At 46.8% G+C, this 117,846-nt stretch overlaps 4 protein-coding genes and 1 long non-coding RNA gene across 8 annotated transcripts; 2 read left to right on the forward strand and 3 right to left on the reverse strand.

Annotated features, from left to right (window-relative positions):
• The first annotated feature begins 261 nt into the window (after positions 1 to 261).
• On the forward strand, positions 262 to 20,390 carry LOC128414880 (cytochrome P450 2J2-like). The gene is made up of 9 exons (XM_053390807.1): positions 262 to 1,314; positions 7,600 to 7,762; positions 8,735 to 8,884; positions 10,118 to 10,278; positions 11,911 to 12,087; positions 16,492 to 16,633; positions 18,914 to 19,101; positions 19,803 to 19,944; positions 20,134 to 20,390. The coding sequence occupies exons 1-9, from the start codon at positions 1,144 to 1,146 to the stop codon at positions 20,313 to 20,315; spliced, it is 1,476 nt and encodes a 491-aa protein (XP_053246782.1). The 5' UTR covers positions 262 to 1,143; the 3' UTR covers positions 20,316 to 20,390.
• Positions 20,391 to 24,836: 4,446 nt separating this feature from the next.
• LOC128414882 (uncharacterized) lies at positions 24,837 to 37,370 on the reverse strand. Its single transcript, XR_008330752.1, has 3 exons — positions 37,228 to 37,370; positions 26,166 to 26,223; positions 24,837 to 26,047 (listed from the first exon to the last, which is right to left on the reverse strand). It is a non-coding gene; the product is annotated as an uncharacterized LOC128414882 (long non-coding RNA).
• A 91-nt stretch (positions 37,371 to 37,461) lies between these two features.
• EIF4E2 (eukaryotic translation initiation factor 4E family member 2) lies at positions 37,462 to 61,038 on the forward strand. 4 transcript variants are annotated; one of them, XM_053390811.1, is made up of 8 exons: positions 37,462 to 37,557; positions 40,556 to 40,617; positions 43,092 to 43,226; positions 47,378 to 47,482; positions 49,810 to 49,962; positions 50,055 to 50,191; positions 58,169 to 58,245; positions 60,583 to 61,038. In XM_053390811.1, the coding sequence occupies exons 2-7, from the start codon at positions 40,564 to 40,566 to the stop codon at positions 58,212 to 58,214; spliced, it is 630 nt and encodes a 209-aa protein (XP_053246786.1). In that variant the 5' UTR covers positions 37,462 to 37,557; positions 40,556 to 40,563; the 3' UTR covers positions 58,215 to 58,245; positions 60,583 to 61,038. The 4 variants fall into 4 exon arrangements, with proteins under 4 accessions (XP_053246786.1, XP_053246783.1, XP_053246785.1 ...); XM_053390808.1 differs by having other exon boundaries at positions 37,468 to 37,557; positions 40,556 to 40,670; XM_053390810.1 differs by lacking the exon at positions 58,169 to 58,245 and having other exon boundaries at positions 37,468 to 37,557; positions 40,556 to 40,670.
• A 4,024-nt stretch (positions 61,039 to 65,062) lies between these two features.
• On the reverse strand, positions 65,063 to 80,036 carry LOC128414883 (phospholipid scramblase 2-like). Its single transcript, XM_053390813.1, has 7 exons — positions 78,975 to 80,036; positions 77,435 to 77,518; positions 75,740 to 75,932; positions 70,614 to 70,725; positions 68,987 to 69,089; positions 65,874 to 65,932; positions 65,063 to 65,282 (listed from the first exon to the last, which is right to left on the reverse strand). The coding sequence occupies exons 1-7, from the start codon at positions 79,411 to 79,413 to the stop codon at positions 65,256 to 65,258; spliced, it is 1,017 nt and encodes a 338-aa protein (XP_053246788.1). The 5' UTR covers positions 79,414 to 80,036; the 3' UTR covers positions 65,063 to 65,255.
• Positions 80,037 to 83,590: 3,554 nt separating this feature from the next.
• On the reverse strand, positions 83,591 to 113,583 carry CHRNG (cholinergic receptor nicotinic gamma subunit). Its single transcript, XM_053390814.1, has 12 exons — positions 113,462 to 113,583; positions 107,762 to 107,901; positions 105,597 to 105,641; positions 105,160 to 105,269; positions 102,704 to 102,859; positions 101,328 to 101,425; positions 95,340 to 95,543; positions 92,256 to 92,370; positions 90,591 to 90,705; positions 89,035 to 89,242; positions 87,318 to 87,451; positions 83,591 to 84,517 (listed from the first exon to the last, which is right to left on the reverse strand). Exons 1-12 carry the CDS (start codon positions 113,502 to 113,504, stop codon positions 84,353 to 84,355), a joined length of 1,533 nt encoding a protein of 510 aa, XP_053246789.1. The 5' UTR covers positions 113,505 to 113,583; the 3' UTR covers positions 83,591 to 84,352.
• Positions 113,584 to 117,846: the final 4,263 nt, after the last annotated feature.

Below are 117,846 nucleotides of genomic sequence, written 5' to 3' on the forward strand. Positions count from 1 at the left end.
GATGATATGATAAAACAGAATACAGAGCCATTGAGGACAATTGGCAGTGCAAGAGAACTGCCCTGGCCTTTTGCCCTGAGGTGTGGACACAGACTAGGGGTTTGGAAGGAAACCAGCCTAGCTGGGTGCGAGGTGACAGGAAAAGAGAGTCTTGAGGAAGGGTTGCTGGGAAGATGAAGAAGGAAGGAAGGAAGGAAGGAAGGAAGGAAGGAAGGAAGGAAGGAAGACTGGGATCCATCTTGGGCAGGCTGGCCGCTTGCTGGCTGGGAGAAATGCCTTCGACTCCAGGGCTGCACTGCTTTAGGGCACAAGGCCCTCTTGAAATGACCATACTGTAAGATCTGGACCCCCTCCATGCAGACAGAAGGTATAAATAGGCGAATAAACCATATTTCTTAAAGCTACGGCATGCTCCGCCATGTCTCAATTCTCCAAAGGAACGCAGACTGGAACCCACTGGAACCCTGCCACAGCTTGGCAGAGAGAGGGGGTGGCACCCAACTTTTGTAACATTGTTTTGAGAGCAGGAATGAATGAACACTTTCTGCTTATAGGCGGTGCCAAAGTTGCTTAGCAGTAGTGCAAGACTAGGATTATGTCATCTAGATGTCATTTAGAACTACCCTGTCCTCTTCATCTTACTACAGCTCCTGTTGCCTCACTCCTTATTGCATCATTTCCAAATGCTTTGGTCTCCTTCCGATGTCACACTCCAGCTTCCATCAGCCCCATCACGGCCAATACCCAGGTGGTTCAACAACCTCTGGTGGGCCACAGGTTCTGCATGCTTGCTCCGAATGATTTGATACAGCTAGTTCTAGCTGGATGCTATTGCAGCACGGCCTTAATGCAATAGTTGCAAGACCAGGGAGAGGCTCTTTGTCATGAAGAAATAGCATAGCCTGTTCCCCACAATCTCCTCACCCTGTTATTAAATCATTATATTGATTACAATTTCAACATGACTATTACCTCCTTATCTAATTGCCGCCATGCAGTAACAAATGAGGAAGCTGAGGCAGCCTTCACAAAAACTTTCAGGCAGCCTTGAAGATGAAGACAGCTCACTAAGGAAGCAGATATTTCCAGACCATTCACAGGCACAAGCTGATCCTAAAACCGAGGGCTAAAGCAACCAGGGCAATGGTGGGAGTGAGCGGGCTCATTGCCATTGCCATTGTAACTCTCCTGATCGTGCAGTTCCTAAAACTGCAATGGCTGAGTCGGCAGTACCCACCTGGGCCAACTCCCTTTCCAATCATTGGAGGTCTGTGGCGCTTGGACTTGAGTCTCAACCAGGAAACATACACCAAGGTAATTATTTTTGCTGGCATGATTTGCCAGATTGTTGAAATGAAACTGATTTAAGATTGCAGCAGCAGAAGGGAAGGGGGTCAGAATACTTTGGCGACTTGTAACGTAAAGTTATAAAGTTTATTATTAGATTTGTGAGGTCCATGCCTTTACACAAAATACCATAAAACATTATTAAAAGATAAACAATAAAATTATAAAAATAAGCTAAAATTCATGCCATGCTGTCCCAGCAAGGAAACTACCCAAAAAACCTCGCCATTCAGGAAAGAAGATACAGCAACAGGTTAGGAGAGCAATGGGAGGGACCTCACCATTTCCTCCAGGAACCATACCCTAGTTTTCATAGCCTTCACCACAAAGACCGCTACCACGTGAGAAATCCGTGGATCAGCGTCCACCAGTAAAAACTTTACTTGGTCCTCAGAGTTGGCTATTGATTTGGGAATAGTTTGTAACATCGCATCCCTGAAGGCCGAATAGATGGGACAATACAACATGTAATGTGTGAGATCCTCTTTGGTTCTCATATGACAAGGACATATATGCTGCTCTACTGGGATTTTTGCATATCTGCCTGACAAATAGGCCGTAGGAATGGTTTGAAAACAGGCCATGGTGAAAGCTCTCCGAAGGGTGGGATTGGTGATATTCGCCAAATAATTGGCGCAGGTTTTGACTGTTTTCAGTCGGGGAAACCAGTGGGAGGACCCTGGGTTCTGTATTTTTGTGATATCTAACAGAGCGTCTCTCTCCAGGATCCATTCCCGAACTTTGTCCGGGCTCCACAGTTTGAGAATATTAAACTCCGGTAGGGTGTATCTAACTAGGATCTCAGATAGGTTTTGACGCCAAGTGGTGTTCTTTTGAAGAGATACAAAGGCTTGTTTGGCCAATAAGGTGTTTGAAGTGTTTGCAAGGTTGATGTAAAATCGTAGGAATCTTAAGTGGGCCCTGGGACTTGTAACGAATAAAGATGGGTTTGAACAGCACACGGGAGTTGACCAAGCGGGCGGCAGGGGTCCCTGAGCGGGCAGTGGGTGTCCATGGGCCAGTTAAATGACCCCATGGGCTGCTTGTGGCCCATGGGCCTTAGGTTGTCAACCCCTGGTGTATCACCTTCGTTGTATAAATTGTGTTTTCTTCTGCTTGTAAACCAACTTGTGTAAAGTAATATAGAAAGGCAGTATACAAATTAAAAGTGAAATGAAAAAAATGAAATGAAATGCAAAAGAAGGTATGTATTTAGAAGTCTCAAGCAAATAATTGTCGATGCTTCTTGTAAATGAGACAGGTTTTTGTTTATGTTTTACTTAGAGAAGAGTACATCTCCCCACCGTTTTTGCAGCCAGGAAGATGTGGTGTTCATGTGAACCCCCTCCGATATTATTATTATTATTATTATTATTATTATTATTATTATTATTAATGTTATTATTTCTATGCTGCCCACCTCACTGGGTTGCCCCAGCCACTCTGGGAGCCTCCTGACAAAATATTAAATGCACCCTTTTGAATGCCCTCCCATCAGATGTCAAGGAGATAAATAACTATACAGCTTTTAGAAGACATCTGAAGGCAGCCATGTATCGGTAAGTTTTTAATGACTGATGTTTTCTTATGTTTTTATACTGTCTTGGAAGCTGCCCAGAGTGGCTGAGGCAACCCAGTAAGGTGGCCAGGGTATAAATAATAAAATGATGATGATGATGATGAAGAAGAAGAAACAATTTGGGCAGGACACACCATTTCCCATACATTGCTTACATAATACACTTGTTGCTGTGGCTGATACATCTTGTACTCGATTATAAGTAACATCCGGGCCCAGAGGAGACAGTTTACCTATAATTGTTTTCTTTAGTGACAGTGTGAATCACGAGATCTATATACAGTGGGAGGGGTGTTTCTGTTTCTGAAACATGAAGTACACTCTGAGCATGTTCTTTTCTTTCATGTTTGATGCTCTTAAATCAAATAAGCGACAATGACAGTTTTATGGTTATATTTGTGGGGGTGGACAATATGACCTTTGAAGATGCTTCCAGTTCCACAAGTCCATGATTCTATGGTTCTATGATGGGGGGGCGGGGCAGGCGGTGTTTAATCCTGATGTATATTTTGCTCTAGGATGCTTAGTTTGGTCAAAGTTGAATATACACCTCCAGAGTTAATACTAAATACATTAATTCCAGTCAATGAACCATCATAACTGCTAGTGGGCCATGAAAAATTGTGTCCCAGGCTTTTTAGACTCGTCTGCCCATGTACTATCTGAAACCAAAGGGGCATATTGGTTGCAAGACTCTAGTCCAGAGGAGGAGAACCTCTGGCATCTGTGGGTTGTGGTAATTCTTACCTGCTACGTCACGAGTCAAGGGCAATCACTCCCTGCTGCCCTGCACAGGCAGTGGGGAGATTCAAGCAGGGGAAAACCAGGATTTATGAGCCAAAAATCCTGGCAATGCTCCCCAGTGTGGTCTGGGGAGTTCACTGCATCCCGCTGTGCCACTCAAGCCCGTGTCTGCCAACTTGAAAGGCAGAACTTGAAAGTCGGCATCCAGCCATCCCGTAGACTCAGGTCTGCTGTCGATCAGCTCTTGGCATCGACTCCACGACACTCTGCCACTGATCACCACCGGCATGTCCTCACCAACTCCTTCGCTAGGAATCTGGGAGACTTCCGACCCTTGCGTCCATGACTCGGCTAGCACCTGGCAAACAAGCAACGCTCCGCAACTTGGACACTGTAACCTGTGCACTGTAACCTGTTGATGGATCTCAACCAAAACTCTCTGCTACCCGCTGATTAGTCCCTGTAGTCCAGGACGACATCTCAGGAACATAACTTGCTGAACAGTAACTTGATTTGTATTTGCTTTTATTATATACCGAGTATAGCACAGCTTTGTACAAGTTACTACCGTATTTTTCGCTCTATAACACGCATCTGACCATAACACACACGTAGTTTTTAGAGGAGGAAAACAAGGAAAATATATTCTAAACGAAACAGTGGATGTATGATTTTTATGGTTTATGCTGTGGCCACAGACATGTGATCTGACAGTGAGTTTGGGGTAGCCCAATGCAAAAATCCTGAGGATCCATGTGGATCCATGCTTTGTAACCACGTTTTTGCGCCATTGCGGCCCCATGAAACAGTGGGTGCGTGTGTGTTTTTTGGTGCAGACTATAGCCATGGAAATGCTATGTGATCTGATGGTGAGTTTGGGGTGACCCAGTGCAAAAATCCTGAGGATCCATGTGGATCCGTGCTTTGTAACCACGTTTTAAGTGGGGAGGGAAAGAAAAGAACTCAAGGGACAAGGAGCACGCGTGGGGTGTGTGGAGAAGGAGCTTTTCTGTGAGCTGAGCGGGGAGGAGGGAGGGAAAGAGCACTGTTGCTTTAAAGGTATACTTAAGGTATTTGCCCTGTGCCTGGGTTTTTTTTCCATTTAACAGTTTGCAGCCTTTTCCTTCCGCTCCTTGTTTTGAGGCAGAATAGATTTGAGCAAGTGAGGAGGACTTGGATTGCAGGGGATTCGCCATTAGCTGTGTAAAAGCGCTCCTCCTTGCAGCCTGAATGATAAGCAGCCACCAGCAGCAATAGAATGGAGCACAAAAAAGCGATGGGGCACTAGGACCCAGACAATGCTCAAATCTATCCTGCCTGAAAACAAGCTGCTCCGTCCCAATCCGCTGAGACGCGGGGGATTTGCGAAGTTTTCCCCTCTCCCTCATGCCCTCCCCAGCCTTTTTTTTTACTTCCTGGTTTTCACTGCGCTGGCTCAGAGCTCGAGGTTGGTTTTATTTTGCTGCTGGTTGCTTAAATTTTATCTTTCCTGCCATCCCTCTGCAGCCTCATTGCTCTGTTTAGAGAGCGCATGGACTTTTGCTAGCGTCTGTCCCTCCTCCCATGTAAGCAGCTGCTGCCAGCTTTGCTGCCATGACTCTCCTTCCCTCCCTCCTCCCCGGCTCCAGGTCTCTTTAAAGCAAGCAAAGCGAGAGCCTCGTAGAGTGTGTAAGCGGCTCCCGCTTTGCTTGACTGACGGCAGCCATGGCTCCGATCCGTGCATTCGCTCCGTAACACGCACAGGCATTTTCCCTTACTTTCTAGGAGCAAAAAAGTGTGTGTTTTGTAGTGAAAATTACGGTATATACACAGACTCGATTCAAACTCTACACACCAACCTCTGAACTCCAACTGCCGTATCATACTGTTTATAAGGGAAAACGTTTAGCCAATCACCACCTGTTGCTAGGCTTCCCTATCTCCAAACAGACTTTCTCACATACTCTTGCTTAACTTGGCTTCTTGCCAACTCACTAATTGTCCACTTAAAAGCTGCAGTTTCTCACAAACCTCAACACTACCCCCCTCGGCCGAGGCTGAAGGGACTTTATTTAAAATTACCTTTGGATTCAAACAGGAGTGTGAGGGAGCAATACAGAGCAAGAAGAATGAACGACTGCCAAATAGATCTGGCATCAGCCGGAAACCCCGAGGAAGAACTCCAGAGTGGAATTTTAATGGCGGAGACTGGATATGTACTCTGTGAGTTATTTATGGCCGCAGCTCGTATGCTAGTTGGTAAACAGTGGAAGGAATGGAATGTGACCTTGTCTCATCCAGATAAACACTGTAAAGAACTGAACAAGGGAAGATAGTAATTCATTCTCCCAGCACACCAGGTCTGAAACAACAATGTATATATAGGATGAATAAACCGGCATGTGAAATTTCCACTCTCATTTCGCCTTTATTGGAATTCTCTGATATCCCTAGTTGAGTGGCCCTCTTTAAACTCTGGACCAAACCACCAATGGCATGAGACCTCCCAGAAAATTCCCCACAAGCAAATGTGGCTGAAAAATATGCCCCACCTGTGCCCTAGTGGGCCCCTATACATAGCTGATGGGCTGCATTCAGTTTTATGGGTGTCTGTTTCCCCACTTTCCTGCATGTCTGGTGGTAAATAAAAGTCTTCAGCGGGTGTTTAAAGGTTGAAACAGAACGTGACTTCTTGAGTGTCTATTTGCAGAACATTCCACAGGACTGGACCAGTGACACTAAGGTCTCGGGGGGGTTAGAGGAGGATTTAGCCAACTAGGCCTGCCAATGGAAGCCCTATGTGAGGAACTACACTTGCAAAATGTGGCTTTCTCCCTCTCTGCATCCCATGCACCCCCCCAATTGCTATGGATGGTTGGTAGAACCCCCTAGAACAGCACCGGGGGAGGGGGAGGGAAGAAGAGGGATTGTTCCACCTGGCAAGCTGAAATGCTTTGACAGATGGAACAAGTGGAAGAATGCAACGTTGAATTCCACCCTCTATTTTGCATTGACGTCAAATGAGCCTCACCAACTCAGGGGACAACCAACAACATTCCTGCAGATGATCTCAGTCATTCAGCTGGGATTTAAGGGTCCAGGGGGTCCCTAAGATACCCTTAGGTATGGAGAAGGAGGATGCCCCAGCAGCAGCACTGAAGTAAGGTTCAGTTGCCAGTCCAATCAGCTTTTGTATGTGTCATGGACTGGTTGGATGCAGAGGAATGGTGGGAGGAACCAGCTGGGGTTGGCGGCTCAGAGTCCAGGGAGCGATGGTGGGATGATGGGTGCCTAGAGGGAGAAGAGGGTGGGGGAGGTGTCAGAAGCTGAGGAGGTGACAGGGCTTAGTGAGCAGGGAGAGTTGGGGGCAGAGAGAAGTCCAGAATCAGGCAGAAGCTGAAGCAGGAGAGTCCAAGAGGCAGAGATGAGTCAGCCTGGTGAAGAGTCATGGGTATCTCCCCCCCCCCCCGCTGTGACAAGTTCCCCTCCCCCCTTGACTCCTAGAACCAGAAGAGGCATGAAAAGGGCGGAGGAGAGGTTGGCTTCACACAGGCACAGTTTCAGATTGCTTGGAGAAAGCACTGGAGAAGAGGGGACAGACGACTGCGAGGAGCCGAGGACTTTCAGTCTCAGCAACTGATTTTCATGGAGTTAAGATCACAGAGAACGAGCTGCTCTGCCCATTAGGCCTGACACTCGACCAAGTCTGCGGAAATTGTGTTTTTGCTAATACTGTAAAGAGCAAACTCTGAACTGTGTGATTTACTGCCGGTTTGCATTTTGACAGTATGCGGAATGGGAAGGAGGTGCCAAATTGTTGTTCATTTCAGGCAGCAAATCATATTGGGAGGAAGTTGCTTTTGCTAGAGTTGCCTACAAAGTTGATAAAAAAAAATATTAAATAAATAATTGCAAGAAAAGTTATTTTATTTTATTTGTCTAAATTGCAGATATCAAAGGATTATGGGAGGATCTTCACCATGTGGGTGGGACACAAACCCATGATTCTCCTGAATGGGTTCGATGCTGTGAAAGAGGCGCTGGTCACGCATTCCGAACAGATGACGGGCCGGCCCATGACCCCTTTTGTGATTGATACAATGAAGGGAAAAGGTAAGTCAACCTCCTTACTGTTAAGAGTGTTGAGATTTCTGGGCTCTACCTTGATCAACAAAATGCACTCAAATAGGGGGCGGGGAGCATACAGAAAAAAAACAATGTCCATCAAAAATGTTAATTGAATTCCCAATACATGCAGGTTCCGCTGTCGATCCGCTCGCCATCTGAAAATTCACTTATCTGAACGTATAAAATTATGACCTTGCTAAACACTCCACAGATTCAGATATCCAAATAGCCGGAGTTTGCCCACTTCCTTACTTCGTTGCTTGCTTGTGTTTTGTTAGATGGTAACAGCCAATTTCAGGCAAAAACCATGCAGGGAGGGAGGGAGACTGGACAAATCATTTTTTTCCTTTGTCTCTCTTTTGCGGGCTGGCTACAGCAATTCCTAGGAACAAACCATGGAGGGGGGAATCAATCAAATCCCCATTTAGAAATGTTCCCATAGGAATCAATAGAAATTGTGGACTCATTATGCGAACACTCACCTAAAATAATAATAATAATGTAAAATAATAATAATAATAATATATGGATGTAAAATAATAATAATAATAATAATAATAATAATAATAATAGGAATGAGCTGCACATATGCCTTCCACCTCCCTTCACATTTTGCCCTGTCAGCTGTGCATAATGAACACACAACTAGAGTTGGGTCAAGGATTGTCTGTAGCTCAATTGCACAGCTCTTAGATTGCCCATTGAAAATCCTAGGTTCCATCTCTGGCTTCTCCAGGCTGTTGCTGTTGTTGCTGCTGCTGCTGTTGTTTATATCCTGCCTTTTCCTGGACCAGGGCTCAAGGCAGCTCACACAATTTAAAGCAATCCAGATAAAATACCAACAGCTAAAAACATACAAACTTTTCCCCCGTAAGGCATACCATATACAGTTCTTTGATGCATTTCTCCCCACCCCACTCCAATGCTTCTATAATGTGTTGATGATCTGCTTTACAGGAGTTCTGTTTGCAACTGGCCACATCTGGAAGCAGCAGAGGCGCTTCAGCCTGACGACCCTGCGGAATTTAGGCATGGGGAAGAAGGGCGTGGAGTACCGCATTCAACAGGAGTCGAACTATCTCCTCGAACTATTTAGAAACGAGGGAGGTCAGAAACACCACCATTATTATTATATAGACTGAATGCTGTGCAGTTTCAAGCTTGTGAATTGATCAGCACTTCTGGTCGGGGCTAACGATGCAGAAATGCAAGGTTTAACTGTCCAATGCATTTATAGGATCAGTTTCTTCTAGTGTGACTATTTAAGCTTCTAGGCCTCATGGGTGTAGACTGAAAAGCATAGGCATGCCTAGGATGTGTCTGTTGAAGCTCTGGAATTTATGCAGCTCATAAATGCTTTAGTTGAGATTCCTGCATCTGCAGTGACCTTCAGGGCCCCTTCCAATTCTACAGTTCTATGATCCAGAAAACTACATATTTAAAAATGTGATAATCTGCAAGTCTATGGAGACTGCCCTTTCCCTCTCCCCTCCAGAATCACCTACAATTCAGGAGGACACTCTGTAGCTGCCACCAGAGGCTCCCTGGCTCCTTTGGAACCAACAACTAAAAAACAGAGCACAGCCTCTTTAAATGCAGTAGCTTCCTTCCAAGAGGGCAGAGCTAGAGGCAATTGCTTGGCTGCAGGACTCTTTGGGGCCCCACTTGACTGCCAGCTTTGCTGAAGCAACATTATTGCCTGCTCCTTGCATAGAGCCTTTGGTGCTGACTCCACGGGGAGTCGACTGGAGGAGGAGTTCTGAACTCCTGCCCTGTTGATGATTCTTGACAGGGCTCCAGGGTTGAGACTGATTTTGTGCAGTGTTTCACTGATGTGTTTATTTGCTCTTGCACCCTGGAAAAACACCACACAAAAAGAACCTTGGTGCAATCATACCTAACTTGCCCCGAGAGATTTAGTCTGGCTCTTGTGCAGGATTGTCTGCAAAGAGAAGGCCACTTTTGGGTTCAGTCTCACTCTTCTAGCATGTGGCAAGGAACAGTCTGTGAGGAGGAGGAGATGCTTCTACATGCAGAAAGTGACTCCATCTCCCATCGTCCTGAGCAAGTATGGACCAAGGCCAGGAATGATGGGAGTTGTGGCAGGCCAAAAGTTTCCCAGCCCTGAGTCAGGCAGAATCACACATTGAAAGAATGAAATGAAAGACAAGCACAAAACCAATAATGAATGCAGCCACTTTTCGTGGCAGACCCAGCCCTCCCCCTCCTACTAGATTTGCTCCTGGCCTCTCTGGTGAAAACGTTTGGCTTCATATTAGGCAGGTCTAAATGTTGGTCTGAATGTTAAATGATGACAGTTTATCACACCTGCCCTTTCAGGGAAGCCCATGAACCCTGCTCTCGCCATCTTCCCTGCGGTCTCCAACGTGATCTCGTCCGTGGTGTTCGGGCATCGCTTTTCCTACGATGACGAGGTCTTCCAAGATATGGTCAAGGCTGTCGATTTCATGTTCCATTTTCTGCCCAGCCCGTTTCGAATTGTGCGTGTTCCGAAAGATTTCGAAAAACAAAATTAAGTGAATGTTCTGTGTCAGAAGGGTAGCTGGGTTATTGCATCGGTCTGTCTTGAGAGGCAACGGAGTGCGCCTCTCGGGGTTAAGTCAAACCGTTGCGTTAGAGGCACTGAAGTGACTTCTCTGGGATGCAAGCCTGAGCAGTGTGTCTGGAGGTCCTGGGCTGCCTGCCCAGAGGACAAGACTCCACCCTTGGCCTCACTGAGGTGGTCAAAGGAAAGCAGAGCAATGTGTTTGGCACCAGCTTGGCTGCAGGAATTTCCGGAAGGAGGCGAACAAGGCGCCATCCAACTGTCTTAGGGATGCCACTCTGGATTTGTGTAGGGTTTACTCCTTAGTTTTTTCTTCTCCCAAAAGTATCCTGCAAGGTTTTGAACTAGGGCCTCAAAGACCAGGATTCAACCACAAAATTCATTGGGCAACATTTAGCCAGACACAGACTCTTAGCCTAACCCAGGCATAAGCAAACTTGGCTCTCCAGATGTTTTTGGGAGCCTACAACTCCCATGATCCCCTAGCTATCAGGACCAGTAGTCAGGGATGATGGGAATTGTAGTCCCGATCTGGAGGGCCGAGTGTGCCTATGCCTGGCCTAACCTAACTCACATGGTTGTTGTGAGGATGAAATGGGAAAGGGGTGAACCTAAGAAGAGTGCTCCTGGATCAGGCCAAAGGTCCCTCTAGTCCAGCATCCCTTTTTGTGTGCACAAGAGCCTTCTCCCCTGCTGTGGCTTCCAGCACCTGCCATTTCAGAAGCATCACAGCCTCCAACAGTGAAGACAGAACTGGCTAGCAGCCATGGGTAGTTTTATGTGATGCTACGTCGTCTTGGCATCCCTCATTAAAATGTTGGTGCTTCAAAGACAATGCCAGGCCCATAATCTCTCTCTCTTTTTTTTGTAACTGTTTTTATTTTTTCACTTTCTGATACACAAAGAGCAATAATAACAACCATAAAGCGAGGAAGAGAGATGATAAAAGCAAGAAAGGCGAAGAAAGTGAGGATCTGAGGAGAGACGGGGACCAGTAATATTCCAAAAACAGCAGTATAGTTTCAGACAATTATCCCTCATAAGCATATTACCCAAGGACTCATAATAAATTTATTTATTTATTTACCAGTTAGCTTTAATAGCCTGAAGGAATGACCAGCCCTTCCATATACAAGATCCTTTCTGTGAGCCATAATTACACACTCACAAAAGCAGCCTTTGCTTACTCCCCCCATGCCCCACAACTGTCCCAGAAAAAAAGGGACATCCCGTTTTCTCACGTGAGGGCAGGGCAGCCATGTTGGGTGTCACGATCTTGCGCAATTTTGCTCTGAGTTCTCACCCCGAAAAGTGGCCCGATCACTGTGGTGCCCCAAAAGGCATGCTTTGGTGCACCGTGCAAACATAGTTCTGGGAAAAGTGCATTTTTTGGGCTCCGTGATCTCACGTGGGTCCCGTTACTTGCGCAGGAGTACGGGTGGGAAGACGTGCGTTCTGGTTTTGGGACTCAAAATATCGGAGGGTATGCCCGCGTGCCCTTCAAAGAGCTACGAATAATGCGGCGAGGGCAGATAACCAAGTGTCTCCTCTTTCTCTCCATCTCCAGGCATATGATCTTTTCCCTGGGCTGATGCGCCATATGCCGGGACCTCACCAGAAGGCATTCGAATGCTTGGCAAAAGGGCATGCAATTATAAGGGACGAGATCAGAAGCCACGAGAAGACCAGGGACCCAATTGACCCACAGGATTTAATTGATTACTATCTGAATCAGATTGAAAAGGTAAGGGGCTGCCTTCTGTGCAGCTGGAGCTCATCTGAAGAGATGGTGGAAATGCTGGTAAATCATAGAATCAAAGAGTTGGAAGGATCACCTGGTCCACCCCCTGCAATGTAAGAAATGCAGCTAAACCATCTATGAACGATGGCTATCCAACCTTTGCTTAAAAGCCTCCAAGGAAGGAGGGTCCACAACCTCCTAAAGGAGACATTTCCACTGTCAAACAGCTCATTTAACACTAAAAAAGAGTTAAGCAGTGGTTCTGATAACCATAGCCATATGACGTTCTTTTTTAATGTTAATAATGTGTTATTAAAATGTGACACCAGAGGGTTCTGCAGAGCAACTAGCTATCATAAACTTAGGCAGACCTCGTGGAAAGGAAGCAAAGCGAAACCAAACAGGACTGTCTCAACATTTTCTAATATCGTTCTAGCAACGTTTTTAAAGGTGAGTGTAGATCCAGCCTTACTGTCAGAAAGTTCTTCCTGATGGGGACTTCCGGGTTAGCGCCATCGGCTAATGGCGGATTCCCTCCGAGCTCCGGAGGGAATCGGCTCCGCAGGATCCGGGTCTTGCCACTGCGGCGACGCGGGGACCCTCAGAAATCACAGGCGCTGAAGCCTGTGAACTTGGTGACTCAGCGGGCACCATTTGCGCCCCCCCCCGACCCGCGAAGGAGCCTTTTTAAAGGCTTCGGAACGGGGGACGGGGTGAGCGGCGCGGTGCTGAGAGTCGACTGCTTCTCCTGCGGAGTGAAGCCGCATGCCATGGTCGTGGGGGCGCTGACTTCTTCTTGTGAACAATTGGACTCTAAAAGCAACAACCCGTGAGTAATACGGAAATTGGATTTGTAAAGAAAAAAATTTTTTTGAATTAGGCACGATCGGGGAAGGCGCAAACAGGAAGTCCGTCTCCCCGTCTTATAAATAATCTAAAGTAAGGACTAGCTAACTAAGGTTGAGAGAATTTCTTCTTCTTTATTGGGTAAAAGACATTAATTTCACGATTTGGCAGTATAAGTAATTTCACTGGAGGATAAGAGCTAATTTTGAGAGCTGAAGTGCCACCCCCCCGGACCCGGGAGTGATCCGCGAGAGAGCCTGTTGAGGAGATATAGAAGAGTTTGACAGCTGTCAAATTAGCTGTCAAGAAGGAAAAAGAGAACTTTGTTTCTGCTATCTCTGCTGAATATATTTGCTACAATTTGGTTATATTTTGTTGAAAACAAGGAAGAACTGATACAAACTAACTTGATTTTTGGATTTGAACTGGAAGGAAGATAAAGTAACCAAAATCCCTCTAGAGGGGATTTTGGGACATTACAAGAATGGCTGAAGGAGGAAAAATTCAAGCTAAATTGGACAGAGTGTTTCTTCTCTTGGGAAAGTTACAAGGCCAAATTGATGTTTTGGCTACAAATGTTGCAACTCTGGACTTAACAGTAAACAAATCCATTGAATTTGATAAGGACTTGACTCATGAAGTCCATGCAGCTGGACAAGAAGAGAAACTTGAAAGATTTGATTTTTTTTAAAAAAAATGATATTTATTAAGATTTTCCACCGTAATACAATAAAAAAAACCAAAAAAGAAAAAAAAAGACACACACAAAATTTTTTTAAAAACACATACGGTTCACAATCCTTATTTTCTATAACATATTTCCCTGACTTCCCCACACCTCTCCCTCTTGTATTCCAGGTCAGATTGTTGGTTCAACAAGCTCCTATCCCTATTTTTAAACCTTTATATTTAGTTCTTTTTTTAAAAAAACCAATTTTGCCTTATAGACTTCATATTCATACATCATTGCTTATTCTTTAAACCTTTTTCTAAAGTCGGCCTAAATTCCCTTCTACGATTTCCCAATTTTCATACAAATATCCAAACAAGATAAAAACAGAACAAGTTAAATTATACACCCTTTGGATTCCCAAACTCCACCCCCCCTTTCCCGGTTTCAATCCCCAACAAACGTCCATCAGTCCATCTACTATCAGCCTGGAGACCTCACGTCCGAGGCTCTTGGGAAAGTTACAAGGCCAAATTGATGTTTTGGCTACCAATGTTGCAACTCTGGACTTAACAGTAAACAAATTCATTGAATTTGATAAGGATTTGACTCAGGAAGTTCATGCAGCTGGACAAGAAGAGAAACTTGAAAGATTTGAGAGTGTGGAGAAAGAGATATATGTTGTTTCTGAGGAAAAGGAAGGAGGAGATGTAATGTTGCAGATGACAAAGGAGAGCCAGAGGCCTGACATGATGGCTACAAAGGAAAATAAGTACTGGATGATGAAAATCTGTTTTGAATTGAAGATTGAAGAATGGAGAGATCTCCTTCTGTGGAGATCTGAAGACCTACGGATTACAAATTTGATTAAGGTGAAAGTTGGAGCTTTTGGGACATTTGGACTTAAAAGGAGTAAGAAACAAGATTCAGGCTCCACTTTTAAGTATGGAGGTCTGGCTGGAAGAAATATGGACCCTATCGGGACAGAGCTTCTCCGAGATCTGGTGTTTAATATTAAGGACTACCAAAAAAACCGGCAGAGAGGAATTGAGAGAGAATTAAGAGCCTCGGACGTGAGGTCTCCAGGCTGATAGTAGACTAAGACTGATGGACATTTGTTGGGGATTGAAACCGGGAAAGGGGTGGGGTGGGGTTTGGGAATCCAAAGGGTGCAGAATAATAATCTTTTTTTTTATTTTGTTTTGTTATTAGTATGAAAATTGGGGAATTCGTGGAAGGGAATTTGGGTCGACTTTAGAAAAAAGTTTTAAGAATGAGCACTGATGTTTAAATACTGATGTTTATAAGTTAAAATTGGTTTGTTTTTTTAAAAAATGAATTAAATATAAAAAGGTCAAAAATTGGGGACAAGAACTTGTTGAATTAACAATTTGAATTGGAATATAAGAAGGGGAGGTGTGGGGAAGTCAGGGAAATATGTTATTGAAAATAAGGATTGTAAACTTTATGTGTTTTTAACTTTTTTGTTTTTTCTTTTTGATTTTTTAATGTATAAAGGTGGAAAAACTCAATAAATATCTTTTTTTTTTTTTAAAAAGAAAGTTCTTCCTGATGTTTAGTTGGAATCGCCTTTCTTGTAACTTGAAGCCATTGGTCCAAGTCCTACACTCTGAAGCAAGAAAAAACAAGCCTGTGACAGCCTCTAAAACATTTGAAGATGGCTGTCATATCTCTTCTCAATCTCCTCTTTTCCATACTCAGTTCCTTCAACTGCTCTTCATAAGGCTTGGCTCCTAGATCCTTTTCCAGCTGCACTGGCTCCCAATGGAGTACAGGGTCAGATTTAAGGTGCTGGTTTTGACCTTTAAAGGCCTTCATGGCCTAGGACCCTCGTACCTACGGGACCGCCTCTCCCGGTATGCCCCACGGAGGACCTTAAGGTCCATACACCCTAGAGGTCCTGGGCCCTAAGGAAGTCAGATTAGCCTCAACCAGAGCCAGGGCCTTTTCAACACTGGCTCCAGCCTGGTGGAACGCTCTGTCTCATGAGACCAGGGCGCAGCGGGATCTGATTTCTTTCCGCAGGGCCTGTAAGACAGAGTTGTTCCACCTGGCCTTTGGCTTGGAACCAGCCTGATCCCCTCCCTCTCTTTCCTTTTCCTTTTTCCTTTCTCCTCCTGTGATGGAACTCCTATTTGGGGACTTCCCTGGCTTTTTTCTGGCCCATGTAGGACCAGTCTGGAAAGTTAGCCTTGTAGAAGACTTGACGTTTTCATCCCCAAAAAAGTTTTTGATTTGAGTTTCCATTGAAATGAGGCTGTATTTTAATGTTTTAATGTTGTATTTTAATCTTGTTTTTAAGTTGTATTTCAATCAATTTGTTTTTGTATCAGGTGTTAGCCGCCCTGAGCCCGGTCTTGGCTGGGGAGGGCAGGGTATAAATAATTTTTATCATTATCATCATCACTATCATCACCACCATCTTAGTTGCCCTCCTCTGCACACTTTCTGTATTGTTTTAATTAGTGTTTTTATGGAGCAGTCAAGTAATTTCGTTGTCCCCGAGAGGGGGCAATGACAATAAAGATATTATTATTATTATTATTATTATTATTATTATTATTATTATTTCCAGGCCATCTCACATAGTCATGGCTTTTCTCAAAGAATTCTGGGGGCTGCATTTTGTTAAGGGTCCTGAGAGTTGTCTCTGGCCCCACCTACCATGGTCCTTCAGAAGGTGGCCTAGACGGGAAGTCGGTCCACCGGCTGAAATGTTCCCCCACTCCTGCTCTGCTCTCTGCCCACCTGCCATTTGTTTCACACTGTATTGTGGCATAGTTCAGAATGCTACCCTATCCAGGGGCCACACAAAGAACGGAACGCCACTAAACCCTTTAACCTTACTCTCACCTTTGGGGCACCAACAGAGCAAAGACGACCCCAACAGCACCTTTGACGAGGAAAACATGATCCACGTCATCACCGACTTCTTTGCAGCGGGGACCGAGACGACCTCCGTCACACTTCTCTGGGCTATCCTCTACATGGTAGCCTTTCAAGACATCCAGGGTGAGGCCTCCGTAACAAGTCCAGATACGTTTTATAGGTAGAAAGCATTGTGTGGGAAGATCGGCACGAGCACATTCACAAGCGGGCTGAACAGGCGGGGGCAGGACTTTGCAGCCTGTTTCAATGAAGCAAAGAGTTGCTTTTGAAAGCTGGTTGCTGTGCACCTAATTTGCCAGCGCACATACCACCTCCACCTTTTCGCTTAACGTTTTACACACACACAAACAAACACACACATGCATAATTTTAATAAAATTTTCTAATTTGCATTTCAAAATATTCATTTAAACAACCTTAAATCAATGGCTTCCCTTCTTCTCTTTCCGTGGTTCGTTTTGCTCACCAAGCATCCCTGCATATTTTACAACATGAACTAAACCATTCAGTAAACCATTGTTATATCCATCGAAACTTATTGACACTGTTGAATTTATCTGAATGCTACCAGTGTTTTTAAATGAACACAATTTTCACCCATATATTCAGTAAACATCTTCCAGTCTTCTTCAAATGTATATTCTTCTTGTTCACTTATTCTATATGTTAAATCTGCAAGTTGCGCATATTCCATCAGTTTAAGCTGCCATTATTCTTTGGTTGGGACCTCACTCGTTTTCCATTTTGAGACCAACAAGACACGGGCCATAGTAGTAGCATATATAAATAGTCTTTTTGACACTTGGGAATTTCCCTCTCAACTATCAACATTAGTTTATCCTTAACATACTCACCCAATTGGTCAGGGTGGGTGAACTGCAAGCCTGGGGCTGGATGTGGCCCTGCAGGTAATGCTACCTGGCCTTCAGAACTCTCCCCTGGTCACAGCCCTCACAGCTTCCATTTCATAGCACAAATACCGGTTTTTTCCGTCTATAAGACGATATTTTTTCCTTAGTAATAATGGGCAAAAATTGCAGGTTGTCTAATACACAGATAGCAGGGGGGGACGGGTGATTGGTGGCAACAGCCAACAGGAGATTGGCAGTGGCGATTGGGCTTGTGATTGGTTGCTTTGGCAAGACCTGCTGCTGATTGGCTGCTGCTGCTGCAACTGGGCTGGCTATTATGGCTGCGGCGATGCGTGCCTGCAATTGGCCGTGGTTGCATCGAGTGTGCAGGTGGGCTTTTGGCAACGAGTGTGCAGATGATTGGTGGCTGCAGCTATGGATGCGATTCTCATTGGTGGGCAGGCTGTATAGAACTCTGGACAATCTCCCCCCCCCAAATAGTTTTGTTGCAGTCCAAAAAAATAGGGGTCGTCTTATACATGGGGGCGCATTATACACGGAAAAATACAGTCTTTTTGCCTGGCTGAGATGTGCTCCTGAACTCTGATCGCTGGCATAGCCTGACTGGGGCTGTGGCGGGGGCGACCCCAGACATGTGATTCTGAGGGTGTGAGAGGACACAACCAGGTGCCCCCACTGCAGGCACCCTGCGGGGAGGCAAGCTGCCCCAGGGCCGGATCTTTGGGGCTGGGACGGGCCCCACACTGCCCCTGCCCAAGTTGCCTGCCCACCAGCCAGCCCTTTCTCCCTCTGCACAGACATTTCATTTGACGCGACGCTGCCACTGACCTCTGACGCCGCTCCCAGGTGCCCTGCAAGGAGGCAAGCCGCACAGGGACAGCATCTCCTCTCCTAGAGAGAGAGGAGAGTGTGGCTCTGCATTGGCCATCCAGGCTCCCCCCCACCTCACCGGAACTAAGCAGGACCTGGTTGCATCACCTGCCTGCCCAGCACCCGCGCAGGGGGAAGCCCCAACTGGCTGATGTAGAGCCATGCTCTCCTGTCTGTAGGAGGAGGCTCTGTCCAAAGGCCCAGCCCCGGTGCAGCTTGAACCCTCTCAGAATCCAGTGGCATTGATTGGCATTGGAGGGCTCTGTTCACCCTCCGCACCCCATCCCCAACGTGCGCATGTGTGCCTGCTCTGGGCATGCATGCACATGCCCTGCGCATCAGAAACTCACCCTACGCCACCGACTGATCATGCTTCTTCCTTGCCTGGATGGAAGACGGAGAGGCGTCAGGGGATGTGTGCACAAACTAGCCTGCTGCACAAAAGTGAAATTTTCCATCATTGCTCCATGCACTTTTGCTTCTGCCCCCCCCCGGCTAGAATATGGCCCCCCAAAAGTTTCACGGAAGGCAGTGTGATCTTTGGGGTTTCCTAGTCCTGACATGGATCAAATATAAATTTATCCGAAGGACTGCCAGAGGTTCCTCCGCTAATCTGATATGACATGGTGATTTGTATGCATACGTGTGTATATTTCACCAGAAAAAGTCCGGGAGGAGCTACATGCCGTTCTGGATCCTTCCAAAGAGGTCTGTTACGAGGATCGGAAGAGGTTGCCGTACACCAATGCCGTCATTCATGAGACCCAGCGCCTCTGCAATGTCCTGCTGGTTGGGTCCTTCAGAGAATGCACAACAGACATAACCCTGCAAGGCTATCGTATTAAAAAGGTATACCAATTCTCCTCCCTCTGTTATACCTTAAATTCCCATGGAACATGGGGAGCCACCTTATATTAAGTCAGGCCATCTGGAGGGCCACAGGTTCCTGGCTGTGCTTCAGAGTGGTCTTAGCACTAAGTAGACCCATTGAAATTTATGGACCTAACTTGGTCATGTTCATTAATTTCAGCAGCCAAATGAGCAAAACCTCAGTAAAACACCACCCAACGTATTTGAGTTATGCAAATATCATACAGAAGTACAGTGGTACCTTGGTTGTTGAATGTCTTGGCTCCCAAACAAATCGGCTCCCAAATGCCGCAAACCCGGAAGTGAGTGTTCCGGTTTGCGAACATTTTTTGGAAGCCGAACGTCCGACGCAGCTTCCGATTGAGTGCAGGAAGCTCCTACAGCCAAGCGGAAGCCGCGCCTTGGTTTTCGGGTGGTTCTGGGAGTCGAACGGATCCCCAGAATGGATTCAGTTCAACAACTAAGGTACCACTATACTTAAGATTCTATTCCCACTCTGATTTCTTATCATCTGTCCAGCAAGAGCGAATATGCACCGCTTTCTCTTGATACTCACAGCAGCAAGAGAGGGGAGGAAATCACCCAAAGCAGATCTGTCCAGGATCTTACTTTGATCTGTCCAAATGTGGATCCATTGGAACTGAGGAGTTGATTATAATCATTACTTAATGGTTTTGCAGGGCACCGTCGTCATCCCCGATGTAGCGTCTGTCTTGTATGACCCTGACCACTGGGAGACGCCTCATCAGTTCAACCCAAATCACTTCCTGGACAAAGATGGGAAATTCTTCTGCAAGGAAGCCTTCATGCCCTTTGCAGTAGGTGAGTGTGCCCTCTCTCCCACCCCAGCCCAGAAAAATGCCCGCAGATGCCCCACAATGTATGTTGCATTGTGTGTGTGTCATTCCATGGCTGTGTGAGCCTTATGGAATAGTGTCACCTTTTCCTGGACACCAAGGAATAAGCAAGACTGACTAACTAACCTGGATCTCAATGTTCCTCCCCATGCAGGGCATCGCATTTGTGTGGGGGAGCGCTTGGCGCGGACCGAACTCTTCATTGTCTTCACCAAACTTCTGCGGGTTTTTAAATTACAGCTTCCAGAAGGAGTGAAGAGCGTCAGCATCAAGCCTATAACCGGAGGATTGGCCATGGTGCCACAACCCTATAAGCTCTGTGCTGTTCCTTACTAAGTTCCAGAGGGGAAGGGGGGCTATTTCTGCACACAGAGCGGAGGGCGGGTGGGCTGCAGAGATGGGCTATCTTCCCGACAGATAATAATAATAATAAATTTTATTTATATCCCGCCCTCCCCAGCCGAAGTCGGGCTCAGGGCGGCTAACAACAATAAAACAATACAAAAGTACAACACAAACAACACTCTAAAATCATTCATTATAAAATTAATTAAATTCAAGCCACTGGCCACCATTGGGCCAGAGCTCCACGAAGATTGCCGAGGGAGTCAGGCTGTGCCCTGGCCAAAGGCCTGGCGGAACAGCTCTGTCTTGCAGATGTCAAGTCCCGCAGGGCCCTAGTCTCTTGTGACAGAGTGTTCCACCAGGTCGGAGCCACAGCCGAAAAAGCCCTGGCTCTAGTTGAGGCCAGCCTAACCTCTCTGTGGCCTGGGACCTTCAAGATGTTTTTATTTGAAGACCATAAGTTTCTCTGTGGGGCATACCAGGAGAGGCGGTCCCGTAGGTACGAGGGTCCAAGGCCGTATAGGGCTTTAAAGGTTAAAACCAGCACCTTAAACCTGATCCTGTACTCCACCGGGAGCCAGTGCAGTTGATATAGCACCGGATGAATGTGATCTCGCAGCGAAGATCCCGTAAGGAGTCTCGCTGCAGCATTCTGCACCCGCTGGAGTTTCTGGGTCAGTCTTAAGGGCAGCCCCACGTAGAGCGAGTTACAATAATCCAGTCTGGAGGTGACCGTCGCGTGGATCACAGTGGCTAGGTCAGGGCGAGAGAGGTAAGGAGCCAACTGCTTAGCTTGGCGGAGATGGAAAAATGCCGCCTTTGTTATAGCTGCAATCTGCGCCTCCATGGAAAGGGAGGTGTCAAAGATTACACCCAAACTCTTAACGGACGGTGCTGGCACTAAGAGATGGGAGTTGCCCCCCCAATCCCATATCGTCCCGTCCCAGCCACAGGACCTCTGTCTTCGAAAGATTTAGCTTCAACCGGCTCCCACGTAACCATCCAGCCACAGCTTCCAGACATCTGGTCAGTGTGTCTGGGGCCGAGTCAGGATGGCCATCCATCAACAGATAGAGTTGGGTGTCATCGGCATACTGATGGCACCCCAGCCCAAAACTCCGGACAAGCTGGGCGAGGGGGCGCATAAAGATGTTGAAAAGCATTGGGGAGAGTATCGCACCCTGAGGTACTCCACACACCAAGGAGTGGCGCGATGACAATTCCCCCCCAAGCGCCACCCTCTGTCCCCGACCAGAGAGAAACGAGCGCAGCCATTGAAGGACTGTGCCCTGGATCCCCACGTCGGCAAGGCGGTGGTCCAGAAGTTCGTGATCGACCATGTCGAAAGCTGCTGACAGATCTAGAAGAATCAGCAGCCCCGACCCGCCTCGATCCAGCTGTCTACGAAGATGAATTGCCCCTTTCATATCTACATGTTTTAAACTGGTTTTAGAATATTTAGAATATTTAAATGTTGCTGCTGATGGTTATGTTTCCGCCATAGCTGTCAACTTTCCCCTTTTCTTGCAAGGAATCCTATTCGGAATAAGGGAATTTCCCCTAAAAAAAGGGAAACGTTGACAGCTTTCTGCTGGCCAGGACTCCTCTGGGAGAACGAAAGCCACTTCCACCCTTCCAAGGAGGTGGGGTTGCGGGCATCACGGCCTCACCATGTGTGCGGAGGCTGGAGCCTAGCCCCCGCGCGATTGGGGGGATTCCCAGCCGTGTCACCCCCTGGCCAGCCAATCAGCTGGCTCTGGGGGCGTGGCCTGCCCTATTTAAGGCAGGATGTGGCCAGCGATCTCCCTCTTTGCCGCTCCTTAGCCATTTGGTTTTCCCACCCTCCCGCCCTATAGGTTTTGCCTTTGATCTTGCCATGGACCTTGTTTGGTCATCGTTGAGGGGCCTGGTAGAAATTTTTCCACTTGGGAAATTGGCATCAGCCACTTGGTTTTCGCCTACCTCACAGCAAATCGTCACAACTTTCTGGGTATTGGTGGTTAGACATTGGTATAATTCTGTAGTTGGAAGAGGGGAGGTAACGCCATCACCTGCCCCACATATTGAAGGGTAGTCCGGTAAAGGATTCTGGGGGGCGTGGCCCTGCCCAAAGCCTAGGGAGGTGAGGGCCTAAGGCACGCCCCCTATCGGTGACCCTGGGGGAGCTCCTATTTGATGTGAATCACCAGGACTCCCTCTAAGACAGTAAGACAGAACTATTCCACCTGGCTTTCAATTTGAACCTGGCCTGATATTTTGTTCCCCTTCCTTCCCTCCCCCTCCCCTTTTTATGAAGATTGTCCACTCTGGGATCCCACAGCTGGTTCTCCCCTGGTCTCCTCACTGGCCCAAGTGGGACTAATTTAGCCAGCTAGCCCTGGTGATCATCTAATATTTATTGGATGAATTTTCCCCCTAAATTGATTTTTGATTTTATTGTTATTTACGCTTTATACCCTATTTAATGCTGTTTTCTTGGTAGCATCAATTACGTGTTTTAAATTTGTTGTTAGCTGCCCTGAGCCTGGTTTCCTGAACTGGGAAGAGTGGGGTATAAATAAAAATTTATTACTATTATTTATTATAATGGTGGTTAACCCTTTCCGGACTTCAAGTGGACAAGCTGAAGTCAGATATAGTCAGTTAGGACCAATGTCTAAGCCTGTAACCGCTCATCACCTGTAACCAATAAAGTTGTGGCCTTTTTTAGCCCATTAACCTTAATAATTGTGTCATGTGTCATTATTTCCACTGGGGGTGGGGGCTGGAATTCGCCACACAATGTATTATAAATTGAATAAAGAAACAAATATTCCTAATTTCATCTAGGTGGGTGTTCTTTTACCTAAGGACCCCTGTTAATAGGTTCACATACCCATTTGTGACATTCTTATAATAATATACCTTGCCCCCGAATGACTTATCATAGGCCCCATCTGCATTACATTTTTAAAAGCAGTATCGCACTGTCAGGTACAGGCTAGATGTGGAGGAATGGTGGAGGACACCTGGCCAAGGGCCCCCCAGGGAAACCACAGAGGGATTTGGAACCCGGCTCCTGCTGGTGGGAAACAGGACACATCCCAGAGGAGGGGAGGAGCTGGGAAGTACTGGATACTGGGAGCTTGGAGGGGGAGGAGGATGAAGAAGAGAAAACAGGCAGGTGCCCCAGCACCATAGCTGTCAACTTTCAGATTTGAAAATAAAGGATCAGCAGCCAAAATAAGGGATCAGCAGCCTCACCTGTCCCAGGCACTCCTGTCTTCCACTGCCTCCCACAGTTTGGTCAAACTCATGCTGGTAGCTTCGAGAACACTGTCCAACCATCTCGTCCTCATGGTTCAATGTTACTAGTGAGCAAAGTTACCCAGTCAGGATTTGAATCTTGGTCCTAACTTTTGGGGTTAAGTTTCTATTTAGCTGTCCATTAATACTGACAAACCATATCTCCCATTCATCTCTCAGATCCCCTTGTAAATCTAAAGTACTGACTTCACCACATCCTGCGGTAAAAAAATTCCCCAAGTTAATTACACATTGTGTGAAGCTACAGCATTCCTACTATCAGCTTAAGTGACACATTCACTCTCACTTCTCTCTCTCTCTCTCTCTCACACACACACACACACACACATTCTTAAGGAATGGCTGAGCTGGAGGAGTGGGGCCAATGATCAAGAGACAGGGTTAGATTCTGGGGAAGGTTCTGGTTGGTCATCAAGGGGGTAGAGTGACTCCCCTATGAAGACAGGTTGCAGCGTTTGGGACTTTCGGGTTTAGATCAGGGTTTCCCAAACTTAGGTCTCCAGCTGTTTTTGGACTACAACTCCCATCACCCCTCGTTAGCAGAAACAATGGTCAGGGACGATGGGAATTGTAGTCCAAAAAGAGCTGGAGACCCAAGTGTGGGGAAACTCTGGTTCAGATAAAAGGTGAGTAAGAGGTGACACAAAAGAAGCTTATAAAATTGTGCCTGGCATGTAAAACAACCAGAAACCCTTTTGTTAGGTACTTTAGGTCAAGACATACCAAAGGAAATGAGGACTTTGTTTATGTATGCCACTACAACAGCAAGAATGTTGATTGCACAAAATTGGAAGACTGGAGAAATACCAAAAATGACAGATAGACTAAGAGAAAAAGACAACAGAGACACTGAAAAAGACTGGGAACCATTCATACTATATTTGCAGAAACAAAGACAGTCAATAGACTTGATGGCAGGATTTAAATAAACATTCACATTATTAGCATTAGAAAATGTTTAGAAGATAGTGAAATAGGATGGTGTATTTACTGTTATTTTTATGTCTTTAGGCTTGAAGTTATGTTATTAATAACTTTTTCTGTTAAGAGAGAGCAAAGTGGGTGAAAATAGAAACAAACCGGAAGCGGAAGTTGGGGGAAGCCTTGGAGGGGAGGGAGGAAGGAATGTATAGCAAATGTTAAGAATTTGAGATGTATGTAATGAATGAAAAAGAAAAATGAATATATATATATATATATATATATATATATATTAATTGTGCCTGGCCTAGAGTAAGCGGATAGAGAGAAGATTTTCTCCCTCTCTCGTAACACTAGAGTTTCGTTCCAATGAAGTTGAATGTTGGATAATTTAGGACTGATAAATGACAGTCCTTCTTCACGCAGCACGTAGAGAAACGGTGGAACTTGAGCTTCCACAGGAGGCAGTGATGGCCCCCAACCTGAACGGCTTATAAAGAGGATGGGACAAATTCTTGGAGGAGGGGGCTATCGATGGACACTCCGGCCATGTTGGCTCTGCTCTGCCTCCACAGTTTGCTGCTGAATGCAAGTTCATGGAAACCGCAGGAGGGAAGAGGGCTCTTGTGCTCATGTTCTGCTTGCTGGCTTCCCACAGGCATCTGCTTGGCCACTGCAAGAACAGCATGCTGGACTAGATGGGCCATTGGCCTGATCCAGGAAGCTCTTCCTATGTTCTTATGTCCAAGATGGGTGTTGGGATATGAGTACAACGCAGCTGCAAACAAGCAGCTCGATGTTTACATCACATGATGTGGCTGGTCCTGGGAAAGAATGGACCAGGCAGTTCACACAGGGATTTGTTCTGTGTGTAATATGAGACCTTCCTGTTGCGTGTGTGAAGGAAGTCTCAGGCTGTTGCTCGGAGGAGACTGAACTGAACGGACACGTTTATGTACAGCTGTAAAGTCAGAAATAAACCGTAGAAATGTAATAGACCTTCTGACTATCTTCTTTCTCCTGCTGGTATGCAAGGGGAGAAGGGGGTGTGCATCTTCCACGCTGGGGGATGTCGCCTATCAAGACCTCTCTGGACTGCTGTGATGCCAGTCAGAGTAGGTCACCAGAGACAAGCCCCGGGAGCCTGGAGAGGGGCCAGCCTCTCCCGAGGGGGCATGTTTTCCAACAATGGGTCCTGTCCCTGGAATGTTGACTATGCAGAATCATAGGATCGTAGAACTGTAGAATTGGAAGGGACCCCTGAGAGTCATCAATAAAATAATAACAACAACTTATTTATACCCACACTGCCATCTACTGGGTCTGCAAATAATACCATGAATACACACAAGTGTACTCTTAGTTTTATTTTCCAATAAGTATGCAAACATGAGATTATCACACCTGAATTGATAGCTATGCAGAACAGGATTTCACACTAACATTGAAACTATTTTCCGAACATCCAGCTTCACGATCTGCATAACTGGTTTTTCCTGTAGATAAAGGGAAAAGCCATTAACCAGATCCAAGATAAATAAAAAGCTCATCACATGTTATTTCAGCCCTCCAGCAAAATTGACACCTCCCAAGATCTTACAAACTCCTACTTACCTTATGTTAATCCTCTCTACACACTTTCCTGCCGCCTCCGCTGTTCTTTGTCATAGATCTGTATGGAAACAAAAAGGTATAAAAACAAAGGCAGCTCATTTGTTCAAGGTTCTCACTCCATCCTTGTTCCATGAGGGGGGACCCTGTTGCAACAGTCCCCCCCCCCCCCCGTTCTTTCAATAAAGATCAGACTTTGCTTTCCTGAATCCTGGTGTTGGTTTCTGTCATTTCCCGACCGGAGTGGAGCCTAACCAACAGTGCTCTTCTGAGGGTTTTGGTCCTCCCTACGAGGCTGCGACACCTTTATAGGGAATATTAATTTCATATTTCACTGTAAATAAGTCGTTTCCTTGACAGAACACATTTTTTGTATGATGTGCCTGTTTGGTCAGAAAACTGCATTGTGAAATACATGGGGTCGTGCCCACCAGCTATGTCCTGCTGTCATAGGGGCCATGACGGCACATGGATTAGCCACTCCCCTGCCATGAATGTGCACACTGGCCAGGTATCCAAGCATCAGAAAATAGTCTATGACTGTTGCAAGTCACTCTCAACCAGCTGAAAGTGGTGTTGGAATTAGAAATACTAAGTAATGATTATAAAATCTTATCAAAAATGTATAAAGTGCTGCTGGAATGGTATACAAAAGACGAAGAAGTTAAATCGGGCAAGAGATTTTGATATAATATACAATTTGATGACTGGACAAAATTATGGAATGAAAGATTAAGATTTACGGCATGTACTGCGTCAAAGGAAAATGTTATGAAAATGGTATATAGATGGTATATCACACCAGCAAAACTTGCAAAAATATACAAAACTTTGATTCCTGGCTAAAAACGTGGACTAACATAGGGAGCAGCAGCCCCACGCGGCTCTCTGATGTTGCAGACAGCTACAGCTTAATATTGCTCGTTTCAAATGCCCTTGCCGTGCTTTTTAGAGATAGTAGTTTTGAGCTAGTAGTTTTATTGCCTGTTAAGCTTTAGCTAACACCGACTTCGACTCCAGCCTGAGTGATTTATTACCTCCTTATCTTATCGGCATTTGGCTGCTGGAGGTTTGCCTACCACAACGAAACATCTTTCCAAGTGCAACTATAATAGAGGAGAGAGGAAGAGAGAGGAAGGGAGGAAGAGAGAGTACTGAGCTTTACTTACACTTCGGAACTCTACGCAGCTGGCGGGGCTCAGCGGGGGCAGTAAATTAATGTTAACATCACTGGAGGGCTTTCAACGCCGTCGGGAAGTATCACTACATAGTCTCTACATAGTCTCTTCGGCAAGTAAGATGGCGGTTCAAGCCAGATAGGATTTCATCGCCCTCCTCCCCTCAACGTTTCATCTGCCACGGTCGTTGTAAGTAATGCCGCTGTAAAAATTTATTTCATCTATCCCCCTCTATCTCTGACCGCTAGTTCGTGAACTGTTGGAAAGTCTGGCATGCAGTGGACCACAGCCACTTCTAATTAATTAACTAGACGTGGAGCTTCTGGGGGAGAGCGTTATTTAACGAGAGGAGTGCTAATTCCAGCTTGTCTAATTGGGACTAAGCAGTGCTATTTCTACATCCACATTTCCCACATAGCTCCATATACTCTACGGAGATGGTGCTCACCAGACAGAAATGTAAAGTTTTGGGGATCTCCCCAATGCAGAGGGTTGAATCACCACCAGTAACCTCACAGACGAAAATTTGGCACTATTTTAAGCCTAAAACAAAAACGCCCATATGCTCCGAGTCCCCACTTCTCCACGAGTGGTCTATTGACCGAACATGGTATGGGAAGGAACCTGATATTGGTGAGGAGAGAGAGGGGATCAGTCTGGCAATGGAGATGGCTCAGATAGTCTCCCAATCTAGTGCCATCGACACTCTCGTAGAACATGAGCAAGAACGAAATTTGAAACGTCTGGAAGTCACACTAGATGGATCAGTCAATGTAGCCAGCCCCAGCGAAAAGGCTAGGATGGAACCCTCAAGTGCGACGAGAACAGAGGAAAATCCAAGTCAGCTAAAAGGAGCCTGCTGGGACACAGATAGCAATATCTGTATCCTGATTGGGCTTTTCAATGAAATGATGAAAGAATGCCAAATGCACATAAGTAAAGAATTAGGACCAATTAGGAACTTTCTTACGGAATGTGTGGGTTTGCTAGTAAGCCTGACTGAGTTCATCAGGAAGGGAGCAATCTCACACACCCCCACTCCAGCGGCTGAAATTCCAACAGAGCCCAGTAGCTCAGAGAAGGTCCCAAAGAGAGCCACTCCCATGTCTACCAACAGTCGAGTCACACACCCCTCACCTAAAAAGAAGCATCGCCACCAGAGAATACACCCACTTCACATGAAGAAGTCTAAAAACATAAAAGTGGGAAGGCAGACTAAGAGTCATACACGAATTAAGAAATTGAATTTTTCCAAGCTATTCAAGCTCTTGGAGAATCCCACAATAAAGGAATCAAATACAAAGAATACTAAACCCGTGACCCCAAAACAGATCATTATCCAGCAACCTAAAGTGACAAGCGCATCACAATCCCCTAACCCTCAATCAACGAAAGATCGGAACGAACAACTAGATAAAGACCGGCAAACCTCCTCTGCTACTGTGGAGAATATCACCTCCATTCGCAATAAGATAACTCAGAACAATCAAACGCTGATCCTCAACAGAAGCAGATTGGTTATTTGCCCTATGTACAACCGTACAGAATTACATTCACTGGACCAACAAAGAACGTATATACTTAAAAAAATTGACTTAGTACTCAGAGGCCTCCTACTACAAGGTAATGTTATCAATGTAGATTTTCTTCCAAATGACAATAAGTATAATCGAGTGATGCTGACATTTAAAGATGACTCGTCCGCAAAACAGATATTAATTAATAAGGAGAAACTGCAAAGGGTGGGCCTGATAGTGACTCACCTATTTGAAGTGCCCGGCCCCCCCCCTCGCAACTCATCAAATTAAATAAGAAAGACATCTATTCAAAGGTGGTGGAAAACAATAAAGCTGAATATCAGAATAACCACCAGTCGCCTCACGAACTGGACACCCCCACACACAACTTCTCCTTTGAAGAAAATACCTTAATTAGTCAATTTTGGACATTCCCACCTTTAATACAAGCTGAAATCCTAGAAAGATTAGAAACGCTAAGAAATAAGCTGGCCGGGAGAGACTTATATAAGGAAACTAAGGTGGATGTCCAAAGAAAGAGCAAGAGCCCTCCCAAAACGATCATCTCACAAGAACCCGATTCAGCGGCTCGTCGACCACGTAACCTTCAGATAAAGGCAGAGATTAATCTACCTGCAATTAAGAAAGTACAACTCACAAAGGAGAACAATGCATCGCTCCCTATAAGGAAAAACATGCCTAAGGAAACCTCACCAGGCTTCTGGTCCAAAATGAGATATTTAGATGAAGCGGAATTAGGCTACAATCAGGTAGAGTATCCCCAGGAGGAGGCCTTGTATAGCAAAGGCCCAGTCTCTACCAATGTGAGCACTCTATATTTACCATCTGACACCACAGAATACCTGGGCAACTCTCCATGTAAGGATGATAGTCGGCTGCCACGTGGAATGGTAAACTCCAACAGTACCTTGGAAGATAATTGACAAGGAGTGGATCTTGGTAAAGACAACCTTAGCTTTTTATCATGGAATATCGCAGGATGGCAAAAAAAGGCAGCTGATCCATCCTTCGCTAAATTTATCCAAGGTTACGACATAGTATTTTTACAGGAGACATGGCTCACAGGGGACCTAGAAGTTAACGGCTTTTCCTCAATGTCCCTCACAGGATCCCCAAGCACTAAAGGGGGGAGAGTCAAGGGTGGCCTAGGCATTTTAATATCTACAAGGTTGAGGGCGTCCTTAGTAAAGTTAGAGACACTGAAACATCTGGCTATGGCCGTACTAGTGAAAAGCAGATTCTTCACCCTGCTATTGATTAATGTATATCTTCCCCCCTAAAGAGGCAAGCAGCTGATTAAAAACACCTGGCATGGGCTGGAAACATACATTGATGGTTTGATGAATCATACCCTTACAGCTTCAGTGCTAGTGGCTGGTGATTTTAATGCCAGAATTGGCCAGTCTGACGAAGCACTATATGCACACTTCCACGACTCGCCACCCATCGTGGAAGAAAACCATCTTATACCTACCAGACTCTCAAAAGATAAGGGATGTAATTATGCAGGTCTGTGCCTATTGTGTCTTTCTAACAAGCTGGACCTGGTCATACTAAATGGGCACAAGAATGGGGAGACTTGTGGGGAATTTACTTTTATATCAAATGCAGGAGCTTCCACTATCGACTATGTTATGGTATCATTTAATCTCTTAAATAGAGCCCTTGAGTGCAAAGTGGAGGAGAGGGTTGATAGTGATAATTTACCGCTCTGCCTCCTCCTGGATGCAAGAAAAGACTTATTTTGCAACGATAAACTTGAAGCCCCCAGGTCCTCCAACATGGAGTTGAGATACTCACGTATTATATGGTCCGAAAAGCTGAATGCCGAAACATCTGAAAGGCTATATTCGGACATATTCCTCATGAGAAGAGATAATCTCTTAAACTCACCATGTTCTGATTCCAGAATAATCTTGTTCCAGGATCTGATCTCACTTTTGCAACCCCACCTGACCCAAAAAAAGACATCGCGCCAACCTTTATTCCCCAACAAATCCAAACCCTGGTTTGATCAGGAATGTATTGCTACGAAGCGTTCTTTGCTGGATAAGTACAGGAATTACAAATCAGCGAACTTACCCCTGCTTCCTGCGGAATGGTTCGAAGCCAAACGTAAATATAAAGATCTGATTAAAAAGAAAAAGCTTCAGGCCCAAAGGGGGGAGTGGCAACGTTTATTAGAGGCCTCTCGAAGGAAAGACTCAGCAACTTTTTGGAAAATAGTCGCGAAAAGTTGGCAAGACTCCCCGATTGAAATTGATTATACTATACCAGTTGGGATTTGGGAGGCTTACTTTCTATCCTTATATACATCAAATCAACATCTGAAGGCCATGCCCCCAGCTCCGAGTGATATTGGCGCCGAATGGCCCCCAGTAGCAACAGAAGAGATCTATAGGCTCATCCAATCCCTTAAACCTGGAAAAGCACCCGGCGTAGACAATATTACACCGGAACTCCTTAAGGCTAATGTTGAATGGTGGGCCCCTGTGCTAGCTGCCCTATTTACCAGCATAGATCATTCGGCCACTTTCCCTGAGGACTGGGGACTAGCAATCATCATCCCTTTATTCAAGAAAGGGAGCCGATCAGATCCGGCTAATTACAGGCCAATCAGCCTCCTAAGTATCATTAGCAAATTGTACGCTGCCCACCTATGCGACAAATTAGTGGACTGGTTGGAACAAGACCACATTCTTTCAGAAGCACAGGCTGGTTTTAGGGCAAATCGGTCAACTTTAGACCAGGGCCTTGTTCTCCAACATCTTGTGGAGAAATATACATCAAGAAAAGGAGGTTCCCTATCCGTGGCCTTTATAGATTTCAAATCTGCTTTTGATTTAATACCGAGGGACAGGCTTTGGGGAAAGCTAAGAGCCGCAAATATAAACAAACGCCTACTGTATCTCATCCACAGTCTATATGAAAATACACGGATCCGGGTAAGGTGTGACCGACAGGGCCACCTATCCAAGGAAATCCAAATCCACCAGGGGGTCAGGCAAGGGTGTGTCCTTGCGCCTACTCTATTTAACTTCTATATCAACTTGCTAGTAGGAAATATGGAGAAAGAAAATGCCCATCCCCCCAAATTGGCTGGTACGCCCCTCCCGGTCCTTTTATATGCGGATGACACAGTCTTAATGTCTTTTTCCTGTGTTGGATTAAGAAAACTTTTGAGATCTCTTACCAAATATTGCAGCATCGAACAACTAGCAATTAACTACAACAAATCCAAAGTCATGGTGTTCTCTAAAAAAAGGAGGCGGCATAAATGGAGAATAGACAATCGCTCAATAGAACAGGTAGCAACCTTTAAATACCTGGGTGTAACCTTCCAGGAAAGGGGCTCCTGGCGCTTTCAGATTAATAATACTATTGCAAATGCAGAAAGATCTACCAAAGCGTTAATAAGATTCTTCTATGGGAAAGGGGGTCAACACATACCGGCAGCCTCCCAGGTCTTTGCTGCCAAAATACTATCACAATTGTTATATGGATCCCAGATCTGCAGCTTTAAAAACCTTACTCTCTTAGAGGCATTCCAAACTAAGTTTTTCCGCTGCCTGCTGGGGATCCCCTCTTGCGTATCCAACATAGCGGTCCGTTTGGAGGTTGGGCAAATTCCTATCAGTACTCGGATATGGATATTGAAGATCCATTATTGGCGAAAGCTTATTTTCTTCCCGGTTGGGCTGGCACCTTTAACCTTACTAGATACCTACCAATCCAAATGGAAAGCTACACTGCTGGAAAAGCTTAAAGGCTTGGGGATCCCACAGCAGACCCTGATAGCGACAGGCTTCGAGAAAACTAGGACTACAATTCGCCAGCGTATCTGGGACGTAGAATTACAATGCCACATGAGCGAAATGATTAAACATCCAGCAATAAGGGACCATGGGAGAGGTTTCTCTCCAGCTAACTATCTGTCAGGTCTTCAGGTACCCAAATACAGACGGTCTTTTACCCTCGCCAGATTCAACGTTCTCCCTTCTGCCTTACTTCAGGGCAGATTTGAGGGTAAACCATACACAGCACGGGTCTGCCCTTGTGGCTCGTTGGAAGTTGAAACTGCTTCACATGTACTATTACGTTGTCGTTTTTATGAGGATATACGTTTGATTTTTATTACACCTGTTTTGCAAAAGTCCAGGAAAGAATCGGAACACCATAGTTTAAAACTACTGCTAGAGGACAAGAATCCCAAGACTACATTAAGTGTAGCTAAATTCTGTGCGTCTGCAATCAATCGCAGGAAGCAAGTGGTATCCCATAGTGACCAAACCCCTAAATGTTAATTACAGGGGGCACGCTAATAATTAATTTTAATTTTATATTTAAATCCTTGTTATATTCATATTGTCCTTTGTATTTCTGATATTTTTTATGATCTGTGATATTGTGTGTGTTGATGCTGGTCTGTGACCGTATTAATAAATTCATTCATTCACACCAGTAAAACTTGCAAAAATGTACAAAACGTGTAATAAGTGTTGGAAGTGTAAAGAAAAAGAAGAGACATTTTTTCATATGTGGTGGGAATGTAAAAGAGTGAAAGGCTTCTGGGAAATGATTTATAATGAATTGAAAAAGATGTTGAAATATACATTTGTTAAGAAACCGGAGGCTTTTCTTTTAGGAATTGTAGGAAATGAAATATGTAAAAAAGATTGTAAACTTTTCCAATACGCAGTAACAGAGGCGAGAATACTTATGGCCCAAAAATGGAAAGAATTACCGACGGTTGAAGAATGGAGATTGAAATTGACGGACTTTGCAGAATTGGATAAACTAACGGGGAAGATTCGATATTTGCGAGACCAGAAGTTCACAGAGGATTGGGGAAAATTTACAGATTATCTGAAAAGTATATGTGATGATCAGACAACGCTTGTAGGCTTTCAAGAGGTTCTATGAAAATATGAGGAATATTGTAAAAAAGGGAATAAGATTGGGGAGGTTATATTTTAAACGCAATATTAAAATTAGGAAATGTGTGAATAAATAAACAAAACGGAAGATTGGCAGAGAAACTGGGGGAAGTCAATAATAATAATAAATAATAAATTTTATTTATATCCCGCCCTCCCCAGCCAAAGCTGGGCTCAGGGCGGCTAACAACAATAAAACAATACAAAAGTACAACACAAACAACACTCTAAAATCATTCATTATAAAATTAATTAAATTCAAGCCACTGGCCACTATTGGGCCAGAGCTCCGCGAAGATTGCCGAGGGAGGGAGTCAGGCTGTGCCCTGGCCAAAGGCCTGGCGGAACAGCTCTGTCTTGCAGGCCCTGCGGAAAGATGTCAAGTCCCGCAGGGCCCTAGTCTCTTGTGACAGAGTGTTCCACCAGGTCGGAGCCACAGCCGAAAAAGCCCTGGCTCTAGTTGAGGCCAGCCTAACTTCTCTGTGGCCTGGGACCTTCAAGATATTTTTATTTGAAGACCGTAAGTTTCTCTGTGGGGCATACCAGGAGAGGCGGTCCCGTAGGTACGAGGGTCCAAGGCCGTATAGGGCTTTAAAGGTTAAAACCAGCACCTTAAACCTGATCCTGTACTCCACCGGGAGCCAGTGCAGTTGATATAGCACCGGATGAATGTGATCTCGCAGCGAAGACCCCGTAAGGAGTCTCGCTGCAGCATTCTGCACCCGCTGGAGTTTCTGGGTCAGTCTTAAGGGCAGCCCCACGTAGAGCGAGTTACAATAATCCAGTCTGGAGGTGACCGTCGCGTGGATCACAGTGGCTAGGTCAGGGCGAGAGAGGTAAGGAGCCAACTGCTTAGCTTGGCGGAGATGGAAAAATGCCGCCTTTGTTATAGCTGCAATCTGCGCCTCCATGGAAAGGGAGGTGTCGAAGATTACACCCAAACTCTTAACGGACGGTGCTGGCACTAACTGCGCCCCCGCAAGAGATGGGAGTTGCCCCCCCAATCCCATATTGTCCCGTCCCAGCCACAGGACCTCTGTCTTCGAGGGATTTAGCTTCAACCGGCTCCCACGTAACCATCCAGCCACAGCTTCCAGACATCTGGTCAGTGTGTCTGGGGCCGAGTCAGGATGGCCATCCATCAACAGATAGAGTTGGGTGTCATCGGCATACTGATGGCAACCCAGCCCAAAACTCCGGGCAAACTGGGCGAGGGGGCGCATAAAGATGTTGAAAAGCATTGGGGAGAGTATCGCACCCTGAGGTACTCCACACACCAAGGAGTGGCGCGATGACAATTCCCCCCCAAGCGCCACCCTCTGTCCCCGACCAGAGAGAAACGAGCGCAGCCATTGAAGGACTGTGCCCTGGATCCCCACGTCGGCAAGGCGGTGGTCCAGAAGTTCATGATCGACCATGTCGAAAGCTGCTGACAGATCTAGAAGAATCAGCAGCCCCGACCCGCCTCGATCCAGCTGTCTACGAAGATCATCTGTTAGGGCAACCAGAGCTGTCTCGGTCCCATGACCAGCGCGGAAGCCAGACTGGAATGGATCCAGAGCCGATGTTTCATCCAGAAACCCACCAAGCTGTTCAGCAACCGCTCTCTCAATCACCTTACCCAGGAACGGAAGATTCGAAACCGGGCGGTAATTGGATAGATCTAAAGGATCTAATGATGTTTTCTTTAAGAGCGGGCGCACCACTGCCTCCTTCAGTTCCCCTGGGAATGTCCCCGTGCCAAGGGACAAATTGATGATATCCCCCAGGAGGGCCCGCACCTCGTCTGGACACGCTCTAATCAGCCAAGACGGGCACGGGTCAAAAAGAAGAAGATTATGTTATAAATTCTGATATTGGTTATATAAATTTGTATTTGAAAATGAATAAAAATATTATATAAAAAAGAAAGAAAGTGGTGTTGGAATTGTCACAGAATTGTTATTGTGTACAGTGGGACCTCGGGTTACATAAGCTTCAGGTTACAGACGCTTCAGGTTACAGACTCCGCTAACCCAGAAATAGTGTTTCTGGTTAAGAACTTTGCTTCAGTTGGAAAACAAAACCCCTAGGTGGCTGTCACCAATGGAAGCTAAGGAAGTGAAAAAACTTAATATGGAATCTAAATGGCCAAAATACTGGGAAATTATAGAACAAGAGGGGGGGAAAGTGAAACTACAGAGTTATGAGAAATTGAAGTCTAAAGTAAGAGATTGGCTTCATTATTACCAGATAAATGAAGTATTCAAACAAGACAGGAAAATTGGCTTTCAGGTGGAGAGATCAAAATTAGAAACAGAATTGTTAGAACCCAATACTAAGAATTTGTCAAGAATGTACAACTTGCTGCTGAAATGGAATACACAAGATGAAACGGTTAAATCAGCTATGATTAAATGGGCACAAGACATTGGTCATGACATTATGTTTGCTGACTGGGAACAGTTATGGACCACCGGTATAAAGTTTACGGCATGTAATGCCTTAAGAGAGAATATTATGAAAATGATTTATAGGTGGTACATGACCCCAGTCAAGCTTGCAAAAATCTATCATTTGCCCAATAATAAATGCTGGAAATGCAATGAAACGGAAGGTTCTTTCTACCACCTTTGGTGGTCGTGCCCAAGGATTAAGGTCTTCTGAGAAATGATCTATAATGAAATTAAGAAGGTTCTTAAGTGTACCTTTCATAAGAAACCAGAGGCTTTTCTCCTGGGCATGGTGGGCCAATTGGTGTCAAGGAAAGATAGGACGTTCTTTATGTATGCTACAACAGCAGCAAGAGTTCTTTTAGCAAAGTATTGGAAGACACAAGAACTACCCACGCTGGAAGAGTGGCAGACGAAGGTGATAGACTACATGGAACTGGCTGAGATGACTGGCAGAATCCGTGACCAAGGAAAAGAGACGGTGGAAGAAGATTGGAAGAAATACAAAGTTTATCTTAAGAACTGTTGTAAAAGATGCTTCAGGTTAAGAACAGTTTCAGGTTAAGAACGGACCTCCAGAACGAATGACGTACTTAACGCGAGGTACCACTGCATTAGCATTCTGGGTCACTTTTTAAAAAACGAAACCCTAAGCCACTGGGGGGGAAACAAACACTGAAAACTAGGATAAAACAACCTAAAATGCACAGGTTTTACACACAAACACACAGGTGAATGCCACAAAGGGGAGCCACCACTGAGAAGGCCCTGCTCTCCCCAGCTCCCTCTGAGGGGGTGCATGGAGAAGACCCTCAGGTGACATATGCTGGTGCCCCCTCACACCACGTCAAGACCTCAGATTTCCCACTGATTCCTCATCTCTCTCTCCCTGAGGACGTTAAAAAAAAAACTGCTTTTCGATGTGAACCAGGAAATGCCCCATCCGGAAAACGAAAGGCGCTCCTCTCTCCTTTTCCTACCTCTGGATTCAAAGCCGAGTCCCCGCTTCCACCATAGAGATGCCTAAATGTAGAGCGCCACCCCCTAGACGCTCGTCGAAAACCATGGTCCCAAAGGCCGCTTGCCGGTCACATGACCGGATGCCGCGCACACGAACCTCGGCGAAGCCGGCCGGGAGCGGTGGGCCGAAGGGAACCAGGTTCCGCCGGAAGCAAAGGGAGGGCGGCGTAGGCGGCGTGTCTATGGAAGCGGCGGCGGCGGCTGAGCGGAAGTAGCCGGGCGGGCGGCAGGAGGCGAGGCGAAGCGGCGGCGAGAGAGTCACCGAGGAGGATGAACAACAAATTCGACGCGTGAGTCGGAGGCGCCGCGGCTGAGGCCTAGTCGGAGGCGGGTCCCCGTGCAAAGCGGCTCCCCGTCGCCCTCGGCCCGGCCCCCAACCGCCGTTGCGCTCGCGGAGGGGGCCGGAGATGGGCAGAGAGGCAGCCGCCCTCCGTGAGGGCAAGTGGGGCGCCCGGGGCTGCAGGGCGGGGAGAAGCTGCGCCTGCCGAAATACCCCCCCCGGGGGAGCATAAAGAGGGTGGGGGTCTGCTCTGCCCGAGGACGGGGCTGCTTCTCTGCCCTCAGAGCTGGAGGCCGTGAATGCTTCCAATTTGAATAAAATACAGTGGTACCTCAGGTTACAGATGCTTCAGGTTACACACGCTTCAGGTTACAGACTCCGCTAACTCAGAAATAGTACCTCGGGTTAAGAACTTTGCTTCAGTATGAGAACAGAAATCGTGCTCCAGCGGTGTGGCAGCAGCAGGAGGCCCCGTGAGCTAAAGTGGTGCTTCAGGTTAAGAACAGTTTCAGGTTAAGAACGGATCTCCAGAACGAATTCTTAACCCGAGGTACCACTGTGTTGGTGGGGGGCAGGGCGGGTAGGAGCAGGTAAGCACCATCCTGCACAGTCGATCACAAGATCACACACCCTTTGAATGGCAATGCCCATTAGTTTTTTACTGGGGTGGTGGTGCTGAAGGGACCTCTGCCCGATGATTTGGCTCCTATGAATGGTCCTGAATGGCAGTTGCTGGAAGACTCGGGAGGGGAGAGAGTCACTCTTGTGGTGGGACCCCGCGTGAGGGTTTCCCTGTACAGTGGTACCTCGGGTTACAGACGCTTCAGGTTACAGACGCTTCAGGTTACAGACTCTGCTAACCCAGAAATATTACCTCGGGTTAAGAACTTTGCTTCAGGATGAGAACAGAAATCGTCCACCGGCGGCGCAGCCGCCGCCGCCGCAGGAGGCCCCATTAGCTAAAGTGGTGCTTCAGGTTAAGTACAGTTTCAGGTTAAGAACGGACCTCCGGAACGAATTAAGTACTTAACCAGAGGTACCACTGTAATGGGCACCTGGTTTGCCCCTGTGGGGAACAGGACAGGGCCGGCCCACCCATGAGGCAAGGTGAAGCGGCAGCAGATCCCGAGGTAGATCTTTCTCTCACACACCCCCTCTTCCCTTACCCCCTGCTTCCCTGGCTAGGGTAGGGAAGCCGTTTGGGGTCCGCCTTAGGTGCTGAAACGCTTTGGGCTAGCCCTGGGTGCTGGACTGGATGGGCTGTTAGCCTGATCCAGCAGAGGCTGTTCACAGCCTCTCTGCATTCTGAGTCAGTCAGGCATCTCTGCAGGGAGAGCTGGAGTGGTGCCCTCAGGTTGTTGCTGGACTCTGGCTCCTAGTGGCATGGTCAGTGCAGAGGGATGATGGGAGTTGGAGTCCAGCGGAAAAGATGTAGCAGGCACCGTGGCTTCAGTATGAAGCCTTTCCCTGCCCTATCTGGAGATGCTGGGGATTGAACTAGGGTCTTCCTGCAGCTGGATCCTGTGAGCTACCACTGAGGTATGGTCTCTTCTCATTTGGGGCAGAGCCCAGTAATGAGGGCAAGGGCAGGCTTCAAGCCTGTGGGATCTACTTGGGTTTATTGCAAGGACCTCAAAGTTTGCCACCTTGCAGTTGTGTGTAAATTCACTGTGGATCAGGAGTTTTGACAGCCAAACAGGAGAAGAGGAAGCCTTTTTGTTTTTATTCTTTAAAATTTATCTGTCTTGTTGAGAGAGAGAGAGAGAGAGAGAGAGGTGGCAACCCTTTACTGAGCTACTGAAAACCATCTGTCAGTCAATCCCATTCTGCCTTCTGCCCAACCCCAGTTCACACAGACTGGTGGTGGCTCTCCTGGGTTTCATACAAGAAGCTTTTCTAGACCCACCGGGAAATGCTGTGCATTGAGCCTGGGATCTTCTGCATGCAAAGCAGGCGCTCTGTCACTGAGCCGTGCTGCCCTTTGGTAGAGAAAAATTGCGGTTGAGTGACAGTTTTCATTTGTTTAGAAAGGGGCTGTATCTCACTGTTGACGTTCACAAGTCTTGCCACTTTTCCAACAGACACAGGCACTGTCTTTAACAGGCAGAAATCAAGAGGTGGATTTCTCCCCCACTGTACCTCAGGTGTATCTGCCTGATATGCACCTGTAACTGGCAAAGAGATACCCAGGGGGAGATAGTCACCTGTCTGTTCAAACCCCAACTGACATCTTTGGGTCCAGTCTCAAGATACCCACTTGTTTCTTATTGCAGACAATCAGTTCTCATCTATAAGAAAATACTCCACTAAGACCTGATGTAACTGCCACTGTTTGACCATTATTTAGCACTGTTGACATACTTTCCCCGGTATAGTGGCATGTATCAGGACACAGGAAAGAAGTATCATGGGGGATGTAGTAGGGTGTGCAGATGTGGTAGAAGAAAGCACTGAATTTGTAGTGGACTAGTGGCGTACAATAACACTTTGAAAAATAACTCTGAAAGAAAGAGACAGGCTAGAGACTGTTTAAGGCAAAAGGAACTTCATTTCACATGACCATCAATGTGTGTGATGTTTTATTTTTCTTGGTAAACTGTGTAAACTGGTCTCTAGCTCCATTAAGTTTACAGTTTTAATCTGGTGTCAGGGATTTTTATTTTTTTTAAAGATGGCAAATATAGGGCAGGCTAAACATATCCAGCTTTTAAAACCATTTCCTATAGGATTGGTTTCCAGGGATGTGCTACAAAAGTTCTTCAGACAATACAAAAAAGGGCAGGGAAAAAAGGAAGCGCAAGTCTTTTGTTCTTCCTTTTATTCCAAGATGGCATTACGTTTACAGGTACCTGCAGTGTGGGATCATTACCTCTCTTTTTAAAAAAGAAAAGAAAAACATTTTCCTCAATTGCTTGCTGATGTGAGGGCACTCAGACTTTTTTTTTAATAACAGAAGCAACAGCAGTCATGAGCTTTCAAACTGATTATTTTACTTACTTCTTTGCCAGTCTGAAGGATGATGACAGTGGAGATCATGACCAGAATGAAGAGAACAGCACACAGAAAGATGGTGAGAAGGAAAAAAATGATAGAGACAAACCCCAAAGTAGCAGCAAGAGGAAGGTACGTTCTTTCCTCTTCCTTGTAGACCAGACTGGAGTGTTCGGTTGATGATTCTGAGGGAGCGGGGGAAGCGTTAGCCTATAGCTCCAGGCTCCAGAGAATATCTATGGTTAACTTTGACTAAGACCCTCCCTAGTCTCCATGCCTTTCCTTTGTTAAAGAAAATATGAATTATTTGAAAATGTTTATCTTGGAAGCAGAATTGACTGATAACGAACAATTCCATTCATCCGTACAGTTCTGGAGTTGGGCACAAATTCAGCCCTAAAGCATTAATGACTTTCCATGTGGATAACCCATTATGTTCTCCTATCTAAGCAAATGGCTGCCATTTGTTCCTTGAGGCTAGGAACATGTCATGAAGGCAAAGTTCCCTAACACTCCTAATACCAACTGAAACCTTGGGCGGCACTTACAGGAGGTCTGTATCCTCTCCTTGCCATAGCCCCTTGCAATAGAAAATCCCTCTTTCTGCAAGAACGTGCTACCTGCCAATAATGGCAGACATTTAGCTGTAGATAAATTTGATATTAGAACTGTGCTCCTCCTTGACTCCATCTGGTGCAAGCGCTGCCCATCTTCCCTCTACTTTTCAGTAAGCACACACCTTGACCCAGGATTCATGTGCCTATCCTGCCCGTTGCCTGTGCTTCCTCAGCTCTCCTGCCTTCACCAGCAGCAGTGAAGGCAGATGGCCCGCAGTGAGATAGGAAAGGGGTTATTCCTAGCTGTGAATTGCTGGTCACCACGCCTGGTTTAGAGGCTTTTTTGTTACAGAGGCAGCAGGACTGGTGCCCCTGCTCTGCTTTGGAAAGGGGGCACTTGCCTGCCTTTCAAGCAAACTCATTTGTGGACTTTGGGTCTGTTCTTTTCTGTAAGATTTCCACTGCCCAAAGTTCTTAAATGTAACCTAATAGAATACCTTTTCTTTTCTGGCAGAGATTCTTCTCTGGGCTTGAGAACGCTTTTTGTGTAGTTTAGCCCATCTGTTCCTGCCCTCCCCTTTGCATTAGAGAGCTGCCGTGGTTGAGGCCCACACCTGTAGGGAATGGTCTGTACTCACCCCTTAGGCTTCCCATTACTGCAAGGTAAAGGTGCCTTGTGTCCCTTTGGCACAACAGCCATGGGCTTGGAACATAAGGTGTGTGCAGGCCCTGAGGAAGGCACCAAATCTTCCTTTTAAAAAGAAACTTTGTGTGGAAATTGCATCCCACTCTAGCATGATCAAATGGAACAAAAGGTGGAAGTAGGTTTGAATGTTGGTGAACTCCTTCAAATTATAAGGGGCAAAGGAAACATGTTGCAGTTGGGAAGAAAAAACGGGGGTGGACACCCAGCAAAATCAAGGACACCCAACTTCTGCAGTATAGGTGTACTCTTCCTCTCCCTGTCGGAATAACCAGCATTTTGCTTGTTATATATAGAACCCCATGGTCAAGATTCTGACACCACATAGCTGAACCCAAGCTAGGGAGCAGCATTATCCTCTAACAGTGGTGTTCTCCAGTTTCCATTCACTGGCAAATTGCTGAACCTGATCATACTATTGACAGTGAAAGAGAGAGACTGTCTTCTGGCCCTCATTTGCATTGATCCCTTTTGGCTGGGGAGGTGCAAAAACCTGCTACAGAGACACACTGAATTCTGGCCTCCCTTCAGCAAACAAGCCCCCCGCAGCCAAAGTAGTGGGCATTTTGAGAGAAATGAGAGTTTCCCACTCCAGCCCATCCTGTGTTCAAAAGTTGTGTTCCTGGCAGGAAGGAGCTGGGCTATTTCATACCTGGGATTATTTCAGTGCAGCTGTTTCTGGGATGGGAGAGAGATGAAGCCCAGGTTTTCCTGGCTTGTCATTTGTTAGCTGGGAGCTGAGCTGGATGATGTTTTGGCCCTGGAAAGCTGTAAAGATGAGCACATTGGTTCTAATGTATGCATTGCCGACATTTGGTTTTCTTGGTTCGCTTGAAATGTTCAATTCCATCTGGAATTGGAACGGGGATAGATTTCTCCATTGCCTCACAGAGGAGTCCCCCACTGCCCGCCCCCCCTTAAGATCCGTTATCCTAACAATTGGAGACCTATAAAGGCGTGTAGGCGGAGTTCATGAACTGGCCTTGTCTGATGAGTTGCTTTTGAGAAACACGAAACGTCCCTCATGGGGCTCGTCCTCTGCCAGCTTGGAGAAGCTCAAGCATGCTGAGGATTGCTAATCTCTCGTTTGAAGTATAGTCAATTCCTGCCAGACTAATGGTCTGTTTCAAGCTATTAGCAGAGATGGAATTTCAGGAAGAAAATGAGGCTAAAATGTTCTTTCACGCTCCGTGATGGCAGGAGCAGGCAGGCTTCTAATGCTGCAAACATCTTTCAGCCTTCTCTTTAGAGAAATGCGTAAGGACAAATGAGTTGTTTCAATTCCTCACACAGGCTGTGGTTCCAGGGCCGGCTGAGCACCCCCTGCAGTATAATTACACCTTCTGGTACTCCAGGCGGACCCCCGGGAGGCCCACCAGCTCTCAGAGCTACGAACAGAACATCAAGCAAATTGGCACCTTCGCCTCCGTGAGTTGCATTTCTGTCTTGTCGCTCGTTTAACTGGATTCAGTGCAGCTTGGGGGGCAGGTGTTATCTGCGCATGAGAAGCAAACAGGGAGGGGCCACAGCTCAGCCATCGGGCACATTCTCAGCATGGATAAGATCCCTGGTGCAATCTCCTGTTCTGAAACCCTAGAGGGCGGCTGACGGTCCAATCAGGCAGCATCGGGGTAGTGGGGCCAAGGGCAGCTTTGTATATCTCTTACGTTTGCAGTGAGTATGTGTGCACTGTCATGTTTAGAGTTAGGCTGGACTGATAGGGGATTCAGAGTGGCAGTGGCTCCCTTGCGTCTTGTACAGAGGAATTCTGAACCTGCCACCGTGTGCAGTTTTACGTTGTACGGATGGAGAAAAGTTTTTCCTTCTCTCTCATCACCCTGTGGAAATCACTGCTGCAGGGATTGACCATTGGTTTAGATAGCTTTTAAAAAGGGCCAGGCAAATTCATGGGGGATGCATCTCTTTATGCTAGGTAGCCATGGCAGCTAAATGGAGCTTCAGTGGTAGATACCAGGTGCTTTGTGAATATGGGTTGGGGCAGTTGCCTCCAGTCTTCCGAGGGGCATCTAGCTGGCCACTTTTGGAGGCAGGATGCTGGAGTTTATGGGCCTCTTGATCTGATATTAGGTCCCACCCTCCTTTTTCAGCAGCCACACAGGCAACTTCCAGGCATCTCAAAATGTCCCCCGCTATCCTTTGTCCCAGCCTAAGCGCTTCCTGTATTCATGGCCCCACCAGAGAAAGGGGATTCCTTTTTCTCTAAAGCAGGGGTAGTCAACCTTTTTATACCTACTGCCCACTAATGCATCTTTCTTGATGGTAAAATTTCCTTACCGCCCACCAGCGCTCGATGGAAGGAGGATTCAGCTTGTGCTGTAGAACCCCCTCCCGCCCACCTAGAATCCTGAAATGCCCACTGCTGGCTGGTAGGGACCAGGTTGACTACCCCTGCTCTAAAGCGCCCAACATGCCCCTGTGTCAAACGCAGGGTGTGGTTCTGAAAGAAGGCCTTCTCTTGTGTGGTTGTGTGTCTCATTTTAAAATCTTGACATACGTATATAATTCTGTTTGTATGCTACCTTTCCACAGTTCAGGGCATGTTCAAGGTTGCTTACAACGTGAAAAAACCACACATAACTACAATATAACAATAGTAATCATAAACAGTAAATAAAACATTAAAAAAGACAAAACCGAACTGAACGGTTTCTGCATAAATCACAACAAAATAAAGATGCAAAAAGCAGCTGTTCAGCAGTCTCAGCTTTTGTAGCTGGAGTCAGTCCAGGCCTCATCCTCCCAGGTCAGATGGGAAAAGGCCTGCAAGGCAGGGGGCAGGTCTTCCAGCATATGCTCAGCCCTGGAAAGAAGCTTGCTGAGCAGGTTTGGAGTGCCTGGATTGTTTTGTAGCCAAAGGGAGGTGTGGTGAGGAGAGAATTCTACTGGCCCTCCTTTCTGGCTTTCTTGTTTAACCAATCAAATGGGACACTTGTGCCTAGCCCCACCTCCCTTTCATGACTGCCTAGCCAATGCCCTAAACCAAAAATAATGAGCAGCTGGAATTACTGTAGTATATGAGCAAATGGGAAGATTGCAGTAGAAGTCACAAGTGGGAAAGTTTTGCAGTGAGGAGTCCTCCTGCTTAGTGTGCCAGGCAGACATGTCTTCTTTTCAGGATACTCCAATCCATCCCATTCTTCTTCCCCCCAAAATCAAATTTTCTGTTTCCTCTCTAGGCTGACATCCAGCATTTCTATGACCACTGAGCATGCCCAGTCCTCAATAGGCTGTTTTGGGGCTGTCTTTTCCTAAGATAGATAGGTAGATAAGTCTTGTGGCAGTAAATTGTCTAAAACTGTGCTTGACATTGGGTTTTTAAATTGGTGCAACCGACCCTGGCACCATAAGAAACTGTATTATAATTATTAATAATTTTAATTACTAATGATTTATTGTGCTTTTGCATAGCTTTCCCCAACCTTCCTGATACCATCCTCTTGTTTCTCAGTAGCTATGTTCAGAACTGAAGCCATGAGCTTGCTGATAGTAAGCATGTGACCCGTTTTCCTTTCCCCATTACTGTCGTTTGAGTGACCCACTGAGAACCTTGCATCCACCTAGTACTTTATGTGTTGCACCAGTAGTTCTGGTACTATTGCATATAACCTGAGCCTTAGCCAGCAGTCCTTGGCACCCTTACTTGAGAGTAAGCCACTGTGAACTTGGTGGAACTTACTTCCCAGTAGATGATGCAGAAGATTGCCTTGCTCGTCTGACAAGTTCTACTCTGCATACTTCAGCACAGTTTCTGCAAACCTGCAGTTGCTTGTGTCTGGGCCACTGGAGGGCAGCAGCGCACTCCAGAACCGCTGGCATGCAGTTATTGCCATGAATTGATCTCCAGGGGTGGCATATTTATTCATTTGCCTAAGATGTGTAACTCCCCATCTAGTTCCTAAAAGCTCGAAAGGCAAAACCCCTTTCTGCAAATGATGTAATAATGCATGTTATATAGCTCCGCAAAAAGCTTTGTAGGTGTGGAATTTTAAGGGACGTGAGCTGTATCTGAATTCCATTCTGGCAAGGGGGACCTCTTTTACAATTTGCCGCAGCTTTGGGCATTTTTTTCATTTGATAGTCTGAGATGCAAAGCAGTTTGCTGCAGAACAGAGAAGTGGTGCTTTCCTTCTCTTCCTCCTCCTCAGTTTCTTGGACACTATTAAGTGCCCCGTATCATCACTAGCGCCTGTGAGGCCCCTGGACTTTCCATGTTGTTGTTGTTGCAAGTGGCACCCGTTTTGCCGCTGCTCCTGCTCCCATTCTTCCTGAACTTGCAACCCCAACATGAGGGTGGGGGTTCCAGTGGCCAGTTAGTCATTCACGATACTACCAGTCAACGGTCTGTTGCTTAACCGTGGCTAAACACCGTGAAATGTTTAATGGTCCCAAGTTCCTACTATTTTACAAACTTGTGGGAAAGGAGGCCATATTCTTGCTCAGAAGGCCAGTGAGTAAAAGAGGCTTATGACTTGTATTGAGCAACTGAAGGTGCCATATCTGCACTCAGGCCATTGGCCCATTTAGCCCATATTGTCTGCTTTGACTTGCCGTAGTTCTCCCAAGTGTCAGGGGAAAGTCTTTACCATCTCTTGCTTCCAGATTCTGTCTAGGGACACCAGGGGTTGGGGTAGGGGCTTACTTTCGGCATGCAACACATGCAGTCTTATACTATTCTATGGGTTCTTTCCCTCAGCTAAGAGAATGAACTAGAAATCAAGACCTCCCTGGCCGAAATTTCACCTTCATTTTTTTTATTGACAGTTTTATTGTATATGTTATATTCTTTGTAAAGCACTTGGTGATTTCACTTGCAAATAAGCGGCACACAGATTTTGCTTAATAAACACGCATTCCCCAGTTGTTTAATCCCAGTCCTTCCCTGTTTGCATGATGGGATTGTGATTTTATGTTGTGACCTGAGACCTGTGGTTATAGGGTGGTATACAAATTTAATAAATAATACAAATAAGAGTAAGAACTCTCCTACCCCTATGGTATAACGGTAAGGATTATGGCAAGATCACCTATACGAAGCACTTTGAGTGCTAAAGGTGGCGTATATATGATAGCTGTTTTTAATATTTATATAATGGTTTAGCACACTTCTGCTATGTAACCTATATTTGGTTGGTCCGATGCCAAGCCAGCATCAGTCGCTGGTGGGGAGCTGCAGTGGAAACAGCAACCACACAATGATGCTGTGATTTGGTCACCTACTTCAAGTGCTGCCTGAGTTCCAAGAAAGAGGCAGTGGCTCAAGTGAGTCAGGGAGTGGTAGGGCAGGTTGCTGTTCTCCGGAAATGTTGTGCAGTCAAAATAAGTGCAAAGGGACAGACAGACATTTAGCAGAGAGTGGGAGTTAGAATAAGGAAGGAGGTCTTGCCTGTCACTGTTTGCTTTTTTAACCTACCCTTGGACATTTACAGTATTACAAGAGATGCTGCTGTCACACTTTCCTGACTTGGCTGTCTTACCCATAGCCAGAATCTGAAAAGGAAGACCTGTCTTGGCTCCTGGAAGATTTGCCTGACTTGGCTGTGGTTCTCCTCTTGTTACAGGTGGAGCAGTTTTGGAGATTTTATAGCCACATGGTTCGTCCCGGGGACCTGACGGGCCACAGCGACTTCCACCTTTTCAAAGAAGGAATTAAACCCATGTGGGAGGTGAGTCCTGACAGGTGCTGCAGTAGGAAGGAAATAGGAGAAGATCACAAAAGGCACTCAGAAACTGAGATGAGGGGTACAGATGGGTCTGTAATAGGTCTCACTGGCTGCACTTACATCTGTTTATTTTTCATTTGCTGTTAGTGGGTAATCGTTCAAACTAGGAAATCAGTTACTGTTTCCTAAGACTATTTCGTCTAAAACTTTTAACTCCCTTCATTTAAGTAAAAATATAGTTTTCAAAGTTGTACCTAAGAGATCTAAATGCAAGCAAAGAAACCAGATATTAAACAGGTCTGCTGGAAGAGACAAAATGCCAGAATACAGAAATAAAGTCCTGCAATCTTCATGCTGTTCAACTGTGATGTCCCCCCACTTTATTTCCCACCCTTCACCCTAAAATCCCAGGGCAGGTGCCAGTAGAGTCGTTGGGGGTCTAAGAGAAGCTTTATCGCTATTAACACAGCTAATATGACATTGAAATAATCCCTTTTCTCAAATATGATTTTGTTTAGGAAAAAGAAATGGTCTGAGGTCTTGTCCTTCCCCTATTCCTAGGTGCCGTATTGCTCTTATTTGGCCCATCCTGCTGCTTTTACTGGGTACAGCCTAAAAGATTGCAAGGACTGCTTTCGTAGAGGCAGCCGGGGCAAGAAAAGCCCTCCCTGGTTTGGGGCAGTGAGAAAGTTGTCCTCATTTTCTTTTCTTTTCTTTTTTTTTAAAATATTTTTATTAAACAGTTTTTATAATCACACAAACAATACATAACAACAACAAATACATAAACAAACAATAACAAAAAAAAAAAAACAAGTACCATTTCATATCCTAATTTCTTAAACCTTTCTTCCTCGACTTCCTCATGCCTCCCTTTTCTGTATTCCAGATTCTAATCAATTACTCAGCAAATCTTCCCTTATTTTACTTTGAATTTAAGCTAATCTTCCTTATTCTCCTTGTCTTAACCATTACTAATAGTAACCATTTACTTTCCAGTCCAACATCATTCTAACTTTCATTAATTTTGTAATATTTCTTTAAATAGTCCTTAAACTTTTTCCATTCTTCTTCCGCCGCTTCTCTTCCCTGGTTTCGGATTCTGCTCGTCATTTCTGCCAGGCCCATGTAGTCCATCACCTTCATCTGCCATTCTTCCAGTGTGGGTAGATCCTGTGTCTTCCAGTACTTTGCAATGAGTATTCTAGCTGCTGTTGTAGCGTACATAAAGAAAGTTATATCCGTCTTTAACACCCCTTGGCCGACAATGCCCAAGAGAAAGGCCTCTGGTTTCTTAGTGAAGGTGTATTTAAATACCTTTTTAAGTTCATTATAGATCATTTCCCAGAATGCCTTAATCTTCGGGCACGTCCACCAAAGGTGAAAAAATGTACCTTCCTTTTCTTTACATTTCCAACATTTATTATCAGGCAAATGGTAAATCTTTGCAAGCTTGACTGGGGTTATGTACCACCTATAAATCATTTTCATAATATTTTCTCTTAAGGCATTACATGCCGTAAATTTCATCCCGGTAGTCCACAACTTTTCCCAGTCAGCAAACAAAATATTATGACCAATGTCCTGAGCCCATTTAATCATAGTTGACTTAACCGTTTCATCTTGTGTATTCCATTTCAGCAGCAAACTATACATTTTTGACAAATTCTTAGTACTGGATTCTAACAATTCGGTCTCCAATTTCGATTTTTCCACCTGGAAGCCAATTTTACTGTCCAATTTAAACACTTCATTTATTTGGTGATAATGCAACCAATCTCTCACCTTCTCTTTTAATTTCTCAAAACTCTGCAATCTCAGTTTGTCCCCTTCCTTTTCTAGAATTTCCCAATATCTTGGCCACTTCGACTCCATATTTAACTTTTTAACTGCCTTAGCTTCCATTGGCGACAACCACCTTGGGGTTTTGTTTTCCAGCAAATCTTTATATCTGACCCAGACATTTAATAGTGCTTTTCTGACAATATGGTTTTTAAAACTTTTATGTGCTTTAACCTTGTCATACCACAAATATGCATGCCACCCAAAAATATTGTTAAAACCTTCCAAGTCCAAAATGTCTGTGTTTTCAAGAAGCAGCCAATCTTTTAGCCAGCAGAAAGCTGCCGCTTCATAGTACAGTTTAAAGTCTGGCAGGGCAAACCCCCCTCTTTCCTTTGAATCCGTTAATATCTTAAATTTAATTCTGGGCTTCTTGCCCTGCCAGACAAATTTAGATATGTCTTTCTGCCACTTCTTGAAACAGTCCATTTTATCCATTATTTGTAATGCATTATTTGTCCTCATTTTCTTCCTTTTCGTCTTCCCAGGATGACGCCAACAAGAACGGCGGCAAGTGGATCATCCGTCTCCGGAAGGGCTTAGCGTCTCGGTGTTGGGAGAACCTCATCCTGGCAATGCTGGGAGAGCAGTTCATGGTGGGCGAAGAAATCTGCGGGGCGGTCGTCTCCGTCCGCTTCCAGGTAAGGCATGTTCTGGGTGTCGAGGGACCAGCCTTGCCGTCTTGAGGCGTGGGAGATCCCCTTTTGCTCACCTCCCGGCATTCGCCCTGTAGGAGGACATCATCTCCATATGGAACAAGACGGCCAGTGACCAAGCGACCACGGCCCGGATACGGGACACGCTCCGACGAGTGCTGAACCTGCCCCCCAACACCATCATGGAATACAAAACCCACACGGACAGCATCAAGTACGTGCGGCGAGGGGGGAGGGGAGCACTGGCTGTAATGTGCTTGCCTCTGTGTCTGCCGTGTTAACGCAGGGAGCCATTCCTTGTCCTGTAGAGCTGGGGGTGCTGTCACCACACTGGGGCACTTCTGGTGTCTCACATAGTTTCTTCTGTTCTGGCACATGTTGCCTTGAAGGCTATGCACAGCCTTCTTGCTGCCTGCAGTTAGTGGCCTAGCTCACCGGCTTCAGTGCTCTCCACCTTCAAGGGACCCCATTTGTTCATTTATGTAGAGCATTTGTACCTCACTCTTCAGCCAGGAAAGGCTCCCAGGGCAGCTTGCGTTCAGTCGGAGCAAAACAGTACCTACCCACAAGCACAGCACACAAGGAAAAAGGAACAGGGAGGGAAGAGGAAAATCAGAATCAAAGCTCAGGCACCAGTTTCTGAATAGTTGCTCCTACCATCTGGCACAGTTCAGGGCAGGAGGTGCCTGTTGGAGCTAGTGTGTCGCAGCAGAGCTGGTGGAATAAGCTCTGCTTCCCAGTTCTCCCGCTGCCGGAATGGCTGCTCCCAGGTGGCAGTTGTGGGAACAGAAGGTCCGATGGAGCTTTTGTGTGTCCCTTGGTCCGCTAAGGAACCCTTGGGCACCTGCCACAGGGGTCCCAGCATCCTCCAGAGCAGGGGCAGCCACCCTTGTCCTCTCCAGGTACTGCAAAGTACAAAGACTGTGATCTTGTAACTCATTCGCCAAGCTGATTGGGGATGATGGGAGTTGGGAGTCCAGCAACATATTTGCTCCTCTCCCTGGAGGATTCTGGGAAAGATTCTCATCTGCATCACATAGGATTCTGGCCAGGAACTGAGAGTGCCTCCTTTAGCACCTCCCTGCGGAGTTAGCTCACTAGTGGTGAGTTTGAAAGTGGCTTGACTGACAGTAAGCTTTCAAGGAATGCCAGCGTTCCCCGAAACCAGCCTTGGCCCTCCAGTAGCTGCTTGGTAGAGGGGCTGGGATTGTGGGTCTCCCCCTTTTCCAAGCCAAGGTGGCAGGAGGGGAGGGGGTGTGATTTGAGTGCACCGCATTCCTGGAGACATAAAACACAGAGACTAACGGGGATTTATAGACCCATTAGATTTATAAATGTTCTCAGGAAGGCGCTATGTAAATTTACTGTGCTGTACAAATGATTTCTAATCATAATAAATGCTGTATATTAAATCCTCCCAGCCCCCCCGGTGACAGAGGCCCTTTAACTAGAACAGAGGATTATAGTACACAGAGAGGACAGCTGTATTTTAAATGAGACCGTTATAGTTTACCAGGCCAGGCCATTCAAGATGACTTTTATTCTCCCGCAAAGTGATGAAGGATCGCTGCATATTTAAGAGCTTTCAGATTGGGGGTGAAAAATGTGAAAAACCCTTTTCACTTAAGTGCACTATAAGCAAAGATGCAGGTTGGGGCACGTGGGCTGACGCTGGAAGATTAACGTAGCCAAGGAAGAGGGAGGACAGATGAATAAAATGCAGAAGTAGAACTCAGCAGTAAGGGGGTTTTCTGGTCCAGTGAGTGAGCAAGGATGCAGCATGGCACCTGCTTCTTTCCCCCTGGCTAGCAGAATCCCAGGGAGGGAAGGAAGCAAGACCATCCCAGAGGAGGGGTAGTACCACTTGTGGGCAGCACATCCTGCTCCTTCTGGGGTAGTTTGTCCACCTTTGGTCCCCATCTTGCACTCTGCTCTCACCTGTGGTTCTCAGAAGCTGTCAGCATGCAACAGTGGCTGCACCCCGGGAAATGGCTTCGACTGGCTGGCTAAACCAGGCGAGAGTAGTCAATGGGTTCGAAGCCCATTCGTGAGTTAGGGACTTCCCCTGCATGCAAAGACAGGTTCCAGCAGATTGAGCGAATGAGACCAATAGTGTTTCCAGCAGTCAATAAGGCGATTTCTGCATATGCTGTAGAGGGAAGCGAGGGGCAGGCAGAACTCATCCTGGGAAGGTAACCCATCTAGAAGGAAGAAAACTCATCCTAAACCTCTGCTGCCTTGCAGGATATCTTTGGGAGGAAAAAAGGGTTAGGAGTAAACTCTACACATTTCCAGAGTGGAGTCCCTAAGGCGGTTGGGTGGCATCTGGTACACCTTCCAGCAACTCCTGCAGCCAAGCTGGTGCCAAACGTATTTGGATCACATCAGTGAGGCCAAGAGGGGGGGTCTTGTCTGGGCAGCCCAGGACCTCCAGACACACTGCCCAGGCTTGCGCCCCAGGGAGGCAGTTTGACTTCACCCTGGGAGGTACACTCCGTTGTCTCTTGAGACAGACAGATGCCAACTGTGTGTGTGTGTGTGTGTGTGTGTGTGAGAGAGAGAGAGAGAGAGAGAGAGAGAGAGAGAGAGAGAGAAAGAATTGCCTGGCTAGATGAGACCAAAGGTTTCTTTCGTTCAGCACTGTGTTTACAACAGTGTCCAACCAGCTGCCTCTGAAAACTCATGAGCTGGGATGGAGACAGCCATCCCTTCTCTTACTTGTCCTTCAACTTCTGGTTCTCAAAGGTATACTGTCCCTGATCATGGAGGTTGCATCCTGACATCCATTAATGCCGGGAGGTTGGCAGACTTCATTTGCAAGTTGCCTGAGCTGTAGGCTGTTAGGAAGCGGGTTGGAAGGCAGGAGCAATTCCACATCCAGTCCTAAGCTAGGTACTCTCTGCCCTGATGGAGCTGCCAGGTAGTAGAATCCTGAACTTGCCCACCCCAAGCCAGTGTGTCATTGGCAACTTTGTGCAGGACATGTCAGATGGCGGCTAAGACCCAAGGCAGCTGCTCCCTATTGGGAGGGGGCTTTTCCTTTCGGATCTTTGAAGGAGGTGAGGAATTTGATGGTTTTCAAACATGGAGAAAGATGAAGAAACATTTCCCACCCTGTATCTAGTGAGAAGAGGGCAATTAGTAATGGGTTTAACTGCAGGAGTATTCATTTAGATTGGCAACTTTGACCCTTTTCAGACTTGCGTTGTAATTGCATCTTGCAATGTAGGACCCATTTCTCGTTATTTACCATATGACCATCTTTCCCCTCCCTTCTTCCTCCCTCTTTTTCTCCCTCTGTCTCTCTGTAATTTAGCCCCCCACCTCGTTTCTCTCTCTCCCTCTCTACCCCCCCCCAACGAAAACCCCCAGGTGACACTGGAAAACTAGTGGTATCATTGCTCCATCTGGCATGGCCAGCGGTTAGGACCGATGGGAGTTGGAGTCCAGCAATATTAGGAAGGCCAGAGGCCCCCCACCTTGGCTTGGGTGAAATATTGTGTTTGTGTGGGGTGATGGGAGGCAGAGTTGTTTCTTGATGGTGCAGCTTATCAAGGGAAGTTTGTGGAATCCTTTTATTTTTGGAGAAAGTGATTCATGTTGGGACTGTTGCACAAGAAAAATCAGGGAGCGGGGGAGCACATCATGTTGAGATGGCTGCCAGTTTTCATCGAGAGTCCCTGGGGTCCATGATGGTACTTCTGGATGTGAGTGTGTTGCGATTGCATGGGTGGCTATTTAACTTGGCAATCAATATAGAACAAAAGGTTTCTTATTGGGGGGGGGGGAGGATTCTGATACCGTTCTGCCCATCACCCATCTGCTCTTGTTTCTGCATTGAGTAGCCATTGCCCAGTTGTTGATCCAGGGCTGGCTTTTATTTGTAAAAACGTGCCTCTAAATCTGCATGATGGTTTTTTTAATAATGAAAAGATAACATAGACTTATTCTGCAGGCTTATAATCAACTGAAGTTGGGGCACATTTAGTGGGGGTTAAGAATAAAGACCCAACACACAGTGCACCACACACAATACTGTAAAATAGTTCAACAAAATGCAATGCTAATAGAATAAATTCAGTGAATCACAGCTCTAAAATAAATCAGACTTTGATTCTGCACCCCCTTGTAGTCAGTACAAATGAAGCTGTGAAACTGGTAATTCCAGAGTCCGTCTGTCCGTCCCTCCCTCCCTCTCTCTCTCTCTCTCCCTCTCTCTCTCTCTCTCTCTCTCTCTCTCTCTCACACACACACACACACACACACACACACACAAATGTATGTATAGACATATGCAGACTAGCTATGGTAGACAGGGAATGAATTTCGTCACAAACAGGTGACAGCTGAGTTTTAGAGAACAGCAGAATAGATGAGGCAAATTTTCCAGTATCCGCTGTACAGTAGCGGATCCCCATCAGTTTCCTGGAACTCCAGCATATAAGGACTTAAGACCTCTGATTCACCAGGCACTGCAGGGAAGAGAAATCTCCTGAATTTTATTATCAGATTGATGGAAAATGCATCATGCAGCAAGGCAGTGCGCCTGTTGGTCTTTGCTTTAATGGAGCTTTCACTGTCTGCTTTACGGTACCTTTGCTCGCTCAGGGGGTAATTTGTGTTCCCATCACTTCATTATTTATGCCCTGAGCCCAGTTTGGGATAATGTGAGTTCGCGGGTCTCACAGCCTTTCCTCTCTGGGCAGCTGAGCTGCCGCTTATAATCCCCCTCTGGCGGGCTCAGCTCTGAACCCTTCCTTGCTTTGTGAAGGTGACTCGGGAGATAGCAATCCACAGAAGTTTGCCCTCCGCTGACTGTTTTGCTCATTTACTGACAGTGTTAGCTGACTGCCGGCTGCCTTTCAGCCATTAGAGCTTCCCTGGTGGTTTGTGATTAAAAACACAAACTAAAAGGATTTGAATATCAAAATGAAGAGGTAAGCTGGCACAGGGGGCTGCCTGGGTCTTCTCTTCATGCGAGCACACTTTCCTGTGTCTGCATCAACCCCTGTTTGCAAGGGCATTCCTCCAAAACCATGCAGTCAACAAGCCATACACTCGACCTCGGTGGTGTTGCTATGGTAACCCAGTGCACCTGGCACCTTATCTCCAAACATCCGGTCGTGGGGGATGTCAGACCAAGCACTGTGCAATTTAACCCATTGTTCACGTTACACCAACAAGTGCTGCCCACTTTGGGAGCCACTGATCTTGATGGTATTGGGCTGCATCTCCCATCAGCCCCACCTTCCGTGGCCAGCGATGGGTGTTGGAATCCAACAACAGCTGGAAGGCCACCACTTCCCCACCTCTGTTCTAAGTCATTGGTCGCCATCCCTCCATGCCCTCTTTCCTCCCAGCCCTCTGCCCCCCGTGAGAAACTTAGAAACGCTTCTCTGGCCCCAGTTTGCTCATGGTGGCCATTGCAGGGGTTCTCAGGCTGGGCCTAAGAGCTTTAAACTGAAGGCCTCCACCTCCCTTCTCTCACACCATTTTCAGCTCGAAGAGAGTTCAGCCACGGGAGTCAGAAGGGTTTAAGCCCTGGAATCGCTTTGCATTCTCGGTCCTCCCTGCAGCGCAAATCCTTCTTTGTCTCCAGGAGGCTCAGACAAAAGGACCCGTTCCAGTTGCTCCTGAGCGTGGCAGCAGGGCTGGGGATTTTGCTTCTGCACCAAAGTGGTCCAGTGGGGCAGCGGGATTGATCTCTTTCCCGTCCACATTGCATGGAGCCAGAGGGACAGGAAAGGCCAGCTCGTGGGGCAGGCAGGGGAGAAGCGAATTGACTGAAGTTGTGCCAGCTTGAGTCAACAATGCTTCTTAATTGAGCCCTTTCACAGCAAGGCATTAATTGCCCCCCCCCCCGGCAGCTTCTGCAGCTCCAGCTGACAGAGAGCGAGCGGCCTTCTCCCTTGGTCCCACAGAAACATTCCCCCTCCTAAAGATACTCCCTGGGATTCTGGCTGCAGGATTACTAGGAACACGCTCATCCCACGCTCATCTTATATGGAAGGAAAGCGGACTTTGGAGAGGGGTCTGCCATTTGATAGAAGGAACTCACCCCACACAAGCCTCTGGGATTCTCCAGGCAAATGTCAAAGCAACAGAAGTAAGGGTTGTGATTGAGAAAAACCGTGTGATGTAGACAGATCGTGATGACAAAATCTGCACCTCTTTTGGTCACGAGGGAGCAACACTGGTGACTCCTAGGTGGGATTGCTGGCAAGTTGTGAGGCAGCAAATCTGTTGAGATCTAGGAGCGAGGGGTTTGGAGAAAATCCGTAGTTTGGCTTGAAACCTAACCCTGGAAAGCCACCATCAGCCAGTGCAGACATTTTTGAGCCTGAAAAGTAGCGCGTTACAGGGGAGAAACCAGTGAAGGGGTGTAGAGATTGTGAAAGCTGTGCTGCTGTAGAAGAGTTTCAGAGAAGAGAGTATTTCTGGCAGCAGAAAGCCATGCGAAGGGGCAGTTGTTAAGGTAATCGTCCTCTCTCCCAATTCCGCCCCCATTTGTCTGACTCCGCAAAGCAAGCAGGCCCCCCCCCCCCAATTCCTGCTCACTTGGCCCATCAGTGAGAAAAATAGCGCCAGAGGAGGCAACATTAGGCCCATTCCCCGAGATTTATCTGAAAGCACTTTTGCTGCAGATAGTGATCGCGCTTTTATGTTTATTGTGGGTGTCATTAGCTAAGCAGATTTAAGGCAGGACGTGACTGGCAACAATTGGCTTCCGCTTTCCAATCAAAAAATGGCTCTATTAACGGACTTGTGTTCAGCATGCAGCATGATGCATTGCCCAGGGTTCTTCTCAGGCCTGAGTGTGGTGGAGAAATTTCATTGCTTGTAAGCTCTCCCATGTTTTCGGGGGGGGGGGGGAGTTTTAGGCAGCGAAAGCAAGATATCGGCTTGCTTGGGAGTTTCCCTCCCAGTTAAAGGGCTTCAGGTTTTAGGGGTTCAGAGATCTCCCAGCTGGAGCCTTTGGATTTTGAGGCCTCTGTTGACCATGCTAGACTAGGTGTTCAATTGCTCTGAGACAATGAGATGTGGTTTCTTATATATCCTGGAAAAGTGGGGCAGGGAGAAGAACTATTGGAAATAAGGTGAGCATGGCAAGGCCTGTATAGAATTGTGGAATAGTAGAGTGGAAGTGACCATGGGGGTCATCTAGTCAAGGCCCCTGAAACCCAGGAATCTTTTGCCCAATGTAGGGCTCGAACCCATGGACCATAGGGTAGGAAGAGAGGAGCATAGCTCAGTAGAGGAGCACATGTTTTGTATTTATGCTGCTTCCCTGGCATCTCCAGTTAAGGACCTCATGTAGCACTGAGAGATGGTGGTGGTCAGTAAACAGAGCATATTGAACTAGATTAGTGTTGGGCAACCTCAATTGCATGTGGGCATCCAGGACTCTCGTGTGTGACCATCTACCTGGCCTGCATCCCACCCCTGCTCTGCTTTATAGCCTCCGTTAATGCTTCTGCCTGGCTGTAATGTGCCCTTGATCTCCGATAAGGATTCTTGTCTTGGAATAATAGAATTGGGAGAGACCTAGTCCAACCCCCTGCAATGTAGGAATCTCAGCTAAAGCATCCAAAGCAGATGGTCACCCAAACATCTGCTTAGAAACCTCCAAGGAAGGAGAGTCCACCACCTTCTGAGGGAGTCTGTTCCACTGCTGAACAGCTCTTCCTTTCAGAAAGTTCTTCCTGATGTTTAGTCTGACTCTCCTTTCTTGTAACTTGAAGCCATTGGTTCGAGTCCTACCTTCCAGAACAGGAGAGAACAAGCTTTCTCCATCTTCCATGGGACAGCCCTTCAGATATTTGAAGATGGCTATTATGCCTCCTCTCTGTCTCCTCTTTTCCAGGCTAAACATACCCAATTCCTTCAATTCCTGTGGGGCTGGGGCACGTGGTGAGGAGCTCCTGGCCTGCCTTCTGCCCCCCTGAGATGCCTGGGCTGCATTTTCAAATCGGCTTCCCTTGTTAGGAGCCTGCTTTGCGCCTTCCGGGCAAACACTTTAAAACTGCACACGATTGCTCTTTTGCTCTTGTTCAGAGTTAAAGCCTTTGGTTTGAAGTGGTCGTTTTCTTTTCTTTTCCTCTCCTCTGTGTGTGTGTGTTGTTTTATCCCCTTCTCTTCCTCCCCACCCTACCCTCTTCCCATTTTCGCCCCCCCCCCTCTGGCTTGCCAGGGCCTGGGAGGAGTTTCATGGGCTGGTGAACAGCGGCGGTCGCTGAACGGGGGCTCTTCCTCTCTCACACACCCAGGGTAGGGCCTCATATTTCTTCTTACACGATTGTGAGATGCACCTCTCAGCCAGAGCCCCCCCCTCCCCAGCATAGGCTCTTTCTCCCTCCCCAGCATAGGCTCTTGGTCACTCTCAGCCTGGGGCAACTCCCTCGTCCCACTGCCGGGACAAACCGTTGGCCTTTCTCTGTCGACAAGATTTGCTGCGATTCTTAACGCTGCTCCACAGCAGCCTTGCAGAGCAGACCACAAAGTGTTGCTTGCCTTGGTTGACCTACGCAAAGCCAGTTCTGGTCTCCAAGGGGGGAAAAGGAGACAAAACAGACCTTTGTCAACGTTACCTGTAGACAAGGTGTGGGGAAACTTTGGCCTTCCAGGTGTCGCTCAGCTCTACAACTCCCATCATCCCGTTACAGAGTCTGTTTTTAAATGAGAATCAGGACTTGGTGGATAAATCGGATTTCTCTCATATGGTTATAGCCACATTCTGGAAGGACGTAAGAGGCGTGAACTTGTGTGTGGCGTATAGCCCTTATGGAGAAATTGACTCACAAATTAAGGCTGGCGAGAGGAACAAAGCAGAACGACACCTTTGCGGGAGAACGGTGGAGCTTTAGTTTGTTCTCCAGTAAAACTAAAGACCAGTTCCAAAGGTTTGAAATAGCTTGTGGATCACTTAATAAGGATGTGTAGGAGAGATGTGTACTGTTATAAGTTGTATTGTGTGTACGAGAACACAAGTTTTCATAATGTAATTTGGGGGGGGCGTGTTTCTGGGGAAATTTAAAGAAGAAGAATGAAAAGCAACCTGCCCAACTCCCTTCATCCCTGGCCATTGGCCATGCTTGCTGGGGATGATGGGAGTTGTAGTTGAGCAACATCTGGAGGGCCAAAGGTTCCCTGCATCTGCTGTGGTCAGTCTTCCACTCAGTAATATCAGCTCTTTATGAGCCTACGCTAATAGTGGAAACCGGGTTCTCTAATGGCCATGTGTTAGCTGCCCACTTCCAGACAGCCCCTTTGCCTGTTTGCAAAGGTCGCTGTGCCAGAGGGGGGAGGCCTTGTGAGGCTGAGAGGTACGTCTCCCACTTGCTTGTGTTGGGTGGATGCCAGCTGTTAGAGCAGGGAGCAGAGCGAGGGCCCCCCAGTCCTGCAAACATTTTACACAGTTTAAGCCAAGTGTCACAAAGCACAAACACAAGAAGTGGAGATTTGTGTCTCCTTCCACAGGCTGATGTGAGCTTGCTGCCCTGACGCATAGTGGCTGAGCCCTGCTGGTTCCTGGGGAGGAGCTATGCATTCCTCGCCACTCTGCAGTGTGGCCTGCAGGGCAGCAAGAGTGTTATGTTCAGAGGCCCCCTTTACATGCACCTGTTTATGAAGCATGGTGCAAGGTTGCGCCTGAAGGACCTGGTGCATTTACCCTTGCCTCTTGTCCCAGGTCCTCCATATCTTCTCACTCTGCCTTGCTTTTGACAGCCTTGCAATAGTTTTGCAGGCCAGGCCAATCCTATATTTTTCCCCTGTGGGTTTCTCCAGTCACCCTTGCCCAGGGGAGTTTGCTCTCTGAGCATCTTACCAAGCCCATTCCAGGCTTTTTGTGGCATCCTACCTGGCTGCTGGTGGGGAGATCTTTTAGCTGCCCTTCCACTTCTGGGTCATCTCATTTCCCCTCCCCTGATCTAGCAGAGCTGCATCTTCCCAGATCAGATTCTTAGGCTTGCCTTTCTCAAACACACAGGCCACCCCCTTTACTGTTGTTAGGGGAGCTATGACCTGTTTAGGGGGCAACATTTTGAACAGAACCAGAAATGGTTGGGGGGGGAGTGGGGTTGTGTTGGAAATGCAGTTGGGAGGATAATGTACACTTTGATAGGGAATTGAATCATATTGGATGCATGTGGCTAACAGCACCAACCATTAGATTGAAGGAAGGGGTGTTCAGAATCCAATTTTTCTTCCTTGATCCACCTACCTGCAGTTCTGCTGATACTACGGGTCACAAGCTGCTCTATTCACTTTTTGTCTTTACGTGCATGGGAGTCACTCTTCCCATCAGTGAAGAGTTGGGGGATATCTCAAGCAATGCAGTTCTTTGTGATGGACAGGGTCTCAGGATGCCTTTTTAAAATTATTATTATTATTGGATTTCCTGGGCCTACCTGTGGCCGAAATTCATGCCCTGTACTTGTTCACTCAGCAACCTTTTTTTGTTTTTGCTGCATCGGGGGGACGGGGGACGACACAACTTGAACATGTTTGACTACTGAATTGCCCCCGAGCATCGTGGACCAAACTGCAGCCACTTTTCCTGGACAAAATACATTTGCTAACCGCCTTCCCTCCTCTGTCTTTCAGGGATAACTCCAGCTTCCGAAATACCAAGATCGCGCTGTGAGGAGCAGAAGGAGGAGGGGATACAGCACTCAGCTTCTCCTCAGCCTGGCCCAGAAAAGGGGGGCAGGGGGAGAGGAGGGTTTTTCTGTGTGCATGTGTCCGCTGGCTGAGGAGGCTCGCAGGATGGCCTGGGCATTTTGACACACAATGGCTTTCACCCCTGTGCCAAAGTCTGACCTTCCGGCACCCAAGCATCTTGGTCCAGCCCAGTGGGTGACCGTACTTTGCATTCCACACCGGAGCCCGGGTGCCCTACCGCCTCGTTTCTCTTCGATGTGGAGGGTCCTGCTAAGTGGCTCTTCCTGCCCAGGGATTTCCAGTATTAACCGGATGTCCGCTGCAGAGGCGGGGGCAGTCCGGCAATTGGCAGGTGCCCCCATTTCCCCTCTGCCAATAAACGATGAGGCCTCTACTCCCTCCTCCTTGTCGCCGTGTCTGCTTAACAGGTATCTGAGAGGGCGACCTGCTTGGAAGACCATAAGGGGAGGAGTTGAGCTCTCTCTTTGACTTCTGGGAGACCACAGGCAGGTGCTGGGGCTTTAAGCAGGTTAAATGTGCATGTGTTCATGACCGCGCATTTACACTCGGGGGGGCTGTGCAGGTTCTCTTCAAGCTGCCCCAGTTGCAAGGTTAATTGAGCTAATAAATCAGTCAAACATGACAGGTGTTTAAGGTCTCTTGGCCATGGCAGTGCAATAGAACAGGAGCAAGAATTCAAGGGTTATTAAGAAAACAGACTAGGGACAATCAGCAAGCACCTCTTCTGGTTCTGCCTCTGGGGTTTTCCTTTTTAGCCTGGAAACCAGGGCTACGTATGACACTTGTCACTGAGCTATTACTGGAAAGCGGTGTCCGTGGGGCGAAGCCACTCTGGCAGCTTCCAACAAATAGTGAAACCACAATAAATGGGGATATTTGGTGGGGGGCGGCCTCAGAGATCACAAGAAAAAGACAAGGCATCATTATCATAGCTCAGGACCTATGGGAGTCTTTTTTTTTTTTAGGGTGCTGAAAAACAACTCCACAGTCCTCACAGTGGGGACATTTATGGGAGGGGTCTTTAAAAAAATGAGGAATTTTCAGAAGGGAGTGCTGGAGAGGCTGCCTGTGGTTTAGCAGCTCCTTTAACAGAGGTGCATTTTGTCTTTGCAGAGAAGAGGGCACTGTTTTCTCTTTATCTCTATGGTGTGGGGCCTCCTCTCCTCTGAATGTTGACATGACCTAGAATCTTGGTGTGTCTTCATTCAGCCCTGGTTTGTTTCTCTCTCTTTCCATTTCCCCCTTCCTAAGAAGAGGCCGCTGGATCAATCCAACACCCTGTTCTCGCAGGGGCCGGCCAGATAACGCGCAAGCAGGACGTGAGAACGCAAAAGCCCTCTCCCCTCCTGTGGCTTCCAGCAAATGGCGTTCAGACGCATTGCTGCCTCCGACCATCAGGGTCGGTTCCTCCTCTGGCCCAGGCCCCCCTGTTCTCTTCCCACGGGGCAATCTGCATTCCTAGGCGCACAGCGCATCCCATCTAGACGCGGCTTGTGGTTTTTCTGCTACTTACGGGATCATGAGTCGGCACAGCCGCTGCATTTCAACATTTATTATTCAGATAAACACGCGACCCCTGCCGCTTCCGATATTGGTTACAGGAGTGGGATTTGATTTCCATCCTAATAACACTTGGGCGCTGTAAGCCAGCAAAATACCCATGGAAGGGGAGCTTAAGCCGCCAGATGCCGCTTCCTGCCCACCATGTTGCCTTAATTGTTCTGCAAATGATGGCACTTAAGGATTTAGTCTCGCTCGAGGTCCCAGCTGTGTGCCAAACAAGTTGCTGTTGCTTCGTCTGCTCGTGAGCTCAGCTTTAAGAGACGAGGCCTGCTGTTCAATCTGAAAACGCAGGCTCCCTCCAGCGCCTACCATGACAATATGGGGTTCAGAGGTGTCTCTCTCTCTCTCTCTCTGCTCACCCTCTGGTTTCCATTCAGAACCGCTTTAATAATTTGCTGCCTCTTTGTTTTGATTTTTTAAGCAGCACTGAAGTATGTTTGGTGGTGGTTCCTCCCATCTGTAACAAAGCTGGAACGCAAGCCACCCTGGAGTGAAAATGGGCCCCTGGTGATGGATCAGTCGGCTGGCGATTTTGGGGAGGAGGCGCAGCTTGATAGCAGAGCACATGTTTGGCATGCAGAAGGTCCTCCTGGGCCCAGTTGTCACTGGGGAGGGCAGCCTCTGCCCGGCCTGTACCACTTCAGGCTGCTGGTGCAGGTTCACACAATCGCGTGTTCATACAACATCATCTCTGCCCATTACAATGTAAACCTAGATGTTGGAGAGAAGAGTTCTAGCCTAGCTTTCCCCTGACATCTCAGCTTTCTTTGTGCCGGGAAATTTTTATATGGGAGGAGCATTCAGCCATGCAAGTCCCCACTGGTAGTCTGAAGCAGTACAGCCCTGGCATCTTGGCTGTCTCAATGAGAAGCAGGCGCATGTCGGGCACCTCCTGTTGTGCATCTTGGGGATAGGAAAGGGCCTCCGTCTAAAACTCAGGAGAGTGCCTAACTTTCAACACTCGGTATCCTCAGAGAGCAGCAGCCAAGGACCAAATGCACCTTTTAAAAATCCCACTTCTAACGCCAGCTCTGAGCTCCATGCCATCTCCCATTCAGGTAGCTAACTTCCAAAACATTTGCTGGGGGGGAAATCCTAAACTCTGTGAATGTTTATTTTTACTTTGATGAGTCTCACTTCTGTTTTTAACGTCCGTGTCTCTTAAACCTGGCAAAGCTGCTGGTGCAGACAATATTTCACCCAGGCTTCTTAAGGCCAATGTTGATTGCTGGGCTCCAGTGCTTGCTGCCTTGTTCACCAGCATAGATTAATCGGCTACCATCCCAGAGGATTGGGGACTAGCAACCATCATCCCAATATACAAGGTTTATTTTTCCTTTGATGAGGCTCACTGCCATTTTAACCTCTGTGCTGCTACCATATTCCTACATCATCTTCCTTGATTAGTCAAGGGAAATTCCAGGCAGTCGGAGATCAGGCGGCGAATGAAGTTATATGATGACACCGCACAGCAAAGCATATCTCACTACCTGGTGATGTCACTGAGGTTATGCCATGATGCTGCCTAGCCAACCAGATTTGGTTACATGCTGACAATGCCATGAGCAAAGTCAGTTCTTTGAGGAAACATCGCTTTCCGTCTGAGTGGACACTTTCACCAAAAAACTCATCAGCAAGTTTCATCAAAAAGGTTTGCAGCATAACCCTTACATGCCGTGCATTTAAATTTATTAGCCACGTCCTAATAAAGATTCTCTAGGCAATGTACAAGTTACATAAAGCATCTTTCAAAACTACAAAACTCCCACTAGAAGCTGAAGACTGAAGCAAGTATCCAGCACAAATTCTTTTATGCAACAAAGGCTACCATGGAAAAGTTTTTAAAAGCCACCCAACTATCCTCAAATAGCAGATACCCTGCTAAACATTATTTTTAATTACAAGCTATAGGCCATTTATATTGCAAAATGGCTTCTAAGGAGCTCCAGAAGGAAGTTCAGTAGTTACCCTCGGTGCCAGAAGCCTGAGAACATGGGGACTGCAAAATGCTGGATTCTGGCCTCATGGCTCTTGATCCACCTTTCCTGGGCTCTGCAAGGAATCTTGTTTTCATGCTCGAAATTCCAAGGTGCCGAATGCAATGTTAGCTCATGCTACCCATTGAAGCTAGTAGGATGGATGGCAGGGAGCCCAACAGCAGGTGGCGCCAAAGCCAAGAAAAGGCAGAGCCAACTCATTCCAGTTTTGTCCCCTTGCTTCTCTCCCTCCCTGCTGAACTCTACAAGGCCAATGCTGAGTCTAAGGGGAAGAAAGGCAGCGCCCCCACTCCCTGGACTGGTTGAATAGCAAGGTAAGCGGAGTTGGGGCCAAGTGAGGGCAAACAGGGAGTTGGGCACTGCCCCATTCTAATGAACCAGCAGCCTCCACTGGCATCAAGTCAGAATCGCGGAATTGCAGAATTGAAAGGGGCCCAAAGGGTCATTTATTCCAGCCCCCTGCAAAGCAGGAATCACAGCTAAAGAATACCTTGCAGATCGCCTTCTGGGATGCCTCAGTCTGTAGAGCACAAGACTTTTAATCTCAGGGTTGTGGGTTTGAACCCTACCTTGGGCAAAAGATTCCCATGTTGCCGGGGGTTGGACTAGATGACCCTTGGGTTCCCTTCCACCTAGACAATTGTATGATTCTGTGCTGCATAAGGAGAAGGTGGGGTGACAAATGCCCTTGCTCCAAAGTGGAACAGGGTGCCTCTGTGACAGGGCTGCCAACTTTTCTCTCTCTGCACTGGCTCTTGGGTCTTTCACAACCGCCTGACACACAGACCTTTAGTAGGTGAGGATTCCTCTTCCGTCTCTTGACCTCTAGAGGAGGAGTAGCCTCTCCTGTTGGATGCCTGGATCCCAGGCAGCTGTGAAAGGTGCAGGCATTTCAGTACAAGGTTTGCACCCCCTTCTTAGTCGGAGGCACTGTGGGAGCTTCTCCACGGCAAGACGTTACAATTGGGGATCCTCTGGGTGCAGAACGGGGTTGAGCCACTAAAGTTCCTTTCTGTCTTCTCTTAGCGCTGCCCATCAGCTCACTTCAAAGAACATGAAGTTCTGGGAAACAAAACACAAAAAGGAGGTCGCAATCTTCTATTTCGTCACAAACCGAGAGGCATGAGCTAGAGTAACATAAATGGGCATACACATTTCATTGGGGAAGAGTTACCAGCTTGGTTCCAGTTCTCAGGGGAAAGGGGAAAGCGAGTCAGTGCAAAAAAGTGCCAAGCTGTTCTTGACTCGTGCATCCTTTTTTTGGAGGTGCTCATTGTCCATCTGTGGCTGCTAAAGGTAGCCAGCAGAGGGCGCTATGAGCCTGTTGTCATGCGGGGGGGGGACGCATACCCACAGCCAATATTTGGCTGATGTGCAGGAGTCTCTTCCCTGCTGTTAGGAAAGGGGTTTAAAGGAATAAATTTGGGGAAAGAGCCAGTATCATAACACTGTTGAATCCAGACTAGAGAGTCTCAGTCCCAGGGGCTCTAAATGCTGCCCTCTAGTCTTCTCCACCTGGCTCTCAGAAGTCTCGGGGGGGACGGGGGGGACACTCCTCACTGACTCTGCTTTCCCCCCAAGTGTATTTGCCTGGCTGGAATACTGACTCACCGAGAACACACAGTGGCAACGATCCACAGCTTCACCACTTACCAGCAGGAATGCTGCAGCCAGGAGCAAAGCCCTCTCCTCATTGCTCAGGTCTGCTGCAACTGCCGGAAAGAGAACTGGGTATTATTCACAAGAGGACAGAATATTGCCACACCAAGGACACTTCCCTGCTCACTCCTGGGATGGGGTTGCTAAGGCCAGCTTTTGTTTTCCAATAGCTTTGACCATACGCAGATGGCCTGCCCCCTGAGAAGGGGGGGAGTCTTTTTCAAGAGTGGGGTGAAGTTAAAGGGAGAAGTTATCTCTGAGCATGCACAAAGAGCCTTTCTTTTGAAGAGGGAGCCTGCATTGAGCTAGATCTAATGCTTTCAAATTGTGAAATTGGTCTCGCTGTGATGGGAATGGGTCGGTTCTAAGTGCTGGGAAGAGAAACCTCTCTTTCAACTTCCAACAATTGTCTTTTCTTGGGTTCAAGAGATGCCGTTCCCACTTACTCAACTCCTCTTTATCAGTGCAAGGCTAGGAATCAAGCGCTCCCATTTCCATACTGATTGACAATATGGAGGGTTCTACATTTTCCCAGAGTTGCACACCTTCCCCCGGTCTAGCAGAAATTCAGAGCTCTCTTCTGCCACTTTCACAGTCACTCCTGTGCATGTTTTTTTTCCCGCAAGGAAATCACCCAGAACTCAGACAACTTTCTCCCTTGGAGGTTAAAGCCTGCAGCCAAATGGTGCTATCTAGAGAAGGCCGGTTCTCAGTTTCTCAGTTCCCCAGTCATAAGTTACATTTGCCAAATTTCCAAATCAGTCTCCATTATTTTTAAAAGTCCTCATTAAACCCCACCAGCAAAACTCTCCTAATGTACATACGTTCCTATGCAGTTTTCCCCAATATATACATTCTGCATAGCCATTTCTCCCAATATAGCACATTTGAAATGTTATCTTCACCAACGTATGCATTCTGTGCACACCTTATGCATCTTGGTACACATTACTTGGCCAGAGGAACTCATTGTGAAATTCAGGCAAGTGTTCTTTCAAAAGGCAGCCCTGTTTTGATGTTGAAGCTTGTGTGTTGTTTCTGGAACTACGAATCAGGACGGTTCACCCTTACAAGCACAAGCGAAATTGAATTTCTCCTGTCCTTTGCCCAAGAGGAGTAAGTGTCCCTGTGGCTTCTGAGTGCTGCAGTATAAATGAAGAACACTCAAAGCCCAGCAAAAGGCATTTGGATGACAAAGAGCGAGTGGACATGCATCAAAGGATTGACAGATAAGACCTGGGAATGTCTCTCCTGCTATTGGAATGGAATACCCATCAGAGTCTGAGAAAGGCAACATCCTTCAAAGCTAAGAGCTGGGCTAGAGGAACTTGCTGGAGTCAGTTTTGCTGCTTGGATAACAGGAGAAATCTGTCACAGAGGCAGAAAACTGTGAGGTGGCTGAATCACAGAAATTGTAGAGTTGGAAGGGACCCCGAGGGTCATTGACCGAGGGTCAATGCAAGAATCTTTTGCCCAACCTGGGGCTCGAACCCACAACCGTGAGAATAAGAGTCTCATGCTCTGTTGACTGGGCACCTCAGAGTGTGGGGGTTCTCTCTAGGGAGCTGGTGCAGGCATAAACTTCTCACTTGCTTGCTACTGAGCTCCACTGAATAAGGGGTTTACTTCTATGTAGAGGGGAGGGAATCCGACAGGTGAACACTTTCTGAATCAATATGCCAACTGAAACACCGCCGTTTGCACTTCTCCAAATTTTGCAGTGCAGTTCTCCAGCCAAGTGTTGCATATAAAGACGTACCGTATTTTTCGCTCCATAAGATGCACCTGACCATTAGACACACCTAGTTTTTAGAAGGGAAATGCAAGAAAAAAAATATTTTTAAAGGGAGCGCTGAGCAGAACCTGTATGCATCCCAGGCTCTGCTCAGCGCTCCCTTTCATGAGTCATGTGGAGTGTGTGTGTGGTGGCTCTTGTGGGCTTTTCCTGCCTGCCTCCCACCTGCATTCGCTCCATTAGACGCACACACATTTCCCCTTACTTTTTAGGAGGGGAAAAGTGCATCTTATGGAGCGAAAAATACAGTATGTACTAGGCTAAAGCGTGCATTAAAACACATATGTTAGTGGAAACAGGCAGGCAGAAATGCCTTACCTAAAGGCACCCCCTAAATTTGTTGTGGGGTTCCCCCCCATACAAAGAAACATCTGAAGTAGATTGGGGGATTGCATGAGGGACACAGGCCCAGAGGAGAGGTGGGGAAATCCTCTGCACAAGGAGGCTTTGCAGGAACAGCTAATCATCAGCACCCACAAGGTCCATTTGAACAAGCCCCACCCTCACTTGCCACCCCCCAGGTGTTGGATATCACGTGTAGGGCAGGTGGGCATAGCCTCCCTGAATCAGCCTCATGGTCCAGATGGAGAGGTCTGGCTTGCCTGATTATGCCCAGCGGGTGGCGCTGTGGGTCAAACCACAAAGCCTAGGACTTGCCGATCAACAGGTTGGCGGTTCGAATCCCCGTGACGGGGTGAGCTCCTGTTGCTCGGTCCCTGCTCCTGCCAACCTAGCAGTTCGAAAGCACATCAAAGTGCCGCTCCAGCGGGAAGGTAAACGGAGTTTCCGTGTGTGGCCCTGGTTCACCAGAAGCGGCTTGGTCATGCTGGCCACATGACCCAGAAGCTGTACGCCGACTCCCTTGGCCAGTAAAGCGAGATGAGCACCGCAACCCCAGAGTCACCCGCAACTGGACCTAATGGTCAGGGGTCCCTTTACCCCATCTCTGCTCTACAAAGACCCCTCGAGTGTTTTGTTTCTGTGATACGTGTTTGTGCATCACAGGTAAGAAGTGTTTCCCCTTCTTCTCTCCCCTCTCCTCCCCTCTAGCATGCTAACAATAATTTAGAGGCACCCTGAGCACTTCTGCAAATGCTAAACTAAGGACTCTGATTTTTTAATAATATTAGCATAATATTGGTAGACAGCAGAAGACAGGAGTGCCTGGCGTGCTCTGGTCCATGGGGTCACAAAGAGTCGGACACGACTAAACGACTAAACAACAGCAACTAGACAGCAAGTAGATGTCTCAACTGACAATCAGGTTGCAATGTTTTGTGCTCTGCCCAAAAGAGGACGGGAATTCTCCTACCAAAGTCCACTCCAAAGGACTCATGATCCATGTTGCGTTCCTCCTTGAATCCCGGCCACTTCTTCCAAATAGTGGCTACTACGCTGTCAGTGGAGGAGCGAACCTGCAGAGAGGAGGAGCAAAGGTCATGCTCAATGATCAACATGGGAGAAGCTTTCATTGAACGCTGCGCTGAGCTGGGAGCCAAGACACTTTGCTACCTGAGGCAGAGAACAAGGTGCCTCAGATGGCTGCTGACCCTCACATCAGCAATGTTAGTGGGAGAAAGTCCTCCACACCTGATGGAAGCAGGCTAGCTTTCAAAGCTCTGGGAAGACTGCTCTGTCTTCCAAAAACTCAGTGCCACTGCCCATTATGTACTGCCTGAGACAGATGCCTGACCTTGCCAAACGGTAGGGCCGGACCTACAGGAAACCATCTCCCCACAATGATGTCATTGTGAGCAAGCACCCTGGGCTCTCCCTTCTTGAGACAAGGGTGCTCCAGCCGGGCTTTCATTGAAGGAGCAAGTCAAGGGTGTGGAGCTAACTTTGAAAGGCGTCAACAGCCCATGGCAAGATCACAGGGCTCTTGAATTGAAGTGACACTCTGTCATCCATGGGTGAATGATCACATCAAGTCAGCGGAGCTGTGGTGATGATGAAGTGTCGTTGGGAAGATAATGAGAGTGAATGGAGTGTTCCCTGCCCTTGATTTCAGGCAGCCTTCGCCAACCTGGTGCCCTCCAGATGTTTTGGACTACAACATCTGGCGGGCACCGGGTTGGCGAAGGTTGATGTGGTGGGTTATTTCCAACAGCACCGCTGGGACTTGGATGGGTGGAAGGGCCTTCTCAGGGCCGGATTAAGACCCTTATAAGCACTGAAAGGATTCTGGTGCCCCCATATATATAAAATTCAAAATATGAACCACAATAAACTGTATAATAAATTTCTACTTTTTGAAACAAAACGAAACCTGCAGTAAGATGGAAGATATTGTTTATGTCTGTATACTTTGTATCTGGAAAAAATTCTCCTACTTTTTGTAATTGCAAAGTTCTTTGACCTGATCCTTAAAACTAATCTAACGTCACACATCTGCTTCTATGCTTAGTAGAGATAAGTATCCAGCCTGCTTTGTGGCACAGCTGTTCTGCCGGTAATTTTTAATATACTTTTTAATATATAATATAGCTATGAAAACGAACACTCAGCTGAGCATTTTGTGACCATTAACGTTAAAAAATGTATGAAAGCAAACGTCTACATTTGGAAAGGCATACTCAATATTGTCTTCTACAATTACTTTATAAAGTTCAGCATGGCTGAATCTTGTTTTTACACGTACATATCATTAATCTCTATTATTACTATTATATTATTGTGTGTGTGTGTGTGTGTGTGTGTGTAATTTATTATGGGATTCTTTATTGTGGAACCTGGTTCAGCTGCACCCTGTGGCCCATGGTGAATTTCTGTAGTGCCTATTATTATTATTATTATTATTATTATTATATTTCCATCCCTGGGCCACCACCTTCCACCCTGGAAGGAGTGTTGATCTCTCTGACAAAGCAAAAGTTACTTTCCCCTTCTGAGACGCCTTGTTTCCCATCTGTCATGGGCCCCTCAACCTCTTTCCGTACCTGGAACTCCTGTTCGGAGAAGCACCGTCTAGGAATGCAGGAGCCATAGATCTTCATGGTGGCAAAACCACAGGCATCACTGACTTCCAGGAAATGGGAGAAGGTGCCGCACCTAAGCACATCAGCGGGTGAGTCTTGTGGGAGGCACAGAGACAATAGAGGGGAGCAGCTGTGGGTTGGGGATTGGGATAAATCTCCAAGCCAACAGGACAGAGGAAGCCCATCCACTCCAACAGGGGGTCAGTTCATACTGCTTTGTTCAAATGTCGACAATAACGCAGAACTGGAGAACTGAGATTGGCCTTGTTTACAAGGTCCACACTTTCAGTTCCATAGCCACACCCCAAGACATTTCATTTCATTGGTATATTTTGATAATTTATATCCTGCTTAATTTACAGTGGTCTCTAAGACCCAGTACAGTGGAACCTCGGTTTTCGAGCATCTTGGAAGCCAAACGTTTCGGTTTTTGAGTGCCAAAAACCTGAAGTAATTGCTTCCCTTTTCAAACGTGCCTCAGAAGTCAGTTTCTGCTGAATGTTTTTCTATTTTCTCAGTGGATTTTGCTGACTGCCCATTGCGCCTCGGTTTTCCAACGTTGCGGAAGTCGAATGGTCTTTCGGAATGTATTGCATTTGAAAACCGAGGTTCCACTGTACAATAAAAGAGTTAGAATGATTAAAATTAGAATTTGGTTAAAAGCCTGCTGGAATAAATAGTTTTCAGCGATGCCTGAAGTTCAAAATGGAGGAGTCTTCTCAGCATAGGAGTCAACTCCTAGGGGTCGTGGAGGCATAATAAAATATTTGAGGGGGCCGGACCCCTACTAAGCTGATAGGCATTCCCATTCAAATGGTGCGTATGCATTGCATCATGTGATTGAGGGCAGGGCTTACTTGGGCCCCTGCAATATTTTATTCAAGTTAGCACCCCTGCCTGTCAGAAATCAACTGGAAGGGAAGTCCACAAAATTGGACCCACAATAGTAAATGCAAATCTCCTTATCCGAGCCATGGGGTACATCTAACAGTGACTCCCCCATGAGATCAATAAAGAACATAAGAGATCAGGCGGTCCCGGAAGTATCCAGGAAATCAGTTGTCCAGGGCCTTGAATCTCGTCTGCTGGCGTATGGGCAGCCAGTGCAAGCTTTTGAGCACCTGGTTAATGTGCTGGAATGGTTTGTCCCCATCAACAGTCCAGCTGCAGAGTTTTGCGCCAGCTGGAGCTTCCAGATCAGGCCCAAGGACGGCCCCACATTTTCAAATCAGAGCAGAGTTGCAAGATATTGTTGGACTCACCCTGATCCAGATGGGACAGTAATCAAGGATGGTGGGAGAATGTTCCCCACCGTCCTGAATTCGAGTGTGACCAAGAGACAGACTAGAATTGACCAAATATGGATAACTAGAGGACTGGCACCTAAGACTCGAAAAGTGGAAATTTGCCCAAAAACTTGCTCCGACCATAATGCTGTGAAAATGGAGATGAAACTAACACCAATCGGTTCCTTCAGATGGAGGATGAATGACACCTTATTTAGAGATCAAGAGGTTGTTAAGAAGGCCCAAAAAACCTTGAGAGACTATTTTGAGATAAATTTGAATACTATTATTGAAAAAAGAATAATCTGGGATGCAAGTAAAGCAGTTATGAGGGGGTTTCTGATCCAACAGAATACAATAAAGAAGAGAGCCCAAAATGAAAAAAAAAAGATAAAATTTTGGAAAAAATAAAAGAGGGTGAGAAGAAACTAAGAGCGAAACCAAAGTCACAAGAGATTCTGAGAGACATAAAGTTATATCAAGTGCAACATATGAAGATGATGAACCAGGAAATTGAATGGAAAATTAAACAAATGAGACAAAAGACATTCGAATCGGCTAATAAATGTGGAAAATTGTTAGCTTGCAAATGAAAAAAAGACAAAAGCTCAATACTATCACTAATTTGGAAGTGGAAGGAAAGAACATTCAGAATCCAGTGGAGATTCGAAAATGCTTCCAGAGGTATTTTAAACAGTTATATACACAAGGGCCACAGAAAGAGTTTGATATAGACCAATTTTTAAAAACAAATGGATTACAAAAAATCTCTCAGAAAAATAAGATAATGCTGAACCATAAAATTACAGAACAGGAGGTAGAAGGTGCCATTCAGAATATGCAGTTGGGTAAATCTTCAGGGCCGGATGGTTTAACCTCAAAATATTATAGATCTTTGAAGGATTGGTTAATTCAGCCACTAAAGGAGGTTTGTAATGAAATTTTGGAGGGGGGAAAAGCGCCAGAGTCGTGGAAGGAAGCTTATATTACACTTATACCGAAAACTGAGTCGGAAAAGACACAACTTAAGAACTACCGCCCCATATCCCTGCTCAATGTGGATTACAAAATATTTGCTGATATTTTGGCTAATAGATTAAAAAAAGTATTAGTGGAAGAGATACATAAGGACCAAGCTGGCTTTCTCCCAGGTAGGCACTTGTCTGACAACACGAGGAACATAATCAACATTTTGGAGAAGTTGCAAGTGAATATTAATACTAAAGCAGTTTTAATTTTTATAGATGCGGAGAAAGCCTTTGATAATATTTCTTGGAATTTTATGAAGAAAAATCTCCAGGGGATGGGGGTGGGTCAAGGGTTTGAAAATGGTATAAGTGCAATTTACTCAGAACAAAAGGCTAAGCTAATAGTCAATAATGTGATGACAGAGGAATTTAAGATAGAGAAAGGTACACGACAAGGCTGCCCAATTTCCCCATTACTTTTTATTTCGGTCCTGGAGGTTTTGCTAAATATGATTAGAAGGGACCGTCTGATTAAAGGTATCCAGGTCGGAGCCAAACAATACAAATTGAAAGCTTTTGCAGATGACCTAGTTTTGACGTTACAGGAGCCAGAATCTAGTATGAAAAGAGTATTAGAACTGAATCAAGAATTTGGTCATGTGGCAGGATTTAAGCTGAACAAGTCAAAAACTAAAGTTCTTGAGAGAAATTCAACACCGATTGAGAAAGAGAGGTTTCAGAAGGAGACAGGTTTAACATTAGTTAAGAAAGTAAAATATCTGGGGGTTAATATGACTGCTAAGAACTTAAATTTATTTAAAGATAACTATGAGAAATGTTGGACAGAAGTGAAAAAAAGACTTAGAAATATGGTCAAATTTGAAGCTTTCCTTGTTGGGTCAAATTGCAGCTATAAAGTTGAATGTATTGCCAAAAATGTTATTTCTGTTTCAATCATTGCAAATTTTAGACAAGATGGACTGTTTCAAGAAGTGGCAGAGAGACATTTCTAGATTCGTCTGGCAGGGCAAGAAGCCCAGAATAAAATTTAAAATATTAACTGATACAAAGGAAAGAGGCGGATTTGCCCTGCCAGACCTTAAACTTTACTATGAATCAGCAGCATTCTGCTGGTTGAAAGACTGGCTGCTTCTTGAGAACACAGACATTTTGGATTTGGAAGGTTTTAATAATGTTTTTGGGTGGCATGCATATTTGTGGTACGACAAGGTTAAAGCACATAAAGCATTTAAAAACCATATTGTCAGGAAAGCATTGTTCAATGTCTGGATAAGATACAAAGACTTATTGGAAAATAAAACCCCAAGGTGGTTGTCACCAATGGAAGCAAAGGCTCAGAAAAAGCTCAATATGGAGGCCAAATGGCCGAAATATTGGGAAATTCTGGAACAAGAAGGAGACAAATTGAAACTGCAGAGTTTTGAGAAATTAAAAGATAAAGTGCGAGATTGGCTTCATTATTATCAAATAAGAGAGGCCCATAATTTGGACAAAAAAATTGGCTTCCAGGTGGAAAAATCAAAATTGGAAACAGAACTGTTAGATCCCAAAACTAAGATACTTTCAAGAATGTATAACTTGCTGTTAAAATATTGGTCATAACATTATGTTTGCTGACTGGGAACAGTTGTGGACCACCGGTATGAAATTTACGGCATGTAATGCCTTGAGAGAGAATATTATGAAAATGATATATAGGTGGTACATGACACCAGTCAAGCTTGCAAAAATATATCATTTGCCTGATAACAAATGTTGGAAATGTAAAGAAAATGAAGGTACATTCTTTCACCTTTGGTGGACGTGCCCAAAGATTAAGGCTTTCTGGGAGATGATCTATAATGGAATGAAAAAGGTATTTAAATATACCTTCCTGAAGAAACCAGAGGCCTTTCTTCTGGGCATAGTCGGCCAATTGGTGCCAAAGAAGGACAGAACTTTCTTTATGTACGCAACAACAGCAGCAAGAATACTGATTGCAAAGTATTGGAAGACACAAGATTTAGCCACCCTGGAAGAGTGGCAGATGAAGGTGATGGACTATATGGAACTGGCGGAAATGACTGGCAGAATCCGAGACCTGGGAGAAGAGTTGGTGGAAGAAGATTGGAAGAAATTTAAAGACTATCTACAGAAATATTGTAAAATTAATGAATGTTAAAATGATGATTGGATTGAATTGGGGGTATTAGCAACAAAGTTAATAAGAATATGCAAAAATGAATTGATAATGGATGAAAATATAGAGGTATAATATGCTAAGATATAGAGTTAAGATAAATGAAAGAGGGTAATGATTTGCTGATTTGATTACCTAAATGGGAATACAAAAAGGGGAGGTGTGAGGAGGTCAAGGAAACAAGTTAATGAGCATAAAGTTATAAAAAATGGATTTGTTTTTAATTCTTTCACCTATTCGTTTTTTGTATGTTGTATTTTTATTTGTATTTCTTCTTTTTTATGTACTTTTTTTAGGTTTTCTTTTTTTTCTTTTTCTTTTTGTTCTTTTCATATGTTCTTTTTTGTATTTTGTAAACTGATGTTTTTGTAAAATTCTAATAAATATTATATATATAAAAAAACAAGAGACAGATCCCAGGGACTGGTAGGCAGATAGATCCCATCCAAGAAATGTACATGATGGATTATGTTTCCCAGCAGGCAACAGAGCTGCCTTAAAAGTTAGGCTCAGGGTATGTAGCAGCCGAGAATATTTGGGCATCTCATGCATGCTCCAGTGGCATGGACAACTGCTCACCTCTGAACCCTCCCGCCGCCCTTGTCTGAACTGGCTGCACACACACACACACACCTCTGGCGCACGGTGCCGATAAGCCGGTTATCGCCAGTGAAAGCCACCATCTCCATCTGGCAGCAACGGAGACAGCCGAGGCCCAGTCGGAAAGGTCTGCAGAACCACAGGACGACGTGGCCTTCCTGATCTTGGAGGCAAAGGTGGCAGGGGCGGGCAGGGCCACACAGGTGAAAGCAGCAGTTGTTGCATTCTTAGAGGAAAGGAGAGAGATGCACAGTCATGGCTCAGGCATGGAACCTATCCCCCTCCTGCCCCAAAGGGGGTGCTGTTCTGCAGGGACTGCTATGTGTTGGGCATGAGAGGCCGGTTGCTTTTTCAGCTGAAGGCTCTGCTGCTGCTGCTGCTGCCGCCAGAATTGTAACAATTTTTTATATTCATATATGCATATCGAGACACACGAACTCTCAGGGCCACCCCTACGTGCAAACGTCTGGCTCGCCTAAGACTTTACAGAACCTTTATTCCAGTGCTTTTTTTCTTTAAAAAAATATGTTTCGGGGTACTCTCGTTTTGACTCAAGAAAATCACCATTTTATAGTTCAAATCAGGAAAAATAAATACGGTAAATGGACCAAAGTACGAAGATTCGCAAGATGTTTAGGGGTATGCGTACCCCTACGTACCCCCAGAAAAAAAGCAATGCTTTATTCTCAGTAATGATAGGACTTATGGGTGGAGAATATTTTTACATATCTTTGTTTGTTTTTTAATTTTTTATTTGCAGTTTTTTATGTTAACATTATTTCCATACACTCCAAACATTTTCCATATATACAATACTGGGGTTATATAAAGCCCTCGGACTCCCCCCTCCCCCCACCCCCCTGCTTTCCATATTTTACCCTCTTTTCTTGCATATAATTATAATTATCCAATCTATTTCATCTCCTTATTTACTTTTACATATCTTTGTTATTTGTAAAGGGAATATTTGTATGAACAGATACTTTTATGTGGACCTGCACTGCAATTTTGTACTTATGTCCTTCCGGGCTGTGATGCTGATAGTTTACATTCTCTCTCTCTCTCTCTCTCTCTCTCTCTCTCTCTCTCTCTCTTCTTTGTTATGTTTGCATTTCTTTAACACAATCAATAAAAATATTAAATACCAGAACTGTACTGGTTGTTGTCTGTATTTTGTCATAACATAACTATTTAAGTATAATTTTCTGCAGGGTTGTTTAAAAAATAAATAAATCCCTGATTAATACAGAAAGGGTGTGTGTGGAATGGATTTATGAATGAACTCTTGCAAAATGGACACAGGCAAGAAACAGAATGGTACTAGGACAGAAGCAAATTATTATTACGACTACTGTTTTTTTCCTGCTTGAAGAAAATGGCTTTGAGTTACAAGGAAGAAGATTCCAGCTCAAACTCAGGAAGAACTTTCTGATGGTAAGAGCTGTTCGACAGTGGAACAGACTCTCCCAAGAGCTGGTGGGTTTTCCTTCCTTGGTTTTTAAGCAGAGTTTGGATGGCCACCTGTCAGGGATGCTCTGGCTGAGATTCCTGCATTGCAGGGGGGTTGGACTAGATGACCCTTGGGCTCCCAACTCTGCAATTCAATGATTCTACACTGTTATCATTACTATTACTACTGCTGTTGCTGCTGCTTTGCCCTGGGGCTGAACCTCCTCTCTGTCTCTTTCTGATGTGGGAACTCCCAGAAATTCAGAGTCTGTACTTAACCTTCGGTGGCCAATAGCAGGAGTCCCCTTTCGCCAGCTGCGCCTCTGATGATGTAGCTTCCTCTTTGGGAGCTGCTGACAAGTCCTGCAGCAAGAAGGGGGCACAAAGACACCGGAAGCCGCCTTAGGCTGAGACAGACCATTGGTCCATCTAACTCAGTACTTCCTACACTGACTGGCAGCAGTTCTCCAGACTGGGCCGGAATACCGGACTAAATGGACCTTTGTCCTGATTCCACAGCCAGGTTCTTGCTCGTGTTCTCGTGTTCACACTATGCGTTAGAAAACATTAACCAGCAGTTCTGGGTCCTTGCCAGGCTTTCTGGGGGCTCTGTAGTCAGTCATTTTCAGGGCCAAGGAGCCAGTCATCCTAGGCTTTGCACGACAAATGTCCTTCTGACTTGTGGGATCACCCCCAGAGCATTTGCCGACAGAGGAAGACAACACCCCGCCCTAGTCATTTCCCTTTGGCATCCCTGCTATAATATGGTTACCAGATTTTTTTCAATGAATCCGGAGGCACTTTTTTTTTTTTTTTAAGCTGAGTAGCAACAGGGAGTCAGAAGTGGGAGTGGTGAGGCAAAAGACCCTGGTCCCAAGCACACATGCATATTGTACAAAGGTGCAAAGCCCTTCTTTCGCACCCTTTTGCAGAGTTTTTTTTTTAAACTGGGCAATGGTGCACCACTCGCCCGTGACTCCGAAGCTCCCCCGATCTCCTTCCCCCTTCCCCCTTTGTTTTGACAGATCAGGGGAGGCTCGGGAGTCACGGGTGAGTGGTGCACCGTTGCCCAGGAGGGGCCAGCCTGTTAGTGGGCTCTGGCTGGCTTCAGGAGCTGCTCGCTGCCGTGGTGCAGGAAAAATGGCGGGCACCAAGGCACCAAGTAGCTCCTGAAGCCAGCTAGAGCCAACTGCGCTACCAGGATGCTGAGCCTGCTGCTGCCATGTTTCCTGGGAACAGTTTTGCAAATCTAGGGACATTCCGGGGACAGAATTTGTCCAGGGACAGATTGCAAATCCAGGGACTGTCCCCGGGAACCGGGGACGTCTGTTAACCCTATGCTATAAAGGAATGCTTAAACAGGGAAGCCATCCTATCAGGCGGTGACCGTTAACTCTAGGCGAGGGTTCAATTTTTCAATTTGAGGACCATATTTCCTCTCTGGGGGCCACATGCCTGCAGTGGGTGGGGCCAGAGGCAAAGGGAGGTGGAGCAATGGGCGTGACTCTTGCCTTTGTACAGAAGGATACATTTCAGCCATGCACAAACCATAGGTTTCCACACAAACACACACACCTATCTTCATCCAGGCAAGCAAGCAAGCAAGACTACATTTCAAAGACCCTTTAGCTTTACCCTATTATTATATCTCAGCCAGTTGAAAGCACTGAGACAGTAAGGGGTGTGGCTTTGGGAAGGTGTGTGACCAGGAGAGACACCCGAGGGCCAGATAGTGTGGCTGGGAGGGCCACTTGCCCCGCCCCCTGGGCTTCAAATCCCCCACCCCCTGCTCAAGTCTCCTTGGGCATCAGGTCCTTACCGTGGCGCTCAGCCTTGGAGGTGATGCAGAGCTCTTGGGCCCCGGCCAGTAACTGCAGTCCAGGATGAGGGCCGGCCTCTCGGTGCCGCGAGGGACCCAGCTCTCCTTCTTGACCCCCTCCGTAGGCTGGTGGCACCAGAGGTAAATCCAGGGCACCCTGGCACTTTGTTCTGGAGGGCGCTGTTTCATAGCACATCCAAGCCTCTGTGCTGCAGTTGTACCCCTTGATGCCCCAGGTGTTGACTACCTGCAGGGGGTGCCTCTGAAGCCGTGTTGAATCTGACCCAGTAGCCAAGACGTCACTGGTGCAGCCTTGAGATGCCTCCCCAGCCAGGAGCTCTGGGGCATCATCCCACTTCAGTGGCTTGGCCACGGATTCAATGTGTCTCTCCCGTGTCAGGTGTCCAAAGGGGGAAGGCTGGGAGTTTATCACAGACATCTCAAGGAGATGTGGGGCTCTGGAAGCAACAGCCCCGGACCAGGGAGGAGGCGGCAGAAGGAAAGAAGAAACATAGACCGCAGAAACCCAGACGGTTGGCCCAGCCTAGGACAGAGACTGCCACCTCCAGCAAACCCAGCCTCTAATCTCCGTCCCCATTCCTCCTGGTGTTCCCATGCCAACTACCCGGATCTGCCCTGTTGTGCGGGGACAATGGCGTCACTGGAGCGCAGAAGGGCATGTGCATCAGATGAGGAGGTCAGAGGGCGTGAACGGCAAAAGGAAACTTTCCAGAGGTAGGGACAGCACCGGATTTGGGCAGTGTGGGCGGTTCCACCACACAGGCTAGTGTGCCAAGGGTACTCAAAATCGGGAAGATCCATAACTCAGAAGATCTGTTTTGAGGCACCACATTTTGGCCTCGCACAGGGCGCTGTATTATGAAAGATTACCAAAGTCTGCCCCGACAGGGAGATCATAGAATTGTAGAGCTGGAAGGGACCCTGGGGGGTCATCTAGTCCAACCCTCTGAAATGCAGCTAAAGCCTCCCTGGCAGGTGGCCACCCAACCTCTCTTTAAAAACCACAAATGAAGGAGAGTCCACCACCTTACAAGGCAGTCCATGTCAGTTCTTTGAGCCAGAAAGCTCTTATAACAACAACAACAACAATTTATTATTTATACCCCACCCATCTGGGCGGCTTCCAACAGAATATTAAAATACAATAACCTATTAAACATTAAAGGTTCCCCCAAAAGGCGCCTTCAGATGTCTTCTAAAAATCTGGTAGTTGTTCTTCTCTTTGACATCTGGTGGGAGGGTGTTCCACAGGGCGGGTGCCACTACTGAGAAGGCCCTCTGCCTGGTTCCCTGTAAGTTGGCTTCTCACAGCGAGGGAACCGCCAGAAGGCCCTTGGCGCTGGACCTCAGTGTCCGGGCAGAACAATGGGGGTGGAGACGCACCTAATGTTTAATTGGAATCTCCTTTCTTGTAACCTGAAGTCATTGGTTCAAGGCCTACCCTCCCGAGCAGGAGAAAACAAGCTTGCTCCATCTTCGATGTGATAGCCCTTGAGATACTTGAAGACGGCTCCCATATAAGCTTCTCCAGGCTAAACATAACCGACTCCTTCAACCGTTCCTCATCAGGCTTGGTTTTCAAACCCTTGGTCATCTTGGTCGCCCTCCTCTGCACACCTTCCAGCTTGTCTATGATGGTGGGGAGGTATTATTTGTGGGGGTGCTGAATGCTCACATATTCCATGCATTCCATTGCTCCCTGCTTTCTAGGCTCCGTTCTCTTTATCTTGTCCCAGTCCTTAGCAAACCCCAGAACCACCATGTTGGAAGGGGAACCCAGCTCCCAGCCATGTTGACAACACAGGATGTCCCTCAAAAAATAATGCAGGAAAGGATGAAGAAAGATTACAAAAATTAGGGCTCTTCCATTTAGAGAAAAGGTGAGAGGAGACATTAGAGGTGTATAAATTTATGCATGGTGTGTAGAAAGTGGACGGAGAGGTTTTTCTTCCTCTCTCATGACATTATAGCGAAGGTTTCTGGGAACAAGAAGGAGGCACTGGGGAGATGTCCATGCAGCGCAGGCTGGAAGAGGCTGCACAGGGAGACCGGGGCCCATGGCTGACCACTGCGTTGGACCCAACCTTCCTGAAGCTCTGGGAGGAGCAATGAGAGACACTCTTGGGGCGTAAGGTTCTGTACCCCCTGCACTGAAGGTTTTAGGTGTAAATATGTGTAAAATAAACCATATTTCTTAAAGACACTAGCCTCTGCTGTGCCTGAACTTCCCAACGGAAGCACAACCCTGGGTGAGCGCCTGGAACCCCCTGGAATTTTGCTACCATTCGGCAGAGATTCAGAATGTGCAACTTTCGTAATAATATGCATCTTTGTAAGCACTGCAAAATTCAATTAGTGTGCATTTCAGATTGCTTTGTATAACGATGTACAGGTAAGTTTTTAACGTTTGGTGCTTTACAGTGTTTGATGTTTTCATTTCCTGGAAGCCACCCAGTTAGATGGGCAGCATATAAATAAATTATTATTATTATTATTATTATTATTATTATTATTATTCCCACACTGGCACCAAAACCGATAGATATGTCTTTAAACGTGATCTGAATTTCTTTCCCTTGCTGTCTTTGAAAAGGAAGGTGGAGGGAAAACCTTGATTGGTTGGCTCCTCCTCCTAAGATCTAGGGCTCCACCTACCCCAGCAGACTCCGCCTACTATTAGCCGCCCCACCAGCCTCAGTGGTCACCAGTTGCCACTGCTGTATTGTCCGTGTCCTGAAGTCTCCGTGGCTACAACACCTTCTTGCCCTCTGCGAATTCTGTGGTTTCATAGAATCATAGAATTGTAGGGACCCCTGCAAATACAGGGAACTCAGTTAAAGTTTAAGTGGACTGTTGAGAGAGAGAGAGAGAGAGAGAGAGAGAGAGTCAGTTTCTAAACGCTCTTTCCCTCTCAGGAAACGACAGCAGCCCACCTTTCAAGAACGCAGGAGCAACAAATCCCAGGATCAGTCTAGATTAATGACAGGGACTTTATCTAAACCCTTCTCTTTGCCTCTCGTTCGCTCACTGTCATTACCGCTGCTGGCCTGTTGCACCTGCCACAGCTCCGGGGAGCGGCAGGCAGGCGATTTGGCAGGTCCTCGGAAGAGTTATCCGCAGAGAGGGCCTTTGAGACGGCTGTTTTGACAAGGCCTGGCGAGGGGCCAGGACAATATAGCGGCACGGGGGCAGCGGGAAACAGAGCTGCTCTGGCCTCGGGGCCTTGTTCTGACAGCAGCAACACCAACCTGTCCAAATGGCCGTGTTTGAGGAGCTCCAGTCGGGGGCTGCAGGAGCGAGATAGAGCAACGGGGAAAATAAGCTTTGGGCCCAAGCGAGGGAAGCGGCGTTAACTGCAGGGTGCGGGGATAAAAGGAGGAGGCCTCTCATTGGACTGGAGCAGGGTTTGAGAGATGGCTAATCGTCTTTCGCTATTGACTGGAGAGGAACAGGAGCTGGGGACTGAAGGAGCAAGCGGCAATGCAATTTGTCTCTCCTGCCTCTGCAAACAGCTATTCAGGGGACAAGGAAGCCAGGGCTGCGGGCCTTGATCTGTCCAAGAGTGTGCTCTGCCCAAGAACCACAGCCCCTCCTTGCTCCTATAGCAGGCCTCACCTTGTGTTCTTATCGCATCCGGGTTAAGGACGCATCCCAGGCAAGAAAGAAACACAGAGCATTTGAAGTAAAGCTGGACCTAGGGACATACAACTGATTTTGGACTCACAGCTGTCCATGGAGGCGCGGGTTAATTCTGTGTCCAGGGCAGCTGTTTACCAGCTCCATCTGGTACGCAGGCTGAGACCCTCCCTGCCCGCAGCAGTCTCGCCAGAGTGGTGCATGCTCTGGTTATCTCCCGCTTGGACTAGTGCCATTCTCTCTACATGGGGCTACCTTTGAAGGTCACTCAAAAACTGCAATTAATCCAGAATGCAGCAGCTAGACTGGTGACTGGGAGTGGCTGCCAAGACCATATAACACCGGTCCTAAAGGATTTCAATGGCTCCCAGTACGTTTCTGAGGACAATTCAAAGTGTTGGTGCTGACCTTGAAAGCCCTAAATGGCCTCAGCCCAGTATACCTGAAGGAGCCCACCCATCGTTCAGCCTGGACACTGAGGTCCACCTCCGAGGGCCTCCTGGCGGTTCCCTCACTGCAAGAAGTGAGGTTACAGGGAACCAGGCAGAGGGCCTTCTCAGTAGTGGCACCTGCCCTGTGGAACACCCTCCCACCAGATGTCAAGGCAATAAACAACTATCTTACTTTTATTTCCCAGCCCCAGCCCTTGCTGGGAGACAAAGGCCACCTTCAGATGTGTGTGTGTGGGGGTGTGTCCATCCTGTTTATTTTCCTGCTGGCAATTCCACTGGGCATCTGCATGAGTTTCTCACATTCCTTTCACATTGCCTTGTGGAACTGCGGCCTTTGGACATTTGGTGCCACTGTGCCTCAATTCTGTTTGCACCTGCCATTGGACACGTTGCCACTCTTTATGTGTGCAATCCATTCATGAAAATGGCAGGAGGGAATGCTCTGCCAGATCCCTACCCCAAATTCCCTCCACAAAGTCTGGAAAAAATGACAATGCAAAACTCCTGTGATATTCATTTCCATGTTGGTTGCTTTTAGAAAAAGCCACAAAGGGGTTGCGAACTGGTTGCTTCCAAAAGCAATGGACACGGAAATGAGGGCTGCAATTTTTGCTAGGTTTCCAGAAGTAGCTTTCACGTCGTGTGAAAGAGCACATAAAATGCAGAAATTATCAGGTAAGTAAATGTTGGGGAAGAGGAATGAAGTGCTGCCTGAAGGCAGTCAAATATCTGATTAATGGACGACCCCCAGGTAATGGACTACCTTTAAGGCTGCAGCTTTTCCAACGTTCTCACAGGGAGGGGACAGTACTGTCTGCCTCTCTTAGCTTCAGCTGTTGGCTGAGGAACCTGGGAAGGCACTGACGGGCAACCCTGCAACCCACCAAAAAAGGCAGTCCTGGTGTGCCCACCTGCTAGAACACGTTAGCAGACACTAACTTAAACAAGAAGGCTTTGTGGCTTTGAGGGAGGGCCAGAGCTCAGTGATAAAGAACATGGTTTGCATGCAGAAGATCCCCTTTCAAAGGTGGGGTTGGAGGAGACTCCTGCCTGAAACCCTGGAGAGCTGCTGCCTGCCAGTGTAGACCATATTGAGATAGATGGACCAATGGATATGGAGTCTTCTTGCATTCCTATGGGACATAATTGGCCCCCAGCAGAGAAGTCCACCAAGCACAGAGGTTTCAGTCGAGAGACGGTGCCGCCACGTGGCCGTTGAGGGGTTGCCGCTGCTGCTGCCACTGCTGCCGCCACCCCTACACCTCATTCCTAGGGGAGGTACAGCTTGGGGTCCCCTGGGAAGGGCTCTGCAGGAGCCTGGTTAAACTGCGCCATCAGGAAGACGCCCAGCGTCCCACAAATGAAGATGGAGGCCATGAAGAGGAAGCAGACGCGGTCAATGACCCGGCCCACCAAGATCCACTCTTCATTCTCCTGCAAAGAAGAAGACACCAGACAGGATGTACGTTAGAATTGTTTTCGGTGGCTCGGAGGTGTGCAAGTTGTCCAGCAGAAGAGGGCGTGGAGGCTGCCATAGGGGTCCTTCGGGCCTGACAGCGTGAGGGACGGGACTGAGGAGGAATGGTGGAGTCCACCCCCCCCGGCACTTCCCAGAGAAGAGGGAGACAGCCTAGATTTACAACAGTTGTTTGCAGACGGTCTTAGCTCAGAGGCTGCAGAGGGGAGAAGCTGGGAAATATTGGGAGAGGAGGAGGAGAGACAGCTGACAGACTCGGTGTCTTTAGAAAGCATACCAGATTTCCCCTCTCCCAGGACCCGGCGGGCATTGAGAGTAGGAGAAGAGAAAGCTCAAAGGCAGAAGGCACAGATCAGCCACTGTAGGGATGACATATAATAGGAGAGACGGAAGGTGTGGAGTTTTACTCAGAGCAACGCCAATACTGCAAGAGAAGCACTTTTCAAAGCCTCTTTCTGTGATTATTGAATAAAAGACTTGGTAAGAACTCTTCTTGTTTATCTAATTCTTGGTTGCCCACCATAGGACCCTCATACCTACAGAACCGCCTCTACTGGAATGTCCCACGGAGGACCTTACGGTCTTCAAATAAAAACATCTTGGAGATCCTGGGCCACAGGGAGGTTAGGCTGGCCTCAACCAGAGCCACGGCTTTTTCGGCCGTGGCCCCAATCTGGTGGAACGCTCTGTCACAAGAGACTAGGGCCCTGCGGGACTTGACATCTTTCCACAGGGCCTGCAAGACAGAGCTGTTCCACCAGGCCTTTGGCCAAGGCACAGTCTGACCCCCCTCCTTTGGTAATCCTCACAGAACTCTAGCCCAATGGTTGCCATTAATTTGATTCTGAATTGATTTTAGAATGAATTGATTTTAGAATGTATTTCAATTAATTGATTGTGATTTTATGTAAACGGTGTTATTTTTACTGTTGTTAGCCGCTCTGAGCCCGGCTTTGGCTGGGGAGGGCGGGATATAAATAAAATTATTATTATCATCATCATCAGATTTCCTGAAGCCTGACAGACAGGAGCAGGGCTGAAACAAAGCAGTCCCCTTTTGCCTGTCACCCCAACCACAGGCAGCCAAACCTTATTTTCTCAGAATCCTACCGGAAAGGACGCTGTAACACCCTTGTCCACGGGACCTGTGGGAAATTAAAACTAGCATTAAATTACCCAGGGGGCTGTTGTAGTGGTGGAAAGAGGTGAAACCAGGGGTGAGGAGGAACAGTTACCCCCTCTCTCCCCAACCAATTTCATGGCGAACATTCCCAACGGAGGATTCTCAACACAGTCCTTGCCTGGAGCCTCTGAACAGAGGAGAGAGTGTGTTTGTGTGTGGACAGTATGGGGCGGTCTTGTTTGGTTTCTGATTTTGTGTTTTTATACTGTGAGCCGCCCTGTGATCCTCGGATGAAGGGCTGCATAGAAATTTAATTAATAAAAATAAGAATGGTGTCATTATACAGCTTAGTCACTGGGTGGCGCTGGATTTAGTTGTACCTGGGTGGAGTTTCCTGTGTCTGTTCCATTCTTTTTCTTTAGGGACAATAAAGTTCTTGTCTTGCCCACTGATTTGTAAGTCCTCTATCAGTTCCAAAGCACGACGTTGGGGTCTTGGTGTTCCTTCTCCACTGATTCATGACCCCCTGGTATGGGTTTCCTGGGGGTGGTTAGGTTGCCTCCTTAGCTCATTCTTTCAGCCCTCTGGCTTATGCTGCAGCCACAACCCCTTCATCTCCTGGTTCTCCCCACCATTTGGGGCAGCGGAAGGCCTGCTCATTATTCGGTCGGGTTTCACTCGGAAGCTGCGGCTGGTGCAGATTTTAGCAGCTGGGTTGTTGACTTGCACAGTCTGTCAATGCCATAGATAACACCCCTGCCAAGGAGCCGCTTTACTAGCTGCTGATATGTTACTGGGCACAATTCAAGGCTTTACTCTTAGCATTTACAAGCCCTGAATGACTAGGGACCAGGTTACCTAAGGGCCTGCCACACCCCATAGATCCCCGCTTGGCATATGCCCTCCTCAGTTGGGCAACGCTGGGAGCACCACATACCCCAGAGATGCACTAAAGAGCACAAGAAGAAGTGTGGAGAGAAATGCCTGATGAGGGCTTTGGTTAGACAAGATGAAAGCTCACAGCTGAATGAAATACGAGAGGCGCCATCTGCATTGGCATGCGGACGGCTTTTGAAATCGCACCTGTTCGCACAGGCATTCCCTTGAACTCCCGACCCAGGCCTCCCGTTTCAATCGCCGTGCTGTCTTAATGGGATTGTTTTATTGCCCTTTTCGATTATGGGTTATGCTTTTATTTAAATATTGTAGCAGAATTATTTTATGGCGTATTTTAACAAGGGATGTTTCAACGTGTGAGTAGCTGGGATTTCATGCTTTGCAATCCACTCAAAAGCCTTATTTTTTGGCATTAAGCAGTACATAAATTAATAAATAACCATAAACAATAATGGTAAACCACTTAGAAACCTGTTTCGGCATTAAGTGTTACATAAAATAATTAATTAAATGAATAAATGCATACCTAAACAATGTGTTAATTGCCTCTGCTTAAAAATACGTTTGAAATGATATTAGGGGAAAAGGCAGAGCACAAATCAATCAATCAATCAATCTTCTCCTATGAGTGCACATTCACACATGCAAAACATTGCTTGATGCCACAGTCAGCAGGAGACGAACATGCCTGGGTGAACAGGTCCCTAAACAGCTGTACACCTGAGATGGCAACTTACACTGTCAAAGTCCTTCTTCTCTTCCAAAGTCTTAGCAATGTGGTTGCAGGCATCGACACAGGCCTGGATCTCCGGAGCAGCACGGCGCAGACTGTTGCAAATCTCCTGGGGACTTCCGTTCTCTAAGCTGCCTCCTGGGAATGGGGAAATGTCAAGATTGCAGAGGAAGAATCTGAATAGGAGAGATCCAGTTGGGGGCCCAAACAGCTTCCACACTTGACCCAAGAGCATGCAGGAAAGACAGAGGGCAGCATAACACTAAGATGCTGGTTTAAAAATGTTAAAGTCTTCTGGCAGCCCCTGGTATGAGTAAACTGCAGTTGAAATAATAGAGAAGGATGGGTTTTAATAGCATTTTTAAAGTCTCCTCCACATGATGAAGAGGCAATCTGCCTGCAGGGCGTGGCCTAGCTCAGAAGAACTGCCCAGAAAGAGCAAGGAAGAGGATGAAGTGAGCTGGCAGAAGCAGCTCTGGGGATTTAAAGGGGGCTGATGCTGTTTGCGGATTAGCACCGCCTGCTGTGTGCTAAAATGCACTTTTAAAAATACTGTAAGTCTTATGTTCTTTTTCGCTATACTCCTGCGCTGCTCTTGCAATTTGTGGCTTAGTCTTCCTTGCTTTTATTATAAATCAATAAAAGAAAAAGAAACCCTATAAGTCTCTAGCAGTGCTCTGCTTTTCCCCCCTTCTTCTTCTTTTTTTTAGGAAAAAGGGTGCTGGTCCTCACCCTGAAGTTGTTACAGTAAGTGCCACACATTTGGGGGGAAATGTGCTGGTCCTGTATCCCACTGAGTACCCCCAGAAAGAAAGCACTGGGACTCTAAAACAAGAGTTTGTTGTTGGACTACAACTCCCATCAGCCCTGGCCAACAAGGGCATTGCTCAGGGAATGATGGGAGTTGTAGTCTATCGACATCTGTGGGAAGAGAACACAGGCTCCCCAGTCCAACTCGAAGAGGGCTCTGAGCTCGTGAAGGCTGAGGGGCGGGGGAAGAGGAAGAACTTGAAACACACCCCCACACCCACACCCGGGAATGTAAAAAGGTGAAAAACTTCTGGGAAATGATATATAACGAGATGAAAAAGATGTTGAAATATACATTTATTAAGAAACCAGAAGCATTTCTACTGGGCATTGTAGGAGATGATATAAATAGAAAAGAATGTAAGCTGTTTTTATATGCAATGACGGCAGCAAGAATATTGTTGGCACAAAAATGGAAGCAAGAAGAACTACCTACGAAAGAAGATTGGAGGATGAAATTGATGGACTACGCAGAATTAGACAAATTAACAGGAAGAATTCGAAACCGGCAGGACCAGAGCTTCACAGAAGATTGGTGTAAATTTACGGACTATTTGAAAAGTAATTGTGATGATCAGATTACATTTGTAGGTTTGCAAGAAGTTTTGTGAGGTGAATAATTTGAATTATTGCATAACTGGATAAAAAGGAAGATGTTAGTTAAGATAATTAAAGGCAATATAAATTTTAAAAGTGCAGAAGAAATCATAAAAATGGGGGATCATCAGAGGTGCTGATGCAAGTCCGAAAAGATTGTATAAGATGTGAAATTTTGTGGTATGTATGATAAATAATATGTTTTAAAATGAATAAAAATTATTATAAAAAAAGAACCATCCCCCCCTTCCCCAAGGTCTGCTCTCTTCCACAACAGACCACCCTCTGCTGTTCGCGGTCGGCCCAAGACTTGCCTATCTGCTCCAGGAGCATCTTCACCAACCCGTCACGCTCCCTCTGCCTCTCAAAGAGGAGCTCGCTCCGCGCCTTCCACAGCATGTACTCGTCCGCTTTCGCCATGAGCCCCAGAGAGCTCCGCCGGCGGACGAGACGATTCCCCACGGGCGCGTCAACACGCCGCATGTGCATGCCCAGGTAGCGTGGCACCAGCCTCAGAAACACCTGGGAGATGGGGGGAGAAAATAGGGAGGCTACCCAGGAGGGCTTCTGACAGGAGTGAGCCGGCAGAAAAACATACAGAGCAAGTTGGAGTTAATGCTTTATCAGACAAAACAGGATCGGCACAGGAGTGTCAGGCCTAAGGAGCACAGCAACTCATGTCCGGCAGGTCTTGCCCCCATGAAGTTCTTGCTGAGATGAAGAAGAAGAGAAGAAGAGTTTGGATTTGATATCCTGCTTTATCACTACCCGAAGGAGTCTTAAAGTGGCTAACATTCTCCTTTCCCTTCCTCCCCCACAACAAACACTCTGTGAGGTGAGTGGGGCTGAGAGACTTCAGAGAAGTGTGACTAGCCCAAGGTCACCCAGCAGCTGCATGTGGAGGAGCGGAGACGCGAACCCGGTTCACCAGATTACGAGTCCACCGCTCTTAACCACTACACCACACTGGCTCTCCAGATTGAAGGTCCCTTCCTCCCCTCAGCTGCCTAAGTCCCCTCCTCGCCATGGCTTTTCCCAAGCAATTGGAGACTGTGCCTCCAACTTCTCCTCTGCTCTTTTCATGCCTCTCCTGGTTCTGGGAGACAAGCAGAGAGGGGTGCTTGTTGCAGCAGGAGGGAGAGACACCCAAGACTCTTCACCAGCCTGATTCATCTCTGCCTCTTTTCCTCCCTCCTGTCCTGCTTCTGTTTCTGAACTTCTCTCCTTGCTTATTAAGCCCTGTTACCCCTTCAGCTTCTGACACCTCCTCCTCCCAACCTCCTCCTCCTGACCACTCATTGCCACCCCACCACCATTCCCCAGACTCTGGTTCCTCCCACCATTCCTCTGCCATCTCCCTGGGGCCCTGGGTGCCCAAGCACCCACAAAATTCCCCATGAAGAGTTTGTGGCACCCACAAACTTTGATGCCAGGGCCAGGCACACTGCATGACACCCATGGCCCCGGGCACCCGAGGTCGCGGGGCCAAGCTGGCACTCCTGGTGTCCAGCCAGTCTGTGGCAGTTTCTAAGTGGGTTGTTACATGAAAGGGCAGGGTCTTCAGTTTGAGCTAGGGCTGTGGCTCTTTAAGAAGGAAGGGGACAGGGTCGTAGCTCAGTGGCAGATGATATGCCCAGGTTTGATTCCCAGCATCTCCAGGTAGGACTGGGAACAACACCTGCATAAAACCCCGGAGAGCTGTTGCCAGTCAGTGTGGTCAACGCTGAGCTAGAGGGACCTGTGGTCTGAGTCAGGATAAGGCAGTTTCCTAGGTAAGGCAAAGGCCAAGTCTTGGGACTCAGCGGTGCAAGGAGGTCTAACGTGAGCAGGGGCCAGCCCACAGCTTCTGGGCAGCATCCGCTGGACCTACCTCCCGGACCCGTGCAGACATGGAGTGAGTGTTAGGGGTCCTCAGGGAAACGTTGAGCACAATGACAGCGTTCACGACAATGGCAATAGTAACCACCAAGAGGAAAGTTAAGTACCTTTGGGGAGAAAAAGGAAAATGGCACACTGGTCATCTACCCTAATCAGTGGCAAAATCAACCATTTCACATTCTTCATCAGTCTGAGAATTTGTTCTTCTAAGTAATTGGAAAATGCCTCCCCTTTAATGCACACATATCAGTATGCAAATTTGTCCATGTTTTTGCAATTTTACGTTTTCCCCATATACGATGCATTCACTAATAATATGCATTTGTAGGCACAGTTTTGCAAAAAAACAACAACAACCCCAAAACCCAAAACCCGGATATACAGTGGAACCTCGGTTTTTGAACATAATCTGTTCCGGAAGACTGTTCGACTTCCGAAATGTTCAAAAACTGGAAACTGAATACAAAAGCCTCAATACAACAAGGAAACTGAAAACGGAGGCCGCCTTGGAAGTTCGACTTCTGAGGCGCGTTTGAAAATGGAAGCATTTATTTCTGGGTTTATGGCGTTTCGGTTCTGAAACATTCGTCAATGGAGACGTTCGAAAACTGAGGTTCCACTGTAATGCATTTGTGAATATATGCATTTGAAGGCACCTTTCCCCTGGTATACCCAGTTTTTGTCTATAGAGAAATGCACCACAAAATTCAGAGAGTTGTGAATTCTGAAGGACAGCTGTGTTTAACTTATTGTGTCGGGGGGGGGGGCGGTAAATCAGGAAGGCTCACCTAAAAATGCAAACAGAACCAAATTTCCCTTCTATCCTAACCACCAACCATGTGTACTTCTGAGTTGCTGAATGGAGGGGGAGAAGCACTTCACAGAGCACTCTGCAAAGTCCCCTTCCCATCAAACGTGGCTGCAGTGAGGTTTAATGGAGGAGGGAGGTGGTTTAGCAAGCAGCTCTGTGAAGCCCCCCCCCCCTTCTTGGCAGCCTTAGTCATGCATCTATCAGGATAACATCTGATGAAGTGGCTGCTAGCCGACAAGCGCTTCCGCCATAATAAAATAAAGCCATGCCAACAGCCAGAGATCAAATCCAACATCTAGAGCTCATGTCCTGCCACTCTCGCAGGCTTCTCAGGGGGCCTTGGACAAGCTGCTACCTCTCCCTCATTCCCCACCGGCAAAATGGATTTATCCATTATCTGTCGCGCAACAGTGTTGGGAAGATAAATTCCGCAACTCCCTTTCGCAAAGTGTTGCCACTTCAGTGATGAACTGGTGTAATAACATCAGAAACATGCCGATGCCCCAATGCAGGGGAATCTTTGCTAAAATGAAAGGAGTGGCTTTTTGGAAACTATTTATTTGTCTAATTCTCCTTTAAAGCCACCCAAGCTGGAGGCCATCACGGCCACCTTCAGGACATAATAATAATAATAATAATAATAATAATAATAATAATAATAATAATAATAATAGTAATTATTATTATTATTATTATTATTATTATTATTATTATTATTATTATTATTTCTTTATACCCTGCCCATCTGGCTAGGCTTCCCCAGCCACTCTGGGCGGCTTCCAACAAAATATTAAAATACAGTAATGCATCAAACATTAAAAGCTTCCCTAAACATCGTTTGCTTACTTTTCAATGAGCGGCACTGCCTGCGAGGTTTCGGGGACCTTTTTTGCAATCAGGAAGAGGAAGACGGTCTGGGCCAGGAGGACGTTGATCGAAACCGTGCACTTCTGACCACCAGCTGCACAGAGAGAGAGAGAGAGAGAGAGAGAGAGAGAGAGAGAGAGAGAGGCGCAATAAGGCTTCTGTCTTGCTTCATCATGCTCTCACGCCCCATCCCAAGAAAGTCCACCCCAGGAATGACTAGTTGCTTTGAAAATAGAGGCCTGGGATGCAGAAGTATCACTTATTGTCCTCCTCTCAGCAGTTGACTGGCAGGGAATACAGTGGTTCCTCAGGTTACAGACGCTTCAGGTTAGACTCTGCTAACCCAGAAATAGTACCTCGGGTTAAGAACTTTGCTTCAGGATGAGAACAGAAATCGCGCAGCGGCAGTGGGAGGCCCCATTAGCTAAAGTGGTACCTCAGGTTAAGAACAGTTTCAGGTTAAGAACGGACCTCCGGAATGGATTAAGTTCTTAACTGTATCTGAAATAGAACTAGGGGCTTCCTCTCTAAACTTAGGACCATGCCCCCTTCCAAACCCACTTTTTCTCTACTGCCACAGGGTTAAAAGAAAGGGATTCTTTGCTGATTGGTTCTCAGCATAGTCAAAACTCCAGACTAGCGGGGAAAGAGACCTCAGCCTCTGGACCACGTCATGACTGACTCCCACCAAGCTGACCTTGATGAGCCAGGAGCTCCTTATGAACCTCCCCAACTCAATTCCAGTCTTGGTCCTGGAGACGTTAGGAAGAGCAGGGCTGCTGCTGGATCAAGCCCCTCTCACTTGTGTGCCAGCACTACTCCCAATCTTGCTTCTGCCCTGCCCCAGCCCTCACATCGGCACCAGGATGAGAGATGGGAGAGGCAGAGCCCTCAAAATGCAAAGCACCTTCCACCCTGTGTTTTCTGAACCCTAAAAACAACTCTCTCCTACAAGGATGCTCTGTGAGTCCCATCTGCAGGTGTTTCCACTGCCTAATCACAGGCTAGGGGATGAGGGGCTTTATCTATCAAGCTGAGGCTCCAAGACTTTGGCCACCTCATGCGAAGAGAAGACTCCCTGGGAAAGACCCTGATGTTGGGAAAGATGGAGGGCGCAAGGAGAAGGGGACGACAGAGGACGAGATGGTGGGACAGTGTTCTCGAAGCTACCAGCATGAGTTTGACCAAACTGCGGGAGGCAGTGGAAGACAGAAGTGCCTGGCGTGCTCTGGTCCATGGGGTCACGAAGAGTCGGACACGACTAAACGACTAAACAACAACATCTATCAAACTACCAGTTGCCACTAGGCCACGTGGCTGCATCTTGGCCTTGTTCCTGCTGAGATGGGACCCAGTTTTGCTCTGAGCTTTCTCAGCTCTTTTCTGCTAAACAGAGGTGGTGAGGCAGGCAGGAGCTGATCTATCAGGTTAGAGGGAGGGATTCTCAACCTGCCACTGTGTGCTGTTGTACATTGTTTGGATGGAGAAAAGTTTTTCCTCCTCTCTCATCGTGCTGAGGAATTCAGGGTCCTGTAGATTCAGGGAGTGACTCTCTTAAGAGGAAAGGTTGCAGCATTGGGGCCTTTGAGTTAGAGGAGACATGGTAGTAAAGGTAAAGGGACCCCTGACCATTAGGTCCAGTCATGACCGACTCTGGGGTTACTGTGCTCATCTCGCTTTACTGGCCGAGGGAGCTGGTGTACAGCTTCCGGGTCACGTGACCAGCATGACTAAGCGGCTTCTGGAGAACCAGAGCAGCACACGGAAACGCCGTTTACCTTCCCGCCAGAGTGGTACCTATTTATCTACTTGTACTTTGACGTGCTTTCGAACTGCTAGGTTGGCAGGAGCAGGGACCGAGAAACGGGAGCTCCCCCCGTCACGGGGATTTGAACCGCTGACCTTCTGATCGGCAAGTCCTAGGCTCTGTGGTTTAACCCACAGCACCACCTGCGTCCCTGGAGACATGATAGAAGTTTATAAAATTATACATGGGATTGAGAAAGCAGGACTTTGGACTAGATGGACCATTGGCCTGATCCAGGAGGCTTTTCTTATGTCATCACTTTGCTGTTGTTATACCAGTTTTTGAAACGCTTCTTTTCTCCTAAGCCTTCCCAAATTTTATTCCTGCAGTTTTTAATTCTTGATGGTTTTAGGATTTTGATACTGTTTTATGATCTGTTTCATGCTTTATGTTCCATCTCTGCACTTCACTTTTTACGCGGGTTTTATATTTTATCGTCAGGTGAAGTTGGTTCTTACTAGAAGCTTGAGAAAAATGCAGTCACAGAAAGTGGGGGGGGGGTGTTCTGAAAATGGACACCCCAGGAGCCAAAGACCCAAGCATAAAGAGGTTACCCTGTGTTTACTAATTTACACCTGTCTGCAATCTGTTTGGATGAAGGGGCAACTTAGATATCTGATGATATGAATAAATAGGCCTGGAAGTCATGAGGGGGCTTTCGACAGTGCAAATTTGGAGGCGATTGTAGCCCGTGTCATGCCAAACACGTGCCTGCTGCAAAAACCAGCAGGCACACACTAAATTCCCCCTGTCCTGTATAGGGAACCTGTTGGTCTTCTGCTGTTGCAGGACTACAGTTCCCATCATCCTTGACCACTGACTGTGCTGGCTGGGACTGATGGGAGTTGGAGTTCAGCCACATCAAAAGACCCACCAATTTCCACTTCCTCTTGACCAACCTGGTTCCTCGCCTCCCTGTGAAGCAAACCCTGGGAGCTGTCCAGAGTGCTGAATCCTTAGCCCAGGGTGGGGGAAGCTGGGCTTTCCAGACTACAGTTGCCATCATACATCAACACCTGGGGGGCCACAGGCTAACCAGACCTAACCCAGGCCAACCAAAGCACCACAGGTGGAATCCACAAACATATTTAAAAATGCTGTGAAAATGCATTTTTTTAAAAAAAACGTTTTGAAAAATACATCAAATTTGCCATAGCTCACTGTCGCCATCTAGTGGCACATTTGTATATTGCACTTTATAACACACTTATTTGCAGCTGTATAGCTGAATCCACAGTGATACTTTTGGTGCTGACCTTTCGCTGGGAGGAAGTACACCAGCACAGCAACTGCGGAAATGAGCACACAAGGGATGATGATGTTGATGATGTAGAAGAGTGGCTTCCTCTGGATGATGAGGAAGAAGATGATCTGCTGGTACTCAATGTCATCTGGCGTGAAGTGCTGAGCGTTCACAACCTTCTTGGCTGGCCGGTGCTTGATTGCCCATTCCCCGTTCTCTGTCGGGAGAAGGCAGCATCATGTGGGTAGGAGCAAAGCTTTCCTACACACAAATATCAGTCACATTAACTATGGAGCTTCTGAGACCAGCAGCTCAGAGCTCTCCCCCTCCAACTTTTCTGAAATTCCCTATTTTTGGCATCACCATGAATTCTCGCACCCCAACCTTTTAAAACAAACATGCACACCAAGTTTCTAGCCCTGTTCCCTCCTTCAACAATAGGGAAATAACATTAAATGATATTAATTCTGGGCCACAGCAGCACCCAAAATTCTTGCTTTGCAAAACTGGAGTGGCTATTCTGCAGAATATTCTCCAGCGAAGATAGTCGCCCAGTCTCAAATCTTCCATTCTTGGGCAAGGTGATTGAGCGAGTGGTTGCTGAACAACTCCAGGCACGCCTGGAAGAAGCGGACCATTTGGATCCCTTCCAGTCGGGATTCAGGCCTCATCATGGGACTGAAACTGCCTTGGTCGCACTGGTTGATGATCTCCGGCGGGCTAGGGAGAATGGTGAGAGCTGTTTCCTAGTTCTGCTGGATCTCTCAGCGGCGTTTGATACCATCGACCATAACATCCTTCTGGACCATCTTGAGGTGCTGGGAGCTGGGGCACTGTCATACAGTGGTTACGCTCCTTCCTCCTGGGCCGTGTTCAGAAAGTGGTGGTGGGGGATGAGTGTTCAGACCCCTGGGCTCTCACTTGTGGGGTGCCTCAGGGTTCTGTCCTCTCCCCCATGCTTTTCAACATTTACATGCAGCCACTGGGAGAGATCATCAGGAGGTTTGGGCTGGGTGTTCATCAGTATGCGGATGATACCCAGCTCTACCTCTCTTTTAAATCAGAACCAGTGAAGGCGGTGAAGGTCCTGTGTGAGTGTCTGGAAGCGGTTGGAGGATGGATGGCGGCTAACAGATTGAGGTTGAATCCTGACAAGACAGAAGTACTGTTTTTGGGGGACAGGAGGCGGGCAGGTGTGGAGGATTCGCTGGTCCTGAATGGGGTAACTGTGCCCCTGAAGGACCAGGTGCGCAGCCTGGGAGTCATTATGGACTCACAGCTGTCCATGGAGGCACAGGTTAAATCTGTATCCAGGGCAGCTGTTTACCAGCTCCATCTGGTACGCAGGCTGAGACCCTATCTGCCTGCAGACTGTCTCGCCAGAGTGGTACATGCTCTGGTTATCTCCCGCTTGGACTACTGTAATGCACTCTACGTGGGGCTACCTTTGAAGGTGACCCGGAAACTACAACTAATCCAGAATGCGGCAGCTAGACTGGTGACTGGGAGTGGCCGCCGAGACCATATAACACCGGTCTTGAAAGACCTACATTGGCTCCCAGTACGTTTCTGAGCACAATTCAAAGTGTTGGTGCTGACCTTGAAAGCCCTAAACGGCCTTGGTCCAGTATATCTGAAGGAGCGTCTCCTCCCCCATCGTTCTGCCCGGACACTGAGGTCCAGCTCCGAGGGCCTTCTGGCGGTTCCCTCACTGCGAGAGGCCAAGTTACAGGAAACCAGGCAGAGGGCCTTTTCAGTAGTAGCGCCCGCCCTGTGGAACGCCCTCCCATCAGATGTCAAAGCGATAAACATCTACCTGACATTCAGAAGACATCTGAAGGCAGCCCTGTTCAGGGAAGTTTTTAATATGTGACATTTTAGTGTATTTTTCATCTTTGTTGGAAGCCGCCCAGAGTGGCTGGGGAAACCCAGCCAGATGAGCGGGGTACAAATAAATAATAATAATAATAATAATAATAATTATTATTATTATTATTATTATTATTATTATTATTATCTCCAACAGGAGATCTCAAAAGCCTATCAAATAATTCTTTGATGAGAAACGTTGCCTTTCCTAACTAATAACGCACCTGAAAAGAAAGCATCGCCCATTGCCTCCAGACCACCTTGAGCTCCCCATCTTCCAAACATTTGTGGCAGTAGTGCCTGTTTCACTAAGGCCCCTCCAACCTCAGTTTGCCCCAGACACACCCATTTTGCCCGGCAGCTCCCCCCTTCTCCATAGTCTCAGTGTTGCCCTTGCAGAAATCAAGAGAGAGGAAGGTGAGGAGGGGACAAAACTTGTCTAAATTGCTCTGCCTGTCCTTAGCTCTGGCGCCCCCTACTGTTGACCTCCCTGCCAACTGCCCCACTATTCCCAGTGGGCACCAGCTGTCGCTGTTTTGGGGGTCCCCAAGTCTGGTCCTGGCGGCCACCTCGATCTGAAGCCAGGCTGCCACGTTGAGACGAGGAACGGAGCCTGGGGGAAGGGAGCTGCTGGTGACGAACGAGCTGCTGGGGAAACGAGTGCAAACAAGAAAGGTGCAGAGAGAAATCCCTTTCCTACCTGGTGTGTGTGTGTGTGTGTGAGAGAGAGAGAGAGAGAGAGAGAGAGAGAGAGAGACAGACAGACAGACAGACAGACACACAGACACACAGACAGACACACAGAGAGAACAGACACAGTCCCTGAGAAAAGTGCCCGGGATCTGAGTGAGGATTTAGAGCCCTGTGTGAACGATATATCCACAATAGCAAGATTCATCCAATCATCTGGGCCAGGATGCCTGGAGCTGCCAGCTTACTGCCTGGCACCGCAGAGGGACTTCTGCCAGAAGCTGGAATCTGATTCTGCCGTGTGTTTGGTCCCCAAGGCCTCCAGTGGCCCGGCTGCCATATAAAAGCCCACATTTATCTCTCTCTCTCTCTCTCTCTCTCTCTCTCTCTCTCTCTCTCTGGGCTGCAACACGAAGCCAAGCGTGACACGTTATTAAGCTGGTGTTTTCTTGTTTATTCCCCCCGCCGTCTGCGGGAGAGATAGATTTTTAACCGTGCAAAATAACTGGCTTGTCCCCCATCACGAAAAAACAAGAAAGCCTCTCGCTTCCAAAGAGGAACTTTTCCACCTCCGAGATGCTATTAAAACATGATGGAGAATGGCGGCGGCAGCTGCTGGCGACGGCTGCGTTCCTGGATCAATGGGCTGAAATGTAACTGTTAGCTTTAGGAGTGGCTGTGAGGGAAGGAGAGGAGCCAGCAGAACAAAGGAGGGGGGGATGACAAATGCCAAACATTCTCCTGCAGTGATTCTTATTAATAACCCACAGAAGCAGGCGGGGGGACGGGGACGGGACGACACATGGCCAGAAAGCAAACCTTGGAAGCCATTAAGAGGTGGATGCAAACAGGTGACAGGTGTGATTCCCAGGTGCAAAGCGGAAGAGGGACCCCAAGTGGAGCCCCCCAAGCCCTCAGGACTCTCCCCACCCCCTTCCTTAGCTACACCTCCTCCTCAGCCCTGCCTCACATCCACCCCAAGGATATGTGCCTGGCTAGAATGTGCGCTTGAGTTCTGATAATGTCTCCTGCCAGTCTGGATGGAGGAAGGAGAGGGATGTGTGAGTTTGTGTAGAAACTACCCTACTCTAGAAAGGGGAAATTTGCATGCATTGCTCCACCCACCTTTTGCCCGTGGCCACATTCACCACTGGATTGTGGCCCCTGGAATGTTACCCATTCCAGCTGGAAAAAGGGGGCCATGGTATTATCTTTCCAATGTCTTGATATCAGTCTTTTAGCAGAAATAAGGGCATGAAGAGTCCACTTACGTTAGGGTTGCCATATTTCTAAAAGTGGGAACCTGGGCACAAAAGTTGTTGACCTTTTAAGGAAATTTGCCCACTTCTGACGTGGGTTGACACTCTTTCTTTTTCCTTTCTCCTCCTGTGAAGAGGCTGCATCTTAATGTTTTAATGTTGTATTTTAATCTTGTTTTTTAAATTGTATTTTAATCAACTTGTTTTTATTACCAGTTGTTAGCCGCTGGAGAGGGCGGGGTATAAATAAAAATTATTTATTATTATTATTATTATTATTATTATTATTATTATTATTATTATTGTTTTTAGACATTTTTAGTGATTTTTAGTGATTTTGGAAATTCCGCCTGGACACTATTTCAAACCCGGACATAAAGGTAAAGGTAAAGGTACCCCTGCCCGTACGGGCCAGTCTTGACAGACTCTGGGGTTGTGCGCCCATCTCACTCAAGAGGCCGGGGGCCAGCGCTGTCCACAGACACTTCCGGGTCACGTGGCCAGCGTGACAAGCTGCATCTGGCGAGCCAGCGCAGCACACGTAACGCCGTTTACCTTCCCGCTAGTAAGCGGTCCCTATTTATCTACTTGCACCCGGGGGTGCTTTCGAACTGCTAGGTTGGCAGGCGCTGGGACCGAGCAGCGGGAGTGCACCCCGCCGCGGGGATTCGAACCGCCGACCTTTCGATCGGCAAGCCCTAGGCGCTGAGGCTTTTACCCACAGCGCCACCCGCGTCCCGGACATAGGGTAGCCCTAATTTATGTTGACCCGCAGTCAAACCCCAAATGGTTGGTATGTGGCTTAGAATAATATTATCCTATGGCAATTTTAAAATATTCCCCAAAGCAGTATTTATACATCTTAATACTTTCCTCCAGAAATTTGCAAGCGTCGGATACTGCATAAGCATGTTTCAAAGAAGCATTTCCTTATTATGTGCAGCATGTTGTTGTAGATCATCCTTTTCTGTGCAGGTGTAGTAGAGTCCAATGATTTCTAAATATTACTTTTTGTTGTATAATGCATAATTCATAATCTAACGACACATTAGCTACCAAAGTTAAAAACATTGTCCCACTGATTGGGTGAGATACGAACCTCCAGTTCTTTATTCCATCTGTTTCTCATGTTTGGTACGTCAAATTGATTATACCAAATGCCCTGACTTACACCTCATGGACAGAGCTTAGATGACGCTCAGGTTCTCTTCCGACTCTACACTTCCATGATTCTATGGTTTATAGTTAAACAGTTTCCCTGCTAAATCGTTTTGCCCACTCAGAACGACTCGACTGCCCTGCCTCCACCAGGGCCAGGGAGCATCTAAATCATGGGTAGGCAAACTAAGGCCCGGGGGCCGGATCCGGCCCAATCGCCTTCTAAATCCGGCCCATGGACGGTCCAGGAATTAGTGTGTTTTTACATGAGCAGAATGTGTGCTTTTATTTAAAATGCATCTCTGGGTTATTTGTGGTGCGTAGGAATTTGTTCATTTTTTTCTTCTTGGAAATATAGTCCTGCCCCCCACAAGGTCTAAGGGACAGTGGACCGGCCCCCTGCTGAAAAAGTTTGCTGACCCCTGATCTAAATGATGCTTCGCCTTTGTGGTATCTGTGCCAAAAATGCTTTTGTTTTCCAAATCCTCCAAATGCCCTCAGGATTTTAGGCAGCCCTGTCATTTCCTAAAGAGTGGTGCCAGGTGGAGAGAGAGAGAGATTTATCCCTTGAACATTTTCTAACATTAGAAATCAGGGGAGTTTGCCAGCAAAGCTGGCAGGCAGTAGGATCAGGACCAGAAAAAAAGATGTGCTTCCTCTTTATTCAACTCGTGGGATTCATTGCAGGTACGGACGGTTGCTTAGAAAGCCTTAAAAAATAACTTGACACTGAGGATATATCTATCAGTTACTATTAAATGGAGCCTCCATATTAAGGGGCAATTTAACTGTAAATACCGAATGATGGGAACAAATGACAGGGGAAGGGTGTCCCTTTTCCTTGGAGAGTTTGCAGGTTTCGAGAAGGCATGGAACTCACTGCTGCAGGAAACTGGAGGCTGAATTAACCAACGCAATGCAACAAGACAAGTCTTACGTTTTTTGATGTTCTTATAAGGATTTGGACAGCATCATTACCTCCTCCCACCCGTTGTGCCCCTCGGCTTGCATGCAGGTGAGGTTACCTGTGAAAGCTTCGGGGTCAATAAAGATCCATTCTATTGTCTGCTCTTCTTCGACGGTCAACAGCAGGTTGATTTCACGGGCATTGTAGGTCTGTGACCTTAAACATAAAATCACCCAGTAAGGCCGAATCAAGTAAGGTTTTTTTCTGCTGCTCCAGAGGGTAGGAGCCGAACCAATTACAAAAAAAGGAGATTCCCACTAAACACTAGGAGGAACCTTCTGATGGTAAGAGCTGTTCAACAGTGGAATGGATTCCTTTGGAAACTGGGGGATTCTCCTTCATTGAGGGTTTTCAACTAGAAGTTGGATTGCTATTGGTCAAGGATTCTTTAGCCACGATTCCTGCCAGAGAACTACTGCCAGGCCTTCTATGACACCAGCGCAATTCAGCCAATCACTTCCAGAGGCCTCTAGACCAGAGCAGAATCCCTTACTGCGCTACAATATACAGATAACCAAGGTTCATCAGATCCGAGTCCTAGGTAACCATGGTTCACATCTGGTGGGGTTGTTGAAGGCCAGACGTTATCAGCATATTGTGATTTTGGCTGTAAATGAAATATTTGGACTGAGGTAGACCAATGATCCCTCTTTATGCCTTTTGAGCAATGGGAAGGATCAAAGGATACAGAAGAATATCCTCACTCAAGTGTTGGATATTTTCAGCTCTAGCAAGGAGGACTTAGAAGGATGGCCGTAAACTGAATAAGGAGGAATTAGTTAGTGCTTTATGGGAGCAGGTGGCAATTGTTAAATTGATATTATTCATGTTAAAGAAATATGAAAATTTTAGAGAAATGTTAGACTGTTGGGAACCGGTTGTGTGAGATATAAAAAGAGAACTTTAGATATCAGGTTACATGCTACTATAAGTAAATGTACGAACGGATAAAATGATTATTTAAAATACCTGTTTATCCTCTCATTATCATGTATATTGTTTCGGTGTATGTTTTATAATGCATATAGGTATTTTCTAAAGTAATTCGAGTGCATAGGGCTGCATACTTTGAAATTATGCAACTGCTTAGAAGTGGGGAGCTAACAGATACATTTCGTTAAATAAGTAAACACAAACAAATATATGTTGGCATATGAAAAATTAATTTTAAAAATATGATATAAATGCAGAAAGAAAATAAATGTGCCCACAGTTAGAAATGAATATATATTATTAGTCCCCTTCAGGCATTAAAATCTCAAACACAAGTAGCGTTTTCTTTTGGGGGGGGAGGGGGGGTAGGAACATGAATGAGCAAGATAAGTCCCCCTTCATCTACTGCCTTCCTCTCCACCCTCACTGAGACACCCCCCTCCAGCCTCTAAATCACGCAGGGAACTGCCACGGGTGCAGGAGGCTTCATTTAGTACTCACTGGAACACCATGGAGCAGTTTTGCCAGTCGAAGGGGAAGAAAGTGACCACAATGGGGCAGACGCTGCGGTAGATGGCCGGGGGGAGCCAGGAGATGCTGCCGTCGGGGGACACCAGGACGTTGACGTACAGCGCGACCTCAAACACCCCGTCGATGCTGAGGGGAACAAGGGGAGGAATAATAATATTATAATAATAATAATTTATTATTTATACCCCGCCCATCTGGCTGGGCTTCCCCAGCCACTCTGGGCGGTTTCCAAAAAAATATATTAAAATACTGTAATAATTCATCAAACATTAAAAGCTCCCCTAAACAGGGCTGCCTTCAGATGTCTTCTAAAAGTCTGGTAGTTTGACATCTGGTGGGAGGGCATTCTACAGGGAGGGCACCACGACTGAGAAGGGCCTCTGCCTGGTTTCCTGTAACCACTTCTCGTAGGGAGTGAACCACCAGAAGGCCCTCGGAGCTGGACCTCAGTGTCCGGACTGAACGATGGGGGTGGAGACGCTCCTTCAAGTATACTGGGCCAAGGCTGTTTGGGGCTTTAAAGGTCAGCACCAACACTTTGAATTGTGCTCGGAAACGTATTGGGAGCCAATGTAGGTCTTTCAAGACCAGTGTTATATGGTCTCGGCGGCCTCTCCCAGTCACCAGTCTAGCTGCCGCGTTCTGGATCAGTTGTAGTTTCCAGGTCACCTTCAAAAGTAGCCCCACGTAGAGCGCATTGCAGTAGTCCAAGCGGGAGATAACCAGAGCATGCACCACTCTGGCAAGGCAGTCCGCAGGCAGATAGGGTCTCAGCCTGCGTACCAGATGGAGTTGGTAGGTAGCTGCCCTGGACACAGAATTGACCTGTGCCTCCATGGACAGCTGTGAGTCCAAAATGACTCCCAGGCTGCACACCTGGTCCTTCAGGGGCACAGTTACCCCATTCAGGACCAGGGAATCCTCCACACCCGCCCGCCTCCTGTCCCCCAAAAACAGTACTTCTGTCTTGTCAGGATTCAACCTCAATCTGTTAGCCGCCATCTATCCTCCAACTGCTTCCAGGAAGAGGTCAGGAGAGCCAGGATCCCTTTCCCCATCCTCTTGCAGCACAGCTCTCCCGCCGTTTGGGACCCGAGGGCTGCAGTGAAGGTTGGTCACCCCTGAGAGGGATGCTTGGCAGAGGTGGGCATGGTCAACACAGGCACATTCAGGCAGGCAGGCAGGCAGGCACACATAGAAGACTCTCCTCTCCTGCCCCAGCACTGCTATGGAGCGAGGAAACACTTTCCCCCCTCTGCTCTGTACCTGCGCTGAGATAGGAGGAGATGCTCCTCTTGTACTCTAGCATTGCTAAAGAAAAACAGAGTTTTCATCTTCTCCATACCAGCGCTGAGATAGGAGATGTTCCTCTTCGGCCCCAGTGCTGCTGTGGGGAGGCAACTCGGCATATTTTTTCCTTCCCTATCCTAGCGCTGGTCTCAGAGGAGAGCAGCCTCACCTCCTAGCTAAGAGCTGCCACAGAGTGGGAAAATGGGGGGGGGGGGAGCCCTCTTCTTATCTTGGAAATGGGCCTCTTCTACCCTCTGCTATGGGGCCTTGTGTTTCCTTTCTTTTTCCTGGCTTTCTAAGACCATCTAAGTTCAGGCCCTTCTGGCAGTCTATAGGCAAATGAATGGGATTGTCTCTGATCTCAGCACTAAGTGCCACAGCGCTAAGATCAGAGATAAGATTATCTCCAGTCATTGTTGTGTGGTGCTTATTGCCAAGATCAGCGTACTTAGATCAGATGTGACAGCTCTCTGCACCTAATGCCATATGGCATCTGCCTGGTAACAGACAGGTGGGCATAGTTTGCCCTAAAAGCCCTTGTGGGCCAAATCCAGATGTTTTTGGGACCTAAAATATGCTCAAGGGCTGCAGGTTCCCCACCAATATTATTAATGTATCTTCTATGAGGAAGGACATTGCTAGCTCATATAATGCAATCTTAAATGCTGCTTGTAAGCTCTGTTTTAATTGTTCTTCCAGCTAATTAGTTCATGAGGGAGGGTTCAGTCAGTAGAGCCTGACACTCTTAATATCAGGTTTGTGGGTTCAAGCCCCATGTTCGGCAAAAGATTCATGCATTGCCAGTGGTTGGACTAGATGATCCCTGTGGTCACCTCCAACTTTTCAATTTTACGATTCTTTGAACTAGAGAAAGACACTGCCTCCTTCTGGGTGAAGGCTACTCTTTCCCCCAAAACTCAGCAATTTCTCTGGGAACTAATTTGTGGAAGGAGCCCAGGAGGACCCCACCAAGACCAAGTAAGCTACCTGGCTACAAGGAGACATGCTAGGTCACATCTCCTATCTACAGAAGGGGAATCCCAAGTTTACCTGCAGCTAGCTGGCAGATGAGCTGGAGGAGGAAGAGGAGGAGGAAGAGGAAGAGGAGGAAGAGAACAACCCTTTAGGATACTGACTTGTTCTCCAGGACAATGTCTGGCAGCCACACCATGGTGGAGGGGATTCGTAATAACTTGATGTTGTCGTAATCAGCCGCATCCCACTGCAGGCGGTAATCATGCCATTTCTGCCAACAAAGAAATCAGTTTATCACACTGGCCGGCCTGGTGGATATTTCGCAATGGAACATGCTACTGTCTTGAGGCTGACTTCCTTCCTGGTAAATTTGAATCCTGGGTATATTTCAACTAGAGGCACAACTAGAGTTCCCAAACCCAGAATCCAGGATGCTAGGAAAATTATCAGTATCCCTGGATTTGTCTCCCACCCCCCACCTCCCTAAAAATTAAGTTACTAGCTCTTAAGATTTCCATGGTAGGAAAGGCGGAGTTAAAGGGTCCATAATTTGCAACACATAAAAGGTAACAGGTGAAGGTTGGGCTGCTTCTCTTACCAGTTCTACCCAAACGTTGGTGGTGAGAGCCTCGTCCCTCTCATTCTGGAAAAAGAGAGAAGACAGAGTTAGAATGTAAGAGGAACCCTGTGGCTGGATCACGTCCATCTAGTGCAGGATCCTGTTCTCCCCATGGCCAGCCAGATCCCTGTGTGAAACCCACAAGCAGGATCTGAGAACAAGAGCCCTCTCTCTCTTTTAAAGTCATCTAGGTGGTGCCTTGGAGGCTTTTCCTCCATGAATCCTCCTTTGAAAACCGTCTAAGGCAGTGTTTCCCAAACTTGGGTCTCCAGCTGTTTTTGGACTACAGTTCCCATCATCCCTGACCGCTGGTCCTGCTAGCTAGGGATGATGGGCGTTGTAGTCCAAAAACAGCTGGAGTCCCAAGTTAGGGAAACACCGATCTAGGTCTTATCCACACTTACCTTTTGCCTTGCTCTTTCCAGGCACAGGTCCATGCCTAAAAGTTCCATGATTGAGCACACTTTTTTTTTGCTCCACGAAAACCCGCTCTTTAATGCTAAATCGGAGCAAATGTTAATTCAGTTTTTCTGTCAATTGCCATTTGCTCTGATTGAGCTGCAAAGAGCAGGTTTCCACAGAGAAAGCTCTGGAGGGGAGGGGAATGATGCTCATACACAGAACTTTAAAGAGTGGGCCGTGCCTGGAAAGAGCAGAGAAAAGGTGAGTGGTGTTGTTGTTGTTGTTGTTACAGTAGCACCTTGGCTTACATAACCACCTGGTTATGTAAACTTCACATTATGAAAGCGGCAAACCCGAAAGTATCGGTCTGGGTTTCGCCGCGCGCATGCACAGAAGCAGTTTACCACCCTGCGCATGTGCGGAACAGTGATCCTCGGGTTGCAGAAACCTCGGGATCCAGCTGGACCTCCGGAACGGATTCCATTTGCAACCGGAGATACCACTGTATTATGTTTGTACCCTGCCCATCTGACTGGGTTGCTGCAGCCACCCTGGGCTGTTTTCGACAGATATATAAACAGCATAAAACATAAAAAAAACTTCCTGATACAAGGCTGCCTTCAGACATCTTCTAAAAGTTGTGTAGTTCTTTATCTCCTTGATATCCACAGGGAGGGCATTCCACAAGGCGGGCGCCACTACCAAGAAGGCCCTGTGCCTGGTTCCTTGTAACCTCACTTCTCACAATGAGGGAACCGCCAGAAGGCCCTCAGTGCTGGATCTCAGTGTCCGGGCAGAACGATGGAGGTGGAGACGTCCTCACAGTTGGACAACTGTAACATTGATCCAGTCTTGCTACAACTTACCCCGAACCTCTATAATCTACACCTTTTGACAGCAAACAGGGAACTGTAGAGGCAGTCTCTATCATCTTTGCATCCTGGCCTTTAGTGAGACTACTTCAGTGGAAATAAGCAGCAAGAGGTGGCTTCAAACCACCCTGTGACCCTCGGATGAAGGGCAGTATGTAAGTTTAATCAAATCAAATAAATAAATAAGGGTGCCAGTTGGCTTGTACCCATGACGACATCCTCAAGGCAGAGCCACTTTTGCGACTGTTTATAAACGTTTCCCTCCTTTCATTTTTGAAAAAAAGGCTAAGGTTGAATGTACGAGCCGATAAATGTACATTGGGTGCTTTGAGCAATAAAAATGATGGAGAACATACTTAAAGCTAAAAGGAGAGGCAAGACTGGAGGCTGATGCTACATTCAGCTTGATATAATGTGTGTTCGCTGTGCAAGTTGGGAAGCCAGGCTCACATCATGTGTGAAGAGCCTGCTGTGATTTTTTAAATGATATATCTGTCTTGAGCCTTAAATTTCCACCTGCTACTGGAGCTTGCTGCAGATGCATTCGTGCTTCCTTTAGGAACTAGATCATGCAGCCTTGCTAGCGAGCAACAGAATTCTGAAATGTACATTTTAGGTATGAGATGTTAAGAACGTAAGAAATGCCAAAATTCGGCATTTTGCTTTCCATTCTACATGACAGTCGTAGGGTCCTCTGCAGTGCCCCCAAAATTCAGCCACATGCCCTAAATAGCCATCAATATCCCTCTCCTCCATGAATTTAATCTTTTAAAGCCATCACTGTGTCCTGTGGAAAGGAGTTCCATAGTTTAACTATATGTTGCACGGGGGAGAGGAAATAAAGCCTTTATTCCTTCCTTCCTTCCTCACCAGTGTGATGAGATTGGTGAGGGTTAGCTTGACCGAAACGTCAACAATGTCCCTCTCGTCCTTGGCTGGGCGGAATTTGCGGTCATAGTTGGCCATCAGGTCATTGAGAAGCTTCTCCTCCTGGTTTCGGCTCAGGACCACTGGAGAAAGACAATGAAGAAGGAACTCTTTGTTATGTACGGAGAGCCAAAGGTGCCTTGAAAGCCACTTCCGCTCTTCGGAGGAGGTGGAGCTGCAGGCTTCACGGCCCCACCACGCATGCGGCGGCTGGAACCCGCGCGACTGGGGGGATTCCTGGCCACATGACCTCCTGGCCAGCCAATCAGCTGGCTCTGGGGGTGTGGCCTGCCTTATTTAAAGCAGGAGCGGCCGGGGATCTCCCTCTTTGCTGCTTACCAGCTCTTCCTGCTTTTCCCACCCTCCCGCCCTATAAGTTTTCGTTCTTTGACCTTGCTATGGACCTTGGTCGGTCGCTGTTGAGAGATCTGGTAGGAATTTTTCCACTTGACAAATTGGCACCAGCCACTTGGTTTTTGCCTACCTCGTAGCAAATCGTCACAACTTTCTGGGTATTGGCGGTTAGGCATTGGTATTGCACTGTAGATGGAAGAGGCAAGGTATCATCATCACCTGCCCAGCATATTGAAGGGTAGTCCGATAAAGGATTCCAGGGGGCGTGGCCCTGTCCAAAGCCTAGGGAGGTGAGGGCCTAAGGCACACCCCCTATCCGTGACCCTGGAGAAGTTCCTAGTTGATGTGCATCAGCACGACTCCCCCTACTGGTAGTTAAGCCTTCCCGGACTTCTAGCGGATGGGCTGAAGTCGGATATAGTCAGTTAGGACCAATGCCTAAGCCAATACTGCTCATCACCTGTAACCAATAAAAGTTGTGGCCTTATTTAGCCCATTAGCCTTAATAATTGTGTCATTATTTCCACTGGGGGGGGCGGGAAATCGCCACGCAAAAGGAGGATTTCGAGGAAGCATTTGAAGGGAAGGAGGTGGCATCACACAGGTGTTTGGGAAAGTGACTCCAGACAGGGGGAGCAGCAAGCAAGAAAGTTGGGGGGGGGTCCTTGCAAGGGGAGCAGGAGGCCTGAGGATGGCGGAGCTTGAGGACAAAGACCCTGGGCAGAGATGAAAGCAGAGAAATAAAGGGGACAAGAGCCCTGGGGATAAGGAGAAGGAGCTTGTGCTGGATTTTGGTGTGGACAGAAAGCCAGGTTAAAGAGGGGCGTCGGAGTAATGAGAGGAGTGAATGACAGCCAAATGATGGAGGGGAACCAGGTGGGACAATGGGAGACTTGAGAGCGGAAGATTATAGTGGTCAAGGCAAGAGAAGACCAGGTGTGGACCAGACAGTTGCCACAGGGTGCAGGGCTGGCTGTGTGGCGCACCCAGCTCTGTCCTCCAACATTTCATGGCTGTTCCCCGACATCAGGCATCTACTGAATGTGGCGGCTGCCTCACTCGACCCAGTGATAGGGCCGGCTCTGAGAGTTCTGGGAATGAATTGTGTGCTGAGTCGGAAAAATCACCTTCTTTTGTTTCTGCAGCACTTACTGCCGTTCAATCTCATCAGGAAACGTCTGAGGAGGAACAGACAAATCTGAAAATTCTGGTTTCTCTCAGTTTCTCATTCTTCTAATTTCAGTTCTCCGCATTTCTTCACCAGCATTCTTTTTTAAAAAAACAACAACAACCCCAAACCAGCAATTGAATGTAAATTCCTCCTAATATACACACTTCTGCATGTGATGTTACCTAATTCTTGCATTGCATGGATCCTCGGTACCCCTTTCAACTCTACAATTCAATTCATATATATTTTTGCAAATAATTTCCCATCATATAATGCATTTTTGGATGGTGATATATGTATTGCCATGCACGCTTTACCCTGTTTATTACATGCTTTTTTTGGTACATGTTGCTTGACTGGTGAATTGCATTGCAAAATTTGGAGAAGTGTGGATTCTGAAAGATGCCCGTGTTTTGGTTTGAATCTTCTTTCAGAAAGTGAGAGTTAGATGGTAAAGGTAAAGGGACCCCTGACCATTAGGTCCAGTCGTGGCCGACTCTGGGGTTGTGGTGCTCATCTCGCTTTACTGGCCGGGGGAGCCAGTGTACAGCTTCCGGGTCATGTGGCCAGCAGGACTAAGCCGCTTCTGGCGAACCAGAGCAGCGTTTACCTTCCCGCCAGAGCGGTACCTACTTGCACTTTGACGTGCGTTCAAACTGCTAGGTTGGCAGGAGCAGGGACCAAGCAACAGCAGCTCACCCCGTCGCGGGGATTCAAACTACCGACCTTCTGATCGGCAAGCCCTAGGTTCTGTGGTTTAACCCACAGCGCCACCCGCATGAGTTCACCTTTAAATGCAAAGCAAATTGAATTTCTAGTGACAGGCAGACTTCTCCCTTTTTACTTCCGCCACACCCAGCATACTTGCGTACACCTTTATCACGTTCCACCTTTATCATCCCCCGCCTCCCTAAGCGAAACCCCCCCCCCAGCACAAATCCCAACTTACTCCCATCCCTGGGCAGAAATGGGAATTTAATGAGGCAGATGGAACGCATTCCATAAATAATAATGGATTAATATTAAAGCCCCCTCAGTTCCGCCTGCCATCTATCCCTGTCTCGTCTAGTCCACAGATGGTTACCTTGCTAACTATTTTTTAATCCTGTACATTATCAAATTATTAGCCCACGATAACTGCCCAATAAAATCTAAAAGGGAAGTGTGTGGGAGAAGTGCTGGCAAATTGCCTTCATTAGGGTAATTGCAGCTGCCTACTGAGGAGTTTATAGAGCCAGGCAGGGTCGGGAGGCTGAGTGGGCGGCTCCAAGGGGAGACTGAACTTTGGAAAACTCTTAACGTGACTGTCGGCTGGCACCTGCCACCCCCCTGCTTGCTAATGGACATGGCCAGCAGCTGCTCTCCCCCAAACAGGACTCTCCATCCACAATGACTTTGAGGGAGGAAGGCAAACTTCACAGCCTTTCCTCAGAGGGGACTTGCTCCTACCTAGGATATTTTAGGACCTGTCTATGCTGCAGCGGTTTAATAGTCATTCCCTTGCCATAATTGGATGGTCCTGGACTCAGGAAGGGAGGAGAAAGACCTCCCTTTTATCAGGATCTTGCAAGGGGAAATCCCAACTTTGGGACTTCAAAGCACCTCACACCTCGTTCCATTGTGATGTCAGGTGGCTGATCGATAGGAAGCCCAAGTCTGGCCCAGTTAAGTCATCCCTCCTGAGATTTCCAGCTGCTGCAAACGATGGCATTCCCTGGCTCCTTGCTCCCAAGTCTGGTTTTGCTGCCTTGCTGTGCTGGTCCTTGCACAACCTCCCTGCGATCTTGACCTTGGACTCGTGCCTGACTTTATCTCTGGATCCTTCTTGGGCTTAGGCTGGTTCTCTGTTTGGATTGTGTTGCCTCTGCAACCCGGCCCTCGTTGGTGAGCACTTTGGTGAAGGCATAGGTCTCCTGCCACCCTCGCCCCTGAGGGCACCCCTGGAGCATGGCATTGCAGGGGGTTGGTCTAGATGACCCACGGGTCCCTTCCAACCCCACAATTCCGCGATTGTGTTGCTGAAACAGAATACATCACAGGACCTCTTAAAAACTCATGCAGTGAGTCGGAGGACCAAGATAGAGGTGTGTGGCAGGAGGCAAACTTGTATGCTTGTTCACCTGTGTGTCTGCCCCATCCCTGTGTGGTTGTGCAGTGGGACCTGGAAGTCCAGGGTTCAAATTCCCACTCAGCCAGGAAGTTCACTGGATTGCCTTGAGACTCTCTGCCTAATCCTACCACACAGGGTTGTTGTAAAGATAACTCAGGCCGGGGAAGGCGGAAACAATATGATTTTATACTGTGTTTTTGTATAATGTTGGATGCCACCCAGAGAGGCTGGGGCAACCTAGCTGAATGGGCAGAATACACGTAATTAATTGTTATGTTATAAATAAATATTTCATCATCTAAAAGTGCTATATAAATGCAATTTTGCGCGCTCTCTCTCTCTCTCTGTGTGTGTGTGTGGTAAAGCTAAAGGTAAAGGGACCCCTGACCATTAGGTCCAGTCGCGGACGACTCTGAGGTTGTGGCGCTCATCTCGCTTTACTGGCCAAGGGAGCCGGCGTACAGCTTCCCAGTTATGTGGCCAGCATGACTAAGCTGCTTCTGGCAAACCAGAGCAGCGCACAGAAATGCCGTTTACCTTCCCACCGGAGTGGTACCTATTTATCTACTTACACTGCGGGCTTTCGAACTGCTAGGTGGGCAGGAGCAGGGACCAAGCAAAGGGAGCTCACCCTGTTGCGGGGATTCGAACCGCCGACCTTCTGATCAGCAAGTCCTAGGCTCTGTGGTTTAACCCACAGTGTGGTAGGAGCAGCTTAAAACTGAAAGGGACAAAGGTGTTGTAAATGCTCCTTAGGTGTCACTTACCTGTTTTCCAGTTTCATATCTATCATCTATCTATCATCTATCTATATCTATCTATCTATCTATCTATCTATCTATCTATCTATCATCTATCTATCATCTATCTATCATCTATCTATCTATCTATCTATCATCTATCTATATCATCTATCTATCATCTATCTATCTATCTATCTATCTATCATCTATCTATCATCTATCTATCATCTATCTATCTATCTATCTATCATCTATCTATCATCTATCTATCTATCTATCTATCTATCTATCTATCTATCTATCTATCTATCATCTATCTATCTATCTATCTATCTATCATCTATCTATCATCTATCTATCTATCTATCTATCTATCTATCTATCATCTATCTATCATCTATCTATCTATCTATCTATCTATCATCTATCTATATCATCTATCTATCTATCATCTATCTATCTATCTATCTATCTATCTATCTATCATCTATCTATCTATCATCTATCTATCTACCTATCATCTATATCAATCTATCTATCTATCTATATCATCTATCTATCTATCTATCTATCTATCTATCTATCTATCTATCTATCTATCATCTATCTATCTATCATCTATCTATCTATCAATCATCTATCTATCTATCTATCTATCTATCTATCTATCTATCTATCATCTATCTATCATCTATCTATCATCTATCTATATCTATCATCTATCTATCATCTATCTATGTATCTATATCTATCATCTATCTATCTATCTATCATCTATCTATCTATCTATCTATCTATCTATCATCTATCTATCTATCTATCTATCTATCTATCTATCTATCATCTCTCTATCATCTATCATCTCCAGTCCATGAAATTTTGTGCCTAGTTCCCCACTACTGCACTGTGTCCATGACAAATCCCTCTGACATCCGGTCTGCCCATCCCTTGCCTGCTCATTCGTGAAGGGCAATAGCTCAGGGGCAGAGAATCCGCTTTGCATTAAGACGGTCCCAGAATCAGCCCCTACCTGCACTTCGAGGTTGAGCTGGGGCCGTCCCCTGCCTGAAACCATGGAGACCCACTGCCCAGCTGTGTAGACCATTCCCAACCATCTGACTCCCCATAAGAGTTTCCTACTTCCGCATTTCATCTCAGTTCCAAGCAATTCCTCCCCTTTCTCCGCTCCCAAGGAAAAGCTTCCGAGTTCTGTTTTAGCACGTCAATCAGAGCCCAGGAGTTCCACCTGGACTGAGCCTCCTTACCTGTGAGGAAGGTGAAGGCGAGGACCAGGCTAGACCAACCCATGCCAGTGGCGCAGATCAGTCTTCCTTCCTAACCCCAAGCAGCAGTGTGTGTGTGTGTGTCTGGGAGGGTCTGGGAGGGCTATTTTGAGCTGAAACCCACCTCTCCCATCCTCCTCCTCCCCCCTATCCCCCCACCCTCCTTTTCAGCCACTTGGCAGGCCAGCTGTCCCACGAGTGCTTGCATTGTCAGCTGTTTCCTTGATAGTGATGGACGACTGCCTTTGGAAAAACAGAGTGGAGAAGGTGAGGCGGGGGGGGGGACTGGCTGTCCCTGCCAACCCCCTTGGGCATGCAAGCCGAACTGATCCATTGAGCGCAGTCATCTCTTCCCAATGGGGCTGGGGGAAGAACTGCAGCAAGGAGACAGTGCCAGGAACATGTCTGTGCCCAGGGCATTGTGTGATCAGGGAAGCGGTCAGGGCCCCTATTTATAGGAACAAAGAGGACGACCAGCCTCCGGCAGCAGAATTTCCGAGAAATTTCTGCCCACTTGAGATGGGCTTCATACCAAAGATTGCAGTGAACAGAGGCTTGCCTATAAAGTAGAGGTGGGGTGAGAGAAGGCTTTTTTCTCCATAGATGATCAAAGAGAAGGACTTATATCTTGCATGACAGGAACTCCTCAGATTAGGTGAGGACACCTTCCGCCCCGTCTATTCTACCTGAGTATAAGGATGGAGGGAAAATTCAATTTTTTTTGCATTTTAATGAGAAACTACCAGACGCGGGTGGCGCTGTGGGTTAAACCATAGAGCCTAGGACTTGCCGATCAGAAGGTCAGCGGTTCGAATCCCCGCGATGGGGTGAGCTCCCGTTGCTCGGTCCCAGCTCCTGCCAACCTAGCAGTTCGAAAGCACGTCAAAGTGCAAGTAGATAAATAGGTACCGCTCTGGCGGGAAGGTAAACGGTGTTTCTGTGCGCTGCTCTGGTTCGCCAGAAGCAGCTTAGTCATGCTGGCCAAATGACCCGGAAGCTGTACGCCGGCTCCCTTGGCCAATAAAGCGAGATGAGCGCCGCAACCCCAGAGTCGGTCACGACTGGACCAAATAGTCAGGGGTCCCTTTACCTTTACCTTTACCTGATTCACCCTTCTTGAATCACAAGCTATCCTTTGGAATTCACACATCTCTGAATTTTTGCAGAACTGTTCTCCAACCAAACAGTAGGTCGACAGGTGCATATACTAGGGAGAGATTTGCATAAAATGCATAGTAAGGTACAAAGAGGAGTTGTACCAGGGGAAATTGCTGCAGAAATGTAGAGGACTGAATTCAGGACTGGAAAGGGGACGGACGGATGGAATAAGGGAACTGAAATTGACAGATTCATCCATCCTTATCTGAGTGCCATATCCTGCCAACAGGAGACACGGAGAAACGTGCTTGCCAGTTGTTTTGGTGTTTATCATTGTTTAATTTCTGGGGAAAGCGGAGAGTAGAATTCAAACTTGCCTGGCATGTACTTTCTCAAGTTCTTTGTATTAGAAGCTTGGCCCCTAATCTTGGACATTTGGAGATTGGAGCTGCCCGATGGAAGCCACTCTGCATGTGTTCAGTGTGTGGTAGAAGCAGCCTCGCTCTTCTGACCCTGGTGGCAAAAATACCACCCAGCCTAGGATTTTATTTTTTTTTACCCCTGGGTGGGGAGGTCACTATAAACAGTACAGTCCTTCTTCCACCCTCCCGGCAACTTCCGATTTTGCCAGCAGCAGCCCCCCTGCTTGGTGTGGGGCCTGTTTTATATGCTTTTATAATGCCTTTTTATTGGCTTTAGGCTTTATTATTCTTTAAAGGTGCTTTAAAAAGAAAGAAAAAGAAAGCATTGTATGCCTCTCAGGAAAAATAATAATTAAGCAGTTTATAAATCCTTTTAAATAAATAAATCTTGTTTTTTAAATTCATTTTTTATTCGATTTTACAAAAATGAGTTTATAACAGTACCACTTACATATCCATATAAAGAGATTTCTCTGAATCTTGCGACTTCCCCACATCCCTACCCTGTCCTAATGTAAACATTTCCAACTACATATTATTTCCTAATCTATCTTTTGTATTCATCCAAATTATCTATAATACCTGTTACATTACAAGTGATATTAAAACCCTGCTAATGTTTAAATTTCTTCTCTATAGGTTTTATATTTGAGTTCAGTATCAGGAGTATATATGATGATAATTATATTAATCCTCTTGTATCTTATAGTGTGGTGGTTTGTTTGATTTTTCTGTTATTTGTTTTTTTGATTGTATGTTTGTTTACTTGTATGTACGTCTGTTTTTTCTTAAATGTATTTATTTTAAATTAATAAAGATATATTTAATTTTTTTTAAAAAAAACCACTGCTAATGTTTTCATCTGCTTACAGTGGTCTCCTAAATAAATTATAAAAATGTCCCATTCCTTTTAAAACTTTTTGTGCTCTTGGTTCCTGAGTTTCCCAGTCAGCTTCGGCATTTCGGTGTATCCATCAGCTTAGTTTGCTGTCCCTCTCTGGTAGGGACTCCTTCTTCTTTCCAATTAAATAAATAAATTTCTATCATTTCTATCGAGAAACTGAGGGGATCAGTGCGTGCAAACACAATACGCCCCCCCCGACTTAGCCAGTGATCCTCCTCAGCTTGACACCTTCACGCCTGCCCTTCAATCCCAGTCACTCCCAACAAGATCCTGGCCCTCCCTCAGGCCACAGCTGTTGGTGGTCCACATTCCCGAAACCTCAGCTGCCTCCTGTGAAATGGGATCTGTGCCCCAGAGAAAGGCACTTCCTCCGAGGCCATGTCTCCTTTGCCCACCGCAGCCTGACCCCCTAACCTCCTTTCTCCACACAACAGCCGGCAGCAGACGCGGCAGGGCCTGGGGGTTAAAAATAAGCCCCCAGACATGACTTGGCTCAGTCCAGAGGTCGCTTCAGGAAGCCACTTCTGTTGCTTTGTGGCAACTTTGAGACCCGTTTTGGATGAAGATTCGGGGCGCACAGCGCAGAGTGAATTGATGGAATTTGCTCCTGTATGGGGTCGCCGTGGTAGCGGCAGACCTGGAAGGCTTTAAAAGGGGATGGTAATTGCAAAACAAAAAAACCCAACCTCCTGGAAATCCAAGGAGCAGGGCAGTCCGAATGTGGTTTGGCACATAGCACTCCTTCAAAATTTGACAAGGCAATTTGCAACAATGAGCAATGTCAACAAAGAAGGCATACCTGCCAAGTGTTGCGCAAGAGCGCAGCAGCCATTTTGGGTGCTGCGCTCTCTCGTCCCGGAAAAAAAACAACACTTTTCCTAGTGCCACGATCTCATGCGGTGCCCCAAAACACGTGTTTTGCAAGATCTTGCCCTGAAAAAGGCAGGTGGAAAAACAATTGTTAGAAAAAATGTAGGAAAAAACCCAAGGAAACCAAGTTATTTTATTTTCAAGTCGTATAGATCATTTTTCTTCTTTATTTTACTGCAAACAGATGTTCACTGTAACTTCTGAAACTCTGAGAGTAAAAATCTTCACTTATTTGCAAAGCGAAGAGGCTGTGATTTATTCTAGCCTAAGTATTTTTGTCAGGAATGTTCATTTCAAGGTGGATGAGGGCAGGTGTAAATCTAATCAAGTTTTAATGTGCTTAGAGCAATCACCACTGTGCTTAACTGCTGCAGGAGAGTAGGAATCTCTCTTCCAACTCTCTCCCTCCAACAGTGTCGGGCCTTTTGTATGCTTATTTTTAATGCAATGCTTCCAAATGCACAAACCTCCATTTTGCCCATTGTGAAATAAAAGCATCCCTGTCTGAATCTTCTGTTGGATATGAAATTGCTTTTATACGTGGTAGTTTCGATTGTCTTATATGGAATTATTTCAAATTCTTTAAAATATGCAGTTGCAGCCATTGTTGCCTTTAAATATGCAATTGTAATTATTGTTAAATCGCTTTGAGACATGTTATTTAAATGAATAAATAACTGGCTGCGGAGGTTTGGTAGTGTTTTTGTTTTTGTTTGCTACAGTCAAATGGTGTCTAAATTTTGTTAAATGAAGCCTGTAAGCAGTATTTGCTGTTGTGCATATCCGGGGGAATATTTTTTAATTAAAAGGTGCATGTGCAGAAATACCTGCACACCAGGATGGGAGAAGATACTGTAGGGCTATGTTCTCCCTTCCCTGTCAGATGCAGGATGCTTCAGAAAACCAGTTGATGCGGATCATAAGTAAGAAAAGTGTTTTTGCCCACAGCTCCTGTTCACAGACTTCACAGAGGTTTCTCTGACGGCTCAGGAAAGGACAAAATACACAAAAAAACTACACATATACATTCCATCAAGCCCTCCCCCTGATATGGATGGCAAGTGGTGTAACAG

Source organism: Podarcis raffonei, chromosome 5, assembly GCF_027172205.1.
Source record: "Podarcis raffonei isolate rPodRaf1 chromosome 5, rPodRaf1.pri, whole genome shotgun sequence".
Taxonomy (NCBI): domain Eukaryota; kingdom Metazoa; phylum Chordata; class Lepidosauria; order Squamata; family Lacertidae; genus Podarcis; species Podarcis raffonei.

What these genes read in the sequence shown, in the direction of transcription:
- LOC128414880 (XM_053390807.1), top strand. Translation starts at nt 1,144, where the DNA reads ATGGTGGGAGTGAGCGGGCTCATTGCCATTGCCATTGTAACTCTCCTG. An exon ending in AAGGCTATCGTATTAAAAAG is followed by an intron (nt 19,102 to 19,802) that starts GTATACCAATTC and finishes ATGGTTTTGCAG; the next exon opens with GGCACCGTCGTCATCCCCGA. An exon ending in CTTCATGCCCTTTGCAGTAG is followed by an intron (nt 19,945 to 20,133) that starts GTGAGTGTGCCC and finishes CTCCCCATGCAG; the next exon opens with GGCATCGCATTTGTGTGGGG.
- LOC128414883 (XM_053390813.1), bottom strand. Translation starts at nt 79,413, where the DNA reads ATGTCTGTGATAAACTCCCAGCCTTCCCCCTTTGGACACCTGACACGG. An exon ending in CCTGCTATTGGCCACCGAAG is followed by an intron (nt 75,933 to 77,434) that starts GTTAAGTACAGA and finishes CTTTCCTCTAAG; the next exon opens with AATGCAACAACTGCTGCTTT. An exon ending in TGGCTGCAGCATTCCTGCTG is followed by an intron (nt 65,283 to 65,873) that starts GTAAGTGGTGAA and finishes TTTGTTTCCCAG; the next exon opens with AACTTCATGTTCTTTGAAGT.
- CHRNG (XM_053390814.1), bottom strand. Translation starts at nt 113,504, where the DNA reads ATGGGTTGGTCTAGCCTGGTCCTCGCCTTCACCTTCCTCACAG. An exon ending in TGACCCCGAAGCTTTCACAG is followed by an intron (nt 95,544 to 101,327) that starts GTAACCTCACCT and finishes TTCTCCCGACAG; the next exon opens with AGAACGGGGAATGGGCAATC. An exon ending in AGAAGAAGGACTTTGACAGT is followed by an intron (nt 84,518 to 87,317) that starts GTAAGTTGCCAT and finishes TCTTCTTTGCAG; the next exon opens with GAGAATGAAGAGTGGATCTT.
- EIF4E2 (XM_053390808.1), top strand. Translation starts at nt 37,538, where the DNA reads ATGAACAACAAATTCGACGC. An exon ending in AAAGTAGCAGCAAGAGGAAG is followed by an intron (nt 40,671 to 43,091) that starts GTACGTTCTTTC and finishes TTCCTCACACAG; the next exon opens with GCTGTGGTTCCAGGGCCGGC. An exon ending in AAATTGGCACCTTCGCCTCC is followed by an intron (nt 43,227 to 47,377) that starts GTGAGTTGCATT and finishes CTCTTGTTACAG; the next exon opens with GTGGAGCAGTTTTGGAGATT.